The following is a 144179-nucleotide window of genomic DNA, read 5'->3' on the forward strand; positions in this document are numbered from 1 at the left end:
TGAGTTTATTTAAAAAGCACACTGCAGCAAACAGAGTCTATATAAACAGCACACTACAGCAAACGGAGTCTATTTAAACAGCACACTGCAGCATACAGAGACTATTTAAACTGCACACTACAGCAAAAAGAGTCTATTTAAACAGCACACTACAGCAAAAAGTGTCTATTTGAAAAGCACACTACAGCGAAGAGAGTCTATTTAAACAGCACACTGCAGCAAAGAGACTCTATTTAAACAGCACACTGCAGCAAACAGAGTCAATTTAAACAGCACACTTCAGCAAACAGAGTCTATTTAAACAACATGTCACAGTAAATACAGTCAATTAAACATGTCACAGTTAATAGAGCCTATTAAAACAATATGTCACAGCAAACAGAATCTATTTAAACAGTACATCACAGAAGAGTCTATTTAAACAGCACACTAAAGCAAACAGAGTCTATTTAAACAGCGCACTAGAGCCAACAGAGCCTACTTAAACAGCACACTACAGCAAACAGAGTCTATTTAAACAGCACACTACAGCAAACAGAGTCTATTTAAACAGTACACTACAGCAAACAGAGTCTATTTAAACAGCACACTACAGAAAACAGAGTCTATTTACAGAGCTCACTACAGCACTCAGAGTCCATTTAAACAGCACACTACAGCAAACAGAGTCAATTTAAACAGCAAACTACAGCAAACAGAGTCTATTTAAACAGCACACTAGAGCAAACAGGCACTAATTAAACAGCACACTACAGCAAACAAAGTCTATTTAAACCGCACACTACAGCAAACAGAGTCAATTTAAACAGCACACTACAGCAAGCAGAGTCTATGAAAACAGCACACTACAGCAAACAGAGTCTATATGAACAGCATACTACAGCAAACAGAGTCTATTTAAACAGCACACTAAAGCAAACAGAAGTCTATTTAAACAGCACACTACAGCAGGCAGAGTCTATTTAAACAGCACACTACAGCAAACAGAGTCTATTTAAACAGCACACTAAACCAAACAGAGTTTATTTAAACAGCACACTACAGCAAACAGAGACTATTTAAACAGCACACTACAGCAAACAGAGTCTATTTAAACAGCACACTACAGCAAACAGAGTCTATTTAAACAGCACACTACAGCAAACAGAGTCTATTTAAACAGCACACTACAGCAAACAGAGTCTATTTAAACAGCACACTATAGCAAACAGATTCTATTTAAACAGCACACTACAGCAAACACAGTCTATTTAAACAGCACACTACAGCCAACAGGCTATTTAAACAGCACACTACAGCAAACAGATTCTATTTAAACAGCACACTACAGCAAACAGAGTCTATTAAAACAGCTCACTACAGCAAACAGCGTCTATTAAAAAAGCTCATTACAGCAAACAGAGTCTATTTAAACAGCACACTTCAGCAAACAGAGTGTATTTAAACAGCACACTTCTGCAAACAGAGTGTTTTTAAACAGCACGTTACAGCAGATTATTTAAACAGCACACTACAGCAAACAGAGTCTATTTAAACAGAACACTGGAGCAAACAGAGTCTAGTTAAACAGCACACTAAAGCAAACAGAGTCTATTTAAACAGCACACTACAGCAAACAGAATCTATTTAAACAGCAAACTGCAGCCAACAGAGTCTAGTTAAACAGCACATAACAGCAAACAGAGTCTATTTAAACAGCACAGTACAGCAAACAGAGTCTATTTACACAGCACACTAAAGCAAACAGAGTCTATTTAAACAGCACACTATAACAAACAGAGTCTATTTAAACAGCTCACCACAGCAAACAGACTCTGTTTAGACAGCACACTACAGCAATCAGAGTCTATTTAAACAGCACACTACAGCAAGCAGAGTCTATTTAAACAGCACATTACAGCAGAGTATTTAACCAGCACACTACAGCAAACAGAGTATATTTAATCAGCACACTACAGCAAACTGAGTCTATATAAACAGCACACTACAGCAAACGGAGTCTATTTAAACAGCACACTGCAGCAAACAGAGACTACTTAAACTGCACACTACAGCAAAAAGAGTCTATTTAAACAGCACACTACAGCAAAAAGTGTCTATTTAAAAAGCACACTACAGCGAAGAGAGTCTATTTAAACAGCACACTGCAGCAAAGAGACTCTATTTAAACAGCACACTGCAGCAAACAGAGTCAATTTAAACAGCACACTGCAGCAAACAGAGTCAATTTAAACAACATGTCACAGTAAATACAGTCAATTAAACATGTCACAGTAAATAGAGCCTATTAAAACAATATGTCACAGCAAACAGAATCTATTTAAACAGTACATCACAGAAGAGTCTATTTAAACAGCACACTAAAGCAAACAGAGTCTATTTAAACAGCGCACTAGAGCAAACAGAGCCTACTTAAACAGCGCACTACAGCAAACAGGGTCTATTTAAATAGCACACTACAGCAAACAGAGTCTATTTAAACAGCACACTACAGAAAACAGAGTCTATTTAAACAGCACACTACAGCAAACAGATTCTATTTAAACAGCACACAACCGCAAACAGAGTATATTTAAACAGCACACAGCAGCGTCCAAAATCCATTTAAACAGCACACTACAGCAAAATGAGTCCATTTAAACAGCACACTTCAGCAAACAGAGTCTATTTAAACCGCACACTACAGCAAACAGAGTCTATTTAAACAGCACACTACAGCAAGCAGAGTCTATTAAAACAGTACACTACAGCAAACAGAGTCTATTTAAACAGCACACTAAAGCAAACAGAGTCTATTTAAACAGCACACTACAGCAAACAGGGTCTATTTAAACAGCACACTACAGCAAACAGAGTCTATTTAAACAGCACACTCCAGCAAACAGAGACTATTTAAACAGCACACTACAGCAAACAGAGTCTATTTAAACAGCACACTACAGCAAACAGAGACTATTTAAACAGCACACTACAGCAAACAGAGGCTATTTAAACAGCACATTACAGCAAACAGAGTCTATTTAAACAGCACACTACAGCAAACAGAGTCTATTTAAACAGCACACTACAGCAAACAGAGTCTATTTAAACAGCACACTACAGCAAACAGACTCTATATAAACAGCACACTACAGCAAACAGGCTATTTAAACAGCACACTACAGCTAACACAGTCTATTTTAACAGCTCACTACAGCAAACAGCGTCTATTTAAACAGCACACTACAGCAAACAGCGTCTATTTAAACAGCACACTATAACAAACAGAGTCTATTTAAACAGCACACTACAGCAGAGTCTATTTAAACAGCACACTAGAGCAAACAGAGTCTATTTAAACAGCACACTACAGCAAACAGATTCTATTTAAACAACACACTACAGCAAACAGAGTTAATTTAAACAGAACACTGCAGCAAACAGAGTCTATTTAAACAGCACACTACAGAAAACAGAGTCTATTTAAACAGCACACTACAGCAAACAGAGTCCATTTAAACAGCACACTACAGCAAACAGAGTCTATTTAAACAGCACACTACCGCAAACAGAGTATATTTAAACAGCAAACAAGAGCGAACAGAATCCATTTAAAGAGCACACTACAGCAAAAAGAGTCCATTTAAACAGCACACTACAGCAAACAGAGTCTATTTAAAATGCACACTACAGCAAACAGAGTCTATTTAAACAGCACACTACAGCAAGCAGAGTCTATTTAAACAGCACACTTCAGCAAACAGAGTCTATTTAAACAGCACAATAGAGCAAAAAGAGTCTATTTAAACAGCACACTACAGCAAACAGAGACAATTTAAACAGCACACTACAGCCAACAGGCTATTTAAACAGCACACTAGAGCTAACAGAGTCTATTTAAACAGCTCACTACAGCAAACAGCGTCTATTTAAACAGCACACTACCGGAAATAGAGTATATTTAAACAGCACACTACAGCGAACAGAATCCATTTAAGGAGCACACTACAGCAAACAGAGTCCATTTAAACAGCGCACTACAGCAAACAGAGTCTATTTAAACAGCACACTACATCAGAGTCTATTTAAACAACACACTACAGCAAACAGAGTGTATTTAAACAGCACGTTACAGCAGAGTATTTAAACAGCACACTACAGCAAACAGATTTTATTTAAACAGAACACTACAGCAAACAGAGTCTATTTAAACAGCGCACTACAGCAAACAGAGTCTATTTAAACAGCACACTACAGCAAACAAAACAGAATCTATTTCAACAGCACACTGCAGCAAACAGAGTCTATTTAAACAGCACACTACAGAAAACAGAGTCTATTTAAACAGCACACTACAGCAAACAGAGTCTATTTAAACAGCACGTTGCAGCAAACAGAGTATTTAAACAGCACACTAATGAAAACATGGTCATTTTAAAGAGCACACTACAGCAAACAGAGTCTATTTAAACACCACACTACAGCAAACAGAGTCTATTTCAAAAGCACACTACAGCAAAGAGAGTCTATTTAAACAGCACACTACAGCAAACAGAGTCCATTTAAACAGCACACTACCGCAAACAGAGTATGTTTAAACAGCACATTACAGTAAACAGATTCCATTTAAAAAGCACACTACAGCAAACATTGTCCTTTTAAACAGCACACTACAGCAAACAGAGTCTATTTAAACCGCACACTACAGCAAACAGAGTCTATTTAAACAGCACACTACAGCAAGCAGAGTCTATTAAACCAGCACACTACAGCAAACAGAGTCTATTTAAACAGCACACTGCAACAAACAGACTCTATTTAAACAGCACACTACAGCAAACAGAGTCTATTTAAACAGCATACAACAGCAAACAGAGTCTATTTAACCAGCACACTACAGCAAACAGAGTCTATTTATACAGCACACTGGAGCTAACAGAGTCTATTTAAACAACACACTACAGCAAACAGAATCTATTTAAACAGCACACTACAGAAAATAGAGTCTATTTAAACAGAACACTGGAGCTAACAGTGTCTATTTAAACAGCACACTACAGCAAACAGAGTCTATTTAAACAGAGCACTACAGCGAACAGAGTCTATTTGAACAGCACACTGGAGCTAACAGAGTCTATTTAAACAGCACTCTGGAGCAAACAGAGTCTATTTAAACAGCACACTGGAGCTAACAGAGTCTATTTAAACAGCACACTACAGCAAACAGAGTCTATTAAAACAGCACACTACAGCAAACGGTGTCTATTTTAACAGCACACTACAGCAGACAGTGTGTAATTAAACAGCACAATAGAGCAAACAGAGTCTATTTAAACAACATGTCACAGTAAGTAGAGCCTATTAAAACAATATGTCACAGCAAACAGAATCTATTTAAACAGTACATCACAGCAGAGTCTATTTAAACAGCACACTACATCAAATAGAGTGTACTTAAACAGCACACAACAGCAAACAGAGTCTATTTAAACAGCTCACTAAGGCAAACAGAGTCTATTTAAACAGCGCACTGCAGCAAACAGAGTCTATTTAAACAGCACACTACAGCAAACAGAGTCTATTTAAACAGCAAACTGCAGCCAACAGAGTCTAGTTAAACAGCACATAACAGCAAACAGAGTCTATTTAAACAGCACAGTACAGCAAACAGAGTCTATTTACACAGCACACTAAAGCAAACAGAGTCTATTTAAACAGCACACTATAACAAACAGAGTCTATTTAAACAGCTCACCACAGCAAACAGACTCTGTTTAGACAGCACACTACAGCAATCAGAGTCTATTTAAACAGCACACTACAGCAAACAGAGCCTATTTAAACAGCACATTACAGCAGAGTATTTAACCAGCACACTACAGCAAACAGAGTATATTTAATCAGCACACTACAGCAAACTGAGTCTATATAAACAGCACACTACAGCAAACGGAGTCTATTTAAACAGCACACTGCAGCAAACAGAGACTACTTAAACTGCACACTACAGCAAAAAGAGTCTATTTAAACAGCACACTACAGCAAAAAGTGTCTATTTAAAAAGCACACTACAGCGAAGAGAGTCTATTTAAACAGCACACTGCAGCAAAGAGACTCTATTTAAACAGCACACTGCAGCAAACAGAGTCAATTTAAACAGCACACTGCAGCAAACAGAGTCAATTTAAACAACATGTCACAGTAAATACAGTCAATTAAACATGTCACAGTAAATAGAGCCTATTAAAACAATATGTCACAGCAAACAGAATCTATTTAAACAGTACATCACAGAAGAGTCTATTTAAACAGCACACTAAAGCAAACAGAGTCTATTTAAACAGCGCACTAGAGCAAACAGAGCCTACTTAAACAGCGCACTACAGCAAACAGGGTCTATTTAAATAGCACACTACAGCAAACAGAGTCTATTTAAACAGCACACTACAGAAAACAGAGTCTATTTAAACAGCACACTACAGCAAACAGATTCTATTTAAACAGCACACAACCGCAAACAGAGTATATTTAAACAGCACACAGCAGCGTCCAAAATCCATTTAAACAGCACACTACAGCAAAATGAGTCCATTTAAACAGCACACTTCAGCAAACAGAGTCTATTTAAACCGCACACTACAGCAAACAGAGTCTATTTAAACAGCACACTACAGCAAGCAGAGTCTATTAAAACAGTACACTACAGCAAACAGAGTCTATTTAAACAGCACACTAAAGCAAACAGAGTCTATTTAAACAGCACACTACAGCAAACAGGGTCTATTTAAACAGCACACTACAGCAGGCAGAGTCTATTTAAACAGCACACTACAGCAAACAGAGTCTATTTAAACAGCACACTACAGCAAACAGAGACTATTTAAACAGCACACTACAGCAAACAGAGTCTATTTAAACAGCACACTACAGCAAACAGAGACTATTTAAACAGCACAATACAGCAAACAGAGGCTATTTAAACAGCACATTACAGCAAACAGAGTCTATTTAAACAGCACACTACAGCAAACAGAGTCTATTTAAACAGCACACTACAGCAAACAGAGTCTATTTAAACAGCACACTACAGCAAACAGACTCTATATAAACAGCACACTACAGCAAACAGGCTATTTAAACAGCACACTACAGCTAACACAGTCTATTTAAACAGCTCACTACAGCAAACAGCGTCTATTTAAACAGCACACTACAGCAAACAGCGTCTATTTAAACAGCACACTATATCAAACAGAGTCTATTTAAACAGCACACTACAGCAGAGTCTATTTAAACAGCACACTAGAGCAAACAGAGTCTATTTAAACAGCACACTACAGCAAACAGATTCTATTTAAACAACACACTACAGCAAACAGAGTTAATTTAAACAGAACACTGCAGCAAACAGAGTCTATTTAAACAGCACACTACAGAAAACAGAGTCTATTTAAACAGCACACTACAGCAAACAGAGTCCATTTAAACAGCACACTACAGCAAACAGAGTCTATTTAAACAGCACACTACCGCAAACAGAGTATATTTAAACAGCAAACAAGAGCGAACAGAATCCATTTAAAGAGCACACTACAGCAAAAAGAGTCCATTTAAACAGCACACTACAGCAAACAGAGTCTATTTAAAATGCACACTACAGCAAACAGAGTCTATTTAAACAGCACACTACAGCAAGCAGAGTCTATTTAAACAGCACACTTCAGCAAACAGAGTCTATTTAAACAGCACAATAGAGCAAAAAGAGTCTATTTAAACAGCACACTACAGCAAACAGAGACAATTTAAACAGCACACTACAGCCAACAGGCTATTTAAACAGCACACTAGAGCTAACAGAGTCTATTTAAACAGCTCACTACAGCAAACAGCGTCTATTTAAACAGCACACTACCGGAAATAGAGTATATTTAAACAGCACACTACAGCGAACAGAATCCATTTAAGGAGCACACTACAGCAAACAGAGTCCATTTAAACAGCGCACTACAGCAAACAGAGTCTATTTAAACAGCACACTACATCAGAGTCTATTTAAACAACACACTACAGCAAACAGAGTGTATTTAAACAGCACGTTACAGCAGAGTATTTAAACAGCACACTACAGCAAACAGATTTTATTTAAACAGAACACTACAGCAAACAGAGTCTATTTAAACAGCGCACTACAGCAAACAGAGTCTATTTAAACAGCACACTACAGCAAACAAAACAGAATCTATTTCAACAGCACACTGCAGCAAACAGAGTCTATTTAAACAGCACACTACAGAAAACAGAGTCTATTTAAACAGCACACTACAGCAAACAGAGTCTATTTAAACAGCACGTTGCAGCAAACAGAGTATTTAAACAGCACACTAATGAAAACATGGTCATTTTAAAGAGCACACTACAGCAAACAGAGTCTATTTAAACACCACACTACAGCAAACAGAGTCTATTTCAAAAGCACACTACAGCAAAGAGAGTCTATTTAAACAGCACACTACAGCAAACAGAGTCCATTTAAACAGCACACTACCGCAAACAGAGTATGTTTAAACAGCACATTACAGTAAACAGATTCCATTTAAAAAGCACACTACAGCAAACATTGTCCTTTTAAACAGCACACTACAGCAAACAGAGTCTATTTAAACCGCACACTACAGCAAACAGAGTCTATTTAAACAGCACACTACAGCAAGCAGAGTCTATTAAACCAGCACACTACAGCAAACAGAGTCTATTTAAACAGCACACTGCAACAAACAGACTCTATTTAAACAGCACACTACAGCAAACAGAGTCTATTTAAACAGCATACAACAGCAAACAGAGTCTATTTAACCAGCACACTACAGCAAACAGAGTCTATTTATACAGCACACTGGAGCTAACAGAGTCTATTTAAACAACACACTACAGCAAACAGAATCTATTTAAACAGCACACTACAGAAAATAGAGTCTATTTAAACAGAACACTGGAGCTAACAGTGTCTATTTAAACAGCACACTACAGCAAACAGAGTCTATTTAAACAGAGCACTACAGCGAACAGAGTCTATTTGAACAGCACACTGGAGCTAACAGAGTCTATTTAAACAGCACTCTGGAGCAAACAGAGTCTATTTAAACAGCACACTGGAGCTAACAGAGTCTATTTAAACAGCACACTACAGCAAACAGAGTCTATTAAAACAGCACACTACAGCAAACGGTGTCTATTTTAACAGCACACTACAGCAGACAGTGTGTAATTAAACAGCACAATAGAGCAAACAGAGTCTATTTAAACAACATGTCACAGTAAGTAGAGCCTATTAAAACAATATGTCACAGCAAACAGAATCTATTTAAACAGTACATCACAGCAGAGTCTATTTAAACAGCACACTACATCAAATAGAGTGTACTTAAACAGCACACAACAGCAAACAGAGTCTATTTAAACAGCTCACTAAGGCAAACAGAGTCTATTTAAACAGCGCACTGCAGCAAACAGAGTCTATTTAAACAGCACCCTACAGCAAACAGAGTCTATTTCAACAGCACACTACAGCAAACAGACTCAATTTAAACAGCACACTACAGCAAACAGAGTCTATTTAAACAGCACATTACAGCAGAGTATTTAAACAGCACACTACAGTAAACAGAGTCTATTTAAACAGCACACTACAGCAAACAGGCACTAATTAAACAGCACACTACAGCAAACAGAGTCTATTTAAACCGCACACTACAGCAAACAGAGTCTATTTAAACAGCACACTACAGCAAGCAGAGTCTATTAAAATAGCACACTACAGCAAACAGAGTCTATATGAACAGCACACTACAGCAAACAGAGTCTATTTAAAAAGCACACTAAAGCAAACAGAAGTCTATTTAAACAGCACACTACAGCAGGCAGAGTCTATTTAAATAGCACACTACAGCAAACAGAGTCCATTTAAACAGCACACTACAGCAAACAGATTATATTTAAACAGAACACTGCAGCAAACAGAGTCTATTTAAACAGCACACTAGAGCAAACAGAGTCTATTTAAACAGCACACTACAGCAAACACAGTCTATTTAAACAGCACACTACAGCAAAAAGAGTCTATTTAAACAGCACACTACAGGAAACAGAGACTGTTTAAACAGCACACAACAGCAAGCAGAGTCTATTTAAACAGCACACTACAGCCATAAAGGCTATTTAAACAGCACACTACAACAAACAGAGTGTATTTAAACAGCACGTTACAGCAGATTATTTAAACAGCACACTACAGCAAACAGAGTCTATTTAAACTGCACACTACAGCAAACAGAATCTAATTAAACAGCACACTGCATCAAACAGAGTCTATTTAAACAGCACACTACAGCAAACAGACTCTATTTAAACAGCACACTACAGCAAACAGAGTCTATTTAAACAGCACACTACAGCAAACGGAGCCTTTTTAAACAGCACACTACAGCAAACAGAGTCTATTTAGGGAGCACACTACAGCAAACAGAGTCCATTTAAACAGCACTCTACAGCAAACAGAGTCTATTTAAACAGCACACTACAGCAAACAGAGTGTATTTAAACAGCACGTTACAGCAGAGTATTTAAACAGCACACTACAGCAAACAGAGTCTATTTAAACAGAACACTACAGCAAACAGAATCTATTTAAACAGCGCTCTACAGCAAACAGAGTCTATTTAAACAGCACACTACAGCAAACAAAACAGAATCTATTTAAACAGCACAATGAAGCAAACAGAGTCTATTTAAACAGCACACTACAGCAAACTGAGTCTTTTTAAACAGCACACTACAGCAAACAGACTCTATATAAACAGCACACTACAGCCAACAGGCTATTTAAACAGCACACTACAGATAACAAAGTCTATTTAAAGAGCTCACTACAGCAAACAGCGTCTATTTAAACAGCACACTACAGCAAACAGCGTCTATTTAAACAGCACACTATAACAAACAGAGTCTATTTAAACAGCACACTATAGCAAACAGAGTCTATTTAAACAGCACACTACAGCAAACAGAGTCTATTTAAAAAGCACACTACAGCAAACAGATTCTATTTAAACAGCACACTACAGCAAACAGAGTCTATTTAAACAAAACACTGCAGCAAACAGAGTCTATTTAAACAGCACACTACAGAAAGCAGAGTCTATTTAAAGAGCACACTACAGCAAACAGAGTCCATTTAAACAGCACACTACAGCAAACAGAGTCTATTTAAACAGCACACTACCGCAAACAGAGTATATTTAAACAGCAAACAACAGCGAACAGAATCCATTTAAACAGCACACTACAGCAAAAAGAGTCCATTTAAACAGCACACTACAGCAAACAGAGTCTATTTAAACCGCACACTACAGCAAACAGAGTCTATTTAAACAGCACACTACAGCAAGCAGAGTCTATTAAAACAGCACACTACAGCAAACAGAGTCTAATTAAACAGCACACTACAGCAAACAGAGACTATTTAAACAGCACACTACAGCAAACAGAGTCTATTCAAACAGCACACTACAGCAGGCAGGGTCTATTTAAACAGCACACTACAGCGAACAGAGTCTATTTAAACAGCACACTACAGCATTCAGAGACTATTTAAGCAGCACACTACAGCAAACAGAGTCTATTTAAGCACCACACTTCAGCAAACAGAGTCTATTTAAACAGCACACTAGAGCAAAAAGAGTCTTTTTAAACAGCACACTACAACAAACAGAGACTATTTAAACAGCACACTACAGCCAACAAGCTATTTAAACAGCACACTAGAGCTAACAGAGTCTATTTAAAATACTCACTACAGCAAACAGCGTCTATTTAAACAGCACACTACCGGAAATAGGGTATATTTAAACAGCACACTACAGCGAACAGAATCCATTTAAGGAGCACACTACAGCAAACAGAGTCCATTTAAACAGCGCACTACAGCAAACAGAGTCTATTTAAACCGCACACTACATCAAACAGAGTCTATTTAAACAACACACTGCAGCAAACAGAGTCTATTTAAAGAGCACACTACAGCAGACAGAGTCTATTTAAACAGCACACTACAGCAAACAGTCTATTTAAACAGCACACTACAGCAAACAGAGTCTATTTAAACAGCACACTGCAGCAAACAGAGTGTATTTAAACAGCACGTTACAGCAGAGTATTTAAACAGCACACTTCAGCAAACAGTCTATTTAAACAGAACACTGCAGCAGAGTCTATTTCAACAGCGCACTACAGCAAACAGAGTCTATTTAAACAGCACAATACAGCAAACAAAACAGAATCTATTTAAAAAGCACACTGCAGCAAACAGAGTCTATTTAAACAGCACACTACAGCAAACAGAGTCTATTTAAACAGCACACTACAGCAAACAGAGTCTATTTAAACAGCACACTACAGCAAACAGAGTCTATTTAAACAGCACACTACAGCAAACAGAGACTATTTAAACAGCACACTACACCAAACAGAGTCTATTTAAAAAGCACACTACAGCAAACAGAGTCTATTTAAACAGCACACTTCAGCAAACAGAGTCTATTTAAACAGCACACTGGAGCAAAAAGAGTCTATTTAAACAGCACACTATCGCAAACAGAGACTATTTAAACAGCACACTACAGCCAACAGGCTATTTAAACAGCACACTAGAGCTAACAGAGTCTATTTAAACAGCTCACTACAGCAAACAGCGTCTATTTAAACAGCACACTTCCGGAAATAGGGTATATTTAAACAGCACACTACAGCGAACAGAATCCATTTAAGGAGCACACTACAGCTAACAGAGTCCATTTAAACAGCGCACTACAGCAAACAGAGTCTATTTAAACCGCACACTACATCAAACAGAGTCTATTTAAGCAACACACTGCAGCAAACAGAGTCTATTTAAAGAGCACACTACTGCAAACAGAGTCTATTTAAACAGCACATTACAGCAGAGTATTTAAACAGCACACTACAGTAAACAGAGTCTATTTAAACAGCACACTACAGCAAACAGAGTCTATTTAAACAGCACACAACAGCAAACAGAGTCTATTTAAACAGCACACTACAGCAAACAGTGTCAATTTAAACAACACACTACAGCAAACAGACTCTATTAAAACAGCACGTTACAGCAGAGTATTTAAACAGGAAACTACAGCAAACAGAGTCTATTTAAACAGAGCACTACAGCAAACACAGCCTATTTAAACAGCACACTACAGCAAACAGAGTCTATTTAAACTGCACACTACAGCAAACAGAATCTATTTAAACAGCACACTGCAGCAAACAGAGTCTATTTAAACAGCACACTACAGCAAACAGACTCTATTTAAACAGCACGCTGCAGTAAACAGAGTATTAAAACTGCACACTACAGCAAACAGAGTCTTTTTGAACAGCACACTACAGCCACCAGAGTCTATTTAGACAGCACACTACAGCAAACAGAGTCCATTTAAACAGCACACTACAGCAAACAGAGTCTATTTAAACAACACACTACCTCAAACAGAGTATATTTAAACAGCACACTACAGCGAACAGAATCCATTTAAACAGCACACTACAGCAAACAGAGTCCATTTAAACAGCACACTACAGCAAACAGAGTCTATTTAAACCGCACACTACAGCAAACAGAGTCTATTTAAACAGCACACTACAGCAAGCAGAGTCTATTAAAAAGGCAACACTACATCAAACACAGTCTATTTAAACAGCACACTACAGCAAACAGAGTCTATTTAAACTGCACACTACAGCAACCAGAATCTAATTAAACAGCACACTGCATCAAACAGAGTCTATTTAAACAGCACACTACAGCAAACAGACTCTATTTAAACAGCACACTACAGCAAACAGAGTCTATTTAAACAGCACACTACAGCAAACGGAGCCTTTTTAAACAGCTCACTACAGCAAACAGAGTCTATTTAGGCAGCACACTACAGCAAACAGAGTCCATTTAAACAGCACTCTACAGCAAACAGAGTCTATTTAAACAGCACACTACAGCAAACAGAGTGTATTTAAACAGCACGTTACAGCAGAGTATTTAAACAGCACACTACAGCAAACAGAGTCTATTTAAACAGAACACTACAGCAAACAGAGTCTATTTAAACAGCGCACTACAGCAAACAGAGTCTATTTAAACAGCACACTACAGCAAACAAAACAGAATCTATTTAAACAGCACACTGAAGCAAACAGAGTCTATTTAAACAGCACACTACAACAAACTGAGTCTTTTTAAACAGCACACTACAGCAAACAGAGTATATTTAAACAGCACGTTGCAGCAAACAGAGTATTTAAACAGCACACTACTGAAAACAGACTCTATATAAACAGCACACTACAGCAAACAGGCTATTTAAACAGCACACTACAGATAACACAGTCTATTTAAACAGCTCACTACAGCAAACAGCGTCTATTTAAACAGCACACTACAGCAAACAGCGTCTATTTAAACAGCACACTATAACAAACAGAGTCTATTTAAACAGCACACTACAGCAAACAGAGTCTATTTAAACAGCACACTAGAGCAAACAGAGTCTATTTAAACAGCACACTACAGCAAACAGATTCTATTTAAACAGCACACTACAGCAAACAGAGTTAATTTAAACAGAACACTGCAGCAAACAGAGTCTATTTAAACAGCACACTACAGAAAACAGAGTCTATTTAAACAGCACACTACAGCAAACAGAGTCCATTTAAACAGCACACTACAGCAAACAGAGTCTATTTAAACAGCACACTACCGCAAACAGAGTATATTTAAACAGCAAACAAGAGCGAACAGAATCCATTTAAAGAGCACACTACAGCAAAAAGAGTCCATTTAAACAGCACACTACAGCAAACAGAGTCTATTTAAAATGCACACTACAGCAAACAGAGTCTATTTAAACAGCACACTACAGCAAGCAGAGTCTATTTAAACAGCACACTTCAGCAAACAGAGTCTATTTAAACAACACAATAGAGCAAAAAGAGTCTATTTAAACAGCACACTACAGCAAACAGAGACAATTTAAACAGCACACTACAGCCAACAGGCTATTTAAACAGCACACTAGAGCTAACAGAGTCTATTTAAACAGCTCACGACAGCAAAAAGCGTCTATTTAAACAGCACACTACCGGAAATAGAGTATATTTAAACAGCACACTACAGCGAACAGAATCCATTTAAGGAGCACACTACAGCAAACAGAGTCCATTTAAACAGCACACTACAGCAAACAGAGTCTATTTAAAATGCACACTACAGCAAACAGAGTCTATTTAAACAGCACACTACAGCAAGCAGAGTCTATTTAAACAGCACACTTCAGCAAACAGAGTCTATTTAAACAACACAATAGAGCAAAAAGAGTCTATTTAAACAGCACACTACAGCAAACAGAGACAATTTAAACAGCACACTACAGCCAACAGGCTATTTAAACAGCACACTAGAGCTAACAGAGTCTATTTAAACAGCTCACGACAGCAAACAGCGTCTATTTAAACAGCACACTACCGGAAATAGAGTATATTTAAACAGCACACTACAGCGAACAGAATCCATTTAAGGAGCACACTACAGCAAACAGAGTCCATTTAAACAGCGCACTACAGCAAACAGAGTCTATTTAAACAGCACACTACATCAGAGTCTATTTAAACAACACACTATAGCAAACAGAGTGTATTTAAACAGCACGTTACAGCAGAGTATTTAAACAGCACACTACAGCAAACAGATTTTATTTAAACAGAACACTACAGCAAACAGAGTCTATTTAAACAGCGCACTACAGCAAACAGAGTCTATTTAAACAGCACACTACAGCAAACAAAACAGAATCTATTTCAACAGCACACTGCAGCAAACAGAGTCTATTTAAACAGCACACTACAGAAAACAGAGTCTATTTAAACAGCACACTACAGCAAACAGAGTCTATTTAAACAGCACGTTGCAGCAAACAGAGTATTTAAACAGCACACTAATGAAAACATGGTCATTTTAAAGAGCACACTACAGCAAACAGAGTCTATTTAAACACCACACTACAGCAAACAGAGTCTATTTCAAAAGCACACTACAGCAAAGAGAGTCTATTTAAACAGCACACTACAGCAAACAGAGTCCATTTAAACAGCACACTACCGCAAACAGAGTATGTTTAAACAGCACATTACAGCAAACAGAATCCATTTAAAAAGCACACTACAGCAAACTTTGTCCTTTTAAACAGCACACTACAGCAAACAGAGTCTAGTTAAACCGTACACTACAGCAAACAGAGTCTATTTAAACAGCACACTACAGCAAGCAGAGTCTATTAAACCAGCACACTACAGCAAACAGAGTCTATTTAAACAGCACACTGCAACAAACAGACTCTATTTAAACAGCACACTACAGCAAACAGAGTCTATTTAAACAGCATACAACAGCAAACAGAGTCTATTTAACCAGCACACTACAGCAAACAGAGTCTATTTATACAGCACACTGGAGCTAACAGAGTCTATTTAAACAACACACTACAGCAAACAGAATCTATTTAAACAGCACACTACAGAAAATAGAGTCTATTTAAACAGAACACTGGAGCTAACAGTGTCTATTTAAACAGCACACTACAGCAAACAGAGTCTATTTAAACAGAGCACTACAGCGAACAGAGTCTATTTGAACAGCACACTGGAGCTAACAGAGTCTATTTAAACAGCACTCTGGAGCAAACAGAGTCTATTTAAACAGCACACTGGAGCTAACAGAGTCTATTTAAACAGCACACTACAGCAAACAGAGTCTATTTAAACAGCATACTACAGCAAACAGTGTCTATTTTAACAGCACACTACAGCAGACAGTGTGTAATTAAACAGCACAATAGAGCAAACAGAGTCTATTTAAACAACATGTCACAGTAAGTAGAGCCTATTAAAACAATATGTCACAGCAAACAGAATCTATTTAAACAGTACATCACAGCAGAGTCTATTTAAACAGCACACTACATCAAATAGAGTGTACTTAAACAGCACACAACAGCAAACAGAGTCTATTTAAACAGCTCACTAAGGCAAACAGAGTCTATTTAAACAGCGCACTGCAGCAAACAGAGTCTATTTAAACAGCACCCTACAGCAAACAGAGTCTATTTCAACAGCACACTACAGCAAACAGACTCAATTTAAACAGCACACTACAGCAAACAGAGTCTATTTAAACAGCACATTACAGCAGAGTATTTAAACAGCACACTACAGTAAACAGAGTCTATTTAAACAGCACACTACAGCAAACAGGCACTAATTAAACAGCACACTACAGCAAACAGAGTCTATTTAAACCGCACACTACAGCAAACAGAGTCTATTTAAACAGCACACTACAGCAAGCAGAGTCTATTAAAATAGCACACTACAGCAAACAGAGTCTATATGAACAGCACACTACAGCAAACAGAGTCTATTTAAAAAGCACACTAAAGCAAACAGAAGTCTATTTAAACAGCACACTACAGCAGGCAGAGTCTATTTAAATAGCACACTACAGCAAACAGAGTCCATTTAAACAGCACACTACAGCAAACAGATTATATTTAAACAGAACACTACAGCAAACAGAGTCTATTTAAACAGCACACTAGAGCAAACAGAGTCTATTTAAACAGCACACTACAGCAAACACAGTCTATTTAAACAGAACACTACAGCAAAAAGAGTCTATTTAAACAGCACACTAAGGAAACAGAGACTGTTTAAACAGCACACTACAGCAAACAGAGTCTATTTAAACAGCACACTAGAGCAAACAGAGTCTATTTAAACAGCACACTACAGCAAACACAGTCTATTTAAACAGCACACTACAGCAAAAAGAGTCTATTTAAACAGCACACTACAGGAAACAGAGACTGTTTAAACAGCACACAACAGCAAGCAGAGTCTATTTAAACAGCACACTACAGCCATAAAGGCTATTTAAACAGCACACTACAACAAACAGAGTGTATTTAAACAGCACGATACAGCAGATTATTTAAACAGCACACTACAGCAAACAGAGTCTATTTAAACTGCACACTACAGCAAACAGAATCTAATTAAACAGCACACTGCATCAAACAGAGTCTATTTAAACAGCACACTACAGCAAACAGACTCTATTTAAACAGCACACTACAGCAAACAGAGTCTATTTAAACAGCACACTACAGCAAACGGAGCCTTTTTAAACAGCACACTAGAGCAAACAGAGTCTATTTAGGCAGCACACTACAGCAAACAGAGTCCATTTAAACAGCACTCTACAGCAAACAGAGTCTATTTAAACAGCACACTACAGCAAACAGAGTGTATTTAAACAGCACGTTACAGCAGAGTATTTAAACAGCACACTACAGCAAACAGAGTCTATTTAAACAGAACACTACAGCAAACAGTGTCTATTTAAACAGCGCACTACAGCAAACAGAGTCTATTTAAACAGCACACTACAGCAAACAAAACAGAATCTATTTAAACAGCACACTGAAGCAAACAGAGTCTATTTAAACAGCACACTACAGCAAACTGAGTCTTTTTAAACAGCACACTACAGCAAACAGACTCTATATAAACAGCACACTACAGCCAACAGGCTATTTAAACAGCACACTACAGATAACACAGTCTATTTAAAGAGCTCACTACAGCAAACAGCGTCTATTTAAACAGCACACTACAGCAAACAGCGTCTATTTAAACAGCACACTATAACAAACAGAGTCTATTTAAACAGCACACTATAGCAAACAGAGTCTATTTAAACAGCACACTACAGCAAACAGAGTCTATTTAAAAAGCACACTACAGCAAACAGATTCTATTTAAACAGCACACTACAGCAAACAGAGTCTATTTAAACAAAACACTGCAGCAAACAGAGTCTATTTAAACAGCACACTACAGAAAGCAGAGTCTATTTAAAGAGCACACTACAGCAAACAGAGTCCATTTAAACAGCACACTACAGCAAACAGAGTCTATTTAAACAGCACACTACCGCAAACAGAGTATATTTAAACAGCAAACAACAGCGAACAGAATCCATTTAAACAGCACACTACAGCAAAAAGAGTCCATTTAAACAGCACACTACAGCAAACAGAGTCTATTTAAACCGCACACTACAGCAAACAGAGTCTATTTAAACAGCACACTACAGCAAGCAGAGTCTATTAAAACAGCACACTACAGCAAACAGAGTCTAATTAAACAGCACACTACAGCAAACAGAGACTATTTAAACAGCACACTACAGCAAACAGAGTCTATTCAAACAGCACACTACAGCAGGCAGGGTCTATTTAAACAGCACACTACAGCGAACAGAGTCTATTTAAACAGCACACTACAGCATTCAGAGACTATTTCAGCAGCACACTACAGCAAACAGAGTCTATTTAAGCAGCACACTACAGCAAACAGAGTCTATTTAAACAGCACACTTCAGCAAACAGAGTCTATTTAAACAGCACACTAGAGCAAAAAGAGTCTTTTTAAACAGCACAGTACAACATACAGAGACTATTTAATCAGCACACTACAGCCAACAGGCTATTTAAACAGCACACTAGAGCTAACAGAGTCTATTTAAAATGCTCACTACAGCAAACAGCGTCTATTTAAACAGCACACTACCGGAAATAGGGTATATTTAAACAGCACACTACAGCGAACAGAATCCATTTAAGGAGCACACTACAGCAAACAGAGTCCATTTAAACAGCGCACTACAGCAAACAGAGTCTATTTAAACCGCACACTACATCAAACAGAGTCTATTTATACAACACACTGCAGCAAACAGAGTCTATTTAAAGAGCACACTACAGCAGACAGAGTCTATTTAAACAGCACACTACAGCAAACAGTCTATTTAAACAGCACACTACAGCAAACAGAGTCTATTTAAACAGCACACTACAGTAAACAGAGTCTATTTAAACAGCACACTACAGCAAACAGGCACTAATTAAACAGCACACTACAGCAAACAGAGTCTATTTAAACCGCACACTACAGCAAACAGAGTCTATTTAAACAGCACACTACAGCAAGCAGAGTCTGTTAAAATAGCACACTACAGCAAACAGAGTCTATATGAACAGCACACTACAGCAAACAGAGTCTATTTAAAAAGCACACTAAAGCAAACAGAAGTCTATTTAAACAGCACACTACAGCAGGCAGAGTCTATTTAAATAGCACACTACAGCAAACAGAGTCCATTTAAACAGCACACTACAGCAAACAGATTATATTTAAACAGAACACTACAGCAAACAGAGTCTATTTAAACAGCACACTAGAGCAAACAGAGTCTATTTAAACAGCACACTACAGCAAACACAGTCTATTTAAACAGCACACTACAGCAAAAAGAGTCTATTTAAACAGCACACTAAGGAAACAGAGACTGTTTAAACTGCACACTACAGCAAACAGAGTCTATTTAAACAGCACACTAGAGCAAACAGAGTCTATTTAAACAGCACACTACAGCAAACACAGTCTATTTAAACAGCACACTACAGCAAAAAGAGTCTATTTAAACAGCACACTACAGGAAACAGAGACTGTTTAAACAGCACACAACAGCAAGCAGAGTCTATTTAAACAGCACACTACAGCCATAAAGGCTATTTAAACAGCACACTACAACAAACAGAGTGTATTTAAACAGCACGTTACAGCAGATTATTTAAACAGCACACTACAGCAAACAGAGTCTATTTAAACTGCACACTACAGCAAACAGAATCTAATTAAACAGCACACTGCATCAAACAGAGTCTATTTAAACAGCACACTACAGCAAACAGACTCTATTTAAACAGCACACTACAGCAAACAGAGTCTATTTAAACAGCACACTACAGCAAACGGAGCCTTTTTAAACAGCACACTACAGCAAACAGAGTCTATTTAGGCAGCACACTACAGCAAACAGAGTCCATTTAAACAGCACTCTACAGCAAACAGAGTCTATTTAAACAGCACACTACAGCAAACAGAGTGTATTTAAACAGCACGTTACAGCAGAGTATTTAAACAGCACACTACAGCAAACAGAGTCTATTTAAACAGAACACTACAGCAAACAGAGTCTATTTAAACAGCGCACTACAGCAAACAGAGTCTATTTAAACAGCACACTACAGCAAACAAAACAGAATCTATTTAAACAGCACACTGAAGCAAACAGAGTCTATTTAAACAGCACACTACAGCAAACTGAGTCTTTTTAAACAGCACACTACAGCAAACAGACTCTATATAAACAGCACACTACAGCCAACAGGCTATTTAAACAGCACACTACAGATAACACAGTCTATTTAAAGAGCTCACTACAGCAAACAGCATCTATTTAAACAGCACACTACAGCAAACAGCGTCTATTTAATCAGCACACTATAACAAACAGAGTCTATTTAAACAGCACACTATAGCAAACAGAGTCTATTTAAACAGCACACTACAGCAAACAGAGTCTATTTAAAAAGCACACTACAGCAAACAGATTCTATTTAAACAGCACACTACAGCAAACAGAGTCTATTTAAACAAAACACTGCAGCAAACAGAGTCTATTTAAACAGCACACTACAGAAAGCAGAGTCTATTTAAAGAGCACACTACAGCAAACAGAGTCCATTTAAACAGCACACTACAGCAAACAGAGTCTATTTAAACAGCACACTACCGCAAACAGAGTATATTTAAACAGCAAACAACAGCGAACAGAATCCAATTAAACAGCACACTACAGCAAAAAGAGTCCATTTAAACAGCACACTACAGCAAACAGAGTCTATTTAAACCGCACACTACAGCAAACAGAGTCTATTTAAACAGCACACTACAGCAAGCAGAGTCTATTAAAACAGCACACTACAGCATACAGAGTCTAATTAAACAGCACACTACAGCAAACAGAGACTATTTAAACAGCACACTACAGCAAACAGAGTCTATTCAAACAGCACACTACAGCAGGCAGGGTCTATTTAAACAGCACACTACAGCGAACAGAGTCTATTTAAACAGCACACTACAGCATTCAGAGACTATTTAAGCAGCACACTACAGCAAACAGAGTCTATTTAAGCAGCACACTACAGCAAACAGAGTCAATTTAAACAGCACACTTCAGCAAACAGAGTCTATTTAAACAGCACACTACAGCATTCAGAGACTATTTAAGCAGCACACTACAGCAAACAGAGTCTATTTAAGCACCACACTTCAGCAAACAGAGTCTATTTAAACAGCACACTAGAGCAAAAAGAGTCTTTTTAAACAGCACAGTACAACATACAGAGACTATTTAATCAGCACACTACAGCCAACAGGCTATTTAAACAGCACACTAGAGCTAACAGAGTCTATTTAAAATGCTCACTACAGCAAACAGCGTCTATTTAAACAGCACACTACCGGAAATAGGGTATATTTAAACAGCACACTACAGCGAACAGAATCCATTTAAGGAGCACACTACAGCAAACAGAGTCCATTTAAACAGCGCACTACAGCAAACAGAGTCTATTTAAACCGCACACTACATCAAACAGAGTCTATTTAAACAACACACTGCAGCAAACAGAGTCTATTTAAAGAGCACACTACAGCAGACAGAGTCTATTTAAACAGCACACTACAGCAAACAGTCTATTTAAACAGCACACTACAGCAAACAGAGTCTATTTAAACAGCACACTACAGTAAACAGAGTCTATTTAAACAGCACACTACAGCAAACAGGCACTAATTAAACAGCACACTACAGCAAACAGAGTCTATTTAAACCGCACACTACAGCAAACAGAGTCTATTTAAACAGCACACTACAGCAAGCAGAGTCTGTTAAAATAGCACACTACAGCAAACAGAGTCTATATGAACAGCACACTACAGCAAACAGAGTCTATTTAAAAAGCACACTAAAGCAAACAGAAGTCTATTTAAACAGCACACTACAGCAGGCAGAGTCTATTTAAATAGCACACTACAGCAAACAGAGTCCATTTAAACAGCACACTACAGCAAACAGATTATATTTAAACAGAACACTACAGCAAACAGAGTCTATTTAAACAGCACACTAGAGCAAACAGAGTCTATTTAAACAGCACACTACAGCAAACACAGTCTATTTAAACAGCACACTACAGCAAAAAGAGTCTATTTAAACAGCACACTAAGGAAACAGAGACTGTTTAAACAGCACACTACAGCAAACAGAGTCTATTTAAACAGCACACTAGAGCAAACAGAGTCTATTTAAACAGCACACTACAGCAAACACAGTCTATTTAAACAGCACACTACAGCAAAAAGAGTCTATTTAAACAGCACACTACAGGAAACAGAGACTGTTTAAACAGCACACAACAGCAAGCAGAGTCTATTTAAACAGCACACTACAGCCATAAAGGCTATTTAAACAACACACTACAACAAACAGAGTGTATTTAAACAGCACGTTACAGCAGATTATTTAAACAGCACACTACAGCAAACAGAGTCTATTTAAACTGCACACTACAGCAAACAGAATCTAATTAAACAGCACACTGCATCAAACAGAGTCTATTTAAACAGCACACTACAGCAAACAGAGTGTATTTAAACAGCACGTTACAGCAGAGTATTTAAACAGCACACTACAGCAAACAGAGTCTATTTAAACAGAACACTACAGCAAACAGAGTCTATTTAAACAGCGCACTACAGCAAACAGAGTATATTTAAACAGCACACTACAGCAAACAAAACAGAATCTATTTAAACAGCACACTGAAGCAAACAGAGTCTATTTAAACAGCACACTACAGCAAACTGAGTCTTTTTAAACAGCACACTACAGCAAACAGACTCTATATAAACAGCACACTACAGCCAACAGGCTATTTAAACAGCACACTACAGATAACACAGTCTATTTAAAGAGCTCACTACAGCAAACAGCATCTATTTAAACAGCACACTACAGCAAACAGCGTCTATTTAATCAGCACACTATAACAAACAGAGTCTATTTAAACAGCACACTATAGCAAACAGAGTCTATTTAAACAGCACACTACAGCAAACAGAGTCTATTTAAAAAGCACACTACAGCAAACAGATTCTATTTAAACAGCACACTACAGCAAACAGAGTCTATTTAAACAAAACACTGCAGCAAACAGAGTCTATTTAAACAGCACACTACAGAAAGCAGAGTCTATTTAAAGAGCACACTACAGCAAACAGAGTCCATTTAAACAGCACACTACAGCAAACAGAGTCTATTTAAACAGCACACTACCGCAAACAGAGTATATTTAAACAGCAAACAACAGCGAACAGAATCCAATTAAACAGCACACTACAGCAAAAAGAGTCCATTTAAACAGCACACTACAGCAAACAGAGTCTATTTAAACCGCACACTACAGCAAACAGAGTCTATTTAAACAGCACACTACAGCAAGCAGAGTCTATTAAAACAGCACACTACAGCATACAGAGTCTAATTAAACAGCACACTACAGCAAACAGAGACTATTTAAACAGCACACTACAGCAAACAGAGCCTATTCAAACAGCACACTACAGCAGGCAGGGTCTATTTAAACAGCACACTACAGCGAACAGAGTCTATTTAAACAGCACACTACAGCATTCAGAGACTATTTAAGCAGCACCCTACAGCAAACAGAGTCTATTTAAGCAGCACACTACAGCAAACAGAGTCTATTTAAGCAGCACACTACAGCAAACAGAGTCCATTTAAACAGCGCACTACAGCAAACAGAGTCTATTTAAACCGCACACTACATCAAACAGAGTCTATTTAAACAACAAACTGCAGCAAACAGAGTCTATTTAAAGAGCACACTACAGCAGACAGAGTCTATTTAAACAGCACACTACAGCAAACAGTCTATTTAAACAGCACACTACAGCAAACAGAGTCTATTTAAACAGCACACTACAGTAAACAGAGTCTATTTAAACAGCACACTACAGCAAACAGGCACTAATTAAACAGCACACTACAGCAAACAGAGTCTATTTAAACCGCACACTACAGCAAACAGAGTCTATTTAAACAGCACACTACAGCAAGCAGAGTCTGTTAAAATAGCACACTACAGCAAACAGAGTCTATATGAACAGCACACTACAGCAAACAGAGTCTATTTAAAAAGCACACTAAAGCAAACAGAAGTCTATTTAAACAGCACACTACAGCAGGCAGAGTCTATTTAAATAGCACACTACAGCAAACAGAGTCCATTTAAACAGCACACTACAGCAAACAGATTATATTTAAACAGAACACTACAGCAAACAGAGTCTATTTAAACAGCACACTAGAGCAAACAGAGTCTATTTAAACAGCACACTACAGCAAACACAGTCTATTTAAACAGCACACTACAGCAAAAAGAGTCTATTTAAACAGCACACTAAGGAAACAGAGACTGTTTAAACAGCACACTACAGCAAACAGAGTCTATTTAAACAGCACACTAGAGCAAACAGAGTCTATTTAAACAGCACACTACAGCAAACACAGTCTATTTATACAGCACACTACAGCAAAAAGAGTCTATTTAAACAGCACACTACAGGAAACAGAGACTGTTTAAACAGCACACAACAGCAAGCAGAGTCTATTTAAACAGCACACTACAGCCATAAAGGCTATTTAAACAGCACACTACAACAAACAGAGTGTATTTAAACAGCACGTTACAGCAGATTATTTAAACAGCACACTACAGCAAACAGAGTCTATTTAAACTGCACACTACAGCAAACAGAATCTAATTAAACAGCACACTGCATCAAACAGAGTCTATTTAAACAGCACACTACAGCAAACAGACTCTATTTAAACAGCACACTACAGCAAACAGAGTCTATTTAAACAGCACACTACAGCAAACGGAGCCTTTTTAAACAGCACACTACAGCAAACAGAGTCTATTTAGGCAGCACACTACAGCAAACAGAGTCCATTTAAACAGCACTCTACAGCAAACAGAGTCTATTTAAACAGCACACTACAGCAAACAGAGTGTATTTAAACAGCACGTTACAGCAGAGTATTTAAACAGCACACTACAGCAAACAGAGTCTATTTAAACAGAACACTACAGCAAACAGAGTCTATTTAAACAGCGCACTACAGCAAACAGAGTCTATTTAAACAGCACACTACAGCAAACAAAACAGAATCTATTTAAACAGCACACTGAAGCAAACAGAGTCTATTTAAACAGCACACTACAGCAAACTGAGTCTTTTTAAACAGCACACTACAGCAAACAGACTCTATATAAACAGCACACTACAGCCAACAGGCTATTTAAACAGCACACTACAGATAACACAGTCTATTTAAAGAGCTCACTACAGCAAACAGCATCTATTTAAACAGCACACTACAGCAAACAGCGTCTATTTAATCAGCACACTATAACAAACAGAGTCTATTTAAACAGCACACTATAGCAAACAGAGTCTATTTAAACAGCACACTACAGCAAACAGAGTCTATTTAAAAAGCACACTACAGCAAACAGATTCTATTTAAACAGCACACTACAGCAAACAGAGTCTATTTAAACAAAACACTGCAGCAAACAGAGTCTATTTAAACAGCACACTACAGAAAGCAGAGTCTATTTAAAGAGCACACTACAGCAAACAGAGTCCATTTAAACAGCACACTACAGCAAACAGAGTCTATTTAAACAGCACACTACCGCAAACAGAGTATATTTAAACAGCAAACAACAGCGAACAGAATCCAATTAAACAGCACACTACAGCAAAAAGAGTCCATTTAAACAGCACACTACAGCAAACAGAGTCTATTTAAACCGCACACTACAGCAAACAGAGTCTATTTAAACAGCACACTACAGCAAGCAGAGTCTATTAAAACAGCACACTACAGCATACAGAGTCTAATTAAACAGCACACTACAGCAAACAGAGACTATTTAAACAGCACACTACAGCAAACAGAGTCTATTCAAACAGCACACTACAGCAGGCAGGGTCTATTTAAACAGCACACTACAGCGAACAGAGTCTATTTAAACAGCACACTACAGCATTCAGAGACTATTTAAGCAGCACACTACAGCAAACAGAGTCTATTTAAGCAGCACACTACAGCAAACAGAGTCAATTTAAACAGCACACTTCAGCAAACAGAGTCTATTTAAACAGCACACTACAGCATTCAGAGACTATTTAAGCAGCACACTACAGCAAACAGAGTCTATTTAAGCACCACACTTCAGCAAACAGAGTCTATTTAAACAGCACACTAGAGCAAAAAGAGTCTTTTTAAACAGCACAGTACAACATACAGAGACTATTTAATCAGCACACTACAGCCAACAGGCTATTTAAACAGCACACTAGAGCTAACAGAGTCTATTTAAAATGCTCACTACAGCAAACAGCGTCTATTTAAACAGCACACTACCGGAAATAGGGTATATTTAAACAGCACACTACAGCGAACAGAATCCATTTAAGGAGCACACTACAGCAAACAGAGTCCATTTAAACAGCGCACTACAGCAAACAGAGTCTATTTAAACCGCACTCTACATCAAACAGAGTCTATTTAAACAACACACTGCAGCAAACAGAGTCTATTTAAAGAGCACACTACAGCAGACAGAGTCTATTTAAACAGCACACTACAGCAAACAGTCTATTTAAACAGCACACTACAGCAAACAGAGTCTATTTAAACAGCACACTACAGTAAACAGAGTCTATTTAAACAGCACACTACAGCAAACAGGCACTAATTAAACAGCACACTACAGCAAACAGAGTCTATTTAAACCGCACACTACAGCAAACAGAGTCTATTTAAACAGCACACTACAGCAAGCAGAGTCTGTTAAAATAGCACACTACAGCAAACAGAGTCTATATGAACAGCACACTACAGCAAACAGAGTCTATTTAAAAAGCACACTAAAGCAAACAGAAGTCTATTTAAACAGCACACTACAGCAGGCAGAGTCTATTTAAATAGCACACTACAGCAAACAGAGTCCATTTAAACAGCACACTACAGCAAACAGATTATATTTAAACAGAACACTACAGCAAACAGAGTCTATTTAAACAGCACACTAGAGCAAACAGAGTCTATTTAAACAGCACACTACAGCAAACACAGTCTATTTAAACAGCACACTACAGCAAAAAGAGTCTATTTAAACAGCACACTAAGGAAACAGAGACTGTTTAAACAGCACACTACAGCAAACAGAGTCTATTTAAACAGCACACTAGAGCAAACAGAGTCTATTTAAACAGCACACTACAGCAAACACAGTCTATTTAAACAGCACACTACAGCAAAAAGAGTCTATTTAAACAGCACACTACAGGAAACAGAGACTGTTTAAACAGCACACAACAGCAAGCAGAGTCTATTTAAACAGCACACTACAGCCATAAAGGCTATTTAAACAACACACTACAACAAACAGAGTGTATTTAAACAGCACGTTACAGCAGATTATTTAAACAGCACACTACAGCAAACAGAGTCTATTTAAACTGCACACTACAGCAAACAGAATCTAATTAAACAGCACACTGCATCAAACAGAGTCTATTTAAACAGCACACTACAGCAAACAGACTCTATTTAAACAGCACACTACAGCAAACAGAGTCTATTTAAACAGCACACTACAGCAAACGGAGCCTTTTTAAACAGCACACTACAGCAAACAGAGTCTATTTAGGCAGCACACTACAGCAAACAGAGTCCATTTAAACAGCACTCTACAGCAAACAGAGTCTATTTAAACAGCACACTGCAGCAAACAGAGTGTATTTAAACAGCACGTTACAGCAGAGTATTTAAACAGCACACTACAGCAAACAGAGTCTATTTAAACAGAACACTACAGCAAACAGAGTCTATTTAAACAGCGCACTACAGCAAACAGAGTCTATTTAAACAGCACACTACAGCAAACAAAACAGAATCTATTTAAACAGCACACTGAAGCAAACAGAGTCTATTTAAACAGCACACTACAGCAAACTGAGTCTTTTTAAACAGCACACTACAGCAAACAGACTCTATATAAACAGCACACTACAGCCAACAGGCTATTTAAACAGCACACTACAGATAACACAGTCTATTTAAAGAGCTCACTACAGCAAACAGCATCTATTTAAACAGCACACTACAGCAAACAGCGTCTATTTAATCAGCACACTATAACAAACAGAGTCTATTTAAACAGCACACTATAGCAAACAGAGTCTATTTAAACAGCACACTACAGCAAACAGAGTCTATTTAAAAAGCACACTACAGCAAACAGATTCTATTTAAACAGCACACTACAGCAAACAGAGTCTATTTAAACAAAACACTGCAGCAAACAGAGTCTATTTAAACAGCACACTACAGAAAGCAGAGTCTATTTAAAGAGCACACTACAGCAAACAGAGTCCATTTAAACAGCACACTACAGCAAACAGAGTCTATTTAAACAGCACACTACCGCAAACAGAGTATATTTAAACAGCAAACAACAGCGAACAGAATCCAATTAAACAGCACACTACAGCAAAAAGAGTCCATTTAAACAGCACACTACAGCAAACAGAGTCTATTTAAACCGCACACTACAGCAAACAGAGTCTATTTAAACAGCACACTACAGCAAGCAGAGTCTATTAAAACAGCACACTACAGCATACAGAGTCTAATTAAACAGCACACTACAGCAAACAGAGACCATTTAAACAGCACACTACAGCAAACAGAGCCTATTCAAACAGCACACTACAGCAGGCAGGGTCTATTTAAACAGCACACTACAGCGAACAGAGTCTATTTAAACAGCACACTACAGCATTCAGAGACTATTTAAGCAGCACCCTACAGCAAACAGAGTCTATTTAAGCAGCACACTACAGCAAACAGAGTCTATTTAAACAGCACACTTCAGCAAACAGAGTCTATTTAAACAGCACACTACAGCAAACAGAGTCTATTTAAACAGCACACTACAGCAAACAGTCTATTTAAACAGCACACTACAGCAAACAGAGTCTATTTAAACAGCACACTGCAGCAAACAGAGTGTATTTAAACAGCACGTTACAGCAGAGTATTTAAACAGCACACTACAGCAAACAGTCTATTTAAACAGAACACTACAGCAGAGTCTATTTAAACAGCGCACTACAGCAAACAGAGTCTATTTAAACAGCACAATACAGCAAACAAAACAGAATCTATTTAAAAAGCACACTGCAGCAAACAGAGTCTATTTAAACAGCACACTACAGCAAACAGAGTCTATTTAAACAGCACACTACAGCAAACAGAGTCTATTTAAACAGCACACTACAGCAAACAGAGTCTATTTAAACAGCACACTACAGCAAACAGAGACTATTTAAACAGCACACTACACCAAACAGAGTCTATTTAAAAAGCACACTACAGCAAACAGAGTCTATTTAAACAGCACACTTCAGCAAACAGAGTCTATTTAAACAGCACAATAGAGCAAAAAGAGTCTATTTAAACAGCACACTATCGCAAACAGAGACTATTTAAACAGCACACTACAGCCAACAGGCTATTTAAACAGCACACTAGAGCTAACAGAGTCTATTTAAACAGCTCACTACAGCAAACAGCGTCTATTTAAACAGCACACTTCCGGAAAAAGGGTATATTTAAACAGTACACTACAGCGAACAGAATCCATTTAAGGAGCACACTACAGCTAACAGAGTCCATTTAAACAGCGCACTACAGCAAACAGAGTCTATTTAAACCGCACACTACATCAAACAGAGTCTATTTAAGCAACACACTGCAGCAAACAGAGTCTATTTAAAGAGCACACTACTGCAAACAGAGTCTATTTAAACAGCACATTATAGCAGAGTATTTAAACAGCACACTACAGTAAACAGAGTCTATTTAAACAGCACACTGCAGCAAACAGAGTCTATTTAAACAGCACACAACAGCAAACAGAGTCTATTTAAACAGCACACTACAGCAAACAGTGTCAATTTAAACAACACACTACAGCAAACAGGCTCTATTAAAACAGCACGTTACAGCAGAGTATTTGAACAGCACACTACAGCAAACAGAGTCTATTTAAACAGAGCACTACAGCAAACACAGCCTATTTAAACAGCACACTACAGCAAACAGAGTCTATTTAAACTGCACACTACAGCAAACAGAATCTATTTAAACAGCACACTGCAGCAAACAGAGTCTATTTAAACAGCACACTACAGCAAACAGACTCTATTTAAACAGCACGCTGCAGCAAACAGAGTATTAAAACTGCACACTACAGCAAACAGAGTCTTCTTGAACAGCACACTACAGCCACCAGAGTCTATTTAGACAGCACACTACAGCAAACAGAGTCCATTTAAACAGCACACTACAGCAAACAGAGTCTATTTAAACAACACACTACCTCAAACAGAGTATATTTAAACAGCACACTACAGCGAACAGAATCCATTTAAACAGCACACTACAGCAAACAGAGTCCATTTAAACAGCACACTACAGCAAACAGAGTCTATTTAAACCGCACACTACATCAAACAGAGTCTATTTAAGCAACACACTGCAGCAAACAGAGTCTATTTAAAGAGCACACTACTGCAAACAGAGTCTATTTAAACAGCACACTACAGCAAGCAGAGTCTATTAAAAAGGCAACACTACATCAAACACAGTCTATTTAAACAGCACACTACAGCAAACAGAGTCTATTTAAACTGCACACTACAGCAACCAGAATCTAATTAAACAGCACACTGCATCAAACAGAGTCTATTTAAACAGCACACTACAGCAAACAGACTCTATTTAAACAGCACACTACAGCAAACAGAGTCTATTTAAACAGCACACTACAGCAAACGGAGCCTTTTTAAACAGCTCACTACAGCAAACAGAGTCTATTTAGGCAGCACACTACAGCAAACAGAGTCCATTTAAAAAGCACTCTACAGCAAACAGAGTCTATTTAAACAGCACACTACAGCAAACAGAGTGTATTTAAACAGCACGTTACAGCAGAGTATTTAAACAGCACACTACAGCAAACAGAGTCTATTTAAACAGCGCACTACAGCAAACAGAGTCTATTTAAACAGCACACTACAGCAGCAAAACAGAATCTATTTAAACAGCACACTGAAGCAAACAGAGTCTATTTAAACAGCACACTACAGCAAACTGAGTCTTTTTAAACAGCACACTACAGCAAACAGAGTATATTTAAACAGCACGTTGCAGCAAACAGAGTATTTAAGCAGCACACTACTGAAAACATGGTCATTTTAAAGAGCACACTACAGCAAACAGAGTCTATTTCAAAAGCACACTACAGCAAAGAGAGTCTATTTAAACAGCACACTACAGCAAACAGAGTCCATTTAAACAGCACACTAACGCAAACAGAGTATGTTTAAACAGCACATTACAGCAAACAGAATCCATTTAAAAAGCACACTACAGCAAACATATTCCTTTTAAACAGCACACTACAGCAAACAGAGTCTATTTAAACCGCACACTACAGCAAACAGAGTCTATTTAAACAGCACACTACAGCAAACAGAGTCTATTAAACCAGCACACTACAGCAAACAGAGTCTATTTAAACAGCATACTACAGCAAACAGAGTCTATTTAACCAGCACACTTGAGCAAACAGAGTCTATTTATACAGCACACTGGAGCTAACAGAGTCTATATAAACAGCACACTACAGCAAACAGAATCTATTTAAACAGCACACTACAGCAAATAGAGTCTATTTAAACAGAACACTGGAGCTAGCAGTGTCTATTTAAACAGCACACTACAGCAAACAGAGTCTATTTAAACAGCGCACTACAGCGAACAGAGTCTATTTGAACAGCACTCTGGAGCAAACAGAGTCTATTTAAACAGCACACTGGAGCTAACAGAGTCTATTTAAACAGCACACTACAGCAAACAGAGTCTATTTAAACAGCACACTACAGCAAACACTGTCTATTTTAACAGCACACTACAGCAGACAGTGTGTATTTAAACAGCACACTACAGCATACAGAGTCTATTTAATCAACATGTCACAGTAAATAGAGCCTATTAAAACAATATGTCACAGCAAACAGAATCTATTTAAACAGTACATCACAGCAGAGTCTATTTAAACAGCACACTACATCAAATAGAGTGTACTTAAACAGCACACTACAGCAAACAGAGTCTATTTAAACAGCTCACGAAGGCAAACAGAGTCTATTTAAACAGCGCACTGCAGCAAACAGAGTCTATTTAAACAGCACCCTACAGCAAACAGAGTCTATTTCAACAGCACACTACAGCAAACAGACTCAATTTAAACAGCACACTACAGCAAACAGAGTCTATTTAAACAGCACATTACAGCAGAGTATTTAAACAGCACACTACAGTAAACAGAGTCTATTTAAACAGCACACTACAGCAAACAGAGTCTATTTAAACAGCACACAACAGCAAACAGAGTCTATTTAAACAGCACACTACAGCAAACAGTGTCAATTTAAACAACACACTACAGCAAACAGATTCTATTAAAACAGCACGTTACAGCAGAATATTTAAACAGGACACTACAGCAAACAGAGTCTATTTAAACAGAGCACTACAGCAAACGCAGCCTATTTAAACAGCACACTACAGCAAACAGAGTCTATTTAAATTGCACACTACAGCAAACAGAATCTATTTAAACAGCACACTGCAGCAAACAGAGTCTATTTAAACAGCACACTACAGCAAACAGACTGTATTTAAACAGCACGCTGCAGCAAACAGAGTATTAAAACTGCACACTACAGCAAACAGAGTCTTTTTAAACAGCACACTAAAGCCACCAGAGTCTATTTAGACAGCACACTACAGCAAACAGAGTCCATTTAAACAGCACACTACAGCAAACAGAGTCTATTTAAACAACACACTACCTCAAACAGAGTATATTTAAACAGCACACTACAGCGAACAGAATCCATTTAAACAGCACACTACAGCAAACAGAGTCCATTTAAACAGCACACTACAGCAAACAGAGTCTATTTAAACCGCACACTACAGCAAACAGAGTCTATTTAAACAGCACACTACAGCAAGCAGAGTCTATTAAAAAGGCAACACTACATCAAACACAGTCTATTTAAACAGCACACTACAGCAAACAGAGTCTATTTAAACTGCACACTACAGCAAACAGAATCTAATTAAACAGCACACTGCATCAAACAGAGTCTATTTAAACAGCACACTACAGCAAACAGACTCTATTTAAACAGCACACTACAGCAAACAGAGTCTATTTAAACAGCACACTACAGCAAACGGAGCTATTTTAAACAGCACACTACAGCAAACAGAGTCTATTTAGGCAGCACACTACAGCAAACAGAGTCCATTTAAACAGCACTCTACAGCAAACAGAGTCTATTTAAACAGCACACGACAGCAAACAGAGTATATTTAAACAGCACACTATAGCAGGCAGAGTCTATTTAAACAGCACAATACAGCAAACAGAGTCTATTTAAACAGCACTCTACTGCAAACAGCGTCAAATTAAACAGCACACTACAGCAAACAGAGTCTATGTTAACAGCACGCTCTAACAAACAGAGTCTATTAAAACAACACACTACAGCAAATTGAGTCTATTTAAACAGCAAACTACAGCAAACAGAGTCCATTTAAAAAGCACATTACAGCAAACAGAGTCTAGTTAAATAGCACACTGCAGCAAACAGAATCTATTTTAACAGCACACTACAGCAAACAGAGTCTATTTAAAAAGCACACTACAGCAAACAGAGTCTATTTGAATAGCACACTACAGCAAACAGAGTCTATTTAAACAGCACACTGCAACAAACAGACTCTATTTAACCAGCACACTACAGCAAACAGAGTCTATTTAAACAGCACACTACAGCAAACAGAGTCTATTTAAACAGCACACTTGAGCAAACAGAGTCTATTTAAACAGCACACTGGAGCTAACAGAGTCCATTTAAACAGCACACTACAGCAAACAGAGTCTATTTAAACAGCACACTACGGCAAATAGAGTCTATTTAAACAGCACACTGGAGCTAACAGAGTCCATTTAAACAGCACACTACAGCAAACAGAGTCTATTTAAACAGCGCACTACAGCGAACAGAGTCTATTTGAACAGCACACTGGATCTAACAGAGTCTATTTAAACAGCACTCTGGAGCAAACAGAGTCTATTTAAGTAGCACACTGGAGCTAACAGAGTCTATTTAAACAGCTTGCTTCAGCAAACAGAGTCTATTTAAACAGCGCACTACAGCAAACAGATTTTATTTAAACAGCACACTACAGCAAACAGAGTCTATTTAAACAGCACACTACAGCAAACAATGTCAATTTTAAGAGCACACTACATCAGACAGTGTCTATTTAAAAAGCACACTACAGCAAACAGAGTGTATTTAAACAACATGTCACAGTAAATAAAGACTATTAAACATGTCACAGTAAAGAGAGTCTATTAAAACAATATGTCACAGCAAACAGAATCTATTTAAGCAGTACATCACAGCAGATTCTATTTAAACAGCACACTACAGCAAACAGAGTCTACTTAAACAGCACACTACAGCAAACAGAATCTATTTAATCAGCACACTACAGCAAACAGAGTCTATTTAAACAGCACACTTCAGCAAACAGAGTCTATTTAAACAGCGCACTACAGCAAACAGATTCTATTTAAACAGCACAGTACAGCAAACAGAGTCTATTTAAACAGCACACTACAGCAAACCGAGTCTATTTAAACAACATGTCACAGTAAATATAGTCTATTAAACTTGTCACAGTAAATAGAGCCTATTAAAACAATATGTCACAGCAAACAGAATCCATTTAAACAGTACATCACAGCAGAGTCTATTTAAACAGCAAACTACAGCAAACAAAGTCTACTTAAACAGCACACTACAGCAAACAGAGTCTATTTAAAAAGCACACTACAGCAAACAGAGTCTTTTTAAACAGCACACTACTGCAAACAGCGTCAAATTAAACAGCACACTACAGCAAACAGAGTCTATTTAAACAGCACACTACAGCAAACAGAGTCTTTTTAAACAGCACACTAAGGCAAACAGAGTCTATTTAAACAGCGCACTGCAGCATACATAGTCTATTTAAACTGCACCCTACAGAAAACAGAGTCCATTTAAACAGCACACTACAGCAAACAGAGTCTATTTAAACAACACACTACCTCAAACAGAGTATATTTAAACAGCACACTACAGCGAACAGAATCCATTTAAACAGCACACTACAGCAAACAGAGTCCATTTAAACAGCACACTACAGCAAACAGAGTCTATTTAAACCGCACACTACAGCAAACAGAGTCTATTTAAACAGCACACTACAGCAAGCAGAGTCTATTAAAAAGGCAACACTACATCAAACACAGTCTATTTAAACAGCACACTACAGCAAACAGAGTCTATTTAAACTGCACACTACAGCAACCAGAATCTAATTAAACAGCACACTGCATCAAACAGAGTCTATTTAAACAGCACACTACAGCAAACAGACTCTATTTAAACAGCACACTACAGCAAACAGAGTCTATTTAAACAGCACACTACAGCAAACGGAGCCTTTTTAAACAGCTCACTACAGCAAACAGAGTCTATTTAGGCAGCACACTACAGCAAACAGAGTCCATTTAAACAGCACTCTACAGCAAACAGAGTCTATTTAAACAGCACACTACAGCAAACAGAGTGTATTTAAACAGCACGTTACAGCAGAGTATTTAAACAGCACACTACAGCAAACAGAGTCTATTTAAACAGAACACTACAGCAAACAGAGTCTATTTAAACAGCGCACTACAGCAAACAGAGTCTATTTAAACAGCACACTACAGCAAACAAAACAGAATCTATTTAAACAGCACACTGAAGCAAACAGAGTCTATTTAAACAGCACACTACAGCAAACTGAGTCTTTTTAAACAGCACACTACAGCAAACAGAGTATATTTAAACAGCACGTTGCAGCAAACAGAGTATTTAAACAGCACACTACTGAAAACATGGTCATTTTAAAGAGCACACTACAGCAAACAGAGTCTATTTCAAAAGCACACTACAGCAAAGAGAGTCTATTTAAACAGCACACTACAGCAAACAGAGTCCATTTAAACAGCACACTAACGCAAACAGAGTATGTTTAAACATCACATTACAGCAAACAGAATCCATTTAAAAAGCACACTACAGCAAAAATAGTCCTTTTAAACAGCACACTACAGCAAACAGAGTCTATTTAAACCGCACACTACAGCAAACAGAGTCTATTTAAACAGCACACTACAGCAAACAGAGTCTATTAAACCAGCACACTACAGCAAACAGAGTCTATTTAAACAGCATACTACAGCAAACAGAGTCTATTTAACCAGCACACTTGAGCAAACAGATTCTATTTATACAGCACACAGGAGCTAACAGAGTCTATATAAACAGCACACTACAGCAAACAGAATCTATTTAAACAGCACACTACAGCAAATAGAGTCTATTTAAACAGAACACTGGAGCTAACAGTGTCTATTTAAACAGCACACTACAGCAAACAGAGTCTATTTAAACAGCGCACTACAGCGAACAGAGTCTATTTGAACAGCACTCTGGAGCAAACAGAGTCTATTTAAACAGCACACTGGAGCTAACAGAGTCTATTTAAACAGCACACTACAGCAAACAGAGTCTATTTAAACAGCACACTACAGCAAACAGTGTCTATTTTAACAGCACACTACAGCAGACAGTGTGTATTTAAACAGCACACTACAGCAAACAGAGTCTATTTAATCAACATGTCACAGTAAATAGAGCCTATTAAAACAATATGTCACAGCAAACAGAATCTATTTAAACAGTACATCACAGCAGAGTCAATTTAAACAGCACACTACATCAAATAGAGTGTACTTAAACAGCACACTACAGCAAACAGAGTCTATTTAAACAGCTCACGAAGGCAAACAGAGTCTATTTAAACAGCGCACTGCAGCAAACAGAGTCTATTTAAACAGCACCCTACAGCAAACAGAGTCTATTTCAACAGCACACTACAGCAAACAGACTCAATTTAAACAGCACACTACAGCAAACAGAGTCTATTTAAACAGCACATTACAGCAGAGTATTTAAACAGCACACTACAGTAAACAGAGTCTATTTAAACAGCACACTACAGCAAACAGAGTCTATTTAAACAGCACACAACAGCAAACAGAGTCTATTTAAACAGCACACTACAGCAAACAGTGTCAATTTAAACAACACACTTCAGCAAACAGATTCTATTAAAACAGCACGTTACAGCAGAATATTTAAACAGGACACTACAGCAAACAGAGTCTATTTAAACAGAGCACTACAGCAAACGCAGCCTATTTAAACAGCACACTACAGCAAACAGAGTCTATTTAAAATGCACACTACAGCAAACAGAATCTATTTAAACAGCACACTGCAGCAAACAGAGTCTATTTAAACAGCACACTACAGCAAACAGACTCTATTTAAACAGCACGCTGCAGCAAACAGAGTATTAAAACTGCACACTACAGCAAACAGAGTCTTTTTAAACAGCACACTAAAGCCACCAGAGTCTATTTAGACAGCACACTACAGCAAACAGAGTCCATTTAAACAGCACACTACAGCAAACAGAGTCTATTTAAACGACACACTACCTCAAACAGAGTATATTTAAACAGCACACTACAGCGAACAGAATCCATTTAAACAGCACACTACAGCAAACAGAGTCCATTTAAACAGCACACTACAGCAAACAGAGTCTATTTAAACCGCACACTACAGCAAACAGATTCTATTTAAACAGCACACTACAGCAAGCAGAGTCTATTAAAAAGGCAACACTACATCAAACACAGTCTATTTAAACAGCACACTACAGCAAACAGAGTCTATTTAAACTGCACACTACAGCAAACAGAATCTAATTAAACAGCACACTGCATCAAACAGAGTCTATTTAAACAGCACACTACAGCAAACAGACTCTATTTAAACAGCACACTACAGCAAACAGAGTCTATTTAAACAGCACACTACAGCAAACGGAGCCTTTTTAAACAGCACACTACAGCAAACAGAGTCTATTTAGGCAGCACACTACAGCAAACAGAGTCCATTTAAACAGCACTCTACAGCAAACAGAGTCTATTTAAACAGCACACGACAGCAAACAGAGTATATTTAAACAGCACACTATAGCAGGCAGAGTCTATTTAAACAGCACAATAAAGCAAACAGAGTCTATTTAAACAGCACACTACTGCAAACAGCGTCAAATTAAACAGCACACTACAGCAAACAGAGTCTATGTTAACAGCACGCTCTAACAAACAGAGTCTATTAAAACAACACACTACAGCAAATTGAGTCTATTTAATCAGCAAACTACAGCAAACAGAGTCCATTTAAAAAGCACATTACAGCAAACAGAGTCTACTTAAATAGCACACTGCAGCAAACAGAGTCTATTTTAACAGCACACTACAGCAAACAGAGTCTATTTAAAAAGCACACTACAGCAAACAGAGTCTATTTGAATAGCACACTACAGCAAACAGAGTCTATTTAAACAGCACACTGCAACAAACAGACTCTATTTAACCAGCACACTACAGCAAACAGAGTCTATTTAAACAGCACACTACAGCAAACAGAGTCTATTTAAACAGCACACTTGAGCAAACAGAGTCTATTTAAACAGCACACTGGAGCTAACAGAGTCCATTTAAACAGCACACTACAGCAAACAGAGTCTATTTAAACAGCACACTACGGCAAATAGAGTCTATTTAAACAGCACACTGGAGCTAACAGAGTCCATTTAAACAGCACACTACAGCAAACAGAGTCTATTTAAACAGCGCACTACAGCGAACGGAGTCTATTTGAACAGCACACTGGATCTAACAGAGTCTATTAAAACAGCACTCTGGAGCAAACAGAGTCTATTTAAGTAGCACACTGGAGCTAACAGAGTCTATTTAAACAGCTTGCTTCAGCAAACAGAGTCTATTTAAACAGCGCACTACAGCAAACAGATTTTATTTAAACAGCACACTACAGCAAACAGAGTCTATTTAAACAGCACACTACAGCAAACAATGTCAATTTTAAGAGCACACTACATCAGACAGTGTCTATTTAAAAAGCACACTACAGCAAACAGAGTGTATTTAAACAACATGTCACAGTAAATAAAGACTATTAAACATGTCACAGTAAAGAGAGTCTATTAAAACAATATGTCACAGCAAACAGAATCTATTTAAGCAGTACATCACAGCAGATTCTATTTAAACAGCACACTACAGCAAACAGAGTCTACATAAACAGCACACTACAGCAAACAGAATCTATTTAATCAGCACACTACAGCAAACAGAGTCTATTTAAACAGCACACTTCAGCAAACAGAGTCTATTTAAACAGCGCACTACAGCAAACAGATTCTATTTAAACAGCACACTACAGCAAACAAAGTCTACTTAAACAGCACACTACAGCAAACAGAGTCTATTTAAACAGCACACTACAGCAAACAGAGTCTTTTTAAACAGCACACTACTGCAAACAGCGTCAAATTAAACAGCACACTACAGCAAACAGAGTCTATTTAAACAGCACAATACAGCAAACAGAGTCTTTTTAAACAGCACACTAAGGCAAACAGAGTCTATTTAAACAGCGCACTGCAGCATACATAGTCTATTTAAACTGCACCCTACAGCAAACAGAGTCTATTTAAACAGCATATTACAGCAAACAGACTCTATGTAAATGGCACACTACAGCAAACAGAGTCTATTTAAACAGCACATTACAGCAGAGTATTTAAACAGCACACTACAGCAAACAGAGTCTATTTAAACAGCACACTACAGCAAACAGAGGCTATTTAAACAGCACACTACAGCAAACAGAGTCTATTTAAACAGCACACTACAGCAAACATAGTCTATTTAAACAGCACACTACAGCAAACTGTGTCTATTTAAACAGCACACTATAGCAAACATAGTCTATTTAAACAGCACGTTACAGCAGAGTACTTAAACAGCACATTACAGCAAACAGAGTCTATTTAAACAGCACACTACAGCAAACAGAGTCTATTTAAACAGCACACTTCAGCAAACAGAGTCTATTTAAACAGCACACTACAGCAAACACAGTCTATTTAAACAACACACTACAGCAAACAGAGTCTATTTAAACAGCACACTACAGCATACAGAATCTATTTAAACAGCACACTGCAGCAAACAGAGTCTATTTAAACAGCACACTACAGCAAACAGATTCTATTTAAACAGCACACTACAGCAAACAGAGTCTATTTAAACAGCAAACTACAGCAAACAGAGTATTTAAACAGCACACTACAGCAAACAGAGTCTATTTAAACAGCACACTACAGCAAACAGAGTCTATTTAAACAGCACACTACAGCAAACAGAGTCTATTAAACAGCACGCTACAGCATACAGAGTCTATTTAAACAGCACACTACAGCAAACAGAGTCCATTTAAACAGCACACTAGAGCAAACGGAGTCTATTTAAACAACACACTACCGCAAATAGAGTATATTTAAACAGCACACTACAGCTTACAGAATCCATTTAAACAGCACACTACAGCAAACACAGTCCATTTAAACAGCGCACTATTGCAAACAGAGTCTATTTAAACCGCACACTACAGCAAACAGAGTCTATTTAAACAGCACACTACAGCAAGCCGAGTCTATTTAAACAGCACACTACAGCAAACAGAGACTATTTAAACAGAACACTACATCAAACAGAGTCTATTTAAACAGCACACTACTGCAAACAGAGTCTATTTAAACAGCACACTACAGCAAGCAGAGTCTATTTAAACAGCACACTACAGCAAACAGAGTTTATTTAAACAGCACACTACAGCAAATGAGTCTATTTAAACAGCACACTACAGCAACCAGAGTCTATTTAAACAGCACACTACAGCAAACAGAGTCTATTTGAACAGCACACTACAGCAAACAGAGTCTATTTTAACAGCACACTACAGCAACCAGAGTCTATTTAAACAGCACACTACAGCAAACAGAGTCTATTTAAACAGCACACTACAGCAATACAGAGTCTATTTAAACAGCACACTACTGCCAACAGTCTATTTAAACAGCACACTACAGCAAATGAGTCTATTTAAACAGCACACTACAGCATACAGAGTCTATTTAAACAGCACACTACAGCAAACAGAGTCTATTTAAACAGCACACTACAGCAAACAGAGTCTATTTTAACAGCACACTACAGCAAACAGAGTCTATTTAAACAGCACACTACAGCAAACAGAGTCTATTTAAACAGCACACTACAGCAAACAGAGACTATTTAAACAGCACACTAAAGCCAACAGGCTATTTAAACAGCACAATAGAGCTAGCAGAGTCTATTTAAACAGCTCACTACAGCAAACAGCGTCTATTTAAACAGCACACTTCCGGAAATAGAGTATATTTAAACAGCACACTACAGCGAACAGAATCCATTGAAAGAGCACACTACAGCAAACAGAGTCCATTTAAACAGCGCACTACAGCAAACAGAGTCTATTTAAACCGCACACTACATCAAACAGAGTCTATTTAAACAACACACTGCAGCAAACAGAGTCTATTTAAAGAGGACAGTACAGCAGACAGAGTCTATTTAAATAGCACACAACAGCAACAGAGTCTATTTAAACAGCACACTACAGCAAACAGAGTGTATTTAAACAGCACGTTACAGCAGAGTATTTAAACAGAACACTACAGCAAACAGAGTCTATTTAAACAGCGCACTACAGCAAACAGAGTCTATTTAAAAAGCACACTACAGCAAACAAAACAGAATCTATTTAAACAGCACACTGCAGCAAACAGATTCTATTTAAACAGCACACTACAGCAAACAGAGTCTATTTAAACAGCACACTACAGCAAACAGAGTCTATTTAAACAGCACGTTGCAGCAAACAGTGTATTTAAACAGCACACTACAGAAAACATGGTCATTTTAAAGAGTACACTACAGCAAACAGAGTCTATTTAAACACCACACTACAGCAAACAGAGTCTATTTCAAAAGCACACTACAGCAAAGAGAGTCTATTTAAACAGCACACTACAGCAAACAGAGTCCATTTAAACAGCACACTACCGCAGAGTATGTTTAAACAGCACATTACAGCAAACAGAATCCATTTAAAAAGCACACTACAGCATACATAGTCTATTTAAACAGCACACTACAGCAAACAGAGTCTATTTAAACCGCACACTACAGCAAACAGAGTGTATTTAAACAGCACACTACAGCCAGCAGAGTCTATTAAACCAGCACACTACAGCAAATAGAGTCTATTTAAAAAGCACACTGCAACAAACAGACTCTATTTAAACAGCACACTACAGCAAACAGAGTCTATTTAAACAGCATACTACAGCAAACAGAGTCTATTTAACCAGCACACTTGAGCTAACAGGGTCTATTTATACAGCACACCGGAGCTAACAGAGTCTATTTAAACAGCACACTACAGCAAACATAATCTATTTAAACAGCACACTACAGCAAATAGAGTCTATTTAAACAGTACACTAGAGCTAACAGTGTCTATTTAAACAGCACACTACAGCAAACAGAGTCTATTTAAACAGCGCACTACAGAAAATAGAGTCTATTTGAACAGCACACTGGAGCTAACAGAGTCTATTTAAACAGCACTCTGGAGCAAACAGAGTCTATTTAAACAGCACACTGGAGCTAACAGAGTCTATTTAAACAGCAGACTTCAGCAAACAGAGCCTATTCAAACAGCGCACTACAGCAAACAGAGTCTATTTAAACAGCACACTACAGCAAACAGAGTCTATTTAAACAGCACACTACAGCAAACAGAGTCTATTTAAACAGCACACTACAGCAAACAGTGTCTATTTTAACAGCACACTACAGCATACAGTGTGTACTTAAACAGCACACTACAGCAAACAGAGTCTATTTAAACAACATGTCACATTAAATAGAGCCTATTAAAACAATATGTCACAGCAAACAGAATCTATTTTAACAGTACATCACAGCAGAGTCTATTTAAACAGCACACTACAGCAAATAGAGTCTACTTAAACAGCACACAACAGCAAACAGAGTCTATTTAAACAGCTCACTAAGGCAAACAGAGTCTAATTAAACAGCGCAATGCAGCAAACAGACTCAATTTAAACAGCACACTACAGCAAACAGAGTCTATTTAAACAGCACATTACAGCAGAGTATTTAAACAGCACACTACAGCAAACAGAGTCTATTTAAACAGCACACTACAGCAAACAGAGTCTATTTAAACAGCACACTACAGCAAACAGAGTCTATTTAAACAGCACACTACAGCAAACTGTGTCTATTTATACAGCACACTACAGCAAACAGATTCTATTAAAACAGCACGTTACAGCAGAGTATTTAAACAGCACACTACAGCAAACAGAGTCTATTTAAACAGAACACGACAGCAAACACAGTCTATTTAAACAGCACACTACAGCAAACAGAGTCGATTTAAACTGCACACTACAGCAAACAGAATCTATTTAAACAGCACACTGCAGCAAACAGAGTCTATTTAAACAGCACAATACAGCAAACAGACTCTATTTAAACAGCACGTTCCATCAAACAGAGTATTAAAACTGCACACTACAGCAAACAGAGTCTTTTGAAACAGCACACTACAGCAAACAGTGTCTATTTAGACAGCACACTACAGCAAACAGAGTCCATTTAAACTGCACACTACAGCAAACAGAGTCTATTTAAACAACACACTACCTCAAACAGAGTATATTTAAACAGCACACTACAGCGAACAGAATCCATTTAAACAGCACACTACAGCAAACAGAGTCCATTTAATCAGCACACTACAGCAAACAGAGTCTTTTTAAACCGCACACTACAGCAAACAGAGTCTATTTAAACAGCACACTACAGCAAGCAGAGTCTTTTAAAAAGGCAACACTACATCAAACACAGTCTATTTAAACAGCACACTACAGCAAACAGAGTCTATTTAAACTGCACACTACAGCAAACAGAATCTATTTAAACAGCACACTGCATCAAACAGAGTCTATTTAAACAGCACACTACAGCAAACAGAGTCTATTTAAACAGCACACTACAGCAAACAGACTCTATTTAAACAGCACACTGCATCAAACAGACTCTATTTAAACAGCACACTACAGCATACAGAGTCTATTTAGGCAGCACACTACAGCAAACAGATTCCATTTAAACAGCACTCTACAGCAAAGAGAGTCTATTTAAACAGCACACTACAGCAAACAGAATATATTTAAACAGCACACTATAGCAGGCAGAGTCTATTTAAACAGCACAATACAGCAAACAGAGTCTATTTAAACAGCACACTACTGCAAACAGCGTCCAATTAAACAGCACACTACAGCAAACAGAGTCTATGTTAACAGCACGCTATAACAAACAGAGTCTATTAAAACAGCACACTACAGCAAATTGAGTCTATTTAAACAGCACACTACAGCAAACAGAGTCCATTTAAAATGCACATTACAGCAAACAGAGTCTACTTAAATAGCACACTGCAGCAAACAGAGTCTATTTTAACAGCACACTACAGCAAACAGAGTCTATTTAAGCAGCGCACTACAGAGCACAGAGTCTATTTGAACAGCACACTGGATCTAACAGAGTATATTTAAACAGCACTCTGGAGCAAACAGAGTCTATTTAAACAGCACACTGGAGCTAACAGAGTCTATTTAAACAGCATGCTTCAGCAAACAGAGTCTATTTAAACAGCGCACTACAGCATACAGATTTTATTTAAACAGCACACTACAGCAAACAGAGTCTATTTAAACAGCACACTACAGCAAACAGTGTCAATTTTAAGAGCACACTACAGCAGACAGTGTCTATTTAAAAAGCACATTACAGCAAACAGAGTGTATTTAAACAACATGTCACAGTAAATAGAGTCTATTAAACATGTCACAGTAAAGAGAGCCTATTAAAACAATATGTCACAGCAAACAGAATCTATTTAAACAGTTCATCACAGCAGAGTCTATTTAAACAGCACACTACAGCAAACAGAGTCTATTTAAACAGCACACTACAGCAAACAGAGTCTATTTAATCAGCACACTACAGCAAACAGAGTCTATTTAAACAGCACACTTCAGCCAACAGAGTCTATTTAAGCAGCGCACTACAGCAAACAGATTCTATTTAAACAGCACAGTACAGCAAACAGAGTCTATTTAAACAGCACACTACAGCAAACAGAGTCTATTTAAACAACATGTCACAGTAAATATAGGCTATTAAACATGTCACAGTAAATAGAGCCTATTAAAACAATATGTCACAGCAAACAGAATCCATTTAAACAGTACATCACAGTAGATTCTATTTAAACAGCACACTACAGCAAACAAAGTCTACTTAAACAGCACACTACAGCAAACAGACTCTATTTATCAGCACACTACAGCAAACAGAGTCTTTTTAAACAGCACACTAAGGCAAACAGAGTCTATTTAAACAGCGCACTGCAGCAAACAGAGTCTATTTAAACTGCACCCTACAGCAAACAGAGTCTATTTAAACAGCATACTACAGCAAACAGACTCTATTTAAACGGCACACTACAGCAAACAGAGTCTATTTAAACAGCACATTACAGCAGAGTATTTAAACAGCACACTACAGCAAACAGAGTCTATTTAAACAGCACACTGCATCAAACAGACTCTATTTAAACAGCACACTACAGCAAACAGAGTCTATTTAGGCAGCACACTACAGCAAACAGATTCCATTTAAACAGCACTCTACAGCAAAGAGAGTCTATTTAAACAGCACACTACAGCAAACAGAATATATTTAAACAGCACACTATAGCAGGCAGAGTCTATTTAAACAGCACAATACAGCAAACAGAGTCTATTTAAACAGCACACTACTGCAAACAGCGTCTAATTAAACAGCACACTACAGCAAACAGAGTCTATGTTAACAGCACGCTATAACAAACAGAGTATATTAAAACAGCACACTACAGCAAATTGAGTCTATTTAAACAGCACACTACAGCAAACAGAGTCCATTTAAAATGCACATTACAGCAAACAGAGTCTACTTAAATAGCACACTGCAGCAAACAGAGTCTATTTTAACAGCACACTACAGCAAACAGAGTCTATTTAAACAGCGCACTACAGAGCACAGAGTCTATTTGAACAGCACACTGGATCTAACAGAGTATATTTAAACAGCACTCTGGAGCAAACAGAGTCTATTTAAACAGCACACTGGAGCTAACAGAGTCTATTTAAACAGCATGCTTCAGCAAACAGAGTCTATTTAAACAGCGCACTACAGCATACAGATTTTATTTAAACAGCACACTACAGCAAACAGAGTCTATTTAAACAGCACACTACAGCAAACAGTGTCAATTTTAAGAGCACACTACAGCAGACAGTGTCTATTTAAAAAGCACATTACAGCAAACAGAGTGTATTTAAACAACATGTCACAGTAAATAGAGTCTATTAAACATGTCACAGTAAAGAGAGCCTATTAAAACAATATGTCACAGCAAACAGAATCTATTTAAACAGTTCATCACAGCAGAGTCTATTTAAACAGCACACTACAGCAAACAGAGTCTACTTAAACAGCACACTACAGCAAACAGAGTCTATTTAATCAGCACACTACAGCAAACAGAGTCTATTTAAACAGCACACTTCAGCCAACAGAGTCTATTTAAGCAGCGCACTACAGCAAACAGATTCTATTTAAACAGCACAGTACAGCAAACAGAGTCTATTTAAACAGCACACTACAGCAAACCGAGTCTATTTAAACAACATGTCACAGTAAATATAGTCTATTAAACATGTCACAGTAAATAGAGCCTATTAAAACAATATGTCACAGCAAACAGAATCCATTTAAACAGTACATCACAGTAGATTCTATTTAAACAGCACACTACAGCAAACAAAGTCTACTTAAACAGCACACTACAGCAAACAGACTCTATTTATCAGCACACTACAGCAAACAGAGTCTTTTAAACAGCACACTAAGGCAAACAGAGTCTATTTAAACAGCGCACTGCAGCAAACAGAGTCTATTTAAACTGAACCCTACAGCAAACAGAGTCTATTTAAACAGCATACTACAGCAAACAGACTCTATTTAAACGGCACACTACAGCAAACAGAGTCTATTTAAACAGCACATTACAGCAGAGTATTTAAACAGCACACAACAGCAAACAGAGTCTATTTAAACAGCGCACTACAGCAATCAGAGTCTATTTAAACAGCACACTACAGCAAACAGAGTCTATTTAAACAGCACACTACAGCAAACTGTGTCTATTTAAACAGCACACTACAGCAAACACAGTCTACTTAAACAGCACACTACAGCAAACAGAGTCTATTTAAACAGCACACTACAGCATACAGAATCTATTTAAACAGCACACTGCAGTAAACAGAGTCTATTTAAACAGCACACTACAGCAAACAGAGTCTATTTAAACAGCACACTACAGCAAACTGTGTCTATTTAAACAGCACACTACAGCAAACACAGTCTACTTAAACAGCACACTACAGCAAACAGAGTCTATTTAAACAGCACACTACAGCATACAGAATCTATTTAAACAGCACACTGCAGTAAACAGAGTCTATTTAAACAGCACACTACAGCAAACAGACTCTATTTAAACAGCACACTACAGCAAACAGAGTCTATTTAAACAGCAAACTACAGCAAACAGAGTATTTAAACAGCACACTACAGCAAACAGAGTCTATTTAAACAGCACACTACAGCAAACCGAGTCTATTTAAACGGCACACTACAGCAAACAGAGTCTATTTAAACAGCACACTACAGCAAACAGAGTCTATTTAAACAGCACACTACAGCAAACAGAGTCCATTTAAACAGCACACTACAGCAAACGGAGTCTATTTAAACAGCACACTACCGCAAATACTTTATATTTAAACAGCACACTACAACGTACAGAATCCATTTAAACAGCACACTACAGCAAACAGAGTCCATTTAAACAGCGCACTATGGCAAACAGAGTCTATTTAAACCGCACACTACAGTAAACAGAGTCTATTTAAACAGCACACTACAGCAAGCCGAGTCTATTTAAACAGCACACTACAGCAAACAGAGACTATTTAAACAGCACCCTACAGCAAACAGAGTCTATTTAAACAGCACACTACAGCAAACAGAGTCTATTTAAACAGCACACTACAGCAAGCAATGTCTATTTAAACAGCACACTACAGCAAACAGAGTCTATTTAAACAGCACACTACAGCAAATGAGTCTATTTAAACAGCACACTACAGCAAACAGAGTCTATTTAAACAGCACACTACAGCAAACAGAGTCTATTTAAACCGCACACTACAGCAAACAGAGTCTATTTTAACAGCACACTACAGCAAACAGAGTCTATTTAAACAGCACACTACAGCAAACAGAGTCTATTTAAACAGCACACTACAGCAAACAGAGTCTATTTAAACAGCACACTACAGCCAACAGTCTATTTAAACAGCAAACTACAGCAAACAGAGTATTTAAACAGCACACTACAGCAAACAGAGTCTATTTAAACAGCACACTACAGCAAACAGAGTCTATTTAAACAGCACACTACAGCAAACAGAGTCTATTAAACAGCACGCTACAGCAAACAGAGTCTATTTAAACAGCACACTACAGCAAATAGAGTCCATTTAAACAGCACACTAGAGCAAACGGAGTCTATTTAAACAGCACACTACCGCAAATAGAGTATATTTAAACAACACACTACAGCGTACAGAATCCATTTAAACAGCACACTACAGCAAACACAGTCCATTTAAACAGCGCACTATTGCAAACAGAGTCTATTTAAACCGCACACTACAGCAAACAGAGTCTATTTAAACAGCACACTACAGCAAGCCGAGTCTATTTAAACAGCACACTACAGCAAACAGAGACTATTTAAACAGAACACTACATCAAACAGAGTCTATTTAAACAGCACACTACTGCAAACAGAGTCTATTTAAACAGCACACTACAGCAAGCAGAGTCTATTTAAACAGCACACTACAGCAAACAGAGTTTATTTAAACAACACACTACCTCAAACAGAGTATATTTAAACAGCACACTACAGCGAACAGAATCCTTTTAAACAGCACACTACAGCAAACAGAGTCCATTTAATCAGCACACTACAGCAAACAGAGTCTTTTTAAACCGCACACTACAGCAAACAGAGTCTATTTAAACAGCACACTACAGCAAGCAGAGTCTTTTAAAAAGGCAACACTACATCAAACACAGTCTATTTAAACAGCACACTACAGCAAACAGAGTCTATTTAAACTGCACACTACAGCAAACAGAATCTATTTAAACAGCACACTGCATCAAACAGAGTCTATTTAAACAGCACACTACAGCAAACAGAGTCTATTTAAACAGCACACTACAGCAAACAGACTCTATTTAAACAGCACACTGCATCAAACAGACTCTATTTAAACAGCACACTACAGCATACAGAGTCTATTTAGGCAGCACACTACAGCAAACAGATTCCATTTAAACAGCACTCTACAGCAAAGAGAGTCTATTTAAACAGCACACTACAGCAAACAGAATATATTTAAACAGCACACTATAGCAGGCAGAGTCTATTTAAACAGCACAATACAGCAAACAGAGTCTATTTAAACAGCACACTACTGCAAACAGCGTCCAATTAAACAGCACACTACAGCAAACAGAGTCTATGTTAACAGCACGCTATAACAAACAGAGTCTATTAAAACAGCACACTACAGCAAATTGAGTCTATTTAAACAGCACACTACAGCAAACAGAGTCCATTTAAAATGCACATTACAGCAAACAGAGTCTACTTAAATAGCACACTGCAGCAAACAGAGTCTATTTTAACAGCACACTACAGCAAACAGAGTCTATTTAAACAGCGCACTACAGAGCACAGAGTCTATTTGAACAGCACACTGGATCTAACAGAGTATATTTAAACAGCACTCTGGAGCAAACAGAGTCTATTTAAACAGCACACTGGAGCTAACAGAGTCTATTTAAACAGCATGCTTCAGCAAACAGAGTCTATTTAAACAGCGCACTACAGCATACAGATTTTATTTAAACAGCACACTACAGCAAACAGAGTCTATTTAAACAGCACACTACAGCAAACAGTGTCAATTTTAAGAGCACACTACAGCAGACAGTGTCTATTTAAAAAGCACATTACAGCAAACAGAGTGTATTTAAACAACATGTCACAGTAAATAGAGTCTATTAAACATGTCACAGTAAAGAGAGCCTATTAAAACAATATGTCACAGCAAACAGAATCTATTTAAACAGTTCATCACAGCAGAGTCTATTTAAACAGCACACTACAGCAAACAGAGTCTATTTAAACAGCACACTACAGCAAACAGAGTCTATTTAATCAGCACACTACAGCAAACAGAGTCTATTTAAACAGCACACTTCAGCCAACAGAGTCTATTTAAGCAGCGCACTACAGCAAACAGATTCTATTTAAACAGCACAGTACAGCAAACAGAGTCTATTTAAACAGCACACTACAGCAAACAGAGTCTATTTAAACAACATGTCACAGTAAATATAGGCTATTAAACATGTCACAGTAAATAGAGCCTATTAAAACAATATGTCACAGCAAACAGAATCCATTTAAACAGTACATCACAGTAGATTCTATTTAAACAGCACACTACAGCAAACAAAGTCTACTTAAACAGCACACTACAGCAAACAGACTCTATTTATCAGCACACTACAGCAAACAGAGTCTTTTTAAACAGCACACTAAGGCAAACAGAGTCTATTTAAACAGCGCACTGCAGCAAACAGAGTCTATTTAAACTGCACCCTACAGCAAACAGAGTCTATTTAAACAGCATACTACAGCAAACAGACTCTATTTAAACGGCACACTACAGCAAACAGAGTCTATTTAAACAGCACATTACAGCAGAGTATTTAAACAGCACACTACAGCAAACAGAGTCTATTTAAACAGCACACTGCATCAAACAGACTCTATTTAAACAGCACACTACAGCAAACAGAGTCTATTTAGGCAGCACACTACAGCAAACAGATTCCATTTAAACAGCACTCTACAGCAAAGAGAGTCTATTTAAACAGCACACTACAGCAAACAGAATATATTTAAACAGCACACTATAGCAGGCAGAGTCTATTTAAACAGCACAATACAGCAAACAGAGTCTATTTAAACAGCACACTACTGCAAACAGCGTCTAATTAAACAGCACACTACAGCAAACAGAGTCTATGTTAACAGCACGCTATAACAAACAGAGTCTATTAAAACAGCACACTACAGCAAATTGAGTCTATTTAAACAGCACACTACAGCAAACAGAGTCCATTTAAAATGCACATTACAGCAAACAGAGTCTACTTAAATAGCACACTGCAGCAAACAGAGTCTATTTTAACAGCACACTACAGCAAACAGAGTCTATTTAAACAGCGCACTACAGAGCACAGAGTCTATTTGAACAGCACACTGGATCTAACAGAGTATATTTAAACAGCACTCTGGAGCAAACAGAGTCTATTTAAACAGCACACTGGAGCTAACAGAGTCTATTTAAACAGCATGCTTCAGCAAACAGAGTCTATTTAAACAGCGCACTACAGCATACAGATTTTATTTAAACAGCACACTACAGCAAACAGAGTCTATTTAAACAGCACACTACAGCAAACAGTGTCAATTTTAAGAGCACACTACAGCAGACAGTGTCTATTTAAAAAGCACATTACAGCAAACAGAGTGTATTTAAACAACATGTCACAGTAAATAGAGTCTATTAAACATGTCACAGTAAAGAGAGCCTATTAAAACAATATGTCACAGCAAACAGAATCTATTTAAACAGTTCATCACAGCAGAGTCTATTTAAACAGCACACTACAGCAAACAGAGTCTACTTAAACAGCACACTACAGCAAACAGAGTCTATTTAATCAGCACACTACAGCAAACAGAGTCTATTTAAACAGCACACTTCAGCCAACAGAGTCTATTTAAGCAGCGCACTACAGCAAACAGATTCTATTTAAACAGCACAGTACAGCAAACAGAGTCTATTTAAACAGCACACTACAGCAAACCGAGTCTATTTAAACAACATGTCACAGTAAATATAGTCTATTAAACATGTCACAGTAAATAGAGCCTATTAAAACAATATGTCACAGCAAACAGAATCCATTTAAACAGTACATCACAGTAGATTCTATTTAAACAGCACACTACAGCAAACAAAGTCTACTTAAACAGCACACTACAGCAAACAGACTCTATTTATCAGCACACTACAGCAAACAGAGTCTTTTAAACAGCACACTAAGGCAAACAGAGTCTATTTAAACAGCGCACTGCAGCAAACAGAGTCTATTTAAACTGAACCCTACAGCAAACAGAGTCTATTTAAACAGCATACTACAGCAAACAGACTCTATTTAAACGGCACACTACAGCAAACAGAGTCTATTTAAACAGCACATTACAGCAGAGTATTTAAACAGCACACAACAGCAAACAGAGTCTATTTAAACAGCGCACTACAGCAATCAGAGTCTATTTAAACAGCACACTACAGCAAACAGAGTCTATTTAAACAGCACACTACAGCAAACTGTGTCTATTTAAACAGCACACTACAGCAAACACAGTCTACTTAAACAGCACACTACAGCAAACAGAGTCTATTTAAACAGCACACTACAGCATACAGAATCTATTTAAACAGCACACTGCAGTAAACAGAGTCTATTTAAACAGCACACTACAGCAAACAGACTCTATTTAAACAGCACACTACAGCAAACAGAGTCTATTTAAACAGCAAACTACAGCAAACAGAGTATTTAAACAGCACACTACAGCAAACAGAGTCTATTTAAACAGCACACTACAGCAAACCGAGTCTATTTAAACGGCACACTACAGCAAACAGAGTCTATTTAAACAGCACACTACAGCAAACAGAGTCTATTTAAACAGCACACTACAGCAAACAGAGTCCATTTAAACAGCACACTACAGCAAACGGAGTCTATTTAAACAGCACACTACCGCAAATACTTTATATTTAAACAGCACACTACAACGTACAGAATCCATTTAAACAGCACACTACAGCAAACAGAGTCCATTTAAACAGCGCACTATGGCAAACAGAGTCTATTTAAACCGCACACTACAGTAAACAGAGTCTATTTAAACAGCACACTACAGCAAGCCGAGTCTATTTAAACAGCACACTACAGCAAACAGAGACTATTTAAACAGCACCCTACAGCAAACAGAGTCTATTTAAACAGCACACTACAGCAAACAGAGTCTATTTAAACAGCACACTACAGCAAGCAATGTCTATTTAAACAGCACACTACAGCAAACAGAGTCTATTTAAACAGCACACTACAGCAAATGAGTCTATTTAAACAGCACACTACAGCAAACAGAGTCTATTTAAACAGCACACTACAGCAAACAGAGTCTATTTAAACCGCACACTACAGCAAACAGAGTCTATTTTAACAGCACACTACAGCAAACAGAGTCTATTTAAACAGCACACTACAGCAAACAGAGTCTATTTAAACAGCACACTACAGCAAACAGAGTCTATTTAAACAGCACACTACAGCCAACAGTCTATTTAAACAGCAAACTACAGCAAACAGAGTATTTAAACAGCACACTACAGCAAACAGAGTCTATTTAAACAGCACACTACAGCAAACAGAGTCTATTTAAACAGCACACTACAGCAAACAGAGTCTATTAAACAGCACGCTACAGCAAACAGAGTCTATTTAAACAGCACACTACAGCAAACAGAGTCCATTTAAACAGCACACTAGAGCAAACGGAGTCTATTTAAACAGCACACTACCGCAAATAGAGTATATTTAAACAACACACTACAGCGTACAGAATCCATTTAAACAGCACACTACAGCAAACACAGTCCATTTAAACAGCGCACTATTGCAAACAGAGTCTATTTAAACCGCACACTACAGCAAACAGAGTCTATTTAAACAGCACACTACAGCAAACAGAGTCTATTTAAACAGCACACTACAGCAAACAGAGACTATTTAAACAGAACACTACATCAAACAGAGTCTATTTAAACAGCACACTACTGCAAACAGAGTCTATTTAAACAGCACACTACAGCAAGCAGAGTCTATTTAAACAGCACACTACAGCAAACAGAGTTTATTTAAACAGCACACTACAGCAAATGAGTCTATTTAAACAGCACACTACAGCAACCAGAGTCTATTTAAACAGCACACTACAGCAAATAGAGTCTATTTGAACAGCACACTACAGCAAACAGAGTCTATTTTAACAGTACACTACAGCAACCAGAGTCTATTTAAACAGCACACTACAGCAAACAGAGTCTATTTAAACAGCACACTACAGCAATACAGAGTCTATTTAAACAGCACACTACTGCCAACAGTCTATTTAAACAGCACACTACAGCAAATGAGTCTATTTAAACAGCACACTACAGCATACAGAGTCTATTTAAACAGCACACTACAGCAAACAGAGTCTATTTAAACAGCACACTACAGCAAACAGAGTCTATTTAAACAGCACACTACAGCAAACAGAGTGTATTTAAACAGCACGTTACAGCAGAGTATTTAAACAGCACACTACTGCAAACAGAGTCTATTTAAACAGAACACTACAGCAAACAGAGTCTATTTAAACAGCGCACTACAGCAAACAGAGTCTATTTAAACAGCACACTACAGCAAACAAAACAGAATCTATTTAAACAGCACACTGCAGCAAACAGAGTCTATTTAAACAGCACACTACAGCAAACAGAGTCTATTTAAACAGCACACTACAGCAAACAGAGTCTATTTAAACAGCACGTTGAAGCAAACAGTGTATTTAAACAGCACACTACAGAAAACATGGTCATTTTAAAGAGTACACTACAGCAAACAGAGTCTATTTAAACACCACACTACAGCAAACAGAGTCTATTTCAAAAGCTCACTACAGCAAAGAGAGTCTATTTAAACAGCACACTACAGCAAACAGAGTCCATTTAAACAGCACACTACCGCAGAGTATGTTTAAACAGCACATTACAGCAAACAGAACCCATTTAAAAAGCACACTACAGCATACATAGTCCATTTAAACAGCACACTACAGCAAACAGAGTCTATTTAAACCGCACACTACAGCAAACAGAGTCTATTTAAACAGCACACTACAGCCAGCAGAGTCTATTAAACCAGCACACTACAGCAAATAGAGTCTATTTAAAAAGCACACTGCAACAAACAGACTCTATTTAAACAGCACACTACAGCAAACAGAGTCTATTTAAACAGCATACTACAGCAAACAGAGTCTATTTAACCAGCACACTTGAGCAAACAGGGTCTATTTATACAGCACACTGGAGCTAACAGAGTCTATTTAAACAGCACACTACAGCAAACATAATCTATTTAAACAGCACACTACAGCAAATAGAGTCTATTTAAACAGAACACTAGAGCTAACAGTGTCTATTTAAACAGCACACTACAGCAAACAGAGTCTATTTAAACAGCGCACTACAGAAAATAGAGTCTATTTGAACAGCACACTGGAGCTAACAGAGTCTATTTAAACAGCACTCTGGAGCAAACAGAGTCTATTTAAACAGCACACTGGAGCTAACAGAGTCTATTAAAACAACAGACTTCAGCAAACAGAGCTTATTTAAACAGCGCACTACAGCAAACAGAGTCTATTTAAACAGCACACTACAGCAAACAGAGTCTATTTAAACAGCACACTACAGCAAACAGTGTCTATTTTAACAGCACACTACAGCAGACAGTGTGTACTTAAACAGCACACTACAGCAAACAGAGTCTATTTAAACAACATGTCACATTAAATAGAGCCTATTAAAACAATATGTCACAGCAAACAGAATCTATTTTAACAGTACATCAGAGCAGAGTCTATTTAAACAGCACACTACAGCAAATAGAGTCTACTTAAACAGCACACTACAGCAAACAGAGTCTATTTAAACAGCACGTTGCAGCAAACAGTGTATTTAAACAGCACACTACAGAAAACATGGTCATTTTAAAGAGTACACTACAGCAAACAGAGTCTATTTAAACACCACACTACAGCAAACAGAGTCTATTTCAAAAGCACACTACAGCAAAGAGAGTCTATTTAAACAGCACACTACAGCAAACAGAGTCCATTTAAACAGCACACTACCGCAGAGTATGTTTAAACAGCACATTACAGCAAAAGGAATCCATTTAAAAAGCACACTACAGCATACATAGTCCATTTAAACAGCACACTACAGCAAACAGAGTCTATTTAAACCGCACACTACAGCAAACAGAGTCTATTTAAACAGCACACTACAGCCAGCAGAGTCTATTAAACCAGCACACTACAGCAAATAGAGTCTATTTAAAAAGCACACTGCAACAAACAGACTCTATTTAAACAGCACACTACAGCAAACAGAGTCTATTTAAACAGCATACTACAGCAAACAGAGTCTATTTAACCAGCACACTTGAGCAAACAGGGTCTATTTATACAGCACACTGGAGCTAACAGAGTCTATTTAAACAGCACACTACAGCAAACATAATCTATTTAAACAGCACACTACAGCAAATAGAGTCTATTTAAACAGAACACTAGAGCTAACAGTGTCTATTTAAACAGCACACTACAGCAAACAGAGTCTATTTAAACAGCGCACTACAGAAAATAGAGTCTATTTGAACAGCACACTGGAGCTAACAGAGTCTATTTAAACAGCACTCTGGAGCAAACAGAGTCTATTTAAACAGCACACTGGAGCTAACAGAGTCTATTTAAACAGCAGACTTCAGCAAACAGAGCCTATTTAAACAGTGCACTACAGCAAACAGAGTCTATTTAAACAGCACACTACAGCAAACAGAGTCTATTTAAACAGCACACTACAGCAAACAGTGTCTATTTTAACAGCACACTACAGCAGACAGTGTGTACTTAAACAGCACACTACAGCAAACAGAGTCTATTTAAACAACATGTCACATTAAATAGAGCCTATTAAAACAATATGTCACAGCAAACAGAATCTATTTTAACAGTACATCACAGCAGAGTCTATTTAAACAGCACACTACAGCAAATAGAGTCTACTTAAACAGCACACAACAGCAAACAGAGTCTATTTAAACAGCTCACTAAGGCAAACAGAGTCTAATTAAACAGCGCAATGCAGCAAACAGACTCAATTTAAACAGCACACTACAGCAAACAGAGTCTATTTAAACAGCACATTACAGCAGAGTATTTAAACAGCACACTACAGCAAACAGAGTCTATTTAAACAGCACACTACAGCAAACAGAGTCTATTTAAACAGCACACTACAGCAAACAGAGTCTATTTAAACAGCACACTACAGCAAACTGTGTCTATTTATACAGCACACTACAGCAAACAGAGTCTATTAAAACAGCACGTTACAGCAGAGTATTTAAACAGCACACTACAGCAAACAGAGTCTATTTAAACAGAACACGACAGCAAACACAGTCTATTTAAACAGCACACTACAGCAAACAGAGTCGATTTAAACTGCACACTACAGCAAACAGAATCTATTTAAACAGCACACTGCAGCAAACAGAGTCTATTTAAACAGCACAATACAGCAAACAGACTCTATTTAAACAGCACGTTGCAGCAAACAGAGTATTAAAACTGCACACTACAGCAAACAGAGTCTTTTTAAACAGCACACTACAGCAAACAGAGTCTATTTAGACAGCACACTACAGCAAACAGAGTCCATTTAAACTGCACACTACAGCAAACAGAGTCTATTTAAACAACACACTACCTCAAACAGAGTATATTTAAACAGCACACTACAGCGAACAGAATCCATTTAAACAGCACACTACAGCAAACAGAGTCCATTTAATCAGCACACTACAGCAAACAGAGTCTTTTTAAACCGCACACTACAGCAAACAGAGTCTATTTAAACAGCACACTACAGCAAGCAGAGTCTTTTAAAAAGGCAACACTACATCAAACACAGTCTATTTAAACAGCACACTACAGCAAACAGAGTCTATTTAAACTGCACACTACAGCAAACAGAATCTATTTAAACAGCACACTGCATCAAACAGAGTCTATTTAAACAGCACACTACAGAAAACAGAGTCTATTTAAACAGCACACTACAGCAAACAGACTCTATTTAAACAGCACACTGCATCAAACAGACTCTATTTAAACAGCACACTACAGCAATCAGAGTCTATTTAAACAGCACACTACAGCAAACAGAGTCTATATAGGCAGCACACTACAGCAAACAGATTCCATTTAAACAGCACTCTACAGCAAAGAGAGTCTATTTAAACAGCACACTACAGCAAACAGAATATATTTAAACAGCACACTATAGCAGGCAGAGTCTATTTAAACAGCACAATACAGCAAACAGAGTCTATTTAAACAGCACACTACTGCAAACAGCGTCTAATTAAACAGCACACTACAGCAAACAGAGTCTATGTTAACAGCACGCTATAACAAACAGAGTCTATTAAAACAGCACACTACAGCAAATTGAGTCTATTTAATCAGCACACTACAGCAAACAGAGTCCATTTAAAATGCACATTACAGCAAACAGAGTCTACTTAAATAGCACACTGCAGCAAACAGAGTCTATTTTAACAGCACACTACAGCAAACAGAGTCTATTTAAACAGCGCACTACAGAGCACAGAGTCTAATTGAACAGCACACTGGATCTAACAGAGTCTATTTAAACAGCACTCTGGAGCAAACAGAGTCTATTTAAACAGCACACTGGAGCTAACAGAGTCTATTTAAACAGCATGCTTCAGCAAACAGAGTCTATTTAAACAGCGCACTACAGCATACAGATTTTATTTAAACAGCACACTACAGCAAACAGAGTCTATTTAAACAGCACACTACAGCAAACAGTGTCAATTTTAAGAGCACACTACAGCAGACAGTGTCTATTTAAAAAGCACATTACAGCAAACAGAGTGTATTTAAACAACATGTCACAGTAAATAGAGTCTATTAAACATGTCACAGTAAAGAGAGCCTATTAAAACAATATGTCACAGCAAACAGAATCTATTTAAACAGTTCATCACAGCAGAGTCTATTTAAACAGCACACTACAGCAAACAGAGTCTACTTAAACAGCACACTACAGCAAACAGAGTCTATTTAATCAGCACACTACAGCAAACAGAGTCTATTTAAACAGCACACTTCAGCCAACAGAGTCTATTTAAGCAGCGCACTACAGCAAACAGATTCTATTTAAACAGCACAGTACAGCAAACAGAGTCTATTTAAACAGCACACTACAGCAAACCGAGTCTATTTAAACAACATGTCACAGTAAATATAGTCTATTAAACATGTCACAGTAAATAGAGCCTATTAAAACAATATGTCACAGCAAACAGAATCCATTTAAACAGTACATCACAGTAGATTCTATTTAAACAGCACACTACAGCAAACAGAGTCTATTTAAACAGCACACTACAGCAAACAGACTCTATTTATCAGCACACTACAGCAAACAGAGTCTTTTTAAACAGCACACTAAGGCAAACAGAGTCTATTTAAACAGCGCACTGCAGCAAACAGAGTCTATTTAAACTGCACCCTACAGCAAACAGAGTCTATTTAAACAGCATACTACAGCAAACAGACTCTATTTAAACGGCACACTACAGCAAACAGAGTCTATTTAAACAGCACATTACAGCAGAGTATTTAAACAGCACACTACAGCAAACAGAGTCTATTTAAACAGCGCACTACAGCAATCAGAGTCTATTTAAACAGCACACTACAGCAAACAGATTCTATTTAAACAGCACACTACAGCAAACTGTGTCTATTTAAACAGCACACTATAGCAAACAGAGTCTATTTAAACAGCACGTTACAGCAGAGTATTTAAACAGCACACTACAGCAAACAGAGTCTATTTAAACAGCACACTACAGCAAGCAGAGTCTATTTAAACAGCACACTACAGCAAACATAGTCTATTTAAACAGCACACTACAGCAAACACAGTCTACTTAAACAGCACACTACAGCAAACAGAGTCTATTTAAACAGCACACTACAGCATACAGAATCTATTTAAACAGCACACTGCAGTAAACAGAGTCTATTTAAACAGCACACTACAGCAAACAGACTCTATTTAAACAGCACACTACAGCAAACAGAGTCTATTTAAACAGCAAACTACAGCAAACAGAGTATTTAAACAGCACACTACAGCAAACAGAGTCTATTTAAACAGCACACTACAGCAAACCGAGTCTATTTAAACGGCACACTACAGCAAACAGAGTCTATTTAAACAGCACACTACAGCAAACAGAGTCTATTTAAACAGCACACTACAGCAAACAGAGTCCATTTAAACAGCACACTACAGCAAACGGAGTCTATTTAAACAGCACACTACCGCAAATACTTTATATTTAAACAGCACACTACAACGTACAGAATCCATTTAAACAGCACACTACAGCAAACAGAGTCCATTTAAACAGCGCACTATGGCAAACAGAGTCTATTTAAACCGCACACTACAGTAAACAGAGTCTATTTAAACAGCACACTACAGCAAGCCGAGTCTATTTAAACAGCACACTACAGCAGAGGCTATTTAAACAGCACACTACAGCAAACAGAGTCTATTTAAACAGCACACTACAGGAAACAGAGTCTATTTAAACAGCACACTACAGCAAGCAATGTCTATTTAAACAGCACACTACAGCAAACAGAGTCTATTTAAACAGCACACTACAGCAAACAGAGTCTATTTAAACAGCACACTACAGCAAACAGAGTCTATTTAAACAGCACACTACAGACAACAGTCTATTTAACAGCACACTACAGCAAACAGAGTCTATTTAAACAGCACACTACAGCAAACAGAGTCTATTTAAACAGCACACTACTGCAAACAGATTCTATTTTAACAGCACACTACAGCATACAGAGTCTATTTAAACAGCAAACTACAGCAAACCGAGTCTATTTAAACAGCACACTACACAAACAGAGTCTATTTTAACAGCACACTACAGCAAACATAGTCTATTTAAACAGCACACTACAGCAAACAGAGTCTATTTAAACAGCACACTACAGCAAACAGAGTCTATTTGAACAGCACACTACAGCAAACAGAGTCTATTTTAACATCATACTACAGCAAACAGAGTCTATTTAAACAGCACACTACAGCAAACCGAGTCTATTTAAACAGCACACTACAGCAAACCGAGTCTATTTAAACAGCACACTACACAAACAGAGTCTATTTTAACAGCACACTACAGCAAACAGAGTCTATTTAAACAGCACACTACAGCAAACAGAGTCTATTTAAACAGCACACTACAGCAAACAGAGTCAATTTGAATAGCACACTACAGCAAACAGAGTCTATTTTAACATCACACTACAGCAAACAGAGTCTATTTAAACAGCACACTACAGCAAACCGAGTCTTTTTAAGCAGCACACTACAGCAAACAGAGTCTATTTAAACAGCACCCTACAGCAAACAGAGTCTATTTAAACAGCACACTACAGCAAACTGAGTCTATTTAAACAGCACACTGCAGCAAACAGAGTCTTTTTTAACAACATGTCTCAGTAAATAGAGTCTATTAAACATGTCACAGTAAATAGAGCCTATTTTAACAATATGTCACAGCAAACAGAGTCTATTTAAACAGTATGTCACAGCAAACAGAATCTATTTAAACAGTACATCACAGCAGAGTCTATTTAACAGCACACTACAGCATATAATTTATGTTCCTATGTTCATATGCATATCTAGCTTCCACTTAAATGTATCAATACTTTTGTCCTCAACCCCTCCCTGTGGTTGTTAGTTCCACATTCTCACCACTGTCTGGGTAAAGAAGTTTCTATTGAAATCGCTATTGCATTTATTAGTAACAACTATATAGTTCTGGTCTTACCCACGATTGGATGTTAATTGGATCAATTGAATTTAAGTACAGATAAGTGGAGGTCATTGATTGAAAGGTTACTTGAGCACATACTATGAGACACTGACACAGGAGTACAGTGGAGTCAGGAGATATATACCTGTAATGTTTCACTCTTTGAATTAATCAATCCCAAGTAAAAACTGGCTTTCAATTCCTCCTTCACCAACTGGCTATCAGAATCTTAACAGTGGAAGCACCTTATCTTTGCCTACCCTACTGAACCCTTTCAAAATTTTCAAGACCTCACTCAAGGTCAGCTCACAACTTTCTCATTTCTCGACCAAAGAGCCACAACCTGTTCAATCCTTCTTGATGGTTGTAACCTCTCAGTCCTGGTGTTATTTGAGTAAAGAATCATCAGTGCCTCAACATTCTTTGAAGAATGTGGAGACCAGAACTGTACACAGTACCCAAAGTGTGGCCTAACCAAGGTTCCACATAACTTCTCAGCTTCTCAACTCTGTCCCTCTTGAAATGAACCCCAGTGCTCAGACTGATTTTCATTATGGCCTTATGAACCTGAGTTTCTGTTTTTAGTGATCTATTTGTACTTTCCCCTCAGGTTCCCCTGCACATGTTGCCCATCAGTTTGCGTTAATTTATTAGATTTGACAACAATTTGGTAAGCTGTATTAATTTGCTTTGCAGTTAGTACATATTTGCACAGGATTAATGGCTTTGAAATGGCATTTCGCACATGAGGCAGTAACATGCACCCTCTCTAGCCTGAGGAAAACAAGCTAATGGAAACCCAAGTTTAAGTGAGCAGTTCCATGTCAGAGAGAGATATCACATCTTCCTAGGATTTGAATTGTGACAGGTCCATTATCCATCGCAGATGCTATCTGAGAGACACACGACTCGATCAGACAGTCCCTGTCCTCACCAGCCAGCGTTCTTTCAATCCAGCTGTGTTTGGCATGCATTTAAAACAGGAACTGCACCTGGTGTGCGATGTAACAGCAGTTATTCAGAGCGGGCTAATGTATGAGGGGGGTCAGAGACAGAAGTAGAAGGAATATGCAGCTGAATTAAACATTTATTCAAACATATTCACAATTGCTGAATGCAATTCTATTACGCTTTGATTTGGCTCTTATGATTTCAACACGTCAGTTCCACACTCACCTGCCCTTAAGCAACTGGTTTGATAAAGTCCGCAGAAGGCTACTTAATTCAAAATTTTGATTCTTTACTTTGTAGTGTGCCCAGAAGGGATTTCTCTTTTATAAATTATCTATAGATTTACATCAGTGAGAGTGTGAAATGATATCACCTTTTCTTTTATTAATCCCAGGGAAGCATGAATTCTGGCTCAGTTCCCAGGTTGTTGCAAGGATAGGAGTCGGGCTGTACAGTCCAGACTTCTAAGTCTCTGCTAACACCTAAAATCCATTCGTTCAAAGCCCTCCAGCTTTCAAAAGCACATTGCAAAGGATTGTTACTCTGGTGGATCAGCTGTATCGTACACGCAAAAGAATTAAAATTATCTGCAATTTGTGCATCGCAAAATGATTAAATTGGAATATATTGCTGGTGTGTGGTATTTTTTTTAATCAGAGTATGTGAGAACACTGCCAAACTACTGCCTAATGGTCGTTTGAACGACGGGATCCCTTGTTTCGATATTGGTATTAAAAAAGTAAATGCAGATCAGAGTCTCCTATGAGCTAGACTACTGAAAGGAATGTTGCATTTCTGGATTGTGATGCCAATTATTTTCTCAGGTTGACTGACGCAGTTCACTCCTGCCATTGGACCTGGCATCCCCTATGAGCTGGAGTGCACCCTTTCCTTCCCGGTCGCTAGTAAGCCATAGCAGAAGCCAGAGATTGTCGCAAAGAACACTCACTCTGTCAACCCACCCTCCTGAAACCCACCCTTACATGCACTACATCTTTCTCTGCAATGGCGCCAACATACTATTTCAGAGCTGTCTTTATTCTCAGTACCATGATGCTCTGAGTCCCATCTGGTGTTTCAATGCAACAAAACCTTTACTATTTTCTTCTTAAATGATAAGGACTGCAAACTGCAACCCTTTCAGGCCAGCCTTTTGCATCCCTTTCTCTTCACTTTCTTCAACCCTTTCAATCTCAAATGAAAGCAAAAAATGCTGGTCAAACTCAGCTGGTACAACTTCCAATCTCCCCTCTCACTCTACATTTTTGCTCTCCTCTTTGACCATACCCTCTTTGACTCTATCCTTAGCCAATGCCTTAACTTCAGCCCCTTACCCCACTTGCACCTCAATTAATTCTGAGTTCAACATGATCCTGAGCTCCTGCCCCCACTGCCTTTGCCTCTGGTCTCTTCCAGAATGCTGTCTCCACCTATCCAACCCTTTCTGCTGCCCTCATGGGGGTCAGTTCACTCAGTTGGCTGGATGGCTGGAGTGTGGTTCAGTGTACACCAATGCACCAATGGCATATGGCAACTCGTGGAGGGCTGCCTCCTTGCTTTGCCCCAGGCTTGACCTAGAATGCTGTCCTTCAAGTTATTTATAACCAATTGTCTCTCTCTCTCTAATGGTGAGAGGTGTCTGTCATGATGACAGCTGATTTTGTGTGCATTAGCTTGAGTATTGGATATTATAGGGTAAATGGATAAGATACTGGAAGATACACTCTGTACAACACCTGGCATCACATGACCTCAGGTGGCAGGTCAGATAGCACATGTTACAGCATTAGCCAGCACAGCAGATTAAATGATGTTATTCTTGCAGTTAAACCTGTGACTTTGAGCGTTATTCTCTCAGCTTGAGATGTGACAATGCCAATGTTCCTTTGTGGACTATAGTTCCTTACTCTCCTGCCTTCTACAGCTTCATCAATTTACCTGCACCCCCTCCCTCTGGCTATCTACCCCCCCTACATCTCTATGTTGAGAACCATCATAAGAATACAGGAACAAGAGGAGGCCATTCAGCCCCTTGAGCCTGTTGGATCAATCAGTGAAATGATGGCTAACCTTTATCTTAACCCCAACCACCGATTTTAATTCCAAATCCTTTAAAACACTTGGCGAGCAAAAAAATCTCTCAATGTCAGATTTAAAATGATTAATTGAGTAAGTGCCTACTGCTTTTTGTGGGAGAGAGTTCCACACTTGACGTGAAGAGGTAATTTCTAACTCCTCTCCTGAAACACCTGGCTCTGCTTTTAATGTTGTCTCCCCTGTCTGACACTCCCTGACCAGAAGAAACAGTTTTCTATCTATGTACCTCATCAATTCCTACCAAAATCCGACAAATCTCAGTTAAATCATCCTTGAGGCCATACTAGCAATCGTGTCAGTTTCTTCAGTCCATTAATCGCTCTTATCTATCTACTTCTGAATGCGTCGCTATTTCCCTTTCAGAGCCAACTCTGACAAAGGGGAATGTGGCATGTCACGAGTGTCAATGTCTTATCAATTACACAGTTAAGGGAAAAAGGTCATGGGTATTTGAACACATATAAATAGGGGATGCCAATATGCTTGCTGCCTTCCACAACTGGTGGGCACCTCAGGGCCTGGAGTGCATCATCAGCCCTGGGACCAACATTTTCATTTAACTAGATAAGTTTTCTTCTGAAAGTTTTAATTTTGTTACAGTGCCCCTTTAAGGGGCTATCACTTTGTTCATTTGTTCATTTGTTTATTTTGTTGTTAATTAAAAGGGCATAAATAGGGGATAGCTGAGACACTGGGTGTAGGCGAGGAGTGTTGAAACTGAGAAAATTCAATAAAATCTCTCAGCAAGGAAAGGACCTGTGCCTTAGCTTTGACTTCATCAATCAGCATGTATCCTATTAATAGCGAGGTCCTCTGACCTGTCCTCCAACCTCCACCTGAACCACGACTCCACTGCAGAACACCAAGTGACCATGTGCCAGAGAATTACTGCCCTCATCTCCTCAAGAGGTCTTCCCCTCCCAGCGGTCCCCCCACCCCCACCACCCCCACCTCACCAATTGCCTCCAATGCCCTAATTCCCCAAATCCACTTTTCCAACATAACCCCACCATAATGGACCATAGTTTGCTGAATCAACAATGGCGCATGAACAAGTCATGCCGCTATTCATCTCCAAGTCAGGCAGAAACTTATGGGTAGGAAGAGATAACCTGTGAATTACCAATCAACACAAGTTGGTGGCCAATTTCTGCCATTCCTTTGCTGTCTATCTTTGCGGACAATGGCAACTTGCGCTTGATCTCGAAGGGAGCGGAGGCGCAGTGGTAACTTCACTGGACTAGTAGTCCAGGGGCACAGGCTAATGTTCTGGGGATATGGGTCCACGTGCCACCACAGCAGCTGGTGCAATATAAATTCAATTACTAAATAAAAAAACCTGGAATTGAAAGCCACTCAGCGATTGTTGTAAAAACCCATCATGGCAGCTGGAGGAATTTAAATTCAACTGATAAGTCTAGAATAAAAAGCTAGTCGCGGTAATGGTGACCATGAGAACTATCATCGATTGTTGTAAAAACCCACCTGGTTCACTAATCTCCTTTAGGGAGGGAAATCTGCCATCCTCACCTGGTCTGGCCTACATGTGACTCCAGACACACAGCAATGTGGTTGCCTCTGAATTGCCACCTGAAATGGCTGAACAAGCCACTCAGTTCAAGGGCAATTAGGGTTGGGCAATAAATGCTCACCTTGCCAGTGATACCCACATCCCCTGAAAGAATAAGTGAAACCTCCTGATGCTGTTGCATTTGCACGTTAATTACCCATTATATGCAGAGAAAGTGAAGCCTACTCATTCACAGCATCATTACCCTTTTAGGGATGGGGTTATGACTGCCAACCAAACCTTCCTGCCCAGGAAATGGACAATTATAAATGTGGGCTTTGGGTATTTGTAGTAACTTTGGATATAGCCTCTCCTGTTGCCTATCAGGGGTCACGTGATGATCTCAGAGCCCTCAGACCAAAGAGCCCCGAGCACAGGCAATCCAAGGGGTGATGCTCCCTGACTAGAGTCCTAATCAAGCCTGTAGCACCTGAAAAACTCCCTGTAATAAAGTTTATCTGTTTCTTGTTGAAACCTGTCCACTCCATCAAGTCATTACAGTATTCCTTTCCCTCTCTTTATTTCTCTTTTTGTACCCGAATTCAAATTGAATCCACCAACCATCCAGCACCAGCCACCCCCCACCCCCGCCCCATCCCCGCAACTTTTTAATTTACCCTTCATCTTAGTCCTTAGGCTGTTCATTTAAATCTCATTGGTTAAGGTGATAGAGGGCGGTCTTGTGGCACAGTGGATAGTGTCTCTGAGGCAGGAGCCCTGGGTTCATGTTCCACCCCAGTATTTGATGTTCACAATGCTGCCAAACAGGTCGAGAATGGGCCTGTAAATCCTTCCGACACACACCAATAGCCGTTTGGCCTGTTGCTCTTTTCTCGTCATTGCTTTCTGGCTCGATGAGGCTTCTCTTGCTCTACGATGACCTAGAGATAGTCAGTATTTAGTTTTTATTAAAATTACTTCTTTACCCCCAAGACCTCGTGCTAAGTACCTTGTTCTCTGGACACAGACTGTTCTGTCTCTTGCTCCGTTGAAGTCTCTTGGTCACCTGACCCTGAGGTCATGCTTGCATCATTAACATTATTGTCTAATTAACATAACCATTAACCCTTTACTCTACAAATAGAAGGCGGTCGGAGTGTGAGGGATTCCTGGTCAGCCATGCTTGATGTGGAGTGTCGCCCCTCAGGCTATAGCCTCTGGTGACAGGCTGGCAACTATTCCAGGAAAAACTAGCTGTGGAAAACAGGCATGAGCATGTGCTTTGCCTGCCTCGTGCATCTCTAGCTGCGTCTCTGGGAAGTCTTCTAGGTCTAAGACTGTTGGTCCTGTTGTTGACCAGAATCCCACATACCCTGGTCCCATTATCAACTGTGCCTTCAGCCGCATGGTGTGCAAATAAATTTATAACCAAAACATGCACATGGAAGTCTTGCTGATAGAGCACATTTCGCGATGCCCTGTCTAATGAAATCCAGCCCATTATTCTCTTCGCTTCCCTCACTGATTTTTGACAGTGTCATCCACCAATCGCAACCTTTTCAGCAGGCTAGTGTAACATTAATATACCTCAATGGCATGGCTAAGTTAGCGAGCCCAGAGATCTGATGGCGGGCAGACAGAACTGGAGCAACAACCCTCTGGAATCTCTCAGAGATTCCTGAAGATCGGGGCAGTTGCCTCGAACCTGATGATTTACATCCAGTAAATCCGCTTTCAATCAATTAGCACACAGCTCTGCGTCTGAATTATTTCAGCATGAGTGTGCTCGAGACTATCATCTGACAACACTGACTGTGGACATTTGGCACAACAAAGTCAGCAGTATTATAATTCTGTAAAAAGGCCTTGATTATCCTGCTGTACTTGGAGGAGGAAATTATATGTGGTCCTTCAGATCATCCAGGAATGTATTTGGACTGAGTGCTCTAATCATAGAATAATGCAGCACAGAAGGAGGCCATTTGACCCATTGAACCTGTGATAACCCTGCAATTTTTCGCCCCTTCAAGTATTTACTGTACCAATACTTTTTTTTATTGCTTTTCTTCAATTCTCTTTTGAAAGTTACTGTTGAATCTGCTTCCACTGCTCCTTCAGGCAGTGAATTTCAGATCACAACAACTCACTGTGTGGCAAAATGTTAGACACCTTTATTTCAGGTGGTCTTGTTGCGCAGCAGGTAGCGTAGCGCCCCTGCCCCTGAGGGCCCGAGTCCTCTCCCGGGTCTTGATGGCCGAGGAAGGTGGGTCCATAACACGGCCAAACTGGTCGAGCCGGGGGCCGGCGAGTCTTTCCGACACATGCCCAGTGACGGGCAGTAAGACCAAGAGAGATTCCTGGTCAACCATGTGATGGGAAGAACGTTGGAACCTCTGCCCCCACTCTCCATAGCTGCAGACGACAACACGCGTGTAAAAGTGCATGTTGCCGCAGCACCTCGGACTCCCGGAGTGAGCTGTAACACACACACACACACACACACGCACACACAACACCCCCACATGAATGATGACATCAATTATAGTCTCCTTATCTATCCTCCGGCTAAGATCAGCTAACTTGAGAAGACGCTGGCGATTGATCTGGGATTCTCATGATCATTTATGGCCCGTAATTTAAAAGAAAAATGTCTCCTCGGTCCTTTTGCCAGCAAAGTTATATTGTTAGCAAAAGTAATTCCAGTGCAGGGAAGCAGTGAGATATTGTCTAGAAGTATTTGTGGCAGGTTGATTGATATCTGCTGGACTAATTTCAACCAACTAAGGGAGTTGGAAGGAACTTGCCAGATATTTTCTGCCCTGGGTTTTGATCTGATTCCTTGCTTCCCCAACATGTGTTTCAGTTAGGAAGGATGTGGAATCTATTTATTCCGATGCATAAGGAATCACAGTTGTGTGGGACAGTCTGAATGCACCGGAGGGTATGTCCCTGCCTGTCATTCTTCATCATTGCTTGAATTCATTCTGTCCGTGCACACTAAACAGAACATGTCACTTGATTAAAGGCAACATCAGGTCACAAATCTTTTTTTTCTCTTTTATTTTCTTGCTGACATGTCACACATGTTGCCCCGCCAACCTGCCTGTGGTCTCTGTCTCTGTGTTTCCCCTGCTGAGCACGCCATTGCTTTATGCCTTTGGCTATCTATTGTTCAGGCAGTTCAATGTCCCAGGTGATTCATTTTCAAAGTAGTTCTGCCTCTCTGATGTTCCATCGAACAGATTAACACAACATTAGCAGTGGTGTGGAACTGCTGCTCCTGCTAATGGACCTGGATGCAGAAGGAACTGCCTGGTGTCACCTTACAAACTATTTTAAAAGGGAAGACTTACATTTCTATAGCACCTTTCTCAACCTCAGGGCATCCCATAGCGGTTTACAGCTAATTTGGTGCTTTTTTTTTTCTCTCTGAAGCGCAGTCACTGTTGGAACAGCAGGAACCAATTGTGGACAGCAAGATGCCACAGGCAGCAACACGATAATGACCAGATCATCTGTTTTAGTGATTATTACACTGTGCTTTCTGGGATAGCAGCCATTGTGGTATAAGGGTGTTCGGCAGAGGAGGGATTCATGTGGGACTGGTGAACAGTTCCGCACACAGTGTGCCGTCGAGAGTCACATGATGGCAGACAGTCCGGAAGAGTCTAGAAGGAGCCAGCATGGAGATAGCTCCCATGCAGGGCAGGATGTTGGATATACCCCACCCAACCCCCTCCGCCCCCCACTGCTTTTCTTTGGAAAAGCGCCAGGGGATCTTGTACATTCAGCTGAGTAGGGGCATGTGGCCTCGGTTCAAACTCAGCAGACACACATTCCCTGTTTTAATGCACTGACGTCAGCCAAATCCGGGTGGTAAATACAGCGAGTTCAATAAAATGGCCTGGAATTGTGTGAGAGATTAAAGTATACAGTGGGTCTTCTTGAGTGGGAAAAAACCTGGTTAAAAGTATCAGTAGTTGATGTGGTTTATATTTTTGTTATCCTTTGTTATTTTTTTAGTAGCTGGCTCTCACAAGGCAAAACATTTGGCTGCCTTGTTAAGTCACAGTGATGCTCCATTTGCATAATTACTGGGGCTATCATGAATCATGCAGGACGTGTACATGCACATCCAAGATTCCATGACACTATTTGAAGAGGACCAATGGAATGCTTCCCACTGCCCTTGGCTAGTGTTTGGCTTTCAATCCACAGATTACCTGTGAGGCTGGATCGCCTGTTTCTCTGCTGGATGTATCTGTGTAGTCCTGTGTCATGTAACATTGTGATGAAAAATCTGTGGCTTTTCTACTTTTCAACTCATTGCAGTGGTATTGATGAACAAATCCAAGGAGAAAATTCATCTCTGGAAAAATGACGCACACATAAAGCTAATCATAACTCCATCCACCTTTGTTTTTTGAAACCCTGTCAGATGGGCAAAGCACTTGACATGCCTGTTAAAGAATTGTCAATGTTGAAAGTTTTAGAATAAGGGTTTCATTAGTACACAGGACAATTATTGCTACAGAAGTATCTGCTCTTTCATTCAATGCACACAGACTCTGCTCTGCAAACTCATTGGATCCATGAAATGCCTGCTATAAGACTCCACCAGACAAATCAGCGTAAGCACAGGGAAAAAACATTCAGCCCCTCAATCCTGTTCCGCCATTCAGTTTGATCATTGCTGGTCTGTATCTCATCTCCACCTACCCACCTTGGTTCCATGGCCCTTAATCCCCCTAGAAACAAGAATCCATTAAAACGTGTGTTGTGGAAAAAGAAACCACTTGAGTTTATAAACTGCAAGTCACCCAAGGACTTTTATTTACAAGCATATGCTGGGAGGAGACAACCTGGTTCTACAGGGTATCTCTCTGATAAAAAGGCTGCCTAGCATATTTATATCTTTCAGTTATCACAGTTACAATATTGCCCTGTGCAACGTCCTTTTACACACCTAATGAGCAGAATTATTCAGGCTGCAGGTGTCTCTGTTATCTCACCGGGAGGCTGGGAAATGCCTCGGTGGTAATGCCTCCCAATCTGTGCTCTTATCACCCTGACATTTGTTTACCCATTCTGTGAAGGTCATTAAATTTTATGACTTGTGATTGTTAGTTGGGTTCCCACAGTACCCTAGCCACCATGTCTACGTGTTGGCTATATTTCCCATCATGCTTAGAAAGAGCTCTCATAACCACTTTCGTCTATTCTGAAGCTGTTAATACATGTCCCTCCTAATCAGTTACCCCACTTCGCTTGAGTTTTGTATTTTTCAGCAACTTCATTGGGGGAGAGGGTTCTAGATTTCCTCTACCTTTTGTATGACCCAAGTTCAAATTCAAGATCTGATCTTGCCCATGGCTTTCATGACCTCTGGGCTCATGAAGGAAGAGTTAGGGTAGAAGTCACCCAGGATTCAGAGACAAGCAGCTGCAAATCACTCCATTAAAAAGGGACCAGGGAAATTTGGTGATGAAATTTCAGCAACAGTCAAGATATATTTCAAAGCATTAAGTTATAATTTATTTATCATATTTATACAGAGAACTTTGAATACCTGCTGGGTAAAAATTATATTGACTTTAGTTGGTTTTGATATCTGCCAAGCTTTTTAGAAATCGCAGATTACCGTTTATCAAGCTGTGTATATACAGAGGCAGAAAAGCCATGTTGTGGGTTAGTAAGCCAGGCTTACTTGGAAATCAGGGAATTATTACAACAACAGCTTGCATTTGTACAGCACCTTTCATGTAGTGAGACATCCCACGGAAGTTTAACAAACTTTCATGCCGAAGTAAAAAGCAGGATAAAAAAAAATTTGACAAAAACCTGCATTTTTTGTAATACCTTCCCTCTCCTCGGTGAGGGCCCCATAACACTTTTACTTTTTCAAATTAGTCACTGGAGTAAAGTAGGAAATGCAACAGCCAGTTTTGTGCATGGCAAGATCCCACAAGTACCAGTGAGATAATGACCTGATAATCTGTTTTTTTTTCACGACATTGACCGAGGGATAAAGATTAACCAGGACACGGGAAATAACAACACTGCTCTTCACCCATTGACAGCCCAGCTGCACCATTCAGTGAGAACGTGGCTGGTCCGTGACTGAACTCTGCCTTCGTCCCGTACACCTTGAGATGGGAGCATAGTGGTAATGGCACTGGACAAGTGAGCCAAATGGGCCAGGCTAATGCTCTGGAGACACAGGTTCAAATCCCACCAGAGCAACCGGTGGAATTTAAATTCAATCTGGAACTATAAAGCTCGTCTCAGTAATGGCAACCATGAAACTAGATTATGTACAAGATTATGAGGGGCATGGACAGGGTGGATAGGGAGCAGCTGTTCCCCTTAGTTGAAGGGTCAGTCACAAGGGGACATAAGTTCAAGGTGAGGGGCAGGAGGTTTAGGGGGGGATGTGAGGAAAAACTTTTTTACCCAGAGGGTGGTGACGGTCTGGAATGCGCTGCCTGGGAGGGTGGTGGAGGCAGGTTGCCTCACATCCTTTAAAAAGTACCTGGATGAGCACTTGGCACGTCATAACATTCAAGGCTATGGGCCAAGTGCTGGTCAATGGGATTAGGTAGGTAGGTCAGGTGTTCCTCACGTGTCGGTGCAGACTCGATGGGCCGAAGGGCCTCTTCTGCACTGTGTGATTCTGTGATTCCGTGATTGTCAAAAAAACCCATCTCGTTCACTAATGCCCTTTAGGGAAGGAAATCTGCCGTCCTTACCCGGTCTGGCCTACATGTGACTCTAGACCCACAGCAATGTGGCTGACTCTGAACTGCTGCCTGAAATGGCCGAGCAAGCCACTCAGTTCAAGGGCAATTAGGGACGGGCAACAAATTCTGACTTTGTCAGCGACACCCACATCCCCTGAGAGAATGAAGAAGAAGCAAAATACCTTTGACAAACAAAAATCTATCAAAGTCGGGTTCAAAATTTACACCCGCTGTTTGCTGAGGAGAGCTCCCAGCTGTTGTGCGTCGAAGAGTTTCCCAGCGTTACTCCTGAAAGGCCTGGCTCCAATTTTTAGGCAATGGGCTGAACTATCACTCCCGAGAGTCAGGAAGGTCCCCGGCTCCGCAAACTCAACTTGGGCGAAAGTCCCAATTTTCGTTCCGCAGGGAGCGGGTGCAAATTGGTGTCGGGCCCGCCAAGCCCGGAAGGAGTTCGGAGGCAGCCACGGGGGCTGCCAGGTGAGGAAGTGGGCTGGGTGAAAGGCTGGCATTGGTGCTCCGGGACTTGTAATAAAACGAAAAAACAGCACCTTAACCCTCCTTACCTCCCCACACAATTCCCATGGCCCATCCATGCCAACTCACGCCACACCATGTCTCTCCACCCACCATATTTTGCCCTTAAACGCCCCATGTCAACACACCTGGTATCCACCATGGACAAACCTCAGGAGCCATGCTGAGGTGAAATAAAATAAAGTTCTGAGAGTCTATTGCAGACTTCACGATTTAAAAATAACACTCTCATTGAGAAAAATCCAGTCAGGACACAAAATCCTACAACAACTTAATCCCTTCCAAAAGCAAACATTTAATTCAAGTATTTAATTCTCTATGAAAACATGCAATTGTCTTCATAACCCCACATCAAAGACTTCAAAATCAATTGGAGCTGCTTATCAAGCTGTAAACTGACAGGCACCACACTGTGACAATGATAGGTTGTGGAATCAGTCATGCAGCACTAATTCTATAATCATAGCCCTCAGGCTTCGGGCAGCAGACAGAGTGAAATTGAAAGGACCTTTTTTTTTAAAACTGCAGACATTGTTAAAAAGGGTAAAGGGCAGGAGATTTAAATGCCTCAAAACCTTGACAGATCCACAGAGCTTGTCCACTTTTTACGCACATTCATGTCTACTCTTCCCAACCCCAAAGGGCACCTTAGCTTTCTCAAAGGGCGCTGTGCCTCTCCAATGTGCAGCCGCCTCCACAAACTTCTACCGACATTTCCTTTCCATTTGAAGGTCAGCACTCCATGAGCCTTTCTGGTTATTTTCTGTACCTGTTCATGGTATTTTAATGCTCTGTGTACCAAGACCCTTAAATATCTTTGGACCTCCACTATTTCCAGCTTTTCACGACTTAGAGAGGACTGTGATCTATCCTTTTTGGTGGCAATTTGGGGTGCCATTATTAATAGTGATAAAGAAAAGCACAGCACACCAGCAATGATAATCATTCAATGCACCTCAAGCAGTTAATGTGCCTCTTAGCAATAATTAATGTCCTGACATTGCTGCTTGAGAACACTTTGAGTGAAGTTTAATTTGAAATTAGTACACAGCTAAGAGTTTCTGCACAGCAGCAGGATCAAGCAGGTTTTCAGAAACATTAGCACATTTGTGTGATTTTATTTTGTCACAAGATGCATTCAGAATAAAATCTCTGTGCGTTTTCAGTCAGCAGCCTGGGCAGAGAGCTGTACACAAGCTTTTACAAAGCGCAGTAACCTACATCTTCATCCTTCAATTTTAATAAACTTACAGTCTCATTGTCCACCAAGTATTGACAATATTCATTGCTGAATTTAAGAAGTTCCACCAAGTACAAATATCAACAGGAAGTTTTGTGGGACCTGCACTTCACCATCTTCAAGTTAGGACTAAGCCAGTTAAACATCATGCCAAGGAAAATGTTTCTTGTACAAAGGGTTGTGTGAGTGCAGGGTGCACGGCTCCAGAAGGAAATTGACACAGAAGCAAACAAGATGATAAAGAGGAGGCTTGTGGGAGTTACATGGAATTTATAGCATAGAAACAGGACATTCGGCCCAACTGATCCATGCTGGTGTTTATAGTCCACACAAACCTCCTCCCACCCCCTTGCTCATCTCACCCCATCAACATATCCTTTTATTCCTTTTTCCCTCATGTGTTTATTCAGCTTCCCTTAAATACGTCTAAACTATTCAGCTCAACCGCTCCGTAGTATAAGGATCTAGCATAGAAAGAGTTAATATGGGGTTGGGTCAGTATCGCCCATAGTGCGATGTAAAGGAACATGACCTGAGTCTAGAGGGCAGCCTTGTCCTGGACAGGGACATTTTTTTTTATTCCCTCACGGGATGTGGGCTTCGCTGGCTGGGCCAGCATTTATTGCCCAACCTGCAGTTGCATTTGAGAAGGTGGTAGTGAGCTGCCTTCTTGAACCGCTGCAGTCCATGTGGTGTAGGTACACCCACAGTGCTGTTAGGAAGGGAGTTCCAGGATTTTGACCCAGCAACAGTGAAAGAACGGCGATATATTTCCAAGTCAGGATGGTGAGTGACTTGGAGGGGAACTTTCAGGTTGTGGTGTTCCCATCTATCTGCTGCCCTTGTCCTTCTGGATGGTAATGGCTGTGGGTTTGGAAGGTGCTGTCTAAGGAGCCTTGGTAAGTTCCTGCAGTGCATCTTGTAGATGGTACACACTGCTGCTACTGTGCGTCGGTGCTGGAGGGAGCGAATGTTTATGGATGTGGCACCAATCAAGCGGGCTGCTTTGTCCTGGATGGTGTCAAGTTTCTTGAGTGTTGTTGGAGCTGCACTCATCCAGGCAGGAGGAGAGTATTCCATCACACTCCTGACTTGTGCCTTGTAGATGTTGGACAGTCTTTGGGGAGTCAGGAGGTGAGTTACTCGCTGCAGGATTCCCAGTCTCTGACCTGCTCTTGAAGGCACAGTATTTATATGGTTAGTCCAGTTCAGTTTCTGGTCAATGATAACCCCCAGGATGTTGATAGTGGGGGATTCAGTGATGGTAATGCCATTGAATGTCAAGGGGCAATGGTTGGATTATCTCTTGTTGGAGATGGTCATTGCCTGACACTTGTGTGGTGCGAATGTTTCTTACCACATGCGTGGCATGCAGACAACTCCTTTCTTAGACCTTATACTGTGTATATGTACACTTACTGTTAAACTGTACAGGACTCAGAACCTCTTCATGCAACCTACTGAGCTACACACATCTTGCAACATTTATGACAGTGAATTCCACATTCTCACCACTCTCTGGATGAAGAAGTTTCCCTCAATTCCCTCTGGGATTTATTAGTGACTGTCTTATACTTATGGCTCCTAGTTTTAGTCTCCCAGCAAGTGAAAATATCATCTGTAAGACATTATTACTCTGCACTTGCCTGGATGAGTGCAGCTCCAACAACAACCAAAAAGCTCGACACCATCCAGGACAAAGCAGCCCGCTTGATTGGCACCCCATCCGCCACCTTCAACATTCAGTCCCTCCACCACCGACACACAGTGGCAGCAGGGCGTGCCATCTACAAGATGCAGAGCAGCAACTCACTGAGGCTCCTTTGGCAGGACCTTCCAAACCCACGACTTCTGACATCTGGAACGGCAAGGGCAGCAGGCGCATGGGAACACCACCACCTGCAAGCTCCCCTCCAAGCCATATACCATCTTGACTTGGAAATATATTGGCTGTTTCTTCTCTGGTTGGTCAAAATCCTGAAACTGATTTCCTGAGCAGCACTATGGGCGTACTGACAGCACATGGACTGCAGCAGTTCACCTTCTCAAGGGCAATTAGGGATGGGCATCAAATGCTGGCCTAGCCAGTACCACCCACATTTCGTGAAAGAATAATAAAAATAAGTCTATGGGATAGACTTTATCCTATCAAATCCTTTTATGATCTTGGAAACCTGTGTTAGGTTAGAGTTCTCTTTTCCAAGCATGGTGAAATCTATGTTTTTTTTTAATTTTATTGGTCTGTGTGTGTATTTGTGAGTTAGCACTCGTGGGGGTTGTCTGGGGATGATAACATTTAAGGTACAGAGTGTACCCAGCCTGGATAGATCAAATTCTGCCGAGAAACAGGGGTGGAACCCTGTTGGGAGATTTTAAAAAAGGTCACAGACTAGTTGACTTGGGTCATGTTCATTTGCATTGCACTATGGGTGATACTGACCCAACCCCATATTAACCCTTTCTATGCCAGACCCTTATGCTACAGCAAGGAACAGCAGCTTGTGAGGAGCAGGTGGAGAGGATGGTCTGCTTCAAGCAGCTGAAGTGCTTCTGGTAGCTCAGTGCTACTGAGGGGGCTGGGGCTCGAAGTCCCTGGGACCCATCAGTAGCTCCACGCTGCTGAGAGTTAGGGTTCAGGGAAGCCCAGAAGCAGCTGTTGGCAGCCATATGGTTGAGAAGCTGGGAACCAGCCTGAGTTTGGATGCTAGAGTGTAGCCTGGGCAACACAGTGGGGGAACACGTTCTCAGTCAGAGGCCAGCACATCTGGAAAGTAAACCAAGAAGGCTGGACCTTGGAGCAGATTTGAGAGAAATCTGGAATAGTGTGCTTTTCTGGGTTACGATTGTGCCTGTGAAACTTGGGTAGAGTAGAGCTGCTGTCTGCTGTGGATCAAACTTAATCGTTGAAGGAGCAGAGTCAAAATTCCTCATGAGCAAGATAGAGCTTTAAAGAATTTTTCTGACTCACTGTGGTGACTGATGTCTGATGGGTTGCTGAGAAGTTTGGGGGAACTTGGTCTTAGTTGTATCTGCCATTTAATGTGCAGCTTGTGGTGCTTCTCACACAGTTTGCCTGTTATTTCTTGTTTACTTCATGTTAATTCTATAGTAAAATTTCTTCGGTTTGTTTAAAACTGTGAAATTTAGTGGCTTTATTCTCTTAGTGAGTAACTGGGATTTCAAATTTCATCTACTTTGACCAAACAAAAGTCCCTAACCAGATCGCAAATAAATTTTGGGGTCTCATCCAGGACCATAACAAAATTTGGGGGTCTGGTGCGGGATCGCAACACAGGGTAAAGATCCACAACCTGTTAACTTTTCCTGGCTGTAATAACCTCTCAGCACTGGAAACTCCACCAGTTAACGTGACATAATATTCAGGAACATGGAGAAGGAATGGCTAATTGAAAATAAATTAACAAAGCAAGCCCATTAAACCAAATAGCCATTCCTGTTACTAAGCCAACTTGAGCTGGAAGTTATACTCAAGTTGGTACATCCAATGTGAGACTATCTCAAACATCAAATTCTTGCTTTCGAGGTCTCAGGACTCAGATGAATGATACATGCATTATACCATCATTTACATGTATTATACTATCATTTACATGCATTATACTATCATTTACATGCATTATACTATCATTTACATGCATTATACTATCATTTACATGCATTATACCATCATTTGCAGGCATTATACTATCATTTACATGCACTATACCATCATTTACATGCATTATACTATCATTTCCATGCACTATACCATCATTTACATGCATTATACTATCATTTACATGCATTATACTATCATTTACATGCATTATACCATCATTTGCAGGCATTATACTATCATTTACATGCACTATACCATCATTTACATGCATTATACTATCATTTACATGCACTATACCAACATTTACATGCATTATACCATCATTTACATGCATTATATTATCATTTACATGCATTATACCATCATTTACACGCACTATACCATCATTTACATGCATTATACTATCATTTCCATGCATCATACTATCATTTACATGCATTACACTATCAGTTACATTTTACATCAAAAACAGGTTGCCATTGGTGCAGTCTGGTGGAATGACAGCAGCTGATATTGTTACTTTCAGGAGGAGTCAAACAATGATCCGTATTGTCACAGTCTCTGACTTTCCATCTTTGTCCGTCACGTCTCCCGTGCTGCTTCTCGGATGGTGTGACCAAGGCTGGGCTCAACGCGTTTGCTACACCAATGTGCCTCCAGACCAAAACAATTCAAATGCAAGACTTGCTTTTCTAAAGCACCTCGGATCTCCCAAAATGCTTTACAGCCAATGATGGGCAGTCACCGTTACTACGTAGGAAATGCAGTTGCCCAGTAGCACACAGCAAGATCCCACAAGCAACAAGGTCATTATGGCCAGATCATCTGTGTTTTCTTTTCAGTGAAATTGATTGAAGGGTATATATTGGCCTGGAGGCCAGGGAGATATCCCCAACTGTTCTTTGAAATAACGTCATGGGGTCTTTCCATCCACCTGTGACAGCAGACAGAGTCTCTGTCTCACCTAGAAGATGCTGTTCCTTGGCGTTAAGCTAATTATCAGGAAGCGGATCTATGGCACACATCAACCAAGCTTTCATATTAGGACAGAATCATTACAGGCACAGCATTACAGGCTGGCATGCCCCATGTTGTTGGGAAAGAGGACCCCACCATTTTGAGACACCCCTCGTTGCCCCGCCACCCCAACAACTGTATCCCTTCCCCCCACCTGCTCCCACCCAGCCTCAATAAAATTCAGCAACCAAACCGCAGGACATGACTCAGACCTCAACTTCTGCCAAATTACTGAAAGACTTTTATAGCATTGATTTTCCAGGAAACTTTTCTTGAACTTTATTTACAAGGCAGAAGCAGCAGCTACATGTGTACATCAAGCTCTATAACTAAAGAAGAATTCTCTCCTAGAGATTCACTGCGCTACCAACTGATTGGTTTACACAGATCATGTGATCTTATGACACGGAATTATTCTTAAAGCTACAATCCTACATTTATCAGAACTATAGTTACTACAAAGATCAAGGAGCAAGAGAGAGCATGTATTTCTACAGCTTCATTCACGAGCGCCAGGCATCCCAAAGCTCTTTACAGCCCATGGAGTACCTTTGGAGTGTAGTCAACGTCGGAAATATGTCAGCCAGTTTGCACACAGCAAGATCCCGTAGACAGCAATGTCATGAAGAGCGGACCACCTGTTTTGGTGGCGTTGCTTGAGGGATAAATAGATGGGTTGGGGGGAGGGAAAGTTAGTGGCCCAGATTGTTTTTGTAAACACTCCTGTTCCTCTGGGGCTGACAACAATAATTGAGACCCTAGTTCTTGGTGTGTCTCTTCTCTTCTGAGGCCTGTGGAACTGCACAGCCCGAGCGCCACTCAGTTCCGATCTACAATCGCAGTCAGGATCCAACTGATGTCAATAACAGAGGGAGCTTGTCCACTGAATGAGGCGGGTGGTCTGGGCATCTCGTGGGAGCCCCCTTTCAACATGGATGCTGCTACATTGCGAAATCTGGAACTCTCTCCCGCAAAAATCTGTTGAGACACATTGATGGATTTTCAGATTTCATGTGGGAATTAACTTGACCCCAACTGTTCATGAGTCAGGTTTGTGTTCTGTAAAACAACGAGGCTGAATGGGTTAAATTACGAGTTCAAGTTGCATAGACTAGCCTTATATTCCCTTGAGTACAGGAGATTCAGGGGTGATTTCATCGAGATGATTAAAGGATTTGATAGGGCTGATAGTGAACAACTATTCCCTCCTTCCCATTCAAGCCAGACCATTCAGTGATGATGTCAGGAAGCATTTCTGCACACAAAGGGGGAGTGGAAATCTGGAGCTCTCTCCGGCAAAGAAGCTACTGGGGCTGGGTGTTTTGAATTGAAAATTCAAAACTGGGATTGTTGCAAAACTACAATAATTGTCACAATATTATTCTGGATTATTGTTAAGTAGGTTTATGGGTTTGAGTGTAGATGGTTCTGGCTGTGTGATTTAATTACATTTGCAGACAGGTAGACTGCAGGCTTGAAATAATCAAAAGAAGCTAGGTGAAGAACTGTACTTGAAGTGCAAATCAGTAAACATGGATGCTGTCTTAGCATGTAAGGTATGAAGGGAATTTGCATTTTTAGATAAGTGAAGTTGTTTGGATTTCAAAGGGATATCAGGATGTTTGCAAGTAGCCAGCTAAGCAAGTCCAAGCAATGTGTTTATTTTTCCCAAAGGCTACTGACAATATTGGCAACATGAAAGTTTATGTATTATGGTAAAAGTACATTTCCAAAGACATATGGAACAATGGAATTTACAGATTAAAGAGAGAGAAACCTATATTAAGGAGAATGAAAAGATAGGTTGGGCAGGGGGTGGGGTGTAGGGCATGTAAGACCTAACAGGAGTGTGTGAAACAGCCTTCGGGGAGCTTCCAGCCATTTGTGCATAGGTCTGCTGTGTCCAGTAACTAAAGGTGGAGAAAAACCTTTTGGAATTCCACTGTCAAGTGGATACTGTGGTAACTTGCTGGATTTCTTTTTAACTTTAAAATCTATTTTAGACTGTTGCCTTAAAGAGGGTGTGTAATTAGGAGTCAGGTTCGTTAGGAATTTTAGGATTTGTTGTAGTATTAAGCAATTGTAGTCTTATGTATGTGCTTGAAATCTTTTCCTTTGTTAATAACTATTTTCATTTAATTTTTAAAATCTCTAAAGGGCTCATTGCTTCTGAATTCAGTGCTCAAATCTTCTTGTAATAAATAGAAATTGCTGTATTGTTGTGATAGCACGGCCAAGTTTCCTTTGTGGATTTGATCCACCTGGAACACATCATTTGCCACGACATAATAGGATTGATAGGTTTTTGTTAGGTAAGGGGATTAAGGGCGATGGAACCAAGGTGAGTAGATGGAGTTAAGATACAGATCAGCCATGATCTAAGTGAACAATGGAACAGGCTTGTGAGACTAAATGGCCTCCTCCCGTACCTATGTAATTCTACAAACTCCTCTTTGAAGCCATTACTGCCCTCGTACAAAGGAATTGAAAATTAACCCCCATGAGTTTGGACAGCAGCATTCTGCAATCCAGCTGGATCTCCCAGCCCGGGAGTGCCTGTCTTTGAAACCCTCATTATATATCTGTTGCATCCATTCCTACACAAGAATCAATCCCCTATTTCAAACAAGTTATCATTGGTGTGAAAGCAGCAGAGACTGAGATGTAATGTTAGCACAGTAACAGCTCGCACATGAAAGTCAGCAATTAGAAGATCTCCCCCCCTCCCAAAAATAACACAAGATATCAGCGTTCAGGATGACGAAACGAAGCTCTGTTGAGAAAACCCTCACACGATATCCAGAACGGTTATTTATTTCACATCGCCAGTCGATTACCTGTGATTCACACTGCTTTGTAAGAACAGGGGTGACAGTTAATGACAGTGTGTGATGGGAAAAGTGGGACACACGAACAGGGGGGTGGATTTTACAGAGTCCGCAAGAGCGGGAAATGGGGATGCAGGGTGACTGAATCGAACGTGAGCTGAAATTTCAATCTCCCAAGTTGCAATGATTAAGTCAGTGGGTTGTTTGTGGTATGTCGCAGCCTTACACTGTCCTGCCGTGGGTTCCCACTGGTCATACATTAGCACACCATGACTACTCATTGGGGAAAAACGTTTTTTAATTATGTCCTACCTTCAAGATGAAGTTAGCAGTGCACGAGAATCTCGGTTCATGTTTGTTTACAGGTGGTGTGAGCAGCACTCAGCTTGGTACAGTTGTTTCTGAGGTCAGTGGTTTTCCTTGTTTCATTCGGTGGCAAGGGGGGCGGGGGGAGAGGAGGGGAGGGGAGAGCAGGAGGATGGCATCTTGCATGGAGACTCGGGATGGGCAAGGCTGAGTTAGGGGCGCCGGGGTGGGTGGGTGGAGGGAGGGGTTGGTGTGGAGTGGGGTCGGGTCATGGAGGAGTGGAAGGGGAAAGGGCCTGGCAGCCTGGGTGTGGTGGGGAGGTGCTGGGGTCAGTCGGTCAAGGTGAGAAAACGAGGGGCCCGGAGGGTCAGTGCTGACCGAATGTGTGTCCGTCTCAGGGTATTGGCTGGCAGAGTCCTCACAGCGCAGTGAGTTCACCGCCAACACTTCAGTGACCAGGCTGAGGGTGACCTCAGACAATGTCCTTTACAATGCAGAGCAGGGAGGGCCAGCTGATCCTGTACATTCAGCCGTGTCCCACAGAGGGCCAAGTACAACACTGGACACTAACATGGACATTCAATAAAAAAAACACAACATTGTTTCTTCCCCAATAGAGAAATGCCCCGAACTCCCCTGTCATCATCAACGTGTGCCAATCAGGAGGCCTGCCCGTTTAGCTCTCTGACTAAGCCAGTCGCAACAAATAACCACGATACACACATAAATAAACTGGAACCAGTGCAAAGTGAAACACTTACAAGTGAAATTTAAATTTGGGAAACAGCTGTGCCCCTTTTGAGCTCGCAAGTCTCATGTTAATGGCAGTGGAGTTGGGCAGGAATGTTTGGCTGTAATGATGAGCCTTCCTGTTTGCCCAGGAGGCTCTGTTATAGCCCACCCATATCTCTGCAATGCCAGCTGACGGTGGGTCTCACCATTGAAAAGCGTCCCCTCTCGTGTGATTGCACCTGTCTCCCATTTAGTCCTCCAGCACTTTAAATTTGAATAATAACCAGCAAAAAGCAAGAGAGTGGAAGTGGTGCCCACTTCCTGTCCTGCCGTCAGAAAGAGGGCACCTCGGTTAAAATTCCACCCCATGTATGTGTTTTAGGCAAAGCTTTAAGGCCAGGGATTTCCTCCCTATTTTCTCCAAGAGACCAGTATTTCCTTTAGCTGTGAACCTCGCCTTCATATGAGTCCCTGAAAACAAACTAGAACTGATTTCCGATGCTGTGTCAGCTTGAGCCAGTGGTCACGTTGTTACCCCTGAGCCAGAAGGTGGTGGGATCAAACCCCACACTCCAGCACATAATCCAGGCTGACACTGCAGTACTGAGGCAGTGCTGCACTGCCAGACGTGTTGTCTTTCAGGTCAGAGAGCTACCTGCTTAAGCACATGTACAAGTTCCCTCAGCACCAGTCAAAAAAACAGCAGGGGAGTTTTTCCAGTGCCCTGACCAACCAGGAAAGATGAGCTGATAAGTTGACTTTCGCTATTCTCGGCACACGTTGTGTGTGAAGCATTTTGTACAGAGTTGGAGATGTGAATGATTCGACATGAACTCCTATTATTCCCCTCCTGGTTCACTGCTGTAAGCCAATCGTTTTAAATGCAAATTCTCTCGGAATTCTTCTCGCGCGACTGGTAAATTTACGGTAAGCCCCGCTCAGTGATGAGCTGGGGATCGAACCCTGGTCACAAGCCACTGGATGGAGGCTGCCTGACTATCCTTCATGTTGGACCCTTGCAACTCAAAGAGAAACAAACCTTTCACCTCATCATTCTGGGCTGCGATTTTGAATTATCTGTTAATCGGGTGAAACAGTTCAGGAAATTTATTTTTATTCGTTCATGGGATGTGGGCATCACTGGCTGGGCCAGCATTTATTGCCCATCTCTAATTGCCCCTTGAGAAGGTGGTAGTGAGCTGCGTTCTTGAACCATTGCAGTCCGTGTGGTGTAGGTACACCCATAGTGCTGTTAGGGGGGGAGTTCCAGGATTTTAACCCAGCGACAGTGAAGGCGCATTATACTCCATCTGCCAGGTTTTTTCCCACCCGCTCAGCCTATCTATATCCATCTGCAAACTCCTTATGTCCTCCTCACAGCATGCTTTCCTACCTATCTTTGCGTCATCTGCAAATTTAGCAACCATGTCTTCGCTCCCCTCATCTAAGTCGTTGAAGTGAATTGTAAAAAGCTGAGCCATTTGTGATGAAGACTGTGCCAGTGGAACTCGGGTGGGTCATGCACTGCTGTCGGCTTGGAATCAGATGAACTCCAAGAAGGAGGGAAGCTGAAACTCTTCATGAGGAAGACAGAGTTTGAAGCACTTTGTGACTAAGTGTGATCGCCATAATGTGAGTGAACTAAGACAATTCATAAGATCTGTCTTAGTTGCATCTGTCATTTACAGTACAATTTATACTTCATATTCGACCATAATTTACCTGCTAATTCATGTTTAACTCATGTTAATTCTGAATGTTAGGGAATAGGATAGATAGTATTTCATGTTTGATTTATTAACTCTTGTATGGTAAAGGTTTTTCTGTTTTAAACTGTGGTATCTTGTGGCTTCATTCCTTCAGTAAATGATTGGGATTTCAGATTTCTTCTATTTTCAAAAAATGTTACTAGTCTCTACCAAGATCGTAAGAATAGAGAATCTATTTCCTCTGATGAGGGGAGTCCAGAACAAGGGAGCATAATCTAGAAATTAGAGTCAGGCTGTTCATGGATGATCTCAGGCAATACTTCTTCACTGAAAGGATAGTGGAAATCTGGAAATCCCTCCCCTCAAAAAGCGAATGAAACTGGGGGGGGGCCAATTGAAAATGTCAAAACTCAGATTGATAGATTTTTGTAGAGTAAGGGTATTAAACAAGGTAGATGATTAGCCACGATCTACTCAAGTGGCTGAACGGGCTCGAGGGGCTGAGTAGCTGCTAGATAGGAATCAGTTTTCACCCCACTTTTTGAATGCTCTATTCAAAAATGCAATTGCGTTCTACTTCCCTTGTTTACATCTCAAAACTTGTACATATCAAAGCACCCAGACTAGCTGGCTTTAATTCAATTAAGACACACCAACAGACTAAACCTCTATTTTAAAAGAAAAATATTTTCCAAAATATTATATACATTAGTGACACTTTCTTTCTTGCTTTTAACAGCTATCCCTCTTTCTCCAATGCCTCTCATACAGCCTTGACCTCTTGCTCAATGCAACAGCTTCTGACATTCCAAATATCTCTACCACATCACTCTGTAAATCTTCATTCGGACACCTTAAAATATCTTACATATCATTGATCGAGAAGTGCAAGGAAGCCTATCAGAGCTGGTGCTGAAGGCAGAACAGTATGTGGAATGGTCTCTCGAGCAGAACGTCAGAGGTAGGAATCAAAGTTAATGGCTAAAGAGAGAGAGGGGGGAAAGAGAGGGAGAGATAGACAGAGAAAAACAGGGAAAGAGAGAGAGAGGGAATGAGATAGTCGACAGATAGAAAGAAAGAGGCTGATTCCTGGGATGAAGGGCTTTGTCTAATGAGGAGAAGTTGAGCAGGTTTGGGCCGATACCCATCAGAGCTTGGACGAATGAGAGGTGATCTTATTGAAACAAGGAAGAATCTGAGGGAGCTTGACAGGGAAGATGCTGAGAAGATGTTTCCCCTCGTGGGAATGAGGAGGCATAGTTTCAAAATAAGGGGTCTCCTATTTAAGATGGAAATAAATCTCTTCCCTCCGACGATCACTGGTCTTTGGAATTCTCTTCCCCAGAGAGCAGTGGAAGCTGGGCCATTGAATATAGTCAAGGTTGAGTTCGATTTTTCATTGACCTAGGAGTCGAGGGTTGTCGGGGGCAGGCAGGAAAGTGGAGTTAAGGCCACAATCAGATCAGACATGAACTTGTTGAATGGCGGAGTAGCCTCGAGGGGCCGAGTGGTCCACTCCTGCTCCTATTTCTTGTTTATCTTAAATTCTTATGACCGACCTCCCATTTGCTTTCTTCCAGTTTTGGAGCAAGTTCAGCTGGTTCTATTTCGTAAGATTTCTCCCATTTAAGATGGAGATCTGGGGGTTTCAATCCCGCGGCAGCTGGTGGAATTGAAATAAAATTACTAAATTCAGTTAATTAATAAAAACCATAAATTGAAAGCAAGTGTCAGTATTGGTGACCATGAAACTATCATCGATTGTTGTAAAAACCCATCTGGTTCACTAATGCCCTTTAGGGAAGGAAATCTGCCATCCTTACCCAGTCTGGCCTACATGTGACTCCAGACCCACAGCAATGTGGTTGACTCTTAAGTGCCTTCTGAACAAGGGCAGTTAGGGATGGGCAATAAATGCTGGCCTAGCCAGCGACACCCACATCCCATGAATGAATAAATGAAAAAACCCACTCCACTGCCTCTCATTTGGATCAGTGTCTGAAGAGGAAAATTTGCGGGGCCAAGGGGAAAAGGCGGGGAAGGTAGCTTAGTTCCTCCGCCAGAGAGTCGGCACAGACAAAATGGGCTGAATGGCCTCCTTCAGTGCTGGAACCATCCTATCATCCAATGGTTTATTAGACCATCCTCAGTCTCATCTTGGTTCCTTCCTGGGAAGACAGGTGAGGGGCAGCTTCGGCTTGGAAGCGGCTTTGAAGATCGGTCTTCAGGGATGATGTGGAAGGTGGCGATTAAAATCGGGGAACAGGCCAGAATTAGAGGAGTGTAGATATGTTAGAGGGTTGTGGGGCTGAAGGAGTTGACAGGGGTTGGAGTGATGGAGGATGTAGCTGATCAGTCGCTCAGCTCTTTACATCAGGACAAACCCCCACACCTCTGTTAAAGGAAAACAAGTGCCATGGGGATCTCTTATGCCCACCTGATCAGGGCAGATGCTTTTACACCTCATCCAAAAAAAAGCCGCACCGGTGACAATGCAGCACTCCCTCAGTGCTGCGCTGAATCATCACTCAAGCCTTGCCTCGTGCCTTGAAGACACCAGTTCCTGACTCCGTCGTGTCGGGACCCGCTGAGGGAGATTCGGCAGCCCAGCCACGAGTCCAATGCCCTTCAGCGGGACCAGGCGATCCCAGTGGAGGGCGGAGCCAGAAAATCCAGCTGGCAGACGCAGGAGTGATACTGACCGACATTCGGGGCGAATGGGTATCTGCCAGTGAGGGATATTGGATATATAAAATCCCAATACAGGAAAAGCTCTGTTCCCCAAAGAGGCAAGCAGATAGGTTTAGTCCCCATGCAGATCTCCTCTCGGCTTTTACCTCAGCTCCAGCTTCTGACCTCATTCCCTGCCACTCTGGTCCTCTTGCAATGTGCAGAATGGGCTCTGACTGAGCATCACACCTCTCTTTCATCATCTTTTCTGTTTATTCATTCCTCGCGCCAACTCTCCAGCCCTCACCCCCAAATTATAACCTAACAGTCTCAGACGTCTGACTGGGAAATTCTCAACTCATCAAGAGTCGTCCTATTTTCTACCCAATAACGATTTCACCAGGTTTATCGCTAGTCCTCAGAAGGCAGTTAGAAATGCGGAAGTGAAATCTCCACTCACACTAGGAACAGCTGCTGCTAATGTTAATATTTCTTAAATTCTCCTCCTTGTTTTCAAATCCCAACATGACCTTGCCCCCCACCCCCCTCTCTCCCTCTGTAAACTCCTTCAGCCCCACAACTCTCTAACATATCTACACTCCTCTAATGCTGGCCTGTTCCCCGATTTGAATCACTCCACCATTGGCGGCCATGCCTTCAGCTGCCTGGACCCTAAGCTCTGGAATTCCCTCCTTAAACCCCTCTGCCTCTCTAAAACTCTCTCTCCTCTTTTTAAGATGCCCCTTAAAGCCTCCCTCTTTGACCCAGCCTTTGTAGTCTCCTGTCCTCATATCTCCTTGTGTGGCTCAGTGTCACATTTTTGTTTGATTATGCTCCTGGGGATGTTCTCTTACATTAAAGGTGCTAGTTAAATATAAGTTGTTGCTTTCTCTCATCTGGAGTCATGTTTCCTTCTGTTTCAATTTCCATAGTTTCCTAATCCTCTGTTGTCAGGCCTGCCCTAACCAGTGTTATGATTGGGATACAGGCTCCGACATTCACTGGAATTGTCTGAACAAATGGATGATAAAGAACGAAAATTTAATTTTTAGAAAGAGAGCAAAGAGACTGAAAGGTAGGCTGCAAGCAAGTCTGATAAAGAAGAGGCAGATACCTGGCTCCAGCCAACCAGGTGTGAAGGGATTAAAGGATTAGATTCTAGAGCAGTTGACATGTGCAGGGTGTAAATCTTAGTTAATTGTACCAACCTAGGCACAATGTGTTTCAACATAGAGACATCTTAAAGCTTTAAACACTCTATTGGGAAAACTGCTGCTTTACTCACTGAGGAACAAGGTGCTTTGGACCAGAAAGATCACAGCCAATCCCTTGGTCTTTGCAGATCTGAACTCAAGCTGATATTCAAAGGAAAGAAGACTTGAATTTATATTTCACTCCTTTCATAATCCCAGGGCATCGCAACAACTTGCATTTTTATATGGCGCGTTTAACATAGTTAAACATCCCAGGGCATTTCACAGGAGTGTTATCGAAAGGAATTTGACACTGAGATCACAGAGGTGTCCAAAAGCCTGGTCAAAGAGATAGGTTTTAAGGAGTGTCTTAAAAGAGGGAAGGAAGGTAGAGAGGCAAAGCGGTTGAGGGAGAACAAGCAGAAACGAAGAGCTCAGCTGGCCGAGAGGAGGGCCCAGAGAACACAGAGGCCAGGGGATCGTGCCCCTTCTCAGCCCCACTGACTTCCTCTGTGTCAGATGCAGCAGAGACTGTCACATCAGAGAGGGGTGCCTGAACCACGTCAGGCGATTTTGAAGACAGGGTTGACCACCGCAGCGCAAACCATCATCTTATGAAAGGATAAAGGTACGGCAGCCAAATTTGCCGATGCCACAGATAGGTTGGAAAGTAAGTTGCCAAGCGGTTCAAGAAGGCTGCTCACCTCCTCAAGGGCAATTAGGGATGGGCGATCCAGCCAGCGACACCCACGCCCCATGAATGGATAAGAAATAGATGACCTAAAGAGCCTACATAGGAACATAGGTAGGTTAAGGGGGTGGACAAAAATTGGGCAGTTGGGAAAATGTGACCTTGTCATATTGAAGGATGGAAAAGCAGCATATTATCTAAATGGAGAGAGACTGCAGAACTCTGAGGTACAGAGGGATCTGGGTGTCCTGGTACATGAATCACAAAATGTTGGTATGCAGTGATTCGCAAGTGATTAAGAAGGCGAATGGAACGTTGGTGTTTATTGCAAGGGAAATGGAATATAAAAGTCAGGAAGTTTTACTGCAGCTGTACAGGGCCTTGGTGAGACCGCATCTGGAATACTGTGTACAGTTTTGGTCTCCTTATTTGAAAAAGGATATGATTGCATTCGAAGCAATTCAGAGAAGGTTCACTCAGCTGATTCCTGGGATGAAGGGGTTATCTCATGAGGAAGGGTTGGACAGGTTGGACCTGTATCCAATGGAGTTCAGAAGAATGAGAGGTGATCTTATAGAAACATATAAGGTCCTGAGGGGACTTGACAGGGTGAAAACCAAAAGATTGTTTCCCCTTGTGGGAGAGACTAAAACCAGGGGACACAGTTTAAAAATAAGGGATCCCCCATTTAAGACTGAGATGGGGAGAATTTATTTCTCACAGAGGGTCACTAGCCTGAGGAATTCTCTTCCCCAGAGGACAGGGGAGGCTGGGTCATTGAATATATTCAAGGTTGAGTTAGGCAGATTTTTGATCGACAAGGGAGTCAAGGGTTATGGGGGCAGACAGGAAAGTGGAGTTAAGGCCACAGTTAGACCAGCCAGGATCTCAGTGAATGGCAGAGCAGGCTCAGGGTGTCAAATGGCCTACTCCTGCTCTTATTTCACGTGTGTTCTTGTGCTCTTGTGGAAGGCAACCACAGCAGGGGTTCAGGCCGCCGAGAGTGGAGCGATGGAAATCAGGGATGCTGAAGAGGGCAGAATGAGAGGAGTGCAGAGATCTCAGAGGGCAGTGGGGCTGGAGTTGATTACAGAGGCACAGAGGAATTTGAAAGCATAGTCGAGAATTTTCAATCAAGGCATTGCTAGACTGGGAGCCGATGAAGGTCAGTAAACACAGGGGTGATGGTTGAACAGGATTGGGTGTGAGTTGGGAGACAAGCAGCAGAGTCATGGATGACCTCAAGTTTATGGAGGACAGAATGTGGGAGGCCGACCAAAGGAATGTCTAGAGGTAGCAAAAGGTACGAATGAGGGTTTTAGCAGCAGAAGAGCTGAGGGACAGACCAGGGTTAGGCAACGTAACCCAGGTGGGGCTAGGAGGCCTCAGTGATGGCACATATTGTTGGAGATGTTATTCTAAGCTCATCCCGGGCTCAAATAAGACATGGAGGTTGTGGCCAACAATCTGACTCAGCCTCAGAACATTGCCAGGGAGAGAGAGATACACGTCGGCAGCTCGGGAATGGAGTTCGGAGAGGGAACCGAAAACGATGCATCAGTCTTCCCGATATTGAATCGGAGGAGATTTCTGCTCATGTGGGACTGGTTGCCGGATAAGCAGCCTGGCCGTTTAGTAACAGTGGAGGAGTTGAGAGGGGTGATGGTGAGGTGGAGCTGGGTGTGGTCAGCGTACATGGGAAACCTAACACTGTGCTTTCAGATGATGTCGCTGAGGGGCAGCATGAGGTCAAGGATCGATCCTCGGGGAATTCCAGAGTTAACAGTGCAGGAGCAGGAAGAGAAGCCATTGCAATGGATTCCCTGGCTATGATTGGATATATCAGCATGGAACCAGGTAGGAGCAAAAGCCAATGAAATACATTTTGAAGTGTAGATGTCATTGTAATGTCAGGCAGGTGGCAGACAATTTGTGCACAGCAAGATCCCACAAACAGCACTGAGATCATGAGCAGATCAACTGCATTTTAGTGATGTTTATTAGGGGGTACTCCGATTGCCTATCAACACTGAGATAGGTGAACTGGCGAAATAGGCTTGGGCTGACATGTTTTGTCTGTGTTACTGTTCATGTCGCAGTTAGATCATCCCCCATTAACAGCCTTTGTTAATTGGATTCCGATGCAGATGGTGAAGTAACAAAGTAGACGCTAATTCTTTTCTTGATAAGAGGTTTATTCGCAGAATGCAGCATTACAGATGCCTGCCTTCTACTGATCACCACAGGCTCCTACAGGTTTCTATTTATATTCCTTCAAAATCAAATAACCAATGTTATAAACTAATAACCAACCCTTGGGAAAGGATCCTTCCCACTTCACTGCAACTAAAACAAACACTTGAACAGAAACTTGTCAAATTAAAATGTTTTTCCCGGTGTCGAAGGTTCACTCCAGCCTATGCGGCGCCCACTGGTCACAGAAGATCTCAGCAGACACCCCATAATCTCGCTCCAGGGATGCCCCAGACACAAAGGCAACCATGGAGGCAGATAGTGGGGCCGAGCGACCCACTCAACCACCCGCTGTGTGGACCTGCTGATGGCCACCTAGGCCAGGCCAGGGGCAGGAGCAGGCAAACAGAGAGGCCTTCCAATCTCCCCTCGTACCCCCACTCCCCGCCTCCACCCCACACCACCACACCGGATGGACAGGGTTCAGGGTTGTTGGGGCTGGAGCGCAAGCTAAACTTGAGGAGCAGCCACTCCAAGGGGCTGCAGCCTTGCACGGTCTACGTAGACATGGAACACAGACCCCCTCAAGGCCGCAGAAATGACGGGTGACCTGTGAGTCCGTCAACGGATATAATCTTGCATGCAGCGCCCTCCACACCAAATCCCCGACGGTAAAAGGGAGGATTCCCATGTAGGGAGCCCTCCCCTGGGGGGGGCCTCTGTCACCTTCCCCGCAGCAGACTGGAACGCCACGGCGAGGAGGTGGGGGTGGGGGTTCAGTCGCAGCCCTTACAGGAAACCCCTCGGCGCAGAGTGGAATGGCGCGGAGCAGACATCCTTGAGAGGCTCAGATTGGGGGCGGGGTGGGATGTTAGGGCTGGTGCTCCTGAAGGAGGTTTTTTTGGGCCCGGGGTCAATGGGAAATTCTGTCCAAATGGGTGGTCAGTTCAGACAGGAGTGCTCCGCGTGACTCAGCCACCTCCACACCACGACTACAGCCGCCGCCAAGCACCACGTTGTTAAGGCTCTGGATGCCTTGGCCATGAACTGGACATGCAGTCTCTCTTTATAAGTGTTCTATGTACTGAATGAAACAATCCACTTGTATATCTTAAGAATATAATGAGCAGACCATTTAGACCCTTGCTGATGCACGTTCATTGGTCCCTGCATCGGGTATGCTTTTAGTAATTGGTGATGCTTTCTTCTGGCCTCCTGAGTGGTTGCAAATGGATATTTCCCAATGCGAAGCACACTAAGGCCAGAATGCAGGGGATGAGGGCTAGACGACAGGTCGGTGGCGTGGGAGGTGAGGTCTAAGCTGTGACAGCCTTCATGGTCAAATAGTCAGCTCGGGTTTATTGAACTTGCAAATAAAGGACAGGCCTCTTGGGAAGGTTCTCAAAGAGCAGAGTATCCATGGCAACGAAGCCCAGGAGGGGCAAAGACCTTTTTTTTTGGGAGAGGAGAGAAAATGAAGAGAGGACACAGCGTCCAGGAGAGTGTTAACCTCAGTAAACACACTCACTGCTTTAACAATGAGCGTGGGGATAGTGTTTTTTTACACAGCGTTTAGCCACATTCACATCTTCTCCAGTGACTGATTGATGTCTCCACTGCCTGCTCTGAGTATTTGCCTCCCTTCTTATCCACTGATATATTTTGTTCAGGAGCTGCCAGAGTTCAGGGTTCAGCACATTCGGTGAAATAAAATGGAGGGTGTGAAGGTGATTTCTCAGCAATGGAATTATTGTGATGCTTTCTTTTCCTTGTGATTTAATAATGTCAGGAACCTAACAACAGGCATCAAAAGGATGGTGGGGAGGGAGCACTGAGGCACTGAAGGGCAGCATTGCCCTCTGCTGGTAGTCAGACTGAGTGGATGGTTTCCCCAGTTCCATTCACATTCCCCCTCACCGGAGCTATGGAGGAGGAAGTCTGGCACTGGCTTTATTCAAGTCACCGGACAGATGGGGGATCTGCTCCAAGGCACAATCCCCCTCCACCGCCCCCCCTCCGTTCATCTGCACAACAATAGCCACTTGTCTGTCCCCAAGAAGAGGTCACCGTATCTGTAAACCTTTGGCAGGTTTCTTGGGCAGCAGCTTTGGGCTCAGTTGGTAACACCTCGCTCTGAGTCGCAAGGTCTGGGTTCAAGCCCCACTCCCGGACTTGAGCGTGAAAATCAAAGCTGACACTCGCTGTAGCAGCACTGAGGGAGTGCTGCACTGTCAGCAGTGCTACCCTTCCAATGAGACGTTAAGCCTAGGCCCCATCTGCCTGCTTGAAGAAGAGCGGGCAAGTCCTCCCTGGCGTCCTGGACAATATTTTTCCCTCAGTCAACATCACAAAGACAGATTATTCGGTCATTATCACGTTGCTGTTTGTGGGATCTTGCTGTGCACAAATTGGCTGCCACATTTCCTACATTACAGCAGTGACCACGCTTCCAGCAAGTACATCATTGGCTGTAAAGCGCTTTGAGCTGGTCATGAAAGGTGCTATATAAATGCAAGACCTTTTTTGCCTCTATTTGTGTTTCACATTTGAGTCAGGGATGAAGTGCCCCTCCACCTTTGAGACCTTCTAACTGCCACATTGTCTGGTGATTTCCATTTCCTCCGTCTTGCCTTGACATTAAAAGTGCTGCGCAAATTCACAGTCTTTTCATCCGCTCCATCCATTTATCACGGTCAGTTTGGGTGCTTAAGGTCAACACAACAGCAACAACTTGCATTTGTATAGCGACCTTAGAGTAGAAAGCAATTCCAAGGTGCTTCACGGGAATGACGATTGTTTGCGGAAGATACTAGGGCTGGTATCTTGTGAAGAGAAATGGCAGCCGGACTCTGGTATTCACTGAAAAGTAGTTTATTTGCACCAAGTAAACTATTTACAAGGTGGGTTACTGAGGAGGCACACCTCCTCTGGCGGCCGCTGTCTGCAACACAGAGTCTCCCGCACCACAACTGCTGATATCACATCCACAGCATTTATAAGCATGTCTATTCTGTTAACCCTTTACACTGCAATTATCAGACCAAATGTTGCTACGAATGAGAATAGGGCAGAGAGGCCATCCACAAGAGAAGGGAAATCACTATTGGCTCAATGACTAGTTGCTAGTGGAAAGCCTCTGTAAGATTCTTACACAGGGGGTGTCACTTCCCCCTGTAGTAAGTATCAATGACACAAAAAGACTCTGGATTCCACTTGATGTGGGAAAACCTTTATTAACCCACAAAGCAACAGTGTATTCTTACGGCACCAGTTGCTTAGTAAGACCCACAGGGCCGGAGCTCATTCCTGGCCGGTTAGTCCACTGAATGAATTCTTCCACGTGACTTCTGTCATAACTATGGTTTTTAACTGATGTGCAGTGTACCTTTAAGAAGAATGTTATAAAGAGGGATCACATGACCTTGTGTACCCAATAGAGGAGTAGCATGGGCTGCAGTTCATTCATAGTTAGTTGGAAGTCAGTGGTCCGCAAATGAGAAGCAGAAGTGTGTAGATAGGGTTTGGTGTAGAAACACACATGTAGCTGCTGAGCACCTGGTAAATAAACAGAATATGTGCACCTAAGGAGTGTCTGCAGAACTACTCCATCTAAAGTACCAACTCGGTCACCCCACAACAAGCGTGCAAGTATGGTTCACAAGTCACCATAAACTGGCGACGGAGCCACAACAAACTGGCGACGAGGATAAAACGAGCATAAAATGAGGATAAAAGAAGGATAAAACGAAGATTAGGCGGAGACCCAACAAACTTGCAATGAGGACACAACAAACTGGCGACAAGGAGAAAGAAATCATCGAAGCAGCACCATCAAAGCATGCCATCATTTGGGAGAATTGATCCACTCGATCCAGCTACAGATGATTAGTCTCATTATATTGAGCACCTTACCTTCTATTTTCAAGCAAATGAGATTGTGGAGGAAGAGAAGAGGAGTGCGATTCTCTTAACTGCGTGTGGGAATAAAGCCTACGGCTTAATCCGAAGCTGGATGGCACCCAGTGCCCCAGATTCAAAGAACTTTGACGAATTGGTGGACCCTCGTGAAGGGTTATTACCAGCCAAAGCCCTCGGTAACAATGCATCATCTCAAGCTTAATTCAAGGGGGTAGAGCCCCAGGGGAGACAATTGCTTGTTATGTGGCAAGTCTGAAACATTTAACAGAACGTGGCGAGTTTGGTACATCTGTAAACAATATGTTCGGAGATCATTTAGCGTGCGGTGAGGATGAGGACAGGATTCAGCAGAGATCACTGTCCGAAACAAATTTGGATGTTAAGAAGGCCCCAGGGACAGCACTGGCCATGGAAAGGGCATTCGAAAGCCATATAGGGAGTGAAAAATGGTGCCGTCCTCCACCTTGGGAGGGAGACCCCAGCCGAAAAGGGCACAAAAACGCAAGGCCTTGCAGCGAAGTGGGAAACAGCCACCGCTAACAGGAAAATAAAAAAGGATTGACTCAGCGGCGAAAATAAGGAATAATGGTAACAGTGGTGGAAATAAATAAGCAGATTAGTAACCATTGGCAGCTTAAAAAAATTGAATGTTTTTGTTGTCATTGAAATGGACACACAATGAGACAGTGCCAGGAAAGAATCAGGCAAACTTTCAAACAAAAGAGAAAACCCCCTGAGATTTACAGTGTAGAAGAGCCTGAAGCAACAAATTCAGATGCTTATTCATTATTTAATTTGAAGGTAGGGAAAACAGAATCAATTTATGTAACAGTGAAAGTGAATGGCAGGCCTATTTGGATGGAAGTGGACACAGGAGCTTCCACTAGAGTAATTGGTGAACACACCCTCAAATACCTGAATTGTGATGAACATAAATTAAACTTGGAAGAAACTGATGCCAAATTAAAAACTTACGCGGGCGAAGACATCCCAGTCAAAGGCATAAGTAGAGTTACTGTCCATTACAGGAGCCAATCAGCAAAGCTACCCTTGATGGTGGTAGCAGGTGAAGGGCCAAGTCTCCTGGGACAAAACTGGCGAAAGGAGATTAAGTTAGAGTGGGCTGAAATTTTCAGCTGAGAGCAAGTGGGTTTCCAGAGCTACTACAAAAATACTCCTCAGTCTTCAAGGACAAACTTAGGAAGATCCGGGGGCTACAGGCAAAGATTCATGTGGACCCAGAGGCAACCCCGTGATTCACGAAGGCGAGAAAAGGTCGACACCGTCCTGGACAGACTAGAGGAACTGGGCGTTATGCAACCTGTGCAGTTCTCAGAATGGGCAGTGCAATAGCCCCCGTGTTTAAACCCATCCAAAGCGTCCCAAATTTGTGGAGACTGCAAATTAGCAGTTCTCAAAGTGGTGAAGTTGGACAGACACCCCCTACCAAAAATGGAAGCCCTGTATTCCAAGCTGGCCAGTGGAACCACCTACCCGAAGCTTGACATGAGTCATGCTTATCAGCAATTAGGGTTAGAGAAGGCTTCTTGGGAATTTGTCATCATTAATACCCACAAGGGTTGTACCAATATACCCGATTACCTTTCAGCGTCTCATCAGCTTGCGCCATCTTCCAGAGAACAATGGAAAGTTTACTGCAGGGACTGCCCCATGTTGTAGTTTATTTAGATGATGCCCTGGTGACAGGACTCACTGAAAAGGAGCATACGGCGAACTTAGAAGAAGTCTTAAGATGTTCTTGTAGGCTGGAGCGCATTTAAAAAAAGAAAAGTGCACGTTCCAAGCGGGGGAGGTAATCCATTTGGGTCACTTGGTAGATTCACAGGGCCCCCACCCTGTTGAGGAGAAAGTGAGAGCCATAAGAGAGACACCTGCGCCAAAGAACACCTCAGAGTTCAAATCATTCTTGGGAATGATCGACTATTATGGGTGGTTCTTACCCAATTTGTCTACAGAACTGGCCGTCCTGCATTCTCTACTCAAGAAGAACCAATGTTGGTCTTGGGAGGCACCCCAGAAAGAAGCTCTCACTAAGGTGAAACAATTGTTGCACTCATCCAACCTATTAGCACATTTTGACCAGAGGAAAGAATTGGGGCTGACACATGACGCATCCCCCTATGGAGTGGGAGCAGTGCTCTCCCATCGGATGGACGATGGCACGGAACGGCCTATAGGATATGTGTCAAGAACGCTCACCTCAGCAGAAAATGAATAGTCACAGACAGAAAAGGAAGGCCTGTCAATCATCTTTAGTGTCAAGAAATTTCACCGGTACGTACACGGTCGTCATTTTACTGTCGTTTCGGGCCACAAGCCGTTGTTAGGATTGTTCAGCGAGGACAAGGCTGTACCACACATGGCTTCAGCAAGAATACAGAGATGAATGTGTCCCAGTTCCACAAGAGCTCATGTTATTGTTAGATTTCTTAGGTTCATTGCCAGTATATGCGAGACAGATCAGAGACTGGACAAGTAGGAACCCAGTCCTATCTCAAGCACGAGAACAAGTACTTCACGGATGGTCACAAGAACCTGTATCTGACAAAATGAAACCGTACTTTAACAGAAGACATGAAATAACCAGCCAGGGTGGTATCTTATTTTGGGGAGCACGAGTGATAGCTCCTCCAAAGGGAAGAAAGACATTGTTAATTGAACTACACAGTGCACATCCAGGAATTTCCCGAATGAAGACCATAGCATGCAGCTATCTATGGTGGCCTGGGATGGATGGAGAAATAGAGAGGTTAGTAAAGAATTGTGTGCAGTATCAGCAATTGCAGAAGTTACCTTCAACAGCTCCGCTACACCCTTGGGAGTGGACAGGGAGGCCAATGGTACGATTACACATTGACTATGTGGGACTTTTCATGGGAATAATGTTTCTGCTCATTGTAGATGCCCACTCAAAATGGGTGGACACATATGAGGTGAAATTGTCTTCTGCTACAATTGAGAAGCGACGTCAAAGTTTTGCTATCAACAGACTACCAGCAGTGATCGTATCTGATAACAGCACAGCATTTACGAGTGCTGAGTTTCAACAGTTTATCAGCCTCAATGGTATAACTCATGGGAAGACTTTGCCATACCACCCTTCCTCAAATGGACTGGCTGAAAGAACAGTTCAAACATTCAAGTCTGACATGAAAAAGTTAACTGGAAATTCCCCAGCAACCAAGCTTTCTTTCTCATTATAGGACCATCCCTCACACAACAACTGCAGCATTATTAATGAAAAGCTGTCTCAGGACGAGATTCAGCTTAATAACGCTGAGCTTAAGGGGAAAAGTGGAAAGGAGCCAGGGGAGTCAGAAAGCTGGGCACGACTGGCATTGTCATGAGAGGAAATTTACCGAGGGAGAGAACTTTGGAGAAGGACCAACGTGGTTACCAGGCGAAATAAGTGCAGTGACTGGGCCTCTATCTTACCACATGAAGGCGGATGGCTGAGTCATACAGAGACATGTGGATCATAGAAGGAAGAGAGAAACACATCACCAAGAAATGATTCCACCAGGGTTCACAACCGGGTCAACGATTCCTGTTGAGAGAACTCAATCCAGTACAGATGTGCCTGAAGTGCCTGTTGTACCTACACGAATTGAGGAAACAGATTTGCAGGTACCCACCGGAGAATCTGATGTTCAGACAACTCCAGAAAATGAGGTTCCTGACAAAGCATCTAAAGCTGTAGAGCTGAGATGTTTTACACGCCAAAGGAAACCCCCAGAAAGACTGAATTTATAAATTACTTATCAGTGTAAATAATTTGCTTTTTTGAAAAGATTGTAATTGTAAATGTAAAAATGTGTTTCCGAGCACAGGCGGAGGGATGTGGTAACTATGGTTTTATCTAATGTGTAGTATACCTTTAAGAAGAATTTAATAAAGGGAGATCACATGACCTTGTGTACCCAATAGAGGAGTAGTGTGGGCTAACTCTGTAGTTCGTTAGTAGTTCGTTAGAAGTCAGTAGTCTGCAAGTGAGCAGCAGAAGTATGTAGATAGAGTTTGGTGTAGAAACACACGTGTAGCTGCTGAGTACCTTGTAAATAAACAGAATGTGTTCTACCTGAGAAGTGTCTGCAGAACTATGCTGTCTAAAGTACCAACTCGGTCACCCCACAACAAGCATGCAAGTATGGTTCACAAGTCACCATAAACTGGAGATGGAGTCACAACTTCCTGTGACTGACCAAGTCATACTTCCCTGGCTGCAGCAGCAATGGCCTTTTGGGCTGTGGCTTTCTGACCCTGATCCTTTGACATCTAAGGTAATCGGGTGATCTGATTGGGTTTCAGTGCCTTATCATGGCTATACAAGGCTACTTGCATGTGGTCATTTCCTGCTCTCAACAGGGGGTACCTCCAGGTACATACCAGCAATCTGCATCTTGATAAGGCATGAAGAAAGCCATTTACATATATCCAGAGAGACTGTTGTCTATGAGAGTTATTGGACACAGAGTGTCTTGGTGCAATTAGTCTGGGCCACCACCTTAATGACAGGTACTGACAAATGTGTGTGTGTTTGCCTGCTCGGTTAAACTATCTATTTTTAACAAGTGCAATGTGAGCCCCAGTGATGCTGTCTTTGGTCAGAATTCTGCTTCCTTCGTCCTGATGTCTTCCTCGCTCCATGTTCCTACCATCCGGTGAGCTCCACACGATGGTCCGCACCAGAACTGCATCGCATTTTACTCTCAAACAGAAATGCAAGGCATATTAAAAATGCCCTTACGGCATGACAGAAACAGAAGAGATATCAAAACGCCTTACACCTCCACTCAAGGTTCAGCTTCACAGAACAGCACTTCAGTGGTGTTGGAGGTGGAATGCGAGCAGATGTTGGGGCTTGATGCTGGCTCCCAATTCGCAGTGAGAGTGAAGCAGAACATCGTCTGTCTCTCTCTCTCTCTCTCACACATACACACACACACACACAAGTGCCTCTTTGCTCGCTGTGCAGAGAGAGTGCTATTCACCAGCCAGCTTCAGTGGCAAGTCACAGTCAGACTTACTCACAAGTCGACAGTTACTCTCAGAGCTTTTCAGCGATTGCTCAGGAACAAGGGATTCAGAAATATACAATGAGAACTTATACCTTTGTACAACGCCTTTAATGCAAGAAAATGCCCCCCAAGGTGCTTCAACTGTGAGGATATATGAGGTCAGATAGACCAGAAGGGCACGCAGCAGGTGAACGAGCATCTGAAAAAGCAGGTTAACATTTTTGAGCACAGGGACCATTAACCCGTTCTTGAAGTTTCCCGGAACAGAGGCAGGCAGGTTAAAAAAAAAAGGAGCTCTACCTTCGCTTCCGCCCTCCTGACTGTTCCTGAGGGTGGGGAGAGCATTGGTCTCGGAACTTGTCCACGCCTATAACCTATAACCAGGCCAGTCCACATTGCTGTGGGTCCTGTAACCGTTTGTTCCCTGAGAGGTTTCCAGTCTTCCCAGAGGAGGCCAGTGTTTAGCAGCTCTGCCTCTGTCAGACCTGCCGCAGGGAGGCTGCTGGGTCCATAGGGAGGGAGGGAGGGACGAGTTTTTAAAAGTCAGGAAACACGCTTTTTAAAAAAAATTTTAAGCCCTTCGAAGCTCGAAATGCTGCAGCCCACCCCAGCCAGAGTTAAGAACTTTGCCCAGCTCAGGGGTGTTCACTCCCCTGGCATTGCCCGGGCACCCGAGCAGTGGGTAAGGCTGACCGGGCTCCACCAGGACACCGGGAAGGCTGGGAATGAATTGCTGCACCCTCTGAAATTGAAGCCGCTGGAGATGAGGAACCAGCAAAGGAGTGGCACAGGGGAGGGGGGCATGAAGGAGGAGACAGTACCCTGGGCACAGAGGCGAAGAGTCTAGGGTTGCCAACCCTCCAGGGTTGGCCTGGAGTCTCCAGGAATTGGAGGTCAATCTCCAGGACACTGCTGTGTGCAGCCGGTGAGAAAAATCACCGGGATGTTGAAGCAAGGCTTTTTTTTTTTGTCATTTTCTTTGAACATTTCTCTTTACCGGATACAAAAATATTAAAAATTGGGAGAAGAGCGTCTTATTGGCTGATGGTCAAGCATCGTCCAATTGGGTCATGAATCTTTTTGCTTTCCAATTGGCGTAGGACGGCCGTGGGTCACAAGGTTGGATGTGTTGGCCGACTAATGGCTGGAGCGTGGGGGCAAGTCGTGTGATGAAACCTCCAGGAACACATTGAATCACAGTTGTCAACCCCAGAACGGATTTCTGGACGGCTGAAGATCAGGAGTGAAGAAGATTGTACCTCTCGAGGCAAACACCTGTGGCCTCTTCAGTGTGGAATCCCACAGGCTTGTGTACCACCCAGACGACCGATGCTGGACAATGCATCCAAGTCACTTTGTGGGCTCAGAGAGCCTGGGCCGGTCGGGTGGTACAATACCCGCCTGCCAGGACCTCAGTCGTTGTGGTGGTCCACTGCGTCCTCCATGACATGGCCCGCCTGAAAGGAGTGGCCCTTGGGGGACGGTGAGGCCCCGGAAGGGGGCTGCTCATCCAGGGGAGGTGCAGGAGCTAAGAGCGGAGGAGGAATTGGGGGCAGAGGGAGAGAGAGAGAGGTGCCACTCCTGCCACCCACTGGGAAGTGGGCCGAGTTTCCCCGCTTCTTGTGTGCCAGTCCTCCAGCTCCCCTGTGCCGTCTCAGGCCCCTGTGGTGCACCGGCAGGCTTTGGTACGATGTCTACCTGCCAGAATAGCCGGTAAGCCTCAGTGATGGCTGCCGCTGGTGTCGGAAAGCAGCCCCCGATCCTGGTCCCTCCCTCCAGCACCTTTCAGTAGGCAGGAAACCCGCCTCCGTATCAATTGGGGCCTACCCCTGGGGTAAACCCAAAACTCAGCCAGCTTCCTGTCGGAGGCAGCTTGCTGAGGCAGAAACAGTTGCAGCTCTTCCTTCCCACCTCTGTGGGGAAATAGCAGCCCCAAGCTGTGCATTTCACACACCCCCCAACACCCCACACATTAGATCAGTTAGTAGGTGGAAAACACTCTGAGACATCCCAAGGGTATCGCAAGGTGTCAGCATGCCTCAGTGCCAGACGCCCTCACCTCTCAGCCAGGAGGCTGTGGGTTCAAGTCCACACTCAAGAGGCCCGAACACCAGCTCCGAACTGACACTTCCCAGTGCAGCACCACGGGAGAGCTGCACTGTCCGGGGTCTCACCATCCCAAAGTGCTTTACTCTGGAAGTATTTAGTGAAGTGCGGACACGTCCCTTAACCCCTGGGGGCCCTGTCCTCAAAGGTGAGGCAATTCAGGCTGATACCTCTCCTTCCCTGGCTCCAGGGCTTGAGAAAAGGGCAGTTGTCGCAGCCCTGAAATTAGTACATCAGGATTTGTTTAAATTACCAACCAGGGAATATCTGGGAATGAACAGAAAAAGGGGAATTAGACGGAAATTCTGGGCCCCCTTGCCTAAGGGGATAGCAGTTGTTGGATCCTAGTCACTTGTTTGGTTGGACTTATGTCCCAGATTGCATGTTTGTTTCAGGATGGCAGAGTTGGTACCGTAGACAGAGTAGATCAGCTGACAGTTCTTAGGTAGAACACATTCTATTTATTTAGAAAGGAGCTCAGCAGTTACACTTGTGGCTTTCAACTCAAACACTGTCTCTACGTTACAGACTCTAACTATAGACTACTGACAACTGAGGTAGCCCCGCGCTACTCTGCTATTGAATACTAAGATCATGTGATCTTCCATTATAACACTCTTCTTAAAGGCATATTACACATCAGATTACCACAGCAATGCAGCCGCCATGGTCAATAAATCCTCGTGGTTTCGTGAACCGTTCTAGCAATTTGTCAATAGGTTATTTCTGTTACCACTTAAACTGCGGCTTCTTCATTGCAATTTTACTAAATTTACAACTGAAGCCATTTGGGACAGGAGTAATCCAGTCTTTCAAGTTTATAGAACATCACCTGGTGAAATCTCCACACTTACATCGACAGTATCCTACCTGACGCCGTCTCTCCAAGAACTTGAGCCCATAATCCTGGCTGACACTCCCAGTGCAGGACTGAGGGAGTGCTGCACTGTCAGAGGAGCTGTCTTTCAGAGTGATGTGTCAAGCTGCCTTGCCTATCAGCTGGATGTGGAAGATCCCACAGTGTCAGCCAAGTAAGAGCAGGACGTGTTGTTTGAGTTCTCTGGGTGACATTTCTTGCTCCTAGCAACCAAACACCCCCTCCACAAATGCTTATGGGACATTTGGCTTCCTGACAGAGACTGCAGTACTGTATGCACTGTCATCGATTCCCTGTGAGGATCCGCTTATTCGAGATCCCTTGGTTTAATTTTCGAAAAGAGGTCTTGCTGGAGGCAATGGCCTTTGATTCAAAATACCTTTATTTACATGACTAATTATTTACGTGGTTGAATCTAGCTGGAGCTCCTCTCTGAGATACTTCCCACTCATCTCCTCTCAGTGAGCGACATCACTATGACATGGCTCCCTATGCACATGCTCAGTAGCTATCTCTACATCTCCCCACCGGCAACCCCCACCCACCCCACTGAGTCTTTATCCCCATACTACTCATCCTCCTACAAGGAGATCTTTGGAACACCCTGAGGACGTGATATGTAGAAATACGTGTATCACCTTGCCAGGCAATGAAAACTGGTTGAATTAAGGACAGGCATGGTGAATCATGTCAAACAGAGTTTAATTATTTTTTAATATTTAATTAAAATCTTCTTGTTTAATCTTTTGGACCTCATGGCATTCCACACTTTAGCCTTTTGACCGTTTGTGAATGGAGCGAGATGTTTCCTGCAGTGTCTAATTACTGCTACCTGCTCACCTGCTTTGGAGGCTTCCACTCTGTCGATGTTTCACACCGAAGGGCAGGTTGAACTCTGTGTCAGCAAGACTGGTGCATTAATTACTTTCAGGCCACCGCGGCTAAACTGCAATTTTCTTCAGCATTGCGTGGCAACAGCTGAATTAACTTTATTTATCTGGAGGTCTGCTGCTGTGGATTGAACAGCCCTGCCCCAAGGAGTCACGATCTGGTCTCTCTGCCACTTGCTTGCTGGGGACGTGATCGTCACAGGCTGCACTGGTGAAGCAGGTTTTAAGTTGTGTCAGCCGTGACTTGCTTGGTCGCACATTCACTTAGAAACATAGAAACTAGGAGCAGGAGTAGGCCATTCGGCCCTTCTAGCCTGCTCCACCATTCATTATGACCATGGCTGATCATTCAACTCAATAGCCTGTTCCCGCTTTCTCCCCATACCCTTTGATCCCTTTCGCCCCAAGAGCTATATCTAACTCCTTCTTGAAAACATACAATGTTTGGGCCTCAACTACTTTCTGTGGTAACGAATTCCACAGACTCACCACTCTCTGGGTGAAGAAATTTCTCCTCATCTCAGTCCTAAATGGTCTACCCCATATCCTAAGGCTGTGACCCCTGGTTCTGGACTCCCCCACCATCGGGAACATCCTTCCTGCATCTACCCTGTCCAGTCCTGTTAGAATTTTGTAGGTTTCTATGAGATTCCCCCCTCATTCTTCTGAACTCCAGCGAATATAATCCTAATCGACTCAATCTCATCTCATATGTCAGTCCCACCATCCCAGGAATCAGTCTGGTAAATCTTCGTTGCACTCCCTCCATAACAAGTACATCCTTCCTCAGATAAGGAGACCAAAACTGCCCACAATATTCCATGTGTGGTCTCACCAAGGCCCTGTACAATTGCAGCAAGACATCCCTGCTCCTGTACTCGAATCCTCTGGCTATGAAGGCCAACATACCATTTTCCTTCTTTACCGCCTGCTGCACCTGTATGCTTACCTTCAGTGACTGGTGTACAAGGACACCCAGGTCTCATTGCACATTCCCATCTCTCAGTTTATAGCCATTCAGAGAATAATCTGCCTTCCTGTTTTTGCTACCAAAATGGATAACCTCACATTTATCCACATTATACTGCATCTGCCATGCATTTGCCCACGCACTCAGCTTGTCCAACTCACACTGAAGCATCCCTGCATCCTCCTCACAGCTCACCCTCCCACCCAGCTTTGTATCATCTGCTTCTGAACCAGCAGGTTCTGGGTTCAAACCCCACTCCAAGGCTTGAGCATAAACATCAAGTTCGGCACCCCAGTGTAGCACTGAGGGAGTGCTGCGTTGTTGGAGGTGCTGCCATTCAGACAATAAACTGAGGCCCTGATCTGCCTGCTCAAGCAGATGTGAAAGATCCCATGGCACTTTTTCAAAGAAGGGCAGGGGAGTTTCTCCCCCCCCCCCCACCCCCCACCCCCCGTGCTCTGGACAATATTTGCCCCTCAGTCAACATCATGAAAAACAGATCATTATTATATTTCCCAGAAAGAAGCTCCAGTATGACTGGTACTAGCTAGATCCAATTCTGAACTGGTGTTCCAGTAGAAAACGCCATTAACAGTGGTGACGGTGCTAGCAATACTGGCAGACCAGTAGAAACTGCCAGTAATACTGGTGATATTACGAATACTGGTCCAAACTGGTTATTTATCCAGTTTATCCGGTGGTCTTTATTTCTGGTGCACTTATATTTATTGCTTATGCATTATTTGTTACATTTATTGATGGTGAAGGTTCGAGTGAACATCAACTGATGTCATAAACTGGAAGTATGCAGTCCCCTTCCAGTGTGTATTTGTGCGGATGAAAGTGCTCAAGATTAATCAGTGTGATTCTGCAAGATTTGGAGGTTGCAGACAAAACATGCAGAATAAAAGTTTACGTAAATGTTATTGTGGAAAAAATGGCAACCATGCATAATTAAAATACAGATTTGACCCCAGACAAAGAAACTCAGGATTAAAGGTTTCAGTTACAATCTGCACCAATTTTATTGCTGGAAAAAAGGGAGCAACCACAGCTCTCCCTGAGACGCTGTTTGTCATCTGCTGCAGTGGTGCATCTCCTGGAGCTTATGGATACATTACGCAGGAGATTGATATTTACGTTGACAAAGTCAACTCTTAAAGAACTCTTTTCCAGCAGTGCGGTCAGCCTATGATTCCATTTCAATCTCCTGTATTGCTGTAACCATGTCAGCTCTTTCAGAGCTCTCAGACAAGAAGAGGTGCCTTGGCCCCAACATGCCATTAAAAATCTAACCAGGGACAACCTCTTCGTCACTTCAGATCTCAACTCGCAAGTGCAGACACCCTTTCGGAGAGATGAACTAAGAGAGAATCTGAAGCACAGAGAAAACCACCACAATTTGGTAGAGGAAAATACTGAGGACACATGTGAAGTATTTCCATACCTACGTCGTCCCTCTCACTTGTGAACACCAACACAAAGTATTCATTTAGAACCCTACCTACGTCTTCCAGCTCCACACACAAATTACCACGATGGTCCTTAATGGGCCCTACTCGTTCCAGTGGCACTGACGTGTGATGGGGCGTATGACAGAAACATAGAACCACAGAGCCATAGAAAAGTTACAGCACAGAAGGAGACCATTTGGCCCATCTTGTCCATGCCAGCCCAAGGACACCCAGGTGCCCTTTCTAATCCCACCTTCCTGCACCCGGCCCATAGCCCTGCAGCTTACAGCACTTGAGGTGCAGATCCAGGTACTTTTTTAAAAGAGTTTAGAGTTTCTGCCTCTACCACCAACTTGGGCAGCGAATTCCAGACACCCACTACCCTCTGCGTAAAAAAGTTCTTCCTCATGTCCCCCTTACACCTTCTGCCACTTATCTGGAATCTATGTCCCCTGGTTCTAGAATTCTCCAACAAGGGAAACAATTTTATCCTGTCCACTCTATCTATTCCCCTCATAATTTTGTACACCTCAGTCAAGTCACCTCTCAGCCTTCTTTGTTCTCAGGAAAACAACCTCAACCTATCCAATCTCTCCTCGTAGCTACACTTTTATAACCCTGACAACATTCTTGTAAACCTCCTCTGCACTCTCTCCAGAGCTATTACGTCCTTCTTGTAATGTGGTGACCAGAACTGCAACACAATACTCCAGCTGTGGCCTCACCAGTGTTTTATACAATTCCAACATTATATCCTTACTTTTATATTCTATACCTCTGCCAATGAAGGAGAGCATTCCCTATGCCTTCCTTAAAACCTTGTCTACTTGAACTGCTGCCTTCAGGGACCTGTGTACTTGTACGCCAAAATCTCTCACTGTTTCTACCCCTCTTAGTATATTCCCATTTATTGTGTAATCCCTGTAACTGTTTGACCTCCCTAAATGTATGACCTCACACTTCTCTATGTTAAAATCCAACTGCTACTTTACCGCCCACTCCACCAACCCATCTATATCGTTTTGGAGATTATGGCTATCCTCTACATTATCCACTACTCAGCCAATCTTTGTGTCATCTGCAAACTTCCCAATCGTGCCCCCCCATGTTCACATCCAAATCGTTAATATATAACACAAACAGCAAGGGTCCCAACACCGAGCCCTGTGGAACACCACTTGAGACAACTTTCCATTCGCAAGGGCATCCATCGACCATTACCTTTTGTTTCCTGTTACAAAGCCAACCTTTTATCCAGTTTGCCACATTACCCAGAATCCCATGGGCTTTTTCTTTCCTGACCAATCTGCCATGTGGGACCTTGTCAAATGCCTTGCTAAAATCCATGTACACAACATCCACTGTACTACCTTCATCAACCCTTCTTGTCACTTCCTCAAAGAATTCGATCAAATTTGTGAGGCAAGACCTTCCTTTAACAAATCCACGCTGACCATCCCTGACTAGTCCATGCCTTTCCACATGACAGTTAATCCTATCTCTCAGGATTGATTCTACTCATTTGCTCACCACCGATGTAAGACTAACAGGCCTATAATTGTTTGGCATTTCCTTTGATCCCTTTTTAAACAATGGAACTACGTTTGCATTTCTCCAGTCCTCCGGTACCTCCCCTGTATCTAGTGAAGATTGGAAAATCATCCTCAGGGCATCTCAAACATGTCTGAGGAAGGCCAACCACTCAGTGACAGAGATAACTTCTGGTACATAATCAATTCAGATGGGCTCCCTGTATTAAACTCTTCCAAATGCTCATTGTGACCTGTGTATTTAATGATCAATAAAGCTCCCCCCAAATCTCAGGGCTAGTAATTTTAATCTAGCTGGATTATAGTTTGGAAAATGCAAACCCAGAGTGGAATTATTCCTGGATAAAGCTGTCAATGAAGTGAGGAGACTGAAGAAGGAGTTGAATGGAATCGAGAGGGGGAAGTGGTAAGCAGTATATTGTTTCCAGTTTGTTGCTGCATGAACTCTCCCACACGTGCTGTGATGCAGAACACAGTCAGATTTAACAGAGATCATGTATGTGGCTCATGCTAGTATCCTGGGAAGACAGTAGACCAGGTTGTGAAATGCCCAATAGATGTCTGTGAGCATGAGGATAGGACAGATGATAAAATACTTTCAGACACGTCAGGGGCACAGGAGGAGGAAGGACAGTTCGAGGTGTTAAGGGACCTAGTGCCCTTGTGAACTTGCCACATTTTCCATTATCTTAGGGACATCCCCTCCCCAGACTTAGATGGTGGCATAGTGGTATTGTCACTGGACTAGTATTCCAGAGACTCAGGGTAATGCTGTGAGGACCCGAGTTAGAATCCCACTACGAGATGGTGAAATTTAAACTCAATAAAAATCTGGAATTAAAACCCTGATGATGACCATGAGACCATTGCTCTTTATTGTAAAGACCCATCTGGTTCACTAATACCCTTTAGGGAAGGAAATCTACTGCCCTTGCCACTAGTAATTGCTGACCCACAGCAATGTGCTTCACTCTTAAATGCCCTGTGAACAAGGGCAATAAATGCTGGTCTAGCCAGCGATGCCCACATCCAATGAATTTTAAAAAAGTCATGCAGCACCTCCTGCTGGGAGGTGGTGGCTCTGCTGACCAGCTGATGGTGAATTTTACACTGGGTCTTCCTGAAGTATAGCTGTGCTGGATGAGCGTCTGCCAATGTCCCCAAAACCATTAGTGAAAGGAAATACTGGAGGGCCTCCGAATGGTACATGTGGCGATTCTTCTCCACCTTGGGGATACTTTCAGATATTTATTGAAATCACTGGGTGGTGCTGCTGTGGGCTTCTTTCCTTCTGTTACAAAAATCAATTTCCCCACCCCCACCGTGAGCTAAGCAATGATGAGGCATTGATGTATTCATTTATCGGCAGGGTGTAAATTCTGTACGGGGATGCTGCCATGAGCTTGAATGTGCACTTGTGAACACATCTTCCAAAAAGCGTAGAGCAGTGGGGCCCCTCGTGGACTCATTCATGCTTCCCCTTTGAGACTTGCAATCAGCGGGTGAAGCAACAGATCAAAGGGTATCGGAGAATTATCTCCCAAGTGGTGCATAAGTTTCTCCTTCTGCAAAGCCTGCCCATGTGTGTTAGTATCTAATAGGTTCTGTTTGATGGATGTTAAATACTCAGGAGTTGAAGGTAATGAGCTGAAGAGGTGTCGGGTATTGATTAGTTAATTATATTCGATGTGTACACTAAGAAGAGCCAGCCAACACTGGGTGTCCGGTGTTAGAGTGGAGAAGCAAGCTCGGTGACAAGCGCGAAACAGTCTTTAGTAAAGCATCCTCGTCTCAGTGTCTTCTTCACAACCACGCTTGGGGTTTATCTGACAACATGATGGGTGAGTTTGCAAGCTCATCATTAGTTCGAAGATTCTGTTGTGCGATGCTAAGCAAAAGAGGGAGAGGACACTGCCTGGGAAACCCTCGGAGAGCTAGGCCTTTTCAGAAAAGGTGACATTTAGGCCTTCAATCCTCAAGAAGTAACACCTTTATCTAGAAGGGTATATGCAGTTGCTGGAGATGAATGGCTCATGGGTGTCACAGAATGCACAAGGATGGGGTGTTCTTTTGTACACCACAGCACAGAGCTGAAACTATGCACAGAAGCAACACTCTTGCTTAATTTAGCAACCAACAAATTGGACAGTTACAAAGCATCTGGACATTTCAAGGTCATGGCCTAACGATTATCAAATAACTATTGATACAAGACACTGTCCCATTCCAGGATCTGGAAACAGGATACATTATACATGTGGGAATCTGTACAGCCATTCCTCCTGACATCCAAGCAGTCCTGGCTGAAGAAGCAGTAGCCAGCTGTGTTCAAGTGGAGTCCGGTGATATATGCCACGTTGCAGATTTTCCACATTACGTGGCTCTAAACTAGTCCCCTGAACATTCTGTAACTGAGACCTAGTTGCTCTGCACTGTGGGGGCCAGCATTTCACATTTATAATCATGGGAGAGCAATATGTTAATTAGAATGGCCAAATTATACAACCCATCTTTGCAAAACTTGTGGTGGGTGCAATGGCGAATGAAATCCCAAGGATTATCATGGAATTAAAATATAAAGAACATGATTGTTGTAAAGGTTGCTTGGTCTTTCAGAGAGTGGGCTGGAGGCTTATGTGTTTGAATGCCAACTGTTCATTGGTAATTCATAACTATATACATATCTAAGGTGCTGCCATGCATGGGAGCTGTCTGCACGCTGGCTCCTTCCAACTCGACACGCTGTCTACCATCATGTAACTCTCTACATCATACCTTGCTCTGCCGAACACCTTTAAACTACATCTCCCCCAGCTCCCGAGTATTTACCCAAATATTTTTACGATACAATCTTCTTTACTTGCCCCCACCCCTCTCTCCCTAGCTCAGGACTCTGACTTTATAAATTCAGACAGTCTGGAGGCTTGACGATTCTTCCGGATCTCATACTGTCAAGTTTGAAGAAATGTTGGTCTCAATGATTTCGGGTTGACTTTGTCAGTTTGGCGTTGAAATGGTAGCACTCGGTGTTTCTAGTACTTGCTGCTCTCAGTTTGGTTCACTTTTTTGCGCTCCCTCAAGTAGTGTTTCTCTTTATTGACTGCCCATGGATTTGTTCTGTTCCTTCCGACGAGGACGTTCACTCTGTTCATTCCTAGTGTGGGCTCGGAATTTCTTTCTCCATGGGGACCGCCATGTTCTTCCTTGAAGCGGATGTTTTAAAAGTGGAACCTTCATTTCCACTTCTTTCACAATTTCAGCCACATCATTTTTCAATAAGTCAATGGTTCTCACTAAGTTTGAGGCATCCAGCACTTTTTCTTCTATTTCCTTGAACTTCAGCATCAGATTTACTTTTTCCGATCTTATTTCGGTCTTTTCTTTCTCCGCCCGCAGCAAACCTTTGTCCCTGCCCTTCACTTCGGTTTCACTATTGACCAGGTCTGTCTCTGGCGAGGTCTTAACTTGTTTCAGTTCTGTAATTGTGCTCCAACAACTCATCGACACCAACACTCATCCAGGACCCTCCACCTCCTGCCTGTCCCTCTGTCCCCATCCTGTCTTCCAATCCCAGCCCCGGCCATGTATTCACCATAGCCCCCTGACCTTCCCCTCTCCAATGCTGAACGTTCAGTGCTCAGCAAAGGACTTAGTTTCATACCCTTACGCCCTCATTTCAATGAATTTCGGGCTCGGCACGATGCTGAACTCTTCTTCTGCCGCCTTCGTCTCCGTGCTTACCTCTTTGGGCAGGAGTCCTCTCCCCGTTCAACAGATACTTTTACCCACCTCCAATATTCTCCCTCCACCTGGACCCCTCCCTCTGAATTCTTACCTTCTCCTGATCTTTTCATTGAGAACTGTCGGCGTGACAATAGTCGTCTTAATTTCTCTGCTCCTCTCACCCACTTTAACCTGTCTCTCTCTGAATTTGCTGCATTCCGTTCTCTCAGGTCCAACCCCAACATTGTCATCAAACCCGCTGACAAGGGTGGTGCTATTGTTGTCTGGTGCACTGACCTCGACCTCGCGGAGGGTGAGTGTCAACTCGCAGACACTTCCTCCTACCTCCCCCTGGACCATGACCCCATCGCTGAACATCAAGCCATTGTTTCCAGGACTGTCACTGACCTCATCTCCTCTGGAGATCTTCCTTCCACAGCTTCCAACCTGATAGTCTCCCAACCTCGGACGGCCCACTTCTACCTCCTACCCAAAATCCACAAACAGGACTGTCCCGGCAGACCGATCGTGTCAGCCTGTTCCTGCCCCACGGAACTCATTTCTTGCTATCTTGACTCCATTCTCTCTCCCCTTGTCCAGTCCCTTCCTACCTACATCCGTGATTCCTCTGGCACCCTACATCATATCAACAATTTCCAGTTCCCTGGCCCCAACTGCCTCCTCTTCACCATGGACGTCCAATCCCTCTACACCTCCATCCCCCACCGGGTTGGTCTGAGGGCTCTCCGCTTCTTCCTCGAACAGAGGCCCGAACAATCCCCATCCACCACTACTCTCCTCCGTCTGGCTGAACTTGTTCTCACACTGAACAATTTCTCCTTAAACTCCTCTCACTTCCTCCAAATAAAAGGTGTGGCTATGGGTACCCGCATGGGCCCCAGCTATGCCTGTCTCTTTATGGGGTATGTGGAACATTCCTTGTTCCAGTCCTACTCTGGCCCCCTCCCACAACTCTTTCTCCGGTTTCCTCCTCCGGAAAAGAGGAGGCATTGAAAGGTAAAGCTGCAGAACTTTCCAAACTGTGAGCGGATAATGAAGCCATGAGTAGCACAATTACAGAACAAAAACAAAAACAAAAGTACCTGGAGAAACTCAGCAGGTCCGGCAGCATCTGCGGAGAGGGACACAGTTAAAGTTTTGAGTCCAAATGACCCTTCAACAGAACTAAGTAAAAATAGAAAAGAGGTGAAATATAAGCTGGTTTAAGGGGGGTGGGTGGGACAAGTAGAGCTGGATAGAGGGCCAGTGATAGGTGGAGATAACCAAAAGATGTCACAGACAAAAGAACAAAGAGGTGTTGAAGGTGGTGATATTATCTAAGGAATGTGCTAATTAACTGATTTTACTTCACTCTGTAACTTTCCAAAGGAACAAACTTTGACCTAACGGATACTTGTAGTCTGTGAATGTCCTTCACTAGATTTTCCTTTTCTTCACAAAGATCAATTGCTTTGCCATGCTCGTTCCTGTAATTCAACACAGTCACCTCAAGTTTCCTCTGCCGTTCTTCCATCCTAGTGTACAAGCCAGTCTTCATTTCTTCATGCTGCTGAAGGGTTACATTTGATCTTGAAGGAGAATCAGCTGTTCTTTCAACTGTTTATATGTTTGTTGACCTCTTTCCAACTCACACTGCACTGCAGGGCATTGCTTTGTTGTTACTGATAGCCCCAACGCTACTTATACTGAATGAAGGGTTCTCGAAGTTCCCACATTTTTCATATCATCAACAAGGATATGACTTTTGGATTTTTATGGCAGAGGACCCAACTGCTGAGTTAAGTGTAGAACCCTGCAGACAGGAGGCTAGGGCGAGAGGAGACAGAATACGCATTCTTCCCTTTAAAACAATCAACCCAGAGAAAGACTTCATCTTACACAAAACTAAAGCCCATCAAAATCTTGCATAAATAATCACTACCAGCTACTAAGGCAGGAAGGCCACAATCAATGCAATTATGCGAGCCCATCAATACTCCACACATACAATGGCTTTCAGTTCAAAACTAGTTACGGGGACAGGAAGACGATGATAAACATCATGTGAGCCCATTAAAAACAACGAGACAACAATCACCTGGGGCAGCCCACCAAAATCAAACAAAGAACTAACCTTGATTTGGATTGAGGTAAGAAATTCGAAAAAACAGTATAACTGGGCCAGCAGTTACGAAAGGGAGTAGATCTGAAGGGTGAGCAGTTTTTGGAGCGGTTTAAGCAGAGTTTAAGGAGGGAACTAAGCGAAGCGGAGGAAGGAGATCTGGAGGTTTGCAGGCCCGCAGGCAACATCACGGCGGGGATCAAGGTTGAGTTCAAGACTCCGAATTCAATTGGTCATTTGTAGCCTTTCTCTTAAAGATGGCTGTGAATGATTGACATTTTTTTTGGAACCAGCACATTCTGCCCAGGGTAGAGTTTTCTTAGGGGCATGGGGTGGCAGGCTCAACCGAAGACAACAAGGCCGCAACCGCAGCCCTCCACGAAGATCGACCACCCACAACCATGCCCTCCACCCAACTGAAGAACCTTCGCAGATTCCACAGACCAGGACCACATGGGGACAGCAGGCCCCAGAGGACACAAAGAGCGTACCCCAAAACTGCAACTGACTTACCTGGCTGGATTTTGAACTGTCAAGGAACCCTGGTTGCTGAGCATGATCCCTGACCTCTCCTAGTTCAATTTAGTTAAGTTTTGGGTGGTGGGACAAGGGTAAGGGGATTAGTAACGTGATGTTCCCTCGTTATGCCGTGTGTTCCCCATTCTTAACTAAGTGTACTTTGTAGGTCTGTATAATCTGAGTGAAATTCTAATGTTATAAGTTCATTTGTGACTTCAATAAACCCAGTTTTTCTTGCACCACAACCAGTTGTCTGCTGCACTTTGTCACAACCCCCAAATAAGTCCAAGGTCTAGAACCCAGGGAGTGGGAGCGATTCGGACCACTCAGAAGTCAGAGGTGAAGCTGACACACACCACCACCCCCTACATGAAGTAGAATTCAACATCTTTTTTCACTCCTCCTGTTTCTCCAGGGCCACGTATTGATTCTTCAAAGGGCCTTTCAGGACAGCAACTTCTTTGTGTACCTTTTCTGCCTGCTGCTGTGCTCGGCTGTTCTTCAACTTGAGTTCTTTCAACTCAACTTCGGTACGAACATTTTCCTGTGGAATAGTTTCATTTGCTTTTTGCAGGTTTTGTTTACGTTGGGTTATTTCAGATAGTTTTCCTTCATTCACAGCCAGCTACTCACGCCACCACACTGCTATCTGCTGCTGCGGTTTGGGTACTGTGTCGGCATTTTCAAAAAACTCTATTTTTAAGCCTTTCAGCTGCTTCTCAGCCTCATCTTTCTTCTGCACTAAAGTCTTTGCCCTATGCATTTCATTGTGCTGACATGATCTCTGACTATCTTGCAGTTTGCTTGCGTATTAACTCCGTCGCTCTGCAGTCTTTAGTCTCTCTTGTCCGGGGGTTTTCTGTCGCCCTCGCTTTATTGGGGGTGTCCTAGAACTTCTTTTAAGGTCTGCCCCCTCCACAATTTGGAGTTTAAAATATTTGTCAAAGGCTTTTATTATCTCACTAAATGTGGTTGAGGATTCATCTATACCTTGTCTTAGGATTAGTTCATCCACAAATACACCAAACAATTATAAAAATGTATTAATTTATACTTATTCAGATTTCTTACTTAGACCTGATGTACTCTAAAAAAATTCTTCTCCAAGACTCCCAATTTTGGGTCTGGTTTGTCCCTTGCGTTAGCCAAAACTGGCCTGGTAGTTTTAATTCTCTATTGGTGACATTTTTTAAATTATTCTTGTTTATCAGTCAGTGCTTTAAATAGTTACCCTTTTAAGAATGTCAATGCAGTTACCATTTTTTTCTCCCTTCAAGATGGCTGCCCAGCTGCCATTTTTTTTCTCTCTCTCTCTTTCTGTATTTTTCCCATGCTTTGTTGGATTCTGGCATGCTCATGTTGCACTGACTGGCCTTTTTTTAACTCTTAAAAGTATTAGTTTGGGCCAGCTATTGGATTTTTAAAATGGGGAAATGTGCTGGACAGTTATTTTCAAAATCTGCCTTCAGCTTTCTCTTTTAAAAACTGTTTTTTCTCCATTCAGCTGAGCCACCTCATGCAATGGTGCCAGCTGCAGATCCCTCACTGCCGCTCTCTTTCAGCTGCACTCTGGGCGTGCTGGTGGCTGCCTGTATTCAAAGGTCATTTCAGCTTTTTGACCATATTTTTTTTGCTCACCCTTCCTGTGATGTGCCCAGGTCTGTTGAATCTGCTTTCACTCAGATTCTCCTTTTCATCCTTGGCTCTGGGTTCACTCAGGGTCCTGTTTACATCTGCACAGTGGATTGTTCTTTTTCAGCCTTTTACTTCCCTTTTTATTTTGAAATTTTGCTCAGCCTTCTCGTGATTTAGCCAGGCCCCTTGACCCTGCCTCAACATTGAATCAGGTCTGGCTTATCACCTGCACAGTGGGTTCTTCAGCTGCCTTACAGCCTATTTTTTGCTTTTTTACTTTTCTGCATTTTGCTCAGTCCTTCTGTGATCGAACTGGGTCCCTTGACTCTGCGTTTGATCAGGTCTGGCCCTGAACCTCCACATGCCCAGGTGGAGTCCTCCAGCCTCCACGTCTGCAATGGAGCTTTTTAGTCAGGCGCTTTCCGACTGTGCCTTCGATTTCTCTTCAGGCGTCCTCCAGTTGTGTGTGAACAGGTGTGCTTCCCTCAGGTCAGGCTTCTGTTTCTTTTACTTCCCTCTGCTTTGGGACTCTGGGTTCCTTCTCTGGGATTTCGGGATCCATCCCTCACTGCCATCACGTTGTAAGGGTTGGCTGGCATTTCACGGAGAGGCCCGGAGTCTTGTCCAGTTGAACATAAACCGATTATTGTTAACCCATAACAATATACATACCCAAGGTACTGTCTCCATGCTGGCTCCTTCCAGACTCTCCTCAACACACAGGGCAGAATTTTAATGGGCCCCTCGTGGCCACAAGCCATTCAAAAGTCCATTGACTTTGGCGGGACCGTAAAATCCCACCGGAGTAAAATTTGGCAACACAGTCTAACATGTGACTCTTGACATCATACTGTGGGCGGTACCATTCTCCAGTCCCACACTAACCCTTACCCTGCCGAACAGCCTTACGCTACAGATGTCGAGAAGTAACCTGTTTCTTGTCTTTGTAATCCTGAATCCTGCCAGTTAAACAGCCACGCATCATTTCACATAAATATCAAGTCTGCCCGATAAACGTGCACCACAATAAATAAGGTTTGAATGTATTTCTATTGGAATTGTCACTGAGGAATTTTTGTAATTTTCCATCTGCAAAAAATATAGGTTGATTAACATGCCCCTTGGGTGGATCTTCTTTAAGACAACAAGATAAAGGTTGTGGGGTGGGGGAAGTGGGGAGGCTGAGGGAGAGAGACATAGGCCAGGATTTTTACCGTGTCGGGCGGGCGGGCCCGGAGAGCGGTGGTATAGCTGACCGCTGCCCGTGATCGGGCCCTGACACCGATTTCACGTTGGCTGACCAATTGACGGGCAGCCATCGCGGAACACGCGCTGCAGCGCCCAGCGCGGCCTGGGTGGGGGGGTGGCGGGGTGGGAGGAGGGCTAGCGCAGAGGTTCACTCCCGCACTCGAATGCACTGCTTCAGGCAGCTGAAGATTTATAACATTAAAAATAAAACAGTTAGCAATGTTAAAAACATGACTCTGTCACATGAGCAGGGACATGTTATGAATGAATTTTAAACGCTTTTATTTAATTTTTAATGGCTGTTGGAACCCTCATCCCGCCCGTGGATGAGGTTTCCTAAAATATCCAAAGGCCACTTGACCTTTTCGCCTGCCCGCCGACCATGAGGTTGGACAGGCAGCGAAATATTTCATTCCATCAGAACGTTAATGACCTTAATAGGCCTGGTAAGTGTCGGCAGGTGCGCTGCTGACTCTCGCACACGCCCGCTGACCTAAATATCACACGAGTGCGTGATGACAACAGGGACGCTCGCCCGACCTCATCGCTCGCCATCTTACATTTGAGCGGGTCGGGTACGCGCCCACCTGCTCAGCGCAAATTTCTGCCCATTGAGTGGGAGGGGAGGTTGGGGAGAGTGAGCTGGGGCTGGGGGACAGAGTGGCCAGGTGGTACGTTGTTCGCGGCTGACTGGGTGGCGGGGTTGTGGGGAGGTAGTATCCAGTTTCTGTCTGGGTGGGGGGGGAGAGGGGAAAATACTACATCTGGTTGACGAGGCTACATGCAACCCCAGGGAAATTCACCTGGTGGCACCAGGTTAAATCCAGACATGAAGGTTAATGGAATTAAAATGAATAACAATGTCAGTAATTCACAACACAATCAGAGAGGGGTGAAAGAAAGAGAGAGACATTCACTGGTGTTTGACTTAGTCTAATTGACAGCAGGTGCCATATGGCTCCGTGTCAAGTCGGCTGAGAAATATTGATGGGGCTGGGATTGTCCGCTGCCGTTGGCAGTGGGCATCATGCTGGGCATAAGCAGACAACATGGCAAGAAGGCCAAAAATCAGTTCTACACCATCGTGAAAAGCGGTTTGTGATCGTCCGCTCCACCCATCAATGGCGGGATCGCATTCCCCACCGCAGTACATTGGGAACCTAATTTCAATACTTTAGCATCTCCTTAGTGCACAGATCAACATGTGCCCCCCACACACACCCTGGGATACCCCCCTTCCCCAATAATGCTCTGGCCCTGCAGCCTCTTCCCTTGCCTGAGTGCAAGATGGTGAGGGCTGAGGAGGCAGCCTCCAGAGGAGATGAGGCCAGAGGGAGATGTGAGGGTGTGTGTGAGAGAGTGAGTGGTAATGTCCCTTGAGTGAGATGCCAGTGAATGTGTGATGGGCTTGTGAGTGTGTGAGTTTAGAGTGATGAGATGGTTGCCTTACCCTGGGGGCACGGATGAGATCATTCATCCTCTTTCTGCACTGGATGGCCAACATCTCCTGTGCAGCATTGGCACTGACCACCACTGCCACCACCTCCCCAGCCGGAGCGGTGAGATTGCTGGACCTCCTGTGGTCAGAGCAGGGGTGGAGGATATCACGGTGAGCCTCCCAAAGGCATTCCAGTGATGGGTCACTGAACTCTTCCTGGCTTTCAGGGCCATGTCCTCACTGGAGCAGCCCTGGGCTGTAGGCATTGAGAACTGTGTGTGCGGCTGCAGTTTAGATATGGCACCTGGAGTGAGGAAACGGTGAGGTATCGGTGTGGCGGGTGATTCAGAGGCTGCCCACCAGCGAGACAGCGTGTTTCCTGTGGCTGCATAATTAATGAGGCGGGAAGCGGACAGTACGGCACAAAAACCACCATTGCGGCCAGCAGATAAAACGTCACTTTTCATACCCGCTACCGCACTTGGTGTAAATCTGGGATGATTTCACCCTGGGAGTCCCTGCTGGATTTCCAATGAGTCCAGTAGAATTACCAGTTCATCGGTCGCTTCCAGTAAAACCGAGTTGAAACCTGTTCCAAACCAGTTTGTGCTGTTTGTGGGAGTTGGCTGTGCACAAATTGGCTCCCAAGTTTCCCACATGAAAACAGTGACTACACTTCAAAAGCATTGAATTGGCTGTAAATCACTTTGAAACATCTGGTGGTTATGAAAAGCAATCTATAAATGCAGCTCTCTCGTAATCTCAGTAGCCCTGGCACCTCAGATAGGCAGGAGCTGCAGTGTCACAGGTCAAAGCATCACCTTTCTATTTCTGTCTGTCACCATTCCTGCACCATCACTGGGTCAAAATCCTGCAATCCTCCCGACCCCTGGGAAAATGGTTCACTCCCAGATTGTAGGGGTACATGGAGGCTCCCACCACCAGCCTTCTCAAAGCAAGAGGTGAAGGGAATTCAAGAACCACCCCCCGACCCCTGCACCGCCCCGGAATGACCACCCGGCATCGACCCAGGCACCGGAAACGACAACGGCAATCTCAGCCCTGTCGATCCTGCAAAGTCCTCCTCACTAACATCTGGGGACTAGTGCCAAAATTGGGAGAGCTGTCTCACAAACTAGTCAAGCAACAGCCTGACATAGTCATCCTCACGGAATCATACCTTACAGATAATGTCCCAGACACCACCATCATCATCCCTGGGTATGTCCTGTCCCACCGGCAGGACAGGCCCAGCAGAGGTGGCGGCACAGTGGTATACAGTCGGAAATGAGTTGCCCTGGGAGTCAACATCGATTCCAGGCTCCATGAAGTCTCATGGCATCAGGTCAAACATGGGTAGGGAAACCTCCTGCTGATTACCACATACCGCCCTCCCTCAGCTGATGAATCAGTGCTCCTCCATGTTGATCACCACCTAGAGGAAGCTCTGAGGGTGGCAAGGACACAGAATGTACTCTGGGTGGGGCACATCAATGTCCATCATGAAGAGCGGCTCGGTAGCACCACTACTGACCGAGCTGGCCGAGTCCTAAAGTACATAGCTGCTAGACTGGGTCTGCGGCAGGTGGTGAGGGAACGAACAAGAGGGAAAAACATACTTGACCTCACCCTCACCAACCTGCCTGCCGCAGATGCATCTGTCCATGACAGTATTGGTAGGAGTGACCACCGCATAGTAACTGTGGAGACAAAGTTCCGCCTTCACATTGAGGATACCCTCCATTGTGTTGTGTGGCACTACCACCATGCTAAATGGGATAGATTTCGAATAGATCCAACAATTCAAGATTGGGCACCTGTGAAGAGCTGTGGGCCATCAGCAGCAGCAGAATTGTACTCCAACACAATCTGTAACCTCATGGCCCGGCATATCCCCTGGTTCAATGAAGAGTGCAGGAGGGCATGCCAGGAGCAGCACCAGGCATACCTAAAAATGAGATGTCAACCTGGTGAAGCTATAACACAGGACTACTTGCGTGCCAAACAGCATAAGCAGCAAGTGATAGATAGAGCTAAGCGATTTCACAACCAACGGATCAGATCTAAACTCTGCAGATCTGCAAACATCATGAAAGGTGGTGGACAATTACACAACTCACTGGAAGAGGTGGCTCCACAAGTATCCCCATCCTCAATGATGGAGGAGTCCAGCACATCAGTGCAAAAGAAAAGACTGAAGCATTCGCAACAATCTTCAGCCAGAAGTGCCAAGTGGATGATTCATCTCGGCCTCCTCTGGAGGTCCCCAGCATTACAGATGCCAGTCTTCAGCCAATTTTATTCACTCCACGTGATATCAAGAAACGGCTGAAGGCACTGGATACTGCAAAGTCTATGGGCCCTGACAATATTCCGGCAATAGTGCTGAAGACATGTGCTCCAGAACTTGCCGAGCCTCTAGCCAAGCTCTTCCAGTACAGCTACAACACTGGCATCTACCTGGCTATGTGGAAAATTGCCCAGGTATGTCCTGTACACAAAAAGCAGGACAAATCTAACCTGGCCAATTACCGCCCCATCAGTCTACTCTCCATCATCAGTAAAATAATGGAAGGGGTCATCAGCAGTGCTATCAAGCGGCACTTGCTTAGCAATAATCTGCTCACTGATGCCCAGTTTGGGTTCTGTCAGGGCCACTCAGCTCCTGACCTTGGTTCAAACATGGACAAAAGAGCTGAACTCCCGAGGTGTGGTGAGAGTGACTGCCCTTGACATCAAGGCCGCATTTGACCGAGTGTGGCATCAAGAAGCTCTAGCAAAATTGGAGTCAATGGGAATCAGGGGGAAAACTCTCCACTGGTTGGAGTCATACCTAACACAAAGGAAGATGGTTGTGGTTGTTGGAGGTCAGTCATCTCAGCTCCAGTACATCACTGCAGGAGTTCCTCAGGGTAGTGTCCTCGGCCCAACCATCTTCAGCTGCTTCATCAATGTCATTCCTTCCATCATAAGGTCAGAATTGGGGATGTTCGCTGATGATTGCACAATGTTCAGCGCCATTTGAGACTCCTCAGATACTGAAGCAGTCCATGTCCAAATGCAGCAAGACCTAGACAATATCCAGGCTTGGGCTGACAAGTGGCAAGTAATATTCGTGCCACACAAGTGTCAGGCTATGACCATTTCCCACAAGAGAGAATCCAACCATCATCCCTTGCTGTTCAATGGTATTACCATTGCTGAATCCCTAACTATCAACATCCTGGGGGTTACCATTAACCAGAAACTGAACTGGACTAGCCATATAAATACTGTGGCTACAAGAGCAGGTAAGGGGCTAGGAATCATGCGATGAGTAACTCGCCTCCTGATTCCCCCAAGCCTGTCCACTATCTAGAAGGCACAAGTCAGAGTGTGATGGAATATCTCCACTTGCCTGGGTGAGTGCAGCTCCCACAATACTCAAGAAGCTGGACACCATCCAGGACAAAGCAGCCCGTTTGATTGTCAGCACATCCACAAACATTCACTCCCTCTACTGCCGAAGCACTGTAGCAGCAGTGTGTAACATCTACAAGATGCATTGCAGGAACTCACCAAGGCTCTTTAGACAGCACCTTACAAACCCACAACCACTGACATCTAGAAGGACAAGGGGAGCAGACAGATGGGAACACCAGCACCTGGAAGTTCCCCTCCAAGTCACTCACCATCCTGATTTGGAAATATAACACCATTCCTTCACTGTCGCTGAGTCAAACTCCTGGAACTCCCTCCCTAACAACACTGTGGGTGTACCTACACCACATGGACTGCAGCGGTTCAAGAAGGCAGCTCACCACCACCTTGTCAAAGACAACTAGGGATGGGCAACAAATGATGGCCTAGCCAGTGATGCCCACATCCCATGAATGAATTTTTTACAAATTATCAAATGAAGTGACAAAGCAGAGTTGTAAACACTGGAGTTTGAATGAGGGAGAGAAGGACAGAGGGAGAGAGACAGAGAAAGACATGCATTTCTATAGCGCCTTTCACAACCTCAGAACATCCCGAAGCTCTGTGCAGCCAACGAAACGGACAACCTGGCGATAACCACATTAGGCTTTGTGGGATCTTGCTGTGCGCGATTTGGTCGCTGAATATCCTGTGTGAGAACAGTGTCTTGAAAATTATCATTTCATTGTCCAGGCAGCAGCTGGGGACAGCTTGAGTTGGTGAAAGGCACTATAGAAATGCAAGTTCTTCAGCCTTCCTCCACCGATCCACATTTGCCGATGATGCCGAGTGGAGGGAACCAACGGCGATGGGGTGTTGGGAGGGAGGGAGGGGTTGTGGGGGGCACACAGGGGCACGGCTTTTCCATCCAACACGGAGTCTGGGAGAGAAGAGGGAAAAGCAAACACGTGCGGTTGAAAAATGTGAAATACTTGAACAGGATCCCACGGTTGCTGACCGATACGGAGCCTCCCGATGTTGTGTCCTCCCGGCGTGAATCATCTATTTGCACAACGTGGGGGGGAGAGTGTCAGGAACATGGTGTTCAGACAGCAAGTTCGACAGGGAGCGGTGTCAGGGTCACACCGCTCTGCAGTTCTAAACCTCACAATGTCACAGACATTTGGAAGCGGTTTTATCATTTTTTAAATCTGTCAATAGTTTACCAGGAACAGGAGGAGGCCATTTGGCGCGCTGTAGCCTGCCCTGGTGATTGTGTTGGCTCTGTCTCTTAGCTGCAGATCCACTCGCCTCGTCTCCCTGTACACTTGGTGAACGAGTCAGGGAGTTGGGTGGATTGACTGACATCATTCAGACTGCACTGGTTTGTAAATGCAGGAATAAGGCTACACTTGTCTGCCTTTCCCCCCCCCACCCAGCGCTGTGCTGGCAAATGCTGTACAGCTGTTCAGCAGCACAAGTCTTTTCAAATAGGAACCCCACTCTCGTTGCCTTTCCCCTCCTGCTTTTCTCTCTTGGTGAAGTTACATACTCACCCACAGTGTGTGCGTGCTCTAAACATCTTGCGAAAAGGCTTGTTTTGCTCAGGGGGGTGGGTGTGGCCCTCCTTGCCTGCTCTGAATTTGAACCCTTCTCAGGGAGTTGACTTGACACACGCTCCATTTCCTGTTCCTCCTTCCCCGCTTCCATTTTCTCCCCTCCCAGGAATCAGCCTGAAGCACCGGGAATCTCCCAGGGTCTATGTGTGCAGGTTTCAGGGTGGGACCGGTGAGGGGTGGATGGAAAAGCAAACATTAGACAGAGGAACAAAGGGAACTCAGAGAACAAGTACATCAACCACTAAAACTTGCAACACAGGTTAATGAGACCATTAAAAAAAGCAAACACTGGTCTTTATTTCTTGGGGGATAGAATTTAAAAGTACACAAGTTGGTATATTACGTTATAAACTTTCAGTCAATACTTTGAAAAATTGAACACAAAAAAGCTATTGAGATGGCTGGCACTAATCATGTGATGACCTACAGACAGTATCAAGTCTTCTGCAAATACATAATTAAATATAGACATAGGTGAAGGTACCTCACATCTATTTGTGGAATTCGCACATATCGTTGTTTAAGGATGGGCCAACACCTAAAGACTATGGAGTTTCCAGACTGCCTGTCTCCACGCTTCATACTGGACAAAAGGGAAGATCAATTTCAACTTCCCATTGTGTCCTGATGGCCTCCCCCATCCAAATTAGACTGGATGGGTCTCAAAAGTGTTAACCTAGTGGTCATGTGATCGAAGCTGATTTCGCCCTTATTGCTCCAGAGCCCAACAGATCCATCAGGGGGTACCTCCAGCATTGCCTTTCGATCACCTCTCAATAAGTGCACTGCCGGCAGTACACCCATGGTTGGGCCAGCGCTCGCCATTACAGTATCCCAATTTCGCCAGCCTCTTGACCTTAGAGAGGTCCCGCTGCCTCTTGCTGCTCAGGCCCTTGCTCCTCCTGGCCCTGTGCCCACCTGTGATGGGCTCTCCTTCTGATCTGGATGACAGCCATTACCAAGGCAAGGTTGCCTGCAGCCTGCATCATCGACGCCTCAGTGAGTATGCCAATGAGTTGAAGTGATAAGTTAACTGGCCATGTCCTTCACAGGTTTCCCTCCATCTCAAAGCCAGCAGGCAAGTCCTAAGCCCTTCACCTGACCTCAGTCTAGACATGGCATACCCACCTGTTACGGCCAAGATGGGAGAAGTGCACAGTTGATCTCGCCTCACTACTCCACAGGTTACAACATTAATTTAAATGTTCAATTCACTCACCAAAATGTCCAATTATTTACCTTCACTATTGTTATCCAGAATAAACCAGGCTTCATTCAATAAACTCAGAATGATTTATTTTTTGTAAAACCAAACTTCTTTTTCTTTAACAAGTTGCAAGAACCAGTTGACACACAATTGTACCCTGGAAGTATAATTATTTATCCCTTCTTAAAATACCCAGCACACACACTGACACTCACATATACACATAAACAAACAAAACAAGGACAAACAGATAGGGGTCTCTGCAGAGATGGGCTTTGGAGGATATCTTTTTAAAATAAAGGAGAAAGTGCTCAAGGTTTCGATAATGTTGATCTGGAGCTTCCTTGTGTGAAGATGGGCCATCAGTCCCAGTAGATACCTAGAGGTTCTCACCAACAGAGCTAGGGCAAGGAGGAGAACATAAAGCTGGATCAATTCTTCTTGTCTCAGCTTTGCAGGTTTCCAAATGCGGACGAGTTATAATCAGATGACGATTCTCTGCCTGCAGGTTGATAAGCACACACAGAATTTCAGGCAAGGCAGGGAGAGGGCCGGGTCAGAGAGCCTTCCTTCTCAGCTTATTCCCCAAAAGACTGAGTTCACAAACAACAGGCCCAAAACTTAAAGCTCGTCTCTGCCATGTGATTTTCAGTAAATCACTTGCCTGTGCCTTTACCAGTCGTTTCCCCCGCCAACAATTGAAGTGATTGCGGCTCAAAACAAATGAACAGCTCTTCCCCCTCAACGACCAGGGTAGCCAGGTGATTTCTTGGTAAAGACATGCTGTTGACCCTTTCAAGGTGAAGTTATGACCCTTTTTAAAAAAAAAATTCCAGATCAGCATCCAAATGTCCAGATAACGCAATGTCTTAAAAGAAAAACATAGTTTCCAAGATATGATTCGAACACACCCCACCCCTTCTAGGTAAAGGAGATGCTGGAGGACCAGAGTTGGATGTGCCTGCCCTTAATAACATGAGACATTGCTCTTTGACCAGGGTGATGAGAGCCATGTGTGGGAATCCTCACACAGACACTTTTCTGCTAGTTTCCATGACCCTCGGAACTCTATAGAGAGACCATTGCCCTGACAGCACAGCAATGCTGATCCTTTGTCAGCCATGGCCACTCACCCGAGAGGGTGGAGCCGGGAGCTGGCTGCCCTCCACCAGCCTCTGCCCCTTGGAGGCATCCAGCACCCTCCATCCATCCCTCCATCCCTGCCTTTGACCACAACCGATGGAAAATAGCACCGAATGAAGGTCAGCGCCAACACCTTGCTGGGGACCTCGGTGTTTCTGAGACCCGTGAGTCTGGAACGAACCTGCTGCCGGTCACTGTCGCCAGGAGAACACGAGTGACCCCACCTTTAACATCCAATTGCCTGATAAATGATCAGGGTGCTGACCTTGAACTCTACCAACCCCAGAAAACCTTCCTCCCACCTCAAGGGATCTCATTGCGTGGTCAAGGTCGCCCCCTCACCCACTGTTGTTAGTTTTTATTTAACCCCCTTGTCTACTCTTTTTCAGCATCTGTGTTTTAAACCTCTCTCCACCTCCCCCTTGTGAGACCCTATTCTGTCCCGGTAACGGTCAACTTGGGTTTTTTTTTTGGCAAGTAGAAAACATTTAATAATTTCCCAGTATCAAAGTTCAGAAACAATACATCCTTTGATATCATTATTGGAATTCCAGCCTAATCTTTAAATATACCAATTATCTGAAATACATGAGCCTCTCTCTCTTGAAAACATGCTCTGGGTGTTTATTATATACACAGTTGCTCAAATTGTTCACACTGTGTAGTAAACTGTAAAGTTTGGACTACATGTACATAAAGGTTTAACAATGGCACAAACTAAACCCATGATTCGTAAATATTAAAAAAGGTCAAGTTTGGAGAAATAACTAGAACAATTTCAACTTGGGTTTTGGTGCCCATCACACTTGCGTTCACCAACAATTGGAGCGAAAAGGGGAACTGAGCGCTGGGGGGGTGCGGAAATTAAATCAGCAACTCATTTCAGCCAAGTGGCTGAATGGAGAAGTCAACTTGAACAGCTGTGGTTCCACCAGGCTTGTCATTCTGACCACTCATCCCAGACTACCCCCTTGCTTCTTCTTATTGGAATGATTCATCCCGCTGCTTGGGACACAACGTCCAGCCGAGATCAGACTCCTTTTCTCCGCACTTCATCTTCTAGACAGCCCCAGTTATTCAATGGAATAAATTCCATTTCAACGCATCTCAGTGTATTTTTTATTTTATTTTTTTGCCGCAGACCACATTTCAAAGTCAAATGCGGTGGTTGCTTTCCAGCCCATTCTGCGGAGAGAGAGAAAAAAATAATGAAAACTCACCCTTGACGCTTCATTGAAGGAAGAGTCGAGTATATCAAATTTCAAGGCTCGTATATTGAGACTTGAATTGCAGGGAAATTCTGATGATTAAGGGAGTTGCTAAAGCCCCCCCCCCCCAGAGAGAAGCTGTTTCCTCCGATATGGGGGGAGTCCAGAACAAGAGGGAGAGGGAGAGGGGTGAGGACAAGAAATTAGAAATGAGAATCCGCAGTTTTTGTCTATTTATCCTTTGGCGGGGCTGCGGCGTTGCTGGCGAGACCAGCGTTTGCTGTCCATCCCGAATTGTCCTTGAGAAGGTGCCTGTGAGCTGCCTTCTTGAACCGCTGCAGCCCACCTGCTGTAGTTCATGGTGATGTCAGAAAGCACTTGACCCAAAGGGGAGTGGAAATCTGGAATTCTCTCCCCCCCCTGCCCGCCACCCCAAAACAGCTGGGGGGGTCAACTGAAAATTCAAAACTGGGATTTTTTTTTTCCCCCACAGTCACACAAGTTTAATAGTCAGAAACACAACTAAATAATAAAAAAAAACAACAAAGGAGCCTTCAGAGCTCCAGAGAATCACCGCACGATGCCTCCCAAGGTCAAACAGCCACCAAGTTTCACAAGGCCTGAGATGCGCTTCTCCAAAGGAAGCAGCTGAAGAAGTACATGCAGGGCAGTGAAGGGGGCACATACAGAGCCATTCCAGTAGGTCCCCTACCCTCCCCTACCCTAGGACACCAGGACCCCCGTGCCCCCCGGCTCGGGAGCGAGACTCGCTCTCCCTCGCCGCCTTCTCGTCCTCGTTCATCAGCCGGATGTTGCACTTCTCCCGGTACTCGTTCAACTCCCGACTTTTACCCTGCATCTGGGCGTTCAGGTTCTCAGTCAGCTTCACCAGCTGCTGTCTGTTACTTTCCAGAGCGGGCAGAACCTCTCGGACAGTCCTTTCCACCAGCAACTCCTCCAACCATCCTGAAACACTTGCGTCCGGGATCCACCTCTGTCAATGTGTCAATCACAAGCCCGTGCTCCTCCACCTCCTGCTCAAGTTCGGCTCCTTTCCCCGCCAGCCCGCCCTGCTCCTGCCGCAGTTTGTTGAGTCAGGGCCGAGCCCGGGGCCTGGTTGACCCACCCGGCCAGCGCTGCCCTAGATAAGTGTGCTAATGGTATGTTAATTATATTGTTAGGATACGCACATTGTGCATTGTTTAATCAAGTACTCAGAGTACTTATAAAGAGAGGCTGCTGGGACCTGGGTCAGTAGGTAGGGAGCAGACATTTACAATGCTGCATTCTGTGAATAAGCTATTGTGAATAAAAGTATGAGTGTTTAGTTTCATGCTTCACCAACTGGCTTGGAATCAGAGTAATGAAGGGTATTAAAGTGTGGAACCAAGGTGTGCAGATGCAGCTAAGATACAAATTAACCATGATCTAATTCAATGGTGGAACAGGAGCAAGGAGCTGAATGGCCTCCTCCTGTCCTGATGTCCTTCTAAGTTCCCCAACTGAGATGGGTAAGGGTGATGAATTAATAAATTTGCAGATGAAATCTATTGGTAAATGGAGGAGATTAAATGTTAGAACTGCGTTTCCTCTCACTGAGTGCTGTGTAGACTCCTGTAATGTGGGCTGGGTCAGATTGTCAACCCAGTGAGAAATGTACAAGTTCAATGCACAGAAAAGTCATGTTCACATTGTGATGTATATGTTTTATATTTCTGTGTTTATGTATATATTCTGTGTAGTTAAGGGTAATCTGTGTCTGTGTGTGTCCAGAGTTAATCAAAGGTGAGGTTGGAATCAGGTTGTTTGTAGAATCTAAGGGTTAAAAGACTAAAAGTGTCATCTTGTATTTTGTACTGAGATCTTATGGTGGGTGTTAACTTACAAGGAAACAGAGTAGATCTGAAATTAGCATTTGGGGATCAGTTTTGAAACTGATTTGTAGCTGTTGCATTTCAAAGGAGTCTCAGAGGAATAAAGAACATTTGCATCTTTCAGGAGGTTTGTGAGTAAACAGGGGCAGGCATTTTAAATTTTATTGACTCGAAATAAAGGAACATGAAAGGCTTTGATATTTGGGAACCTGAGTTTTCACAGGGATATTTGAAGACAGTGGAGAACTAAGATGAAAGTGGTGAAAAGGTATTTATAAAAACGGGGCTTCAGCTGTAGTGAATTGCTGTCGGGGGTGGGGGGTAAGGGAGTCCCACTAAAAGCCATCTCTGGTGTTTTGGAGTGTACTGAGAAGTTGTGAAAGTCTTAATTGAAGAAAGCAACTCAGTTTTTGGCCTGGAGAATATTTGTCCTGAGAAACAGTTTGTGTTAAAATCTCCCTTTGGAAAACCCACATCAGTGTGGATTTGTTCTGGGAAGTCATGAATTGTACTTCCATTTAAGTGAGAGCAATTCCTCGGTTTGGGTAATAGTTCCTGGATTTTACGGTTAGAAATCTGTATGGGCTGTTGCCAAAAAGATAGTTTATGTCCCTTTTGACAAAGCATTTTGGGGGCTATTTTGGAAGATTTTTTTGTTTTCTAACTGTGCGTCTTGTATCTTGTGTGTTTAAGTTTAATTTTATTTTCCCTTTTCTTTTTCATAAACATTTTAATTCTTCAAATTTGAAAAGTTATCACTGGGTTCCTGTGCTTTTGTGTTGAGCAGCTTTCCCTCCTTGTTTCTACAATACGGAGAAAAAAAAATTGTGATCAGCCGAGATGGATTTCAATCTGACATCTGACTTGCTCAGCATTAACATCAGCTGCAGTCGTAACACTTTATAAAGATCTGCCAATAGGTTGTAGAGGCAGGCGGTCCCTTTTGGAAATATCATCTCAGCCTTCAGGAGAGCCAGAGAGCAAATCAGTGAGAAAGGAAGAAATGAAAGGCAGGATCTCGTCCATTTGGAGAAATGGTGTTATCGCAGGAAAGAAAGGCTGTCAGAATTTGTTTAGGTATGAATTTACCTAAGCTTCTGCCACCTTGCATTGATGGTTTTTCCTGTTGTTGCCAAGAGTCAGTGAGGTTTTACTAATACCATGCTGTCTTGGCTTACCTAACACTGATGAGGTTTTGCTTCCCTTTGACAAACCTGAGATAGTCAGTATAGCTTAACTTCGAACCTTTAATTAAGAACTATTTTCAAAAGCCTCATAGTAAGCACATGGTATTCGGATGACAGGCTGTTCTGCTGCCAGCTCTCTTGGGTCCTCTTGGTCATCTGACTACTGATGTCACAGTAGTTATGACACAGCAGACGATGTGTGCCAGGCAGATCAAATCCACGAGGGAAAACTGATTGCGCTATCACAACTGTTTTGCAATTTGTATTTTATTTCAAGATGCGTGTCTTGAATTCAGAAGTAATAAGTCCACCAAGACTTTAGAGACTTTTTAAAAAAACTAAAATTAAAATATTTATCAACAGAAGAAAATATTTCAAGCACATACATAGGTACACAAATTATTACTATAATAACTCCTAAAATCCCTAATTAACCTGGATCCCAGTTACACCCCCTTTAAAGCAATGGTCCCAAAATAGATTTTAGATTTTAAACAGATCCAGCAAATTAACACAATATCCTGGACAGTGGAATTCAAAATGGCTTTCTCCAGCTTTGGTTTCTGTAGACAGCAGGTTTAATGCACAAATATTGAAGGCTTCTTGGAGGTGACTTCACACCCTTCTGTTAGACCTTACAATGCCTTCCCCTGACACATAGCCTCATTCTCCTTTATATATGTTTCACCCTTTTTGATATGTAAATTCCATTGTTCCCATATGTCTTTGGAACTTTACCTTTCACATAATATAAATCTTTTCATGTTGCTACAATTCTCATTAACCTATTTGAAATTCAAATCCCCATTCACCTATCTAAAAATGCAAATTCCCTTTACACCTTACATGCTTAAGACCCCAACCATGTTTACTCATTAGCATATTAAAGACACTTCTACACCTTACTTCTTTTGATAACTTCAACTTGCAGTCTGCTTGGCTACAAAACGTAATTAAATCACACACAGACAGAACAATAAAACCATAAACCTACTTTATAGTAAACTAGAAAAATATTATGAAAATTATTATACCTTCATAACACAGTTGCATCACTAATATTATCATAGACTCATGAACATGTTCATTAACACATTACTTGGTAGAATCTACATTGTACGCATTCTAGTTTTATAATATGAGTGGCAATCATTCAGACACTTCATTGTCAGATTATCTTTATCTGGTTCTGAAAATCATCATGTGGTGAAACTCTCAGGTGTCATCACTATCACAGCAGCAATACTAGGGAAAGGTTTTTTATTATTTTGGGATCCCAGGATTTGAGTACACATAAAAAAAAATCTCTCAGACCCTGCAGTGCTTTAGGTTCTAGACATAGCTACAGGGATGTGACTGGGTTAGGACTGTGTAGGATCCCTGCTTTCTGTACAATAGATGCTCCGGTTTGGGGAGGGGGTTGGTGGGGCATGGATGTCCCAGAGTTGAAGGGCCGGAGATGACCGGTTTCAGACATGTCAAGAAAAAATTACTTCCCTGATCTTTTCTGGAAGAAATCATGAAGTTGGAGAAGGGATAAAGCATGGAGTGGGTAAGAGGAAGATAAGAATGTTAAATTGGATGCACTGGGTGATGAGATTCAAGGTGGTTCAGAAGACAGGGGTGAGGAGGGAATACTGGGACTTGGGGGCAGGTTGGAATACATGTAGCTGTGCCCTGAATGAGCAATTGTTTACAGAGTGTGAAAGGTGGGAGAGTGGCCAGAAAAGCATTGCCAGAATTGAGTTTGATCCAAAAAATGGATTTGGCCACACATGGTTTCACACAATTTTTCAGTTCCAGTTTTAATATAAATAGAGAAAATCTGAGGATTAATGTAAGAGCAGGGGAGGTGATGGAACTGAAGAGTAAAGGGATGAGGCAGACACAGAATAATAAGCTGATACCACTGACTGATAATGATGAATCACACTTTAAGGTTTTAACGCTGCTTCATATTACTGTGTCACCATCCTGTATTTGTAATGGGAAGCGGCTGATATTCGTTAACTGGCATTTTTTTAAAAAGAGACAGCTTCCTCTGCTAATGATTAATTTACACAAGTTAGACAGGTATTAGAGAAGTGATGGTCAATTAGAGGGTGTGTGCTACCATGTGAACATGAACATGGGCTTACTACAGACTGCACATTGTTCGGTGCACCTGACATGTTACGCTATGACAATCAAGCAGATTTTGAGCAACTAATAACTGTTGCAGCAAACTTTGTCTCCAGATGTAATGGATAAAATTGCTGAGGTAAAATGCCACAGCAATTTCTGCATTTAATACAGTAACAACAGCTTGCATTTATGTAGTGCCTTTGAAGCAGTGAAACATCCCAAGCACTTCGCAGGAGCGTAATCAAATAAACTTGGACACAGCCACATAAAGTTGGCAACCCAGTTGTGGTGTTGCCATTTTCAGTGCAGCTTCACTGTACATGTTAACTTAAACAGTCCTGGTAAATACTAGTACAAACTTTCCTTTGTGGATGTGTGAGAGTTTACTTTACATAGGGTCTTATCTGAGTATAAACCTCTTGCTGAGAGAACAGCACTAGTCTCAGTGTTACTCTTGCTAATCCCTTCAAAGCTTGGGCCACTCTGGTAGCATCTAGGCACAGAGATTTGATGTGGTTTGATGCTCCAGTGTGGTAATCCTTGACCATAACATATGTGACTCCAAATGTAGTTGACGTTCTGCATCTTCACACTGAGGAACAAGTTCCAGCTGTCTCAGAAGACCTTCGAGTGGATTGCTAACATTAATGTCCGTTCTCAAACATTCCGGGTGGTGCTTCACTCTTGATTAAATCTAACAGCAAAGGGAAGTGAAATGAGTATTTTTTTTCTGAATAAATGCCCTTCACTGTTTTAGGATGTTTAGATTCTAAGGAAAGGAGAGGATCTGGCTCAAAGTTTAAGATTTATAAAGTGTGTGAAGGAAATACCAGTGACAGTTGGAATGATGGGTTTGGAAAGAGCCATAGGAAATGAAAAGGTGAGGTTGGGTACGTGGATCTTATATTTGTCTCAGAGGTTTGAAATGGAACATTAGACAACTATTCAAGAGGTTTGAAATGGAACGTTAGACAACTATTCCAGAAAACAATGTTGGGGTTCAGGACCTGCTGGGATTTAGCTAATCGTTAGTGAGGGCCCAAAGTTTGTAAGGAAATTACAGAGGGGCAAGAATTATACAGTAGTTCTCATGGGGACTTTATCTTACTTTAGTCTGGGCCAGTGGTAATGTAGAGGGCAAAGAGGGGCAGTGGTTCCTAGAGTGTGCTCAGGGAAATTTTCTACAGCAGTATGTTTCCAGTCAAACAAAAAGGGAAACACTGCTCGACATGGTTGCTGTGAATAAAACTGGCAAAGTGGATTAAATGTCAGTTGGGGAACATTTAGGTGACAGTGATCATTGGATCATAAGGCCTAGGTTGGCTATGGAAAAGGACAAAGAACAATCAGAGCAAAAATAATTAACGAGGGGAAAGCCAACATCAATGGGGCAAGAATACATTTGACCCAGATAAATTGGAATCAAGGGTTATCAGGCAAAGTGACTGAACAATGCGCTGCATTCGAGAACAATTGAGGCATGTTCCCATAAAGGGGAAAGGTAAGGCAAACAAATCCAGAGCTCCCTGGATGACAAAAGAGAGAGAGTTAGGATGAAGAAGAAACAATGTGCTTATGAAAGATGTCAGATGGATAATACAATCGGGAACCAGGCTGAATGAAGAAGATTCAGAGGGGATGTAAAAAAGCAAATGAGAAAAGCAAAGAGAGAGTACGAGTAGAGACTGGTAGCTAACATATAAAAAGAATCCAAAAGTCCTCCACAGACATATATAAATAGTAAAAGGGTGCTAAGAGGAGGAGTGGGGCCAATTATGGACCAAAAAGGGATTTACACACGGAAGGATGAGGACTGGCTGAAGTATAAAATGAGTACTTTGCATCTGTCTTTATCAAGGAAGCAGATCCTGCGCAGACCATGATGATAGAGAAGGTAATTCAGGCACTTCAAGGGTTTACAATTTGTAAGTAGGAGGTATTGGATAGGCAGTCTATATCTAAAGGCACCAGGACCAGATGAGATGCATCCAAAGATACTGAGGGAAGTGAGAATGGAAATTGCAGAGGCACTGGGTATAATTTTCCATTCTTCCTGAGACTCGGGGGTGGTGCCGGAGGACTGGAGAACTGCAAATGTTACAAAAGGGGTAAAGATAAGCCCAGCAACTGCAGGCCAGTCAATTTAACCTTAGTGCTGGGGAAGCTTCTGGAAAGGATATTTTGGGTCATAACTAATAGTCGCTTGGGGAAATGTGGGTTATTTCAGGAAAGCTAACATGGATTTGTGAAAGGTGAATCATGTTTAACTAGCTTGGTAGAATTTTTTGATGAGGTAACAGAGAGGGTTGACGAGGCTAGAGCTTTTGATGTGGTGTACATGGACTTCCAAAAGGCATTTGATAACGTTTTGAGCAAAGTTGGAGCTCATGGAATAAAAGACACAGTCGCAACATGAACACAAAATTGGCTTAGTGACAGGCAGCAGGGTAATAATGATTGATGGATGTTTTTTGGGCTGGAGGGAGATTTATAGTGGTCAGTGTTGGACCCTTGCTTTTCTTGATATATATGTAAATGACATAGGGCACAATTTCAAATTCTGAGCAACACAAAACTTGGAAGTGTTGTGAACTGTGAGGAGGACAGTGTAGAACTTTAAAAGGACATAGACAAGTTGGTGAAATGGGTGGAGAAGTGACAGATTAAATTTAACGCGGAGAAATATGAAGTGATTCATTTTGGTGGGAAGAACATGGAGAGACAATCTCAAACAAAGGATCCAATTATAAAGTGGGTGCAGGAGCAGAGGGACCTGGGGGTATATGTGCATGGATCATTGAAGGTGACAGCACAGGTTGAGAGAGGAGTGAATAGAGCATGCTGTGTCCTAGGCTTTATTAATAGGGACATAGAGAGCAAAAGCAAGGAAGTTATGTTAAACTTGAATAAAACGCTGGTTTGACCTCAGCTGGAGTGTTGCATTCAGTTCTGGGTGCCACACTTCAGGAAGGATCTGAAGGCATTAGAGAGGGTCAGAAAAGATTCACAAGAATGGTTCCTAGGCTGAGGAACTTTAGTTTTGTAGATCGATTGGAGAAGTTGAGGCTGTTTTCCTTGGAGAAAATAAAATGAGGAGATTTGATGGAGGTGTTCAAAATCATGAGGGGTCTGGACAGAGTAGATAGGGAAAAAATGTTCAGAGGGCACTGATTTAAAGTAATTGGCTAAAGAAGCAATGGAGACATCAGGAGAAACTTTCATGCAGCGAATGACTGAGATCTAGAATGTACTGCCTGACAGTGTGGTGGAGGCAGGTCAAATCGAGGCATTCAAGAGGGAATTAGATTATTATCTGAAAAGGAAGAAATGTGCAGGGAAAGGGAGAGAAGGTGGGAGAATGGTACCTGGTGAAGTGCTCCTTAAGAGAGCCAGCGCAGACTCAAGGCATGACCTCCTTCTGTGCTGGAAATCTTTCTCAGCCCTCTTTCTATGAGGTACTGGGGAGAAATTCTGGCTTGGCAATAGGCCTCTCTTTCTTTCTGCTTCTATCTGGAGGTGGGAGGAGGGGGATATGCAGATTGGAAGCCCACAAATAATGGCAAATAGGAGCCTGATGACTGCTTCTCGTCCTTGGTGTCTAGCATAATATTACAGATCATGATGTAGCACAGCAGAGGATTAGACAACATTCTGACCCTGGTGATTACAGTCGCATGCTGGGCTGTCCTTGAAAATTCATTTGTAGAAGAGGTGTGACATCCTTGCATGGAGAGTGTAGATCACTGGTGGAGATCGTACCCTGGAGGCCCTGCCCTCTGTCAGTGACTTTACCCTCTGGCGTATGCCGGGAGGTGAGATATCAGACAGGGCCTGCAGCCATTGGACAGCTGTTGATCTCAGTGTTCTACTGATCATCCACATGATGTGTTGAGGACAGTGTCCAAGCGTTTTGTGTGACCGCTCCCTGCGCCCACTCCCCACCCCCGAGGGGAGCAGTATTCTGCTAAAGAGTTCACAAGGGCCAGGCAAGCAGTATGAAGAGTGTGGGCACTGGATCCACCCCCCTTGTGCCTGCTAACTTCCACAAAACTATCAGAGACAACTATATGGAGTGAATTGAGCTTTGAAGAGATGCCTTCGACAAAGGGACCTCAATGAAGGGGTCAGAACTAACTTCCAACTCAAAATTGATCACATTTCCCAACAGCGTATTCCAAAGGCTGGGATGCCATTTATGACTTATAAATGTGCTACAAGCACCTAACTTGCACACCTTTGTTAAATTCTCATTTAAAGTACTGTAGAATGTATTCAAATAAAGCTCTTGTTATTTAAAAAAAAACGATTACTCTAGCCTTGGTCTTTTCTGTGGCGCAATTTTAGTCATTTACGGGAGGTGACACTGTGATCCGGGGTGACTCAACTATTCGTCCGAGCTGAAACCAAGTTAAAGTTAACAAGTAACTTGTCCCAGTGATGTAACCAGGTGCAGTTAAACAGAGGTAGCTAATGGAACAGGAAATAGTCACTGAACTGATGTCAGATATTTATTTTTGATACTGGAAAGGTTCATACAGGAAAGATCCCCAGCATCACAGATCCCAGTCTTCAGCCAATTTGATTCACTCCACGTGATATCAAGAAACAGCTGAAGGCACTGGATACTGCAAAGGCTATGGGCCCTGGCAATATTCTGGTAATTGTACTGAAAACTTGTGCTCCAGACCTTGCTGCGCCCCTAGCCAGGCTGTTCCAGTACAGCTACAACACTGGCATCTACCCGGCTATGTGGAAAATTGCCCAGGTATGTCGTGGACTCAAAAAGAAGGGCAAATCCAACCCGGTCAATTACCGCCCCATCAGTCTACTCTGGATTATCAGTAATGGAAGAGGTCATCAACAGTGCAATCAAGCGACACTTGCTTAGCAATAACCTGCTCACTGATGCCCAGTCTGAGTTCTTCCAGGGCCACTCAGCTCCTGACCTCATTACAGCCTTGGTTCAAACATGGATAAAAGAGCTGAACTCTCGAGGTGAGGCGAGAGTGACTGCCCTTCACATCAAGGCAGCATTTGACCAAGTGTGGCATTAAGGAGCCCTAGCAAAACTGGAGTCAATGGGAATCAGGGGGAAAATTCTCCACTGGTTGGAGTCATACCGAGCACAAAGGAAGATGGCTGTGGTTTTTGGAGGTCAGTCATCTCAGCTCCAGGACATCACTGCAGGAGTTCCTCAGGGTAGTGTCCTCGGCCCAACCACCTTCAGCTGCTTCATCAATGACCTTCCTTCCATCATAAGGTCAGAAGTGGGAATGTTTGCTGATCATTGCATAATGTTCAGCACCATTCGCGAGTCCTCAGATACTGAAGCTGCCCATATCCAATGTAACAAGACCTGGACAACATCCAGGCTTGTGCTGACAAGTGGCAAGTAACATTCATGCCACACAAGTGCCAGGCAATGACCATCTCCAGCAAGAGAGAATCCAACCATCACCCCTTGACATTCAAAGGCATCACCATCACTGAATCCCCCACTATCAACATCCTGGGGGTTACCATAAGCCAGAAACTGAATTGGACTAGCCATATAAATACTGTGGCTACAACAGCAGATCAGAGGCTAGGAATCCTGCGATGAGTAACTCCCCTCCTGACCCCCCAAAGCCTGTCCACCATCTACAACGCACAAGTCAGGAGTGTGATGGAATACTCTCCACTTGCCTGGATGAATGCAGCTCCCACAACACTCAAGAAGCTTGACACCATCCAGGACAAAGCAGTCACTTGATTGGCACCAAATCAACAAACATTTCCTCTCTCCGCCACCAATGCACAGTAGCAGCAGCGTGTGTACCATCTACAAGATGCACTGCAGGAACTCACCAAGGCTCCTTAGACAGCACCTTCCAAACCCACAACCACTACCATCTAGAAGGACAAGGGCAGCAGAAATATGGGAACACCACCACCTGGAAGTTCCCCTCCAAGCCACTCACCATCCTGACTTGGAAACATATCGCCGTTCCTTCACTGTCGCTGGGTCAAAATCCTGGAACTCTCTCCCTAACAGCGCTGTGGGTGTACCTACACCACATGGACTGCAGTGGTTCAAGAAGGCAGCTCACCACCACCTTCTCAAGGGCAACTAGGGATGGGCCATAAATGTTGGCCCAGCCAGCGAAGCCCACATCCCATGAATGAATAAAAAAAGATGAGTATCAGTCTCAGAGCAGAAACTTCACACCAGCATCACAGTGCATGGGGCGAGGCAGAGATTGGTGTGTCCATGGCCGGTTCACCACAGTACGAAGCAGGGAGTGTAAATGGGAATAGCCTGGGGCCAAATGACTTAGCGTGCACGCTCAGTGGGGAGCCTCAGCCAGTCACCAAGTAAATCACAAGTGTACAGAGTGAGAGTGTCATCCTTGTATTAACTCTGGGGACTAAATTCACTTGGTATGCTGTGGTACACCTTCTCAAAGCCTGTTCCATGTCTTCCCTATTTATAGTGGGAAGCAGACAACAGGTCCAGCCTGTTAAATTCATCTCTCCGGTACCATATAGCACCCCGCTTCATTAGGACAATTCCACTCTTGCCTTATCTGGCAGATGGTTCTGAAAGATTTATGACCAAGGAAAACTTAATTAGCTGCTTTTAAAATCTCGTTGACACAATTTTCCAACAATGTGTAATGTGTTACATTTTTCAAAGTTATGTTTGATTTACTCTTTGTCTGGCTGGTGTTTGACTGCAGAGCATTTGCAGCCTTCTCTGCCTCTCGTCATCTCTTCACTTTTTCATCTTGTTAGAAAAGCTGATCATTTTAGAATTAATTTTAGCATTATTCATGACTGTACATGAGAAACAACAGCAGTCAACTCCAAGCTCCTTCCTCAGTACTCCCTTACAATATCCACCAAGATTTACATTTCTCTCAAGCATCCTCAAACCCAATTTTATTTTCTTGCTTTGGTCACCTCCTGTACGCTGAATTAAATGGGAACTTCTTACACAACCTACTCATTGCGACAAAGTTGACCCACACCTCTGACAACGCAAAACACATCAAATTGTTGTTGAATGATGATATTGTGGGATCATCCTCATGAACCCATAACACAGAAACATTTACCATGTGCCATTTGAGTGGAGCTCACAGCTGTGACGAGCTGCTCCCCACCCCCTCGGTTTATATGACGACCATTCTGCCTGAGATAGTTTTCTCTCTGTAACTCTGTTGGAAGTGAGTTGGTGGGTTGGGAGATGTTGTGGGATGTGATACTCTCCAGACACTGGGCCTGGCAAGGTGAACTGCAGAATGACCCAGTTCTATGCATCCTACCTGAGGTGAGAGACCTGACGTAGAGTCTCAGTGACTTGCATTCAGGTCCATGACACACTTTAATAACTCTGGAGGTACACTGAGAGTTTCCCCCACATGATTGCTTGCATCCAAACACCCTGACCAGTCAACCAAGCCTTTTCTTTGTGTCTCCCATATTTTTAATCAATAATGAAAACAAGAGGATGCACCATTTTTAGAAAATGTCCCTCTGACTTTTCTGTGAAGTTTAGCTCGCAGGGTGTTGCGGGGGAATGATGCCACATTAATCTTTAATTCCTGGTGACTGTCAGAAAATCCTGGAGGGCTGGCACCTCTTCACAGACTTTTTCAAATCCACTGATCCAGTCTTTATTCACTCAGCTGGCCAAATAACCCAACAACTGACCCTAAATCTGATGCCAGATGTGGAAAAATATGTCTGTGTGAAATCCAGAGTAGCTTTGCCAATTTTGTTTGGACTTCTTCCCGGAGGTTTCTTGACACAAAATTTTCTTCAATTAAATATTGGGAAGACTGAAGCCGTTGTTTTTGGTTCCTGCTCCAAACACTGTTCCCCAACCACTGACTCCACCCCTGTCCCTGGCAACTGTCTCAGGCTGAACCAGTATCCTTGGAAGTCTGGTGTCACATCTGACCTGGGATGAGCTTCTGAACTCATATTGGTGTCATCACTGAGAGACCCCATTTCCACCTCTGTACGATCACCCAAATTCAGCTCACCTGCTGCTGAAACCCTCATTAATGTCTTTGTTACCTTTAGACTCGACTATTCCAACACACCCCTGGCTGGTCTCTTTTTTATTCATTCATGGGATGTGGGCGTTGCTGGTTGGGCCAGCATTTATTGCCCATCTCCAATTGCCCCTTGAGAAGGTGGTGGTGAGCTGCCTTCTTGAACCGCTGCAGTCCATGTGGTTTAGGTACACCCACAGTGCTGTTAGGGAGGGAGTTCCTGGATGGTGTCAAGCTTCTTTAGTGTTGTGGGAGCTGCACTCATCTGGGCAATTGGAGAGTATTCCATCACACTCCTGACTTGTGCCTTGTAGATAGTGAACAGGTTTTAGGGAGTCAGGAGGTGAGTTACTCGTCACCGGATTCCTAGCCTCTGACCTACTCTTGTAGCCATAGTATTTATATGGCTAGTCCAGTTCAGTTTCTGGTCAATGGTAACCCCCAGGATTTTGATAGTGAGGGATTCAGTGATGGTAATGCCATTGAATGTGAAAGTGTGATGGTTAGATTCTCTCCTGTTGGAGATAGTTATTGCCTGGCACTTGTGTGGCATGAATGTTACTTGTCACTTGTCAGCCCAGGTCTTGCTGTATTTGGACATGGACTGCTTCAGTATCTGAGGGGCCATGAATGATGCTGAACATTGTGCAATCATCAGCGAACATCCCCACTTCTGACCTTATGATGGAAGGAAGGTCATTGATGAAGCAGCTGAAGATGGTTGGGCCGAGGACACTACCCTGAGGAGCTCCTGTGGTGATGTCCTGGAACTGAGATGATTGACCTCCAACAATCACAACCATCTTCCTTTGTGCTAGGTGTGACTCCAACTGGCGGAGAGTTTTCCCCCTGATTCCCATTGACTGCAGTTTTGCTAGGGCTCTTTGATGCCACACTCAATCAAATGCTGCCTTGATGTCAAGGGCAGTCATTCTCACCTCACTTCGGGAGTTCAACTCTTTTGACCATGTTTGAACCAAGACTGTAATGAGGTCAGGAGCTGAGTGGCCCTGGCGGATCTCAAACTGTGCTTTGGTGAGTAGGTTATTTCTAAACAAGTGCCACTTGATAGCACTGTTGATGGCCTCTTCCATTGCTTTACTGATGATTGAGAGTAGACTGATGGAACGGTAATTGG

Source organism: Cetorhinus maximus, chromosome 20 (assembly GCF_964194155.1).
Source record: "Cetorhinus maximus chromosome 20, sCetMax3.hap1.1, whole genome shotgun sequence".
Taxonomy (NCBI): domain Eukaryota; kingdom Metazoa; phylum Chordata; class Chondrichthyes; order Lamniformes; family Cetorhinidae; genus Cetorhinus; species Cetorhinus maximus.